The sequence below is a fragment of the Anabrus simplex genome, chromosome 6 (genome assembly GCF_040414725.1).
Source record: "Anabrus simplex isolate iqAnaSimp1 chromosome 6, ASM4041472v1, whole genome shotgun sequence".
Lineage (NCBI taxonomy): Eukaryota > Metazoa > Arthropoda > Insecta > Orthoptera > Tettigoniidae > Anabrus > Anabrus simplex.
This window is the reverse complement of record NC_090270.1, coordinates 149,866,951-150,011,129: the sequence shown is the minus strand read 5'-3', so window position 1 is coordinate 150,011,129 and position 144,179 is coordinate 149,866,951. Positions and strand designations below refer to the sequence as shown.

The 144,179-nt window shown below is 40.9% G+C and overlaps 2 protein-coding genes across 2 annotated transcripts; both read right to left on the bottom strand.

The window, feature by feature from the left end:
• Nucleotides 1–48,044: 48,044 nt before the first annotated feature.
• LOC136875592 (uncharacterized) lies at nucleotides 48,045–86,904 on the bottom strand. The gene is made up of 6 exons (XM_067149134.2): nucleotides 86,764–86,904; nucleotides 82,100–82,283; nucleotides 66,322–66,637; nucleotides 56,997–57,260; nucleotides 51,099–51,264; nucleotides 48,045–48,355 (listed from the first exon to the last, which is right to left on the bottom strand). Exons 2-5 carry the CDS (start codon nucleotides 82,274–82,276, stop codon nucleotides 51,107–51,109), a joined length of 915 nt encoding a protein of 304 aa, XP_067005235.2. The 5' UTR covers nucleotides 82,277–82,283; nucleotides 86,764–86,904; the 3' UTR covers nucleotides 48,045–48,355; nucleotides 51,099–51,106.
• A 13,200-nt stretch (nucleotides 86,905–100,104) lies between these two features.
• LOC136875590 (hemolymph lipopolysaccharide-binding protein) lies at nucleotides 100,105–142,828 on the bottom strand. Its single transcript, XM_067149133.2, has 5 exons — nucleotides 142,706–142,828; nucleotides 130,770–130,940; nucleotides 124,061–124,148; nucleotides 105,312–105,587; nucleotides 100,105–100,365 (listed from the first exon to the last, which is right to left on the bottom strand). Exons 2-5 carry the CDS (start codon nucleotides 130,932–130,934, stop codon nucleotides 100,211–100,213), a joined length of 684 nt encoding a protein of 227 aa, XP_067005234.2. The 5' UTR covers nucleotides 130,935–130,940; nucleotides 142,706–142,828; the 3' UTR covers nucleotides 100,105–100,210.
• Between the last annotated feature and the right edge of the window lie 1,351 nt (nucleotides 142,829–144,179).

The following is a 144,179-nucleotide window of genomic DNA, read 5'->3' as shown; positions in this document are numbered from 1 at the left end:
TAAATGCGTGTTGATGTGTTGGAGGATAGTGTTATCTGTGGTGTGTGAATTGCAGGGAGGTTGGGGACAGCACAAGCACTCAACCCTAGAGCCACTGGAATTAACCATTGAAAGTTAAAATCCCCGACCCGGCTAAGAATCGAACCCGAGACCCTCTGAACCTAAGGCCAGTACGCTGACCATTCAGCCAACGAGTCGGACTACTAAAGGATGAAACCAATATTATGAATGATAATTTTACAAGCGATGTAATGATGAGCTTTGACGAGATGAAAGTTAAATCTGATATATGTTACGATAGTGTCGAAGATGTATTTAGAGGGCCCTATGGAAATGTGCAGGTTATTATAATAAGAAGTCTAATTGGTAAATGGAAGCATCCTGTTTACTATCAGTTCGATCAGACCGTCACTACTGATTTATTTTATGAAACAGTAAAACTTGTTAAGGAAACGGGCTTTTGCCTAAGACTTTTGTGAGTGATATGAGTAGTTCCAAGAGAAAGTTAAGCCTCGACCTGAGAATAAGTCCAGAGAAGTCTTCCATAAAATATCCGTGTACTGATGATCGTGTAATATGGGCGTTTTGTGACGTTCCTCACATCCTTAAGTTAATAAGAAACCATCTGTTAGACCAAGGATACACGCTTTCATCTGGAAAAACTGTTACAAAAGACATCTGTGTAGACTTCGTACAGTAACAGAAAATTGAGGACTTAAAATTCAGTCACAAAATAGCCGAACAACATTTGCTAGCAACTGGTAGTGATCGACAAAACGTAAGAAATACTGCTGAACATTTCTCTGACACTGTGGCTAAGGTTATATCGTATATTTTTCTTGGGAATGAACTTGTAGTACAGTTTGTTGAAACTGCTAATGATGGATTTGCTGTTCTTTAAAACTGAATCCCTCATCATCCAACAAGCAAGTTCAAAAGTGCTTACGGAACAGGTTTAGAGGAACAGCATGCTATTGTGAATAAAACGTTCGACCTGTTTTTATCAGCAAGAGTTATTGGAAAGAATGGCTTACTACCGTTTCAAATATTTCGTATGGTTTCCAAGGATTACTTAGAAACCTAAAATCTGAAGGATATTAATATCTACTAGCATAGAAATGTAATCAAGATATTTTGGAATCATATTTTTGTATGATCAGGGGCTTAGGTCTGTTTTATGACCACCCCTATCACAGCATTTACCCGGACAATAAAGTCCCTATATCTGAGCAAAAGTGCATATACCATAATTAAAACTGGAAAATGCAAGAGGAAAGAGTGTAAAATATAAACTGTAGATGTCCTCAACCGAGTAGACTGTGCTGTTACTAATGACAACATAGTCAGCCGAAACTAAATTGGAAATGTGTGATTCAGAGTATGAAGACTTCAATTGTATAGTTGACTCATTAATATATCAGTTTAATTAACAACACAATATCGAATACTGCTTACATAATGAAAACAAGGACTTATTGAAAATATGGGCGGGATATATTGCATACCGAGTTAAGAAGAAAGGAATCACCAGTAGCTTAATCTACGGAGGAAAAACTGGAAAATGCGTTAGTATTAGGAACTCTAACTGGACATCAGCTTTGTCTAGAGGTGGCCTAATGAATCCGTCTCCCCAGTGGTTCGACACTGTTTGCAAACTAGAAAAATATTTTCAAAAGTTCCACGGAAATTGTCTGAGGAAGTGCCCAACAAGAGTGATGAAAGAAATGAGAGATATTATCAGACCTAAGCATAGTGAAGTCGATGAATTCGCTGTTATGCTGTTCTTTTACATCCCAGTAAGTCTATCGACATAAAACTAACGTATTTGAGTACCTTCAAATAACACCGGACTGAGCCAGGATCGAACCTGCCAAGTTGGGGTCAGAAGGCCAGCGCCTCAACCGTCTGAGCCATTCGGCCCGGCAAGTAATTTTTAATATTTCTTATGTCGTTCTGTTTTAAGCTCGGTTGGATTTTCTGCAGGAATTAACTGAAACGAAACAACAGCCTCGCATTTCAGAAGCGACAATCATTCCGAGACCTGGCGCTGACAACACAATCAGAGCACGCCCAGCAGGGGCTGCTTGCCCTCATTTTGAGAGTCATTTAAATTTCAATCTCACGAATAAAATCACAATTTTCTCGGAAATATGTTGGTATGATCTTTCTTATTTTACGTTTCACTTCAGTACATGGTAAGACCTACCTCCCTTATAATAATGTTCGAATAAACATTTTGGTTCATATTAGTGGTTATCTCAGTGAGTGGGCCCAATCGAGGATACGAAAAACACTCCCAAAACATCACAGATCTACCTCTGGCGGGAACCTAACCTTGCACACATCCAGGGTGAATTAGGGCTACTTAATTTGGCCTTCAGTGCATTCGACGACGTGCGTCATTGGAATATAGGAAAAACCGTGATTTGTCAGACCACATTACGTTCCGCCAGTCAGCCAGTGCCCACGTTTGATGATTTTTAGCAAATTGAAGACCCACAGCATTATGTGCCTGTATGAATCATGATGACCGACTCCAAATGTTCATTGCATGCAGTTCGCGTTGCAATTTCCTCTCGTTAACAGGCTGGGATGGACCTTCATTCACTGACTGCAGCAAGTTCTGTCCGACTTGGAAGCGATTTTGATTCACAAGCCGTGAAAAGCCTCTCCGATCCCTCTCAGTCAGGATTCTGACGACGTATATCGTTGCCACGTGTAGTATACCACTGCTTGTAGTCACATTGAACAGTCCACGGCGAAACACCAGCGAATCCAGCAACTTCACGTACAATATGGCCATGGCCACGGCCAAACATGATTGCCCACCCACTTCTTTTTTTGTTAGTTGCTTTACGTCGCATCGACACAGACAGGTCTTACGGCGACGATGGGACGGGAAAGGCCTAGGAGTGGGAAGGAAGCGGCCATGGCCTTAATTAAGGTACAGCCCCAGCATTTGCCTGGTGTGAAAAAGAGAAACCACAGAAAACCATCTTCAGGGCTGCCGACAGTGGGGTTCGAACCTACTATCTCCCGAATACTGGATACCTACCGCACTTAAGCGACCACAGCTATCGAGCTCGGTGATTGCCACTCTCTTACATACTTTCAACTACCCATGTTCAAATACACTGTCCACTTGAAATATCAATGTCTCACTGATCGCTAGTGCCTCATGCTTAACGATCCATTTGTGCATGCGCATTAGGGTGACTAATTTTTTCTCCGGTTAACTTAATACAAAATTGGTTTCCGTAAAGTTTTACTTTTATTTTATGTCAGGTAATAGATAGCATAGGTACATATACACTGAGTGGCCAAACGTCATGGGAAGACACTGAATGTCATGTTAATAACGAGTCGCTCCTCCGCGAACCCTGAGAACGGAAGCACTACTGCGAGGCGTCGACTCTACAGAATGTTGGAATTGTTCTGAAGGGATCTGGACCCACACAACTTTCACTGCTACCCACAGTTGGTCTTGTGTAATTGGTGTACGGTTCATGGAGTGTACACCAGACCACAATTCTCATAGGTCCCGGAGGACCAGTGAGGAGTTCTAGCCCATCGACCTCTTTCAGGCCTTGAGTGATATTTCTGAATTCATGATGTTAGTGAGTGATAGAATGGGTATAGGTAGTTTGTGGACTATTATGGGGGATCGAACTGGCCAGAATATGGCCTGCGCCCCTTGCGGAGCGAAGTTGGGGGGGGGGGCGTTGGTTCTCTGTTACCAGAGGCCAACGTGGGAGGGGGTGAAGTGATATCGGATGGAGGGTCACCCATCCATTGTGTGACCACGCCCGATGTTGCTTGGTCTTGGTTGTCCTGTTGTTAAATGTGCTCATAAGAAGTGAGGGAGGTGTGATAAGGGTGCCAAAGTAGGTGCTGGCGTTGCGAGGGGGGGGGGGTCTGGTGAGTGCTTAATGAGGAGTTAAATCGTCATGGTGCAGGGCGGGATTCGAACGGGGAGGGATTAGCTAATAATTAGCTGTCTGCTTGGTAGTGAAGGCGGGTTTAGGGTTAAAAGTAACTGGGTAAGGAGCAGATTTAACAGGGTGGAGTTATCGTAGCTTGGCATGGCAGTAAGCTGGGTAGTAGATGGTACTGGGTTCGAGGGGCAGGTTACTTGATGTTTAGGTAGAGGGGGAGGATTGATGTGGGTGTTCAGGTGTTGTGTCTGTAGTGTGTCCTTATTGCCTTCTTTAGAAAGGGGCAGCCAAGGGAAGGAGGCGGCGAGACTGCCTTCGCAGTTCGCGCACCTCGCCTGGTCCCTCCGTACCTTGCAGACAGTGTGGCGGTGGGGACCACCGCATCTATTGCGGCGGGTATCTTCTGGGCAAGAGGCCGCAGAATGGTTCAACTTGAGGCAGTTGTAGAACTGGGTTATGCGTGAGGGGGGAGGGGCGTGGGCGTATGGCTGTGTTGGAAGTGTTAGGTGTAAGTGTAGGCCTGGACTTGGGGGCACGTTTGTTACGCCTCCTCACGGTTTGGGTATGTTTGGATCGTTTGTCCTTGCCAGGTTGTGAGATTGAAGGGATCTCACTTCCGGGCTCGGGAGGTGGTAGGGAGTCGGTGAGTGGGGCTGGTGTGATGGTGGGTGATGTTGTCTGATGATCGGGTGGGAGTGAGATGTCAGATTGAGTGGGTCTGGAGATCGAGGGGGACGGAGACGGGAGAATAGAGTATGGCTCTGTTTCTGATTGTTGGGTGGGGAGCAGCATTGATAGCATCCCTTAAATGCTCGATTGGATTAAGATCGAGGGATCTGGAGGCCTAATCCATGGCCTTAACTTCACTGGAGTGCTCCTCCAATCATCTGCGTGCCACTAGAGAGCGGTGGCATGGCGCATTGTCCTGTTGAAACATGACATCACCATCAGGGTACTCTAGGGCTAGAATGAGAAGCAGATGGTCAGAAAGAATGTCCACATAACGTGCACCTGTCAGCGCTCCCTGTAGCCGAACAATGGAGGCTGATTGCGACCATGAGAACGCTACCTAGACCAGACATGAGTCACCTCCAGCCTAGACACAACCTTGTTGACACGCAGGATCCATAGCTTCGTGGGCAATACACTACACTCTCACGCGCCCATCAGCTCGATACAACTGTAACCGGGGTTCATCGGACCATACCACACGCCGCCACTTTTTCGTGGTCAGTTGCCAATGTTCGCGGGCCCATGTACGTCGTAGAGTTCTGTATCGAGATGTCAGCAAAGGGACACGAGTTGGTCGTCGGCTGGTGAAGCCTATGCGGTGCAGTTGCCAAGTCCTGGTAGACTCATAGTAGACCGTCGAATACTCAGTATTGGTCTGCGGAGGTAACGTGGTGACCGTTCGCTAAACATCTCCCGTGCGGCTGTTTATGCGGGTGGTATTATTCTCTTTGCGATATTGAAGATCGACCCTCGACACTGTTGACCTCGGAAACCCGAATTCGCGTGTAGTCTCCGCAATGTTATGATCCATGCGCAGTGCGCCGATGATCATCCCACGTTCAAAGTCGGTTAACTCGCGGCGTGTTGCCATATTCGCGACACTTGTGTCTGTGACAGATTGCTTAGCCATGCCTCAGGTAGGCGCAATGCTCAGGCGTCTTACACGGCACATTTTCAAATAGAACACCCCTTCCCGTGACTTTCGGCCACTCAGTGTATATAGATCACCCCAGTAAAAATGAATAAATAAAAATACGACATGAAATTGGTGTTATGAGATTTTACTAATACTGTGGGGATGGTTTTGACTCCATAATTCTTTAAATATTTGAGCTGCGGTTGCGGGCGAGCTGCCTGTCAAACCAGTCTCTGTTGAACAGTCCCAGTGCAACCTATGGCTCAGTTAGCCATAAATGATCTGCAATATTAAAGTCACATAATTTATAGCGTTAACGTTGAACGTAAAAGGCAAGTAAATACCGCTCTTGCGACACGAACGACCCTGCTTGACCGAAAATAGGTATTCAATCTAGGGCAGAGGTGCTCACAATCAAAGGTGCTGTTGTGACATTTACTTGCGCGAGACTTACCTGTATCCTTGAGAGGAAAATGCTGGAGGCCTTGGGAACATGTAACAAGTGGAGTGCAGGACGATGTTCCTGGAGACAACACTGTAGCCATATCGGGAACCAGCCAAACTGTTTGAAATGACTAGGAATATATTGGTACGTGAAAGAAGCAATCAACTGGAGAAGAGTAAACATGACGGTGTCGCTACGAGTGTGGCACTCACAATGCAAAGCGAGCCACAGGTCAGTGTTTCAGGTGTCCAGGTTTTTCCAAGACTAGTAACTACAGCTCTTTGTGTGACCACCGTTGTTTATTCATAGAATAGAATAGAATACTCCTTTCCCCTAGCTCCTGATCGCTTGGAACTGAGGAGAGAGTAATCATTTGTTGGAATTTATATGATGTTGATACATGCACACTTACATTTAAATGTATCTACTACTACCTTGAAAATTACAATTACACGTAACTACTATTTATACCCTATCTTCTAAATTGTAGTTCCTTAAATATATATATTTGTCCTAGACATTAACAACATGTATCTTACCCCCATTATTAATTATTGCAAGTATTTGTTTTGTTACGAGCCCGAACAGTTTTCTCCTTAGCTTACAATAGGCATTGTGAATTATCCGGATGACTACGGATGGATAATGATGATGTAGGGAGAGGGTGAAATTCGGTGTTTGCACATAGTCTACTCCTATCCAACAACACGAAGCTCAAGCCTTTACATACCCATCCGACGAACGAATCACCTTGAACAGCGTCAATTGCCTTTATTCATTATGAGTTCTCTGGAGAGGTTTGGAGTTAAATCCAGGCATTCGGCACGCATTTGAGCGATTGGTAAACCACCAAGCCTTGACGCCTGAACGATCATGGTCACTAGGCGAGTGTAATAATAATAATAATAATAATAATAATAATAATAATAATAATAATAATAATAATAATAATAATAATAATAATAATAATGTAATATGTTGACTGCGGAGTTTTGGGTATATATCTGTTAGTTTCTAATTGGAAAGTTTGTGGGTTTGAATCCCACTGTTGGAAGCCCTGAAGCTGGTTTTCCAAGATTTCTCATTTCCTCAGCTGATTGTAACTTAACTAAGGCCGCGGTCGCTACTTTCCCAGTCCTAGCACAATCCTATCCCATCGTCACCACGAGACCTGTCTGTGCGACGTAAAACTAATATCAAGCATAAAAATAATAATATTACCTCCCAGTCTTTTAGAACAGTAAGGCCAGTATTCGGGAGATAGTAGGTTCGAACCCCACTGTCGGCAGCCCGGAAAATAGTTTTCCGTGGTTTTCCATTTTCACACCAGGCAAATGCTGGGGCTGTACCTTAATTAATGCCACGGCCGCCTCCTGCCCACTCCTAGCCCTTTCCTGTCCCATCGTCGCCATTATACCTATCTGTGTCGGTGCGCCGTAAAGCAAGTAGCAAAAAAAAGAAAGAAAGAAAAGAACAGGAAGACAGCAATCTACGTTTTCAGAAATAGCCTCTTCATAGCCAATTCATCCCCGAAAAGTGTTGTCTTCATTGTACTTTCATACTGTCTCAAATGTAAAAATACGGTATGTCACGGATTATTCACAGCACAACAGGCGACGTATGGACACGCAAGAAAGATGAGAGAAGGCGAACGGGAAAAGAAAAGAAAAACAAAAAGGACTTCATGGCGACAGGAAAGAGGAGGGAGGGAGTCTCCAGGAAGACGAACGATGGTGATGTCAGCGGCTGGGAGTCAAGCATTTTTCTTTTCGCTTTGCAATCAATCAATCAGTCTATCTTCTCCACTTTTAATAAGAGCGCCCAGAGCTAACAATAGCCTGCCATAGAACTTCGGATAGCTTTAACGATTTTGATAAAATCATAGTAATTGGACACTAATGCGAAGATAGGTAGAAAAAAGTAAATGCACCCTTAATGATGTCCGCCGTCGTAGCGTAACGGTTAGTGTTATTAGGGGTCCCGGGTTCGATTCCCGGTACTGCCAGAAATTTAAGAATGGCAGGAAGGCTGGTGTGTGGTTGAAATGGTACGCGCAGCTCACCTCCATTGGGGGTGTCCCTGAAAAGAGCTGCACTACCTCGGAATGAGGACACGAGTTTACTTTTACTTTACCCTTAATGATCGGCAGTCTAGCTTCAGAGTTCCCAGTTGTATATTTAACCATACCAGACCTAGTTTTTGCATACAGTTGGGGAAATCGCTTTTCATGAAGTACGGCATTCTAAGTGCAAACAAACTCAGCTTTTACCTTAAATTAATTAATGTCATATGAGTCTGATCGATGTTTCCGTACGTCGAGATGCGCCCTATTTCTTTATCATTTATAGCAACGTGTTGTGTAAAATGGTTTGAACTATAATGTTGAATAACATACATATACACTAATATTATCAGAGAATATACAGTAGTTTGTGAGTTTGTTTCAATGTTGGGACAAACCATTCATCCCACATTTGTAATTCTTTCTCTATTAGAAATCTTCTATATTCAAGATTAGTACTGGCTTTATAATCATGATAACTTGTTAGGGAACTATAGTTTAAAAATTCAGAGTAAGTAGGAAAAAGTTTGCGTTAGGGACCCTTGAAAGTTGATACACTGCTGGAATTATACGTCGTATTGGAAGGGTGTGCCTAAAATTTAGTTTTCTACAAACAAGTTATATTTGGTTACAAGCCCAGTTTATTTTATTTAGCGACATGTGAAACTGTGGTAGCACCTGTCAAGCACCCGGAGTGAAAAGAGGAAGGGGTGCATGTTAGGAGCAGTAGGGTGACTTGGGTAAGAGTTTCGGTGGCAGTCCGTGCGTACAGTCGCACCGAATGTTAGTTATTATGGTTTTATTTCGTAATTTGGGACAGAAATATTTTTTGTATACTTTAAACCAGTGTTAATGTAATTTGTAATATACCAGAAGGTTGTACTTCAGACCAGACACAAGAATTTCATTAGCATTTTCATCCTAAGTTCTCTATTTTAGCTCTATCCGATAAAACACAATGTATTGAGTAAACTGTTAGTTTTAGAAACAGAAGGAGTATATACGCAGTATTTATAATTACATTTTAAATGCATAAGTATATTTTATTGCTATTGGTCTTACGCCACACCAACTCAGACAGGTTTTATGGTGACAATGGGGTAGGACAGGGCTAGAACCGATGTTGGCCTGAATTAAGGTACAGCTACAGAATTTTTCTGCTGTGAAAATGGGAAACTAAAGGAAAACTCGTCAGGTCTGTTGACAGTAGGTTCTGAACCCATTACCTTCCGTGATTAAAGCCACGCAAAATACTTTAAATTTTCTTTACAATTCTAACGATTTTCCAGAAGTTGTACTTTTACGTGCTCGAGGATAATTTCAAGCATGTGTCCCAGGTCGCTCAGCCGCGAAGGCGGAAAATTGTAGGTAATATATAGACCAATATTGTAAAAACTTCCATGATCTTCTGAAAATGAACTATACAACAAGCAATCTAATTTTAAACAATCGATAGCATTCGCTAAAATAATATTTCCTCAGTAGTATCCTTTGAGCAAGTGTTCAAGATAACACTTGTGCTTTTTTTGTACGGCAACTCAGCTTGCTTGGGTGCGTGCCCCAGTCTCTTTGGTAAACGTAGTTTGCTAGAACGCGCCACCAGAACACGTAGCCAGAACAGTCTCTTCGGTCTACATAGGTTGCAAGCACTCGCCGCTTGACATCTTTTACTTGCATCAATATGAACATAACTAACGAAATTCAAAGGAGAAAATTATATTGTTAGTGAAGTGAATAGATTGAAGAATGGGTCTATTCGCTTTAGATATACAAATCGTAAGTACAATGCATATGTTTACGTAAACAAATGTGTAAATGAAGTGTGAACAGTTACAAACTTAGTTGCGTAGAAATGGGTACTGATCAAGTGAAACTAGAAACTGTCCGAATAACAGTGAAACGTACAGCAGAAAACTACTTACATGTTAAACCGAACAAATTGATTTTAAAAACTATTGAAGAAAGTGAATTTTCAGGAGACATTGGGCGTGAAGATATTCAATTATTGAGAAAGTCTGTGTATGCCGTTCCAAGATATCAATTTCCTACCCTACCACGTGATACTGACGAGATCTTCAGTTCAACTATATACTGACCACAGTAATATATTATACAGAAGTGAGCAGTTTTGTTTTGTTAATGTTTGGAAAAGTAATAATTCTCTTCACATGCAAGGCAACTTTGTATTACTAACGTTGCCCTTGCTAATGATACGTTTCTCTATTCGCCTTCTTTCTTCACTCAGTTGAACACAATCCATATTTATACAAACTATTCCTATATTCCTGTAATGCATTAGCCTACTTCCGGAAATCGGAATCAACCCAGAGCTACCTCAATATGTAGTCCAGAATCAAGACTTCATGCATGATTTTAATAGGACTCTCACTTAATATTTAATGTTTGTACATGGGCTAATAACGTGCTGCATGTTCTGCTGCTAGAGTATCATTTCCGAATATTAAATGTTTATGCTGTGCTTTCCACGTAGCTTGAAATTGTTAGTGTCAAATTTAGCGCAATAGATTTCTCTTAAAGTTCTACTCATTGGCTGAATGGTCAGTGTTGAGGCCTTGGGTTCAGAGGGTCCCGGGTTCTATTCCCGGCCGGGCCGGAGATTTAAATCGCTTCTGATTAATTCTTCTGACCCGGGGACTGGGTGATTGTGTTTGTCACAACACTTTCCTCTTCATATTCAGACAAGATACTACACTACCAACCACCACAGAAACACGCAATCCATATAGATTTGGCGTCGGGTAGGGCATTCGTCCGTAAAACAGGGACAAACCCACATGTGCTACACAGTCCGCACCCGCGACACCACAGATGTAGGAAAAGCGGTAGAAGAAGAAGGTCTCTCTTAAAAGTGTAAAAAAGGACTTTGAGTCTTAACTTCACCGCTACAAATAAAGGCAAACATGATAATAATATAACAACAAAGATTGCGAGATTCGCAGTTTTTTTAAAATGATTCTACGGACTAGCATGTGTACCTTGTCAGGAAATTTACTTACAATTGTTAGGATCGTTTTCAGGTAAAATCCTGTTATCATATGTTTTCTTTTTCAAGTAGTTTAAAAATGTATTTATTCAAAATTAGTTTCAACAGACTGAAGAACCTAACATATATAAGTTAACTGAGCCGAAACAGAAAAAAGAGAGCCCCAAATATCACAAATTATTAGGAAGTATCAGAAGCATTTGCTGACATAATTTCAATCATTCCTACAACTTATACGACATTCGCAGATCATGTGTCATACACTTACGAGGATGAAGACTACATTCATTTGAATGAAGACTGCCTTTCATCCTCGTTTTTCGGCTTCTAAAGCTTCCCATGACCGGTGTATAATTCATGGTCCTGAATCATTTCATTCTTTTTACGATAGTCAGTTCTACCATGCCAACCCAAATATATATACAATGTGGTTGCTTAAAACCATTCCAAACACTGTCAGTTACAAAGTTAAATTCGATTAAGAGAGGCAGACAAAATATTTTAAGGAAAGAGATCACAGAAAATATTAACCTCGGCAATTCCCGTTGGCTGAAATATCAGAAAAGGAACTTTTTTGCTAGTGGCTTTATGTCGCACCGACACAGACGGATCTTATGGCGACGATGGGATAGGAAAGGGCTAGGAGTGGGAAGGGAGCGGTCGTGGCCTTAATTAAGCTGGTGTGAAAATGGGAAACCACGGAAAACCATCTTCAGGGATGCCGACAGTGAGATTCGAACCTATTATCTCCCGAATACTGGATAATGGCCGCACTTAAGCGACTACAACTATCGAGCTCGGTACTTTTGAAGTAATGATAGTGTTTATACCTCTTAACCGTAGGTCCTGGGTTCGATTTCTATCTTGTGAGTGGATTTTTAAATCCCAGAGCGAGGGCTCTAATTGTGTTCACTCACCCTCCTAGGACTAACTGAAGAGTTATTGATACGAAAGGCAGTAAATCCGAAAGAAACAATTCGAGACGAGAATCTCGTGAACATGCCAAAGTGACACTTCAGTTTAGCAGGCCATGTTGTATTATTGGATTTTACGTCCCACTAACTATTTTCGACGGTTTTCGGAGACGCCGAGGTGCTGGAATTTTCCCCCGCAGGAGTTCTTTTACGCGCCAGTAGAATCTACCGTCCCGTTGCTAATGTATTTGAATGAAACTGAGCCAGGATCTAACCTGCCAAGTTGGGGTCAGAAGGCTACCGCCTCAACCGTCTGAGCCACTCAGCCCGGCTGAGCCATCTGGCTGGGTAACGGTCGTTATGTTAAGCCAGTGTCTTTAATGAGCTCAAAGATCAACAACTTCCTCACTATAATTTGAACTCAGTATATTCAGGATTCAAACGCTGAATAGCCATATCAAAGAAATATAGTGCTTTGTAATAATAATTTTATTGTTTTTAAGTCTCACTAACAACTTTTGACGGTTTTCAGTGATGCCGATGTGCCGGAAGTTTGTTCCGTAAGAGTTTCTTTACGTGGCAATAAATCTACCAAGACGGGGATTACGTATTTGAACACCTTCAATTACCACCAGACTAAGCCAGGATCGAACCTGTTAAGTTGGGGTCAGTAGGCCAGCTGAGCCAATCAGCCCGCCTATACTGTCTTCCCCAAGCGATTTTAGTTACGAATTGGCTACACAATACGATCATGTAGCTGTCAACTTTTATTTGGGAGATACTTGTTTGGAATCCCCCATTCGGCTGCTTTGAAGACATTCCCCAAGCTTTCCAGTATTCGCACCAGGAAAATGCAATGCTGGTGTCTTAGTTAAGACCATAGCTACCACCTTTACTTACGGCTAACCGCGGAGTAAGAATACTATGTGAAGAGATAAGCATACAAGCAGATGTAGCTGGAAAGGTAATAAAATATTGGCTGAGGTTAATAAGGGGAAATAGGGGAGGGGGAAATATTGAATTTAGCATACCAACACCAGATGAAACACTTAACTGGTGACTACTGGTTAACGAAAGTTAAACGGATGATTGATAGAATAGGAATGGGAGAATATTGGGATAGAGAGATGTAGTAGAAAGACAAGAAGTGGTGCAAGAATGTAGAGTGAAATATATTAAGAAGCAAAATGATTATGGCAGAATGTAAGACTAAAAGGACGTTATTCGAATTCTGCGAAATTGCTCAAAAAATGTCAGTTAGGAAAGGCTTCCAAACAAAGAAGTAAGGGGTATTGTGTGGTGGCTAATGGGACTATATAAGGGTCAGAGGGAGAAACATGACGAGAACTGTTGTTTAATTTGTGGAGAAATAATGGAACAGGTGCAACTATTGAGAGTATATAGGGAGACGAAGGCAATTCAAGTAAAATACCTAGGAAGAGAATATAAAGAAAAACTAGAAAGAGAGAAAGAATTCTACATAATTGTTAAATTATTGAATAAGGAATGGATTGCACTGGGATGAACTGCAAAATTTTGTGTATTCTAAAAAATGTGGCAAAAGGAAATAAAAACAAACAAAACAACCATTAACTAAAATAAGGAAAGATAAGAGACATAATTACTTGTAGGTTTAAATATAACATGAAATGTGGAAATAGATAAATTGTACTGTAGTGTCGTTATACTTCCTTCTGAAGTTAACTATTAAATTGCATGCGGATTAAATGTTGTAATCGTGGGATAACTCTATAAAGACTGATGAGACAATTAAGCACTAATACAACTTAGGGTGGGTAGGATACATGTGTGTCTTAAACTATAAAACTCTGTTAACGTCTAGGACAAAATAAGTAATATTTAAAGGAAAACAAATTACAATGCTTAAGAAGAAAACACTTCAATTTGGAAATTAGATTGAAATATTTAACACATTTAATTCTAAATGTTTAATGTTGTGCTTTGCACGTATCAGATTTCGGATTAAAATAAATTATTACTCCCTCCCCAGTTTCATGTGCTCCGAAACTGGGGGAGGGGAGTATTCTATTCTATTCTCACCATCTTCCCTGTCCTAGCCCATTTTAATACGAGCATCTCCAAATAATTGAACGTGATCTGTGACATTTAACAGCTAATAATAATAATAATAATAATAATAATAATAATAATAAAATGAAATGAAATGGCGTATGGCTTTTAGTGCCGGGAGTGTCCGAGGACATGTTCGGCTCGCCAGGTGCAGGTCTTTCGATTTGACACTCGTAGGCGACCTGCGCGTCGTGATGAGGATGAAATGATGAAGACGACACATACACCCAGCCCCAGTGCCAGTGAAATTAACCAATGATGGTTAAAATTCCTGAACCTGCCGGGAATCGAACCCGAGACCCCTGTGACCAAAGCTCAGCACGCTAACCATTATCTATGGAGCCGGAAATAATAATAATAATAATAATAATAATAATAATAATAATAATAATAATAATAATAATAATAATAATAAATCTTAATCATTTAAAGAAACAAATGTGTTAATATGTTAACGATGCTGCCCTCGGCTTGTGTTGAATTCTAGCCCCACCATCGACACCACAGGGGATGATTTTTCGTGGTTTCCCATTTTCACACCAGACAAATGCCGAGTTTATACCTTCAGTAGGGAAAAGGACAGGTATCGGAGTGGCACAATCACCGGCTTTGCACGTAGGTGAACGTAGTTTTACTTCCCAGTCAATATAAATGAGAGTTTTGAAAAGAAAATTCTCGCCTCTGTGGTTCGGGTTCCACGTAAAACTGGAGGTGGTCTCGTGGCTTTAATGTAAAATTGCACTTACACGCTATCCTTGACACTCTCCTTTCCCAATGTAACATATCCTTCTTACTGGCTTAATTCGAAACTTACCTCGGAGTTCGGAAATTAGTGTAGATTAGCCCAGTTTTAAGGCCGGATGCCTTTCCTGACGTCAATAATATTCACTATTGCATGTCCCCGTGGTGGTTGGAAGTGCGGTGAATACCGTATAGATGAAGACTTGTGATTTAAGACGTATCTAGTATCTATCAAGAGAATTTAGACTAACAATACTCAGTTCAAATTCGCAACCCGGTCGGGAATCAAACCTGGTGCTCTCTAAAATGAAGGCCACTATGCAGACCATTCAGCTAAGGAACCAAGGAACTGGACCTCTCTCAACGTAAGGGAGAAACTTAAAACATTTGTACAATGTTAAACTAGCGGCATAAATGTTACAGTACTAGTATGTAATAATCTGTTGCAATAAAATGAAAAGTTCAGTTCTGCATGGATCGTTACACAATATGGAGAGGATTGTCTGAGTTCGTGAGATAACTCTTCGTTGGTGGGCAATGCTGTAGAATAGCCAAGTGCCATTCTGTAATCCTCTGCAGAAACCGGCGGCAAGGTGGTGCGGGAATGAACTCCGTTATAAGCCAATAACAGGTGAAAGTATGTCGCACTGTGTTGAGAGCCAGGCGATATGGCGCGATCAACCCGTTAAAAATGATATGATAGGATGCGTTCAGATAGAGGATGTCCGGTCACCGAATTCAATTGAAATTATCACCACTCGATCGGATATGCCATCCAATTATCGTCGGATTCGTGCACCACTGGATGCATCGTATGATAAACTTTTGATGCGTGAAGTGGAGACAAGCCAGTCACATTGTCGCTCATCGTTTAGCACACACGGGACAAAGCAATAAAATAAATACTTCATGACTTAAAGCCTGTTCTACAACACTCAATGTTCACATACTAATTTGTATCACGTAGAAAATGGAATTTTCGATTTAAAATGCAACAACAGTGTCGTCTGGTGATATTATTATTATTATTATTATTATTATTATTATTATTATTATTATTATTATTATTATAAGCTGCCTCTATGGATCCGTGGTAGAGTGTCGGCCTCCGAATCCCAAGATAGCGGGTTCAAACCCGGCAGAGGTAGTCGGATTTTTGAAGGGCGGAAAAAAGTCCATTCGACACTCCATGTCGTACGATGTCGGCATGTAAAAGATCTCTGGTGATACATTTGGTATTTACCCGACAAAATTAAATCTCAGCCATAGACGCCCAAGAGTGTTCCGCTTTATTCTGTCTGCCATCTAGCGGACCTAGAGTAAAACGGAATGTCGAAATTGACGAACAGACAGCCAGATGGCGTCAAATCGAAATGTCTGCACACGGTAGCTGAGGCCATACGATTATTATTATTATTATTATTATTATTATTATTATTATTATTATTATTATTATTATTATTATTATTATTATTATTATTATTATTATTATTATTTGCTAGTTGCTGGGACAGGAAAGGGCCAGGAGAGGGAAGGAAGCGGCCGTGGCCTTAGTTAAGGTACAGCTCCAGCATTCGCCTGGTGTGAAAATTGGAAACCACGGAAAACCATTTTCAGGGCTGCCGACAGTGGGGTTCGAACCTACTATCTCCCGAATACTGGATACTGGCCGCACTTAAGCGACTGCAACTATCGAGCTCGGTATTATTATTATTATTATTATTATTATTATTATTATTATTATTATTATTATTATTATTATTATTATTATTATTATTATTACAGCTAATGTTCTCCCTGACGTACTGCAGTTACGGAAACAAGTCTTCTCATTTCTCAGTGTCTCATTCACTTCGTCCCCAGAAATGAGTGACATTGTGTAATTTGAATACCGTAGTTCGACTGATGGTCATTTTTCCTGCAAGGTATTGCTATATTCTTCATCTAATTACGTATTATTCTGTAACATTAACCAGCGGTGAGCGTATTTACTAACCTCAAAGGCCTCGCTCGAACTGTATAACTCAGGGCCTCTCAGGGTGTATGCGCTTGGTGCATGCACTGTGCACGGTGCAAAAGACGACTTCCCTTAGTTGACCAGATTGCAGACCCCCCACTCCTCGATTTGGAGCAACAGCGCTTACTCTCTCTTTCCTCACGCCTGTCTCGCTCGCTCCCCCTGTCTCCCTCTACCAAACTTGCTCCGTAGCGCTCCAAACCCGAGCTGACTTGAGCCGAGTAGAGCCGAGCTTAGTCGAGCTTAGCTGAGTACCCTAGAGACGAAGCGTTGGTCCGAGCTGAACCGAGCGGGACCGATGCACAGTGCACGGAACTCTTGCGCCTCGATTTGCACGCGTGAGATTTTGGGCGTTTGAGAGGCCCTGGTATAACTGGTTGGCCAACTTCCTGCAGTTTGGATTTAGGTTTGTAAATGGAGTGTAGAAATTCAAAGTCTTTAAAAGGAAATAAAGTTTGAGTGATTAGTTGACAGCCCCGGAGGGCCGGGTTCAATTCTCAGCTCTGCCACGAAATTTGAAAAGTGGTACGAGGGCTGGAACGGGGTCCACTCAGCCTCGTCAAGTAAAATGAGTAGAGGTGTTTTGATTCCCTCCTTAGCCATCCTCAAAGTGGTTTTTCGTGGTTTCCTACTTCTCCTCCAGTCAAATGCCGGGGTGGTACTAAACTTAAGGCCACGGCCGCTTCCTTCCCCCTTCCTTGTCCATCCATTCTGATGCCCCCCTCCCCCTCTCGCAAGGCCCCTGCTCAGCATAGTAGGTGAGGCCGCCTGGGTGAGGTACTGGTCTTCCTCCACTGTTGTATCCCTCCGACAAAAAGAATCACGCTCCAGGACACTGCCCTTGAGGTGGTAGAGGTGGAGTCCCTCAGCTGAGTCCGACGGAAAAACCAACCTTAGAGGGCAAACTGATTAAGAAAGAAAGAAAGAAAATTTACAACATCAGTTTCATACATTTTCAGGGGTTTTCAAGTACAGATGTTAAGGTTTTCATTGCAGAGTATTTCATGTGAAACAAACTGTAACTTTTAAGTGTATACGCTTACCCGAGTACAATTATTTCAACATCAAAGTAATTAATACATTCCAATGGACGCTTAAAAATCACGAGAAATTAACAATTACGGTTTTAGTTCTTCAGTTCGACAGACCGGAGTTCAGTACTTCCTCAAATTTAAGGAACACTTTTCACTTTCCAGGTGACTTCTGATTGACTAATTCAGCTGTTTAAACGAGTATCAGAGGAACAGCTTTTTCTGCTTAAACCTGAAACAGATATAGATAAAAACGATCTAGTCATACTGTTGCTGTACACTCTACCCCAGGTAACCTGTGTCGTCACATACGTCACTAGCCACCTGCTGTGATATTCTTTCTGAAAGGGTATAAATTCTGACATGATGTATATCATGGCCTTTGATAAGTAATACCCATTGGGGTAAGCAACAATGGCAAAATTTATAACTAGCTGAATGTTAAGCTTATTAACTACTAGCATATGTACCCGATCTTCGCACGGGAATTGGTAATACATATATTTCACGATTCCTGCATGAATTTATGCGAAGTTGCAGCCCTGTATTCAAACGGTTAATACGGCATGCTAAACTGATATTCTTCTACAAACGCAGATCGATAGCTGCAGTCGCCTAAGTGCTGCCAGTATCCAGTATTCGGGAGATAGTGGGTTCGAACCCCACTGTCGGCAGCCCTGAAGATGGTTTTCCGTGGTTTCCCATTTTGACACGAGGCAAATGCTGGGGCTGTACTTTAATTAAGGCCACGGCCACTTCCTTCCCAGTCCTAGCCCGTTCCTGTCCCACCGTCGCCATAAGACGTATCTGAGTCGCTGTGACGTAAAGCAAACAGCAAAAAAAAAAAAAAAATCTTTTGCAAAAGCATGTGGCAGTAGTCTAACGTGGAGTGCGATAAAACTGAACAAAGTGAAGACGGAATGAGGATGATCACAGAGTTTATGGAATGGTACAGTTTCTCATTCTCCATACTTCTCGGTTACATATTGTTGTTCATCTGAATCCGGGAGTGGAACTGTAACTGAAGACTCATAAAACCAAACGTTGACGAAAATATCTGTTATTATCTGTTCTATCGAAAAGAGTAAAATGGCTCTTTACTTAAACCCTGTAACCTATCTTGAAATGACGTGACAGCAGGTAGAATTTCATAAACCCCCAGTTAGTTCAGGGATTTAAAAACAATAATGGCCATAAAACTACCCAAGGACAGGTGGATTCTAAATATGAAGTTTGATACAAATATATCCAGTAGTTTACAACTTATAAGAACTCAGACACAAACAAACAAACAAACAAACAAACAAACAAACAAACAAACAAACAAACAAACATACACCAAAGCCAAATTATATGGAGAAGGTCACTATTACACCTGAACGAAAATTTCGCCAAAATAATCAATGTGCAGACACACGATCGTTACGATTTTATTTATATAGATTGAATATGTGGTATAAAGGAATGAACTGAATATGACAATGTTCCATTCTCTATTCTCAGGAATCACCGAGCTCGATAGCTGCAGTCGCTTAAGTGCGGCCAGTATCCAGTATACGGGAGATAGTAGGTTCGAATCCCTACTGTCGGCAGCCCTGAAAATGGTTTTCCGTGGTTTCCCATTTTGAAACCAGGCAATACTGAGGCTGTACGTTAATTAAGGCCACGGCCGCTTCCTTCCCGCTCCTAGCCCTTCCCTGGCCTATCGTCGCTATAAGACCTATCTGTGTCTGTGCGACGTAAAGAAACTACCAATATATATATATTCTCAGGAATCAATGCATAATTTTAATAGTCTTAAATCGTAGAGGGGATAACGCAAGGTAGCCTACATTTAATACGTAATATTTGATTTTATGCACATCTTTATGACTCTGTTGCACGAATTATTAAATCCACGCCAAGTACCAGGAAATCCTGGGTGTTGCAAACGACAGATTCTATACAAAGCTACGGAAATGGGAGTAAATAAATAAATAAATAAATAAATAAATAAATAAATAAATAAATAAATAAATAAATAAATAGTCCAACTCTGTGGTATAGTGGTTAGTGTGATTAGCAGGCACCCCCGGCGGTCCGGATTCGATTCACGGCTCTGCCACGACATTTGAAAAGTCGTTCGAGGGCTGGAGCAGGTCAACTGGGTAGATAGGGGTTCGATTCTCACCTCAACCAACCACGAAGTAGTTTTCCGTGGTTTCCCACTTTTTCTCCAAGCAAATGCCGGGATGGTACCTAACTTAAGGCCACGGCCGCTTCCTTCCCTCTTCCTTGTCTATCCCTTCTGATCTTTTCATCCGCCCCCCGCACAAAGCCCCTGTTCAGTATGGCAGCTGAGGCCGCCTGGACGAGGTACTGGTCCTCCTCTCCAGTTGTATCCCTCCGACCCAAAGTCTCGCAGTCCAGCACGTTGCTCTTGAGGGGGTAGAGGCGGAATCCCTTGCTGAGTCCGAGGGAAGAACCAACCCTGGAGGGTAAACAGATTAAAAAAGAAAGAAAAATAAATAAATAAATAAATAAATAAATAAATAAATAAATAAATAAATAAATAATGTCACCATATGTACTCTACAAAGAATTTACGGCAAGGTAATTTACACTTACTACACAATGAAGACTTGTTAACACGTATCCTGAGCATGTTTCATAGCCTTGAATAAAATAACACCCCTTTATCGTCCAAATTTAGCCTTCATTTTTCATTCGACGAAATTAATATTTGTTCCGGATCATTGATTAAAATAGCAACGCATCGAACATATACTAACTACTACTTACTTTCGCGTTATAATTTGAGGGAAGAAATTAACCACGTTATGCTGACAGGCTGGATATCCTTGGTGTTGGTTAAGCTCTCGGATCTTGCATTGATGCTTATGGGGTCGAATACCGTAAACGTCGATTGCCATTTACAGTATTAAAATTCATTTAATTCATAAACTTTATTTATTCTTCTTCCTAGACTTTTTTAAAATGAGGACGGCACCAGATTTGATTTAGGCCCTGTTTTACAGTCGAATGCCCTTTCTGACACCACCCCTAACTGAAGGAATGTATTCATTATCTGTGTCTGTGTGGTGGATGATATGAGGAAGTGAACATTAAGACGAACACCCAGTTATCAAATCAAAAGAATTAACCATACGCGGACAAAATATGCGTCCTCAACGGGAATCGAACTTAAGGCTCTCTGGCCAAACGTGTATTAAATTCAGTATATCACATTAAGGAGCTCCATCATACGTTTGGCACACTCGCGTCTCTTCTTATGAGTTAAAGGGAAATGATCAAATTGTGTTGCACAGAATAATAACAAAACTGAGATTCGTTAACGTTATCGTTAAGTCCCTTGATGTTTACCTGTTTAAGACCTCACTTGACTGGGAGGTATGAGAGATTGAAGAAGATCCGGAAAGCTGATACCAGATTCCGCGACGCCCAAATAGAAGATCCTACACAACCTCTTCTAGGAAGTAATTACAAAGAGTTGCATGGTACCGACTCAACCGTGCATGACAGACCATGGGAGTTGTAATGCATCGCTCCGCAAGTGGCGCATACTCGATTCCCCAAAGTGTTAATTTTACAGCCCAACAGCAAATATTTACCCTCATCATCCAAGAATAAAGAATTTATGTTATTACTAGGAACAGGCACACATTATTCCTGATTAACCGTAAGCCATACCTGTTATCATTTCTAGATGAATTCAGTATTTCTTCTTTCTCTAGGCACAAAACAGAAAAAAATGCACAATTCAACGAAGTCTCAGCCGGCGCCGTGGTGTAGGGCCAGCGTGCCTGCTTCTCGCCCGGAGGCCCCGGGTTCGATTCCCAGCCAGGTCAGGGATTTTTCTCTCTACGTGAGGGCGGGTTCGAGGTCCACTCAGCCTACGTGATTATAATTGAGGAGCTATCTGACGGTGAGATAGCGGCCCCGGTCTCGAAAGCCCAGAATAACAACCGAGAGGATGAGTCGTGCTGACCACACGACCCCTCGTAATCTGCAGGCTTTCGGGCTGAGCAGCGGTCGTTGGGCAAGCCAAAGCCCTTTCAAGGGCGTTAAGTGCCGTGGTTTTTCTCTTCAATGAAGTCTCATTTATGGTTTTGAAACTATGGCTTCTGGTGGAATAATTGTTGCGATAAGTAATGACACTTTATGTCCCAGTAAGGAAAGAAACTGCGAACTATCATTCACTACATCATGCCTAATATGCCTCATTTTGGCACCGCCATAGATTTGTATGCCGCTTCCTGTAGCGACATGGCATTCGACAGTATTTGAAGATCATAATAAATAATGGTATTGACTTTACGTCCCACTAAATACTTTTACGAATTTCGGAGACGCCGAGGTGCTGCAATTTATTCTCCTTTGGGTGCCAGTAAATCTACCGACATGAGGCTGACGTATTTGAGCACCTTCAAATACCACCGGACTCAGCCAGGTTCGAATCTCCGAAGTTGAGGTCAGAAGGCCAGCGCCTCAACCGTCTGAGCCACTTGTCCCGGCTATTTATGGTCGAACTAGCCTCTAGGGTACTGTCATAACGGACATACAAGTGCATGAATGTGTCCAGCGTTCCTAAATGGAAAAGATAGATTACCCTAACTGTAAAAGATAGATTATTTATCCTATTTCAAATCTAGCATGAATTTCTAATGTGTAGTGTAGGCGAGAGGTGAACCGGCTACCTTCCAATCTAGTGTGTTGCTTTAATCACTAGACGAAGGCAGTCAATTAACATTCTAAATAACAGTTAATTTTAAATCAATGAAGAACTCATCGAAACAGAGTAGAATTTAAAAGGTGAGTAATAAAATTTGTAGTTATGAACTTGTCAAGACGGTTGAGGAATTTCCTGTACGGTAAACTCAGAAGTCTCTAATTAAAACTCGTACTATTTTGAGCAGAAAATAACGAATAGCTTAAAACGTTGCCTATTATATTTTTCGTACAAGGAAGAATTCCACTTGAATATCCAACAGGGATGCTCTGTTAATTGACTTGGAATCAGTGGTGCATGAATCGCTGTTTGTCATGTTCGATTTTAAAACGCGCTTTGCCCATGAATACAATTATGGCCAGGGGAAAGTCACTGGCTATATATCATACTTGTGCAGCTCTGCACTTAATTAAAGCAGGTCTTTCGGCAAACAGAACTCCGGTCGGCTTTGATTGACAACTACGAACTGTGTGCCAGTGGTGAATAACGAGTTCCAAGCTTCTATCTCGCTTTATCTCTCATAAACACATGCAGAGTTAGCCCTTTCTTTCCAATTTACTGATTGCTACCCACGTGGGGGCTAGAGGGTACGTATGTGTCCGCGATCGCCAGACACTTCGTCTACAGACAATTAGTCCATTTTCTGTTAGTTGTTCATTCGTCCATAACCTTCTTTGTCTACCCCTATAGTTTATTCACACATTTTACGTCCATTTTGAATACCTGAAAGCCTAATTTGTCCACTTTGTGTAGCCCGTCTGTAATTCCACATTAGATTTCATAATTTAATATTTTGAATACCGGTACCTGAAAGCCCAATTTGTTAAAGGGTTCAAACGGACTAGGTTACAAGTACATTTATGCATACTGTATTATAGATATGTATTATTTAAATAAATATTGTGAAATGTTTTGATGTCAAATTTATACAAGGTTTCAAATGAACGAGGCTACACTTATTTCAGAACGAGGTCGAGAATTCTTGGGAAAAGAACTGGATAATTCCTAATTTTTTACTAAGCTTTGTAGCTGAGGCTCATTGATACCTACATTGTTATTTTGACGGTATTCTTCGTATATAGCAACACATGCTTCGAATTTAATTACCCACCTAGATGTAAACTATAAGAACTGATGATGATGTTACTTTTATAATAAAATAATATAAACAAATGGACGGATTGGAATAGGAGAGAATGAGTAAATTTTGGAGTGGACGAAATAAGTGGACTTATTGTTAGATAACAGTAAAGAAGTGGATCTAACGTTCTGGAGGAACTTGCGTGGACAAAGTGTTACTGTAAGCGAATTTGAAATGGTCTAAAAGAAATGGACGTATTGTTGGTGAACGTACAAAAGTGGATGGAATGTCAAAGACGGAGAAAGAGGACGTAACATCCTGGAAGCGTGTCCACTTAGGGGTTGGAAGCATGTAACTAGCTGTTGTGCCTATCTGTGACTGGTTAAAATTTTTGTGCAGTCGCAATAGAAATGCCATCTAGTGAAAGTGAGTGGCAGTGGAAGAGAGAGAGCGAACACCACAGCTAACGACAACAATCAAACAGTGTAATGTTATTGGTTTGGTTGTGTGTGTGTGAATTCTATTATAAAGCTGAAAGTTTCTTCGGAATGCCACCAGGGCGCTAACCGCCAAGGATACTGGAGCTAGATAAGCGCTCGCGTATTAATGGAAGTACAAAATGAAAACACAACTTTCAGTGACAACTGTTTCCGATACGGTAATAGTGTTTTTTTTTTTTTTTTTTTTTTTTTTTTGCTAGTTGTTTTACGTCGCACCGACACAGATAGGTCTTACGGCGACGAGACGGTAATAGTAGTAATTGATAGAAGAAAATGGTAATAGTAGTAATTGATAGAAGAAAATCTTGTATATTACCAGAAGAAAGTGGTATTTAATTTATAATAACCTTAATCATACTTATTAGGTATACACATTAATTCAAAAATACTGTATCATTTTCAGTGTCAACAGTGTCAAATATGAGGACTACAATTCTAGCTTATACATTGCGAATGGTAGAAGAAAGAGCTAATAGTATGGAGGGTTTGTATTGCATTTCCCAGAACTCACAGAATTCCCCTTTAATGAGGCTGATTTGAAATCAAGTTTTAGGAATACTGCGTTATACCTAAAAGTGCCGTATCTTCCAAGCAAAATATCTCTTTCAAGTCACACGTTCTCACATTGTCCCTGTATTAGCTAGATGTCCAGTTCTACAGTGGCCGATCTGTGACAAATTCAGACAATAGTAACTTGCCAGTTTTATTGCTGAGACATATGTCAGTGAAACGTTAACTGGAAAGTTGGTTGCGTAAAAAACATTTCATACAGACCACATTGCAGGAAAACGCTCAAATTGCTAGAGAAATACAATTATATTCATTAAATAATAATAATAATAATAATAATAATAATAATAATAATAGACTAAGGAAAAATTCCGGAACGCCGTTCCATTCAGACAAAACCACTGTCCGGGAAGGTTTTTGTTTTTACAGGTGGCTTTACGTCACACAGACACACATAGGTCTTATGGCGACGATGGGATGGGAAATGAATATGAGTGGAAAAGAAACAGTTGGGACATTAATTAAGATACATAACCAGCATTTCCCTGGTGTGAAAATGGGAAACCATGGTAAATGATCTTGTGGGCTGCCGACATTGGGGCTCGAACCTCTAATCTCCCGAATATAAGCTGTGCACCTTTAATCGCATGGCCTACTCACTTGGTCAGAAACGTTTAGTGAAATCTAGAACTTTATGAATTTTAAAGCTAATTGCAGCTTATTCAGAAAATCAAAACCTTTCTAACATTAGAAAGCAAAGGTGTTGAAATATATCCTTGAAATAAGTTCTACTCTTTTTCTAAATACTTACTATAGATAATAAATGTGATTCATATTATTATTCACGCTTAAGGAATGTCGGCTAGACTGTTATAGTCTTGATACGTTAGGTGTTAACATTAAATTATTTTGGCAAATATCAGTTATAAACTACTGTACATTCTGAAACACACACTTTTGACAATGAACATCCATAGTTCCATTCATTCAGTTGAGAAAGTGAAAAGCTTTGCTTAGGGCAATTTTTAGCGAAGAAAACTCCTTTTGTAATCACAAAAGTGCACCCATTAGTTAAAAATGATAATACCTCACCAAGTATTACGCATTCAAGGAAATTCTTCGAATATTTAGCTCATGGCTTCTATGAACTATCCGGTACGTTATATCAAGAACTTCAATCAATCAACAACTGTCTATCCCGCCTGGTTCATCGTTTTCGTATTAGGCCTATCACTAATTTTATCACACCCACCAGGACTTGTTTGTATAAAAATTTATCAGAATAGCACACTACTACATCCTAATAGTACGTTTGACCACAGAGCGCACAATCAATAGGATGCAACTGCGGTATTCTAGTGAAAGTTTAGTTCACTACAGGCTACAGAATTTAAATTTTTATTTATATGCTAAATAATGAAAAATAAATAAAACATGTGCTCCAGATTTTCTATAGTTAAATTATTGAGCAGATGATGTATTTTTTGCCTTCGGTCGTGGTTGTACTAAGGAATGAGGAGCCGATGACCTAGATGTTAGGCCCCTTTAAACAACAAGCATCATCATCAGCATCATCATCATTATCATCATCTGTACTAAGGAATTTAGTAAATTTCATTAGATTATTTTTTGTGTCACGAGATATTAAGGCTATTATGTTGGTTTAAGGAATTCCAAGAATTTCAGTTCATCCAGTTAGTCAAATTTTAATTCAAGAACCCTATTTACTGAAGACGCTTCATAGAACAACAAATGTATATAGGATTTTTAAAATTAGAATTAGTTTTAGAATTTTTGTTATTGGCTGAAGTTTCAATCACCGACCTCTATTAACTGTTGATTGGCAATTGCATTTGTAAGTCAAAAATATTGTTCTCTAGCCTAAATTCCTTTTTTTTAAATGCTAGTACTGTAGGACTGAAGAACCTTCGAAATGACTACTTTTATAACATAGGTCTACACTTGGACTAGTGTACGTTTTGGAAGACCCTTTCAAATTTGAAGGTCTTTAACATCCTTAGTTCCTGATCACAATTCCAAACATCCATCACTTTCTATATACAAAAGCTCTGAGGCGTGACGAAATTATATTGACTGTGTTCTTGAATTCAGTTCTTTTTTCTCGTTTCGGAATAGGGAGTCTGATGACATCAGAATTTCAATTAGGCACTAACCATGGCAGTTGACGTGCCAAAATGGCAAATAAAAGGGGAAAAAACATAGCACACTTGTGGTAGCCTTAATCTATTTTTCGAACAAAATTATGGCTTTAATTGTTTCGAAGATGCTGTGCTTGGCACAAAGTCAACAGAGACCGACCAGCCAGTTTTTGCTACAACAGCCATCCGTATTCTGGGCGGAGCAGGGGGCCCCTTGTTGGAGCCAACTCTTCTGTTTCAATTCCAGCTAGAGACGACTTCTTCCTGGGAATAATGTATTCTGATTTTCTCGTAAAACAAAGTTAAATTTCTACAGTCCAACAGAAAATATGTCTTGGAGGAAGGAAATTCATTAACGCCACAGTGGTATGTATGTGTCCGAAATGCTTGGATGAACGTGAAAATAGATTCAGAAACAAAGTAGAAATTGAACACTAAAATATGGCATAAATGTCATTTTCACTCAAAGTTGTTCACTTTGTTTCAACGATTATTGGTGTGCGCAAGGGATGCCAATACCACTTTACTTCGTTTCTCTATATCGTACACTTTCCTTCAGATTTATCAGATTTAGCTACAACTGAAGATATGAACCTGTAGGCTATTTTACGAGTATAAAACAACCTTGATGGTGACGTGTAATAACCGTAATGTGTCATCTTCTTCCACCCTTTCTCCCGTTCTCTGGCAGGGTCGTGGGTGAGAACTGTGCCACACACACTCACACGCATGGATTTCGCTCTGTTTTACGATCGGATGCTCTTCCTGACATCAACACTATTTGGGGGAATGTATTCACTATTGTGTACTCTGTTGTTTGAAAGCTTTTTTGAGACAAGCACGAATGCTCAGTCCCCGAATCACAATAATTAACCGCACGCACTTAAAATGTCCGGCCGGTAATCAAATGCAGAACCTCTCAACCGAAGCCCACGACGCTGACAATTCAGCCAAATATAGGAATGTGTTGCATTTAAACGTTGGTATAAAACCTTCCACTTCATGTTACACTAACTGCCTACAGATTACAGATTTAGGTGACGTGCGGATTGTAGGCACGTAAAGGTGATGATAGCGATATTATTACCAGGCTGAGTTCACAATAGAGCACTGGCCTTCTGAGCTCAAGTTGGTGGGATTGACTCCTACACATTGTGGTGGTATTTGAAGAAGCCTGCGCCGTGACGGTTGATCACGGGACAAATTCCAGCATCTCGGCGTCTCCGGAAATCAGAAAATAATCTAAGGGATAAAAAACGTATATTATTATTATTATTATTATTATTACAGTATAATATGACGAGCTAAACTAAGGCACTACAATACAGTGATAAAAACGGAATGTCTGTATGTTAGTAAATGCCTCCAAATGACAGGAAAGGCGGGACTGAGAGAAGCTGAGAAATTAGAAAGAAGGATCCTTCGCAAAATAATGGGTCCAAAGATTGTGGATGGACAGTATAGGCTGCGAGGAAGGGAAGAACTTTCCCGAGACAATGAAAGGCTGAGTCCATGAGAAAAAGGAGACTTAAATTCTATGGTCATTTATTTAGAATGGATGAGAAGAGACCAACGAAAAGGATTTTCACAATACTAGAAAGCAGACCTAAAGTGTCGGACAAATGGTTCAGGGAGGTGAGAAAGGATCTCAAACAGGTGGGACTAAATTCAGAAGACATCTTAAACCGAACAAAGTTTAGGTCAGTGATCGACAGATTTCAGGGATTCCATGACGAACCAAAACTTAACCGTGGGTGGACGGAAGAAAGAAAGAAAGAAGACAGTCTCCCAGAGAAAGGATGCTAAAGTTCTGGGCTGTGAGGAAGGCTTCCAGAAACATGTAATTATTACCTAACGTGGTCTCTAATGGCCGTAAATGAATACGAGGTTTGTCCGGAAAATACGTATAAATCCGTCGGGGTGACGTATCACGTATCGTGGAGGCGCCGCCAGGTGGCACTGCTGTTGTCGCCAATCTTCTCAGCGCTCAGTTTGAGTCGGAGAGCTCTGCGTGTCAGTAGCAGTGTGCGGCTGCTTGTTGAAAGTTACCCGTTTTCACCTGCCGTCGGTATGGAGCTCTCTCTGATTGAGGAACAGCGCATCAACATCAAGTCTCAGAGCTCGTGTGGCCCGAGTTCGACCGGATTTGGCACAAGGGGGCAGGTGGATCCTTCATCACGACAATGCGCCCGCTCACACGTCGCTCGTTGTGCGTGAGTTTTTGGCCCGAAGCTCAATCACCGTGACAGACCACCCACCTTATTCACCCGATTTAGCCCCTTGTGACTTCTTCCTGTTCCCGAAATGCAAAATGGTGCTTCGGTGGCGGCACTTGGGTGATGTGGAAGCCATCAAGGGAGAAACGACACGGCAACTGAACAGCATCACAACTGAAGACTTTCAACAATGTTATCAACAGTGGAAACGGCGTTGGCAGAAGTGCATCTTGTCTCAGGGAGAGTACTTTGAAGGAGACCATATTGTAATATCTGAATAATTGTCAAATAAAGTTATTATTCAACTTTTATACGTATTTTCCGAACAAACCTCGTATATATACAGTATAATATGGTGATATTATTCGACGCTCCATTATTTCCTCTAGATTTCAGGAGACTCAAGGAATCGGATCTCTGTATCGCAGGATTTCCCTTAACGTGCACTTAAACACTGTTAAGCAGGGCCGAGTAGCTGGTCTACTGAGCTCAAATTGGTAGGTACAATTCAGTGGTATTTAGGAGTTCAAATACGTCAACCCGATGTCGCTAGATTTATGTGAAATACTTCCTAAAGCACAAAATAGCACTATCTCGGTGTCTCCGGGTAGTTAGTACGAACCTTGAGGCTTGAGAACTATTCGACTGCCCCGCATGCAGGAGGGTGTAATAGCTGAGTGACATTGCTTTTAACCAAGATGGCCGCAGTTCGAGTTTCATCCATTCGGATTTTCTGAATGAAAAGTCATAATTATCCTTGTTGTTCGTATTCCACGTATAGCTGGAGATGCTATGGCTAGGATCATATCAATAAATAAGTAGAAACTCCTGTGGGTGGGAGTGATAAAATGCATCCACAGTGTCCCCAGACTGTTGTAAGAGGCGACTGAAATAGGTCCCGTAGGTACTCTCACTTTTGGAACTTGGGTTGGCGTCCACGGGCCCTTAACTGAGTGTGGAATTGTTTCCACTTCCCACTCCTTTCTTCCATCTTTGTGCACCCTTCCTTGGTCAACGCCTTTTCTACTCCGACCGCGGCGGTATTAGATGTGTGAGACCTAGGGAGGCTTACATTTTCTGCCACCTTGGCGTTTCTTTATTTTGTCAATATGCCCGTTCCATTATTTCCTCTGATTATTGTTAAGAGAGGGTCGTTGCCCTGTTGTACTTAAACAGTGTCAACCACCATCACCACCAAATGTGGAAAACTACATGCTTTCTTGCTTGTACCGTTGGGAGTTCCTGGGCCAGGAGGACTACATGAGTTGTGTGTGTAATTTCGAGTAGAGTGGAAATTTATAATATTGGTCGAATGTATGCGGCATAGTTCCGTTGGAAAGGAGAAAGATCTGCTGCAAATATTTAGAGGAGTATCAGAGAAATGAACACGCCAACAGGCCAATACTATGTCATATAGTAGAATAATTATAATCTTTGGGTTACTCCGTTCAAAAGCATGCAGCAACTTCACTCGATTCGACCCATTATGATTAGTCTACTCCCTCTTCAGCGAAGTGTAATTGAGTAAGATTCAAACTGCTGTCTGCGCGTCTCTTGGAACTCACTCTAAAGGTTTGCTGTTATCATTTGCAAGTTTTCAGGTCACCAGTAATGGTACTTAAACCTGCAGTAAATTGAGGGAATATTAAACAGTTTACGACGTAATGTTGTGTTATCATTACTCTTCACGCTACACTAACAAATCACTGTATTGAAGGTTGAACTGTAGCGATGTATATCCTAAGTTAGATATAACGATGAAAGTAAACATCAGTTCATACCCTGGAAAAAAGACGGGCACAATTCGGTTCAGTGAGCAGCGCTCCAGGTAAAGGAGCAGAGTATGCGCTCTGATGGAAGATACACCCTAGCAGCTGCTTGAACAGCTCTCAGTTACAACTAGTGAAGGCGTACGTATCTATACAGATTTAAACTTTTGACAGTTTTGTTGTGCCTAATGTCTCATTTTATGCAGTGCAATAACTTATGGTGAAGGAACAAAATAAGTTACTTTGTATACAAACGCCTTGTACTAAGCAAATACGTATTAATCTGTATATTCGTTTCATTAGGTTATACGTAGGGTACAACATTAATTATTTTGTCGTGTCAGTACAAAATAATCTTTGGAACAGTGTAGGGCAACATAAAAGCTTGTTTAGGAATGCAACTTAAACCATGAACGACAAAGGAACTGTACTATTGTAATGCGTAAACGTAGCGTACTCAGCCAGGCACATTGCTGTGGCTTCGCTTGCACCTTGACGCCGCATATCGCCGTCTAGTCTTTACAGCACAATCCATTAGAAGTCAGTTGCTCTCGGCTCTTCCCGCGCTCATGTTGTTAGCTCATGGAGCGGGGCTTTGTCATTGCCGACCTGTGCCCTAGATCCTTAAAAGTTTGCACCATATTTTTTTTTTTTTTTTTTTTGCAAGTTGCTTTGCGTCGCACCGACACAGATAGGTCTTATGGCGACGATGGACTTGAAAGGGCTAGGAGTGGGAAGGAAGCGGTCGTGGACTTAATTAAGGTACAGCCCCAGAATTTACCTCGTTTAACAATGGGAAACCACGGGAAACCATCATCAGAGCTACCGACAGTGGGGTTCGAACCCATTATCTTCCAAAAGCAACAAACAGCTGCGCGCCCCTAACCGCACGGCCAACTCGCTCGGTGCACCATGAACGATAAAAATTCTAACAAGATCCCTACAAAAATCGAAGATTGTAAAATCTCTCCGAGGTGTCTAAGCTCAGGTAGGATCGGTTTACGAAACTGAGAATCAACAGCCAAACAGCATAGGTATGCAGACATAGCCATGTTTGCACCTAGTAAGAAACGTTTTGCAAATACATGGCCTATAGTATCCGTCAGATTAAATATTTACTTTAGGTCTATTTTTTCCCCTTTTCATCAAACCCGTAGAAAGTATCGGAGAAAAGTTTCAATATATATTAAGTAGGCAGGGAGTTGTATTGGACGTACAAGTCTAGGGGTAAAAATATATATGAACTAGCGAGGCATTTTCGGATTCCCTTTAAACTAAAAACATTATCTCAGAAAACACGACACCCAGAACATTTTTGAGATAAGAGGTGGTTGCTCAACAGAAGAAGCTCTTCTTAAATGAAATGATCCCGTTGGTTAAAAGTAGGGGAGGGGGCTACATCTAACCAGCATTTATTTGCATTAATTAGGTGTCATTGATATTCGTAACAATAAATATAATAATGAATTAAAATAAGCTAAATACATTGAAATCATGAGCCTAGGAAAAACACTTCAAAGTAAAATAAATCTACGGGAGAGAATAACGTATAAAGATTTAACTGAATGCATTTTGAATCTTACATTTGACAAAAAATCCTTAGACGTGGTTCATCTGCTCATTAATTATCATTGTATTAAATGGTCCATTCATAATAGTTATCGTACATCATTGTCCTTAAAGCTTATTGCAATTTGTACGCGTACGCATTCCGCTAGCTGACTTAATTATGAATTCACTGGCTCTAACTAAAGCTTTGCTACGTCCTTTAAAATACAATTTATAAGAGGTAGGAACTTACCACTTAACACTTAATAATAATAATAATAATAATAATAGTAACTTAATATAATCTAATGAACATGCGCTGCTCGAGCGATGAGGCTCAAGATTGCACCGAAGGATACGACGAGACCTGTCACACATATCTGGAGTGATGACAAGTAAATGTTAACGGAATGTTACTGGAATGAAATTTGTAGTTTTGCAATCATAATTTCGTGGGTGGTTCTGCTTGAACTCATTTGCATTGTTTTTACTCCCAAAGGTCACGTTAATGACAATGAAAGAATTCCTTCCTGAAAATTTGAGACCCATAGACACACGAAACGTGGGTTTAGCTACATAATTAAGGCGTTGTAGGTTTTTCAAGAGACGTTTGTGTCGCAGACCTTATCTTAATCGGCATTACGAGTACACGAATTACCAAGTTAATCTGGATGGAGCTTGCTTTCGGGAGATAGTGGGTTCGAACTCCACTGTCGGCAGCCACGAAGATGGTTTCCCGTGCTTTTCAATGCACACACTAGACAAATGCTGGGTCTGTACCTTAATTGAGGCCATGGTTGCTTCCTTCCCACTCCTAGCCATTTTCTATCCCATCGTCGTCATAAGGCCTGTCTGTGTTGGTGCGTCTTAAAGCAAATTGTAGGAACATTTTTAAAAAATGGATGAAATGTGTGGCTCCTGTTTTCGTTTTACTTATCATGATCATCTTCATGACGGCCTGTGATTTTATTGGACAAGATATTTCGTGTTCCCTTTTAATACAAAATAAAACAAACCAAACTTTGATTTTACGTTGGCGTTTGGCGTTTATCGCCCATCAATGGCTGTGTGGTATATTTCGAACAGACGAGAAGTCGAATTATGACCCGATATCGCTGTGCACTGCATTGTATGTCCTCATGAAGAGGTTAATTATATAGCTGCTCAGCAGTCCACTATTAGGTAACCTTCCTCTTTCACGTCGCGCTGTAACATAGAGCTAGTTACTGAATTCAATCAGGGTCAGATCGTTCGTAACTCAATGTAAAATATTCTCTGTCCCATTACTTTTACCAACCGTAAATTGCAAAACTCAATAATGTCATGAATGAACTATTCTCACGGTTTTAGGAGATGCCAAGGTGCAAAAATCTTCCCCTACAGGAGTCCTCTTTCGTACAGGTAAATCTACCGACCTGAGGCTAGCGTGTTTATCTTCAAATATACTCCCTGCCATGTAGGCGTATACACAAAGGGTACAGTCTTACTCTTTCTCCCCTATTAGTACTGAAGGTAGTTATTTTCTAACTGTTCGGTTCGATTCACTGTCGCTAACTATACTGTTTAGGGACCCTATTTGCCGATACGGTGCCTCACGGTTTGCAGACTGTCGGAAAAAAGTTATCCATACACCAAGAAATGGTTGTGCTAGTTTAACGAACGTTGGTGGGCGTGTTCATAAATCTGAAAGATGACTTCGATTCAATCTTGCAGGTTGGCACTTTGTAGTCAAGATTTTCTCTTGACTTGCGAGATTAAACGGTACCGCTACAGCTGAAAATAACTGCTGTTAAATTTGCGAGAATAAGTAAAGTGTATTTTCTTTCTCTTTAGGATTGTAAATCTGCTTGGGTAATACCAAGTAAGGAGAGCTGTGGCATGTTCGAATAGTGCATTTAAAAACGTAGTTGGTGTTAAATGAGGAGCGCAGATTTTTATTAATACGGTCTTATTTCATCCTTTCCGTATGTATAGAATCCAATCACGATGTAGAAGAAGCAAGAAAATTCTCCAAAAGGGAACGCAGTGTTACCTCCTCTATAAAGATCATTTCAGTTCCTTATCAACTTAACATAATCTAATCTAACCTTGTCTTGTCATGACTTTGGTACGGCTTGCAGACTTAGCCTTTGAGTATTCTTATTGATTTGTGGCTATGATATATGTGCATGTGTGCATTATTACAACGTGGTTTCACTTCAATCCGACAGGTAATAGTAAATTTGAAGAAGGAAGCTGAATTGCACTGTCGGAGAAAGTATCCAAACACCAAGAAGAGGTTGTGCTAGATTAACGAACGTTGGTAAGCGTGTTTATGCATCTGAAAGATTACGTAGATTCAGATTTCTCGCAATTCGCATTAGCGTGGCGCTAATAGCGGCCCCGTGACATTGCACGGAGTGACTGTGAGTGGGTAAAGAATGAATTTACTACGTCGAAGAGGCCAGTATCAACAGCTCACTGCGGTTGAACGGGACCGTATAATAGGGCTACTTAAAGGTGGATTTTCCTTCCGCGTTATTGGTGAACGACTTGGCAGGGATGTCTGCACTGTGCATGCGTGCTGATAGCAATGGTCACGAGAATGTACGTTCGCAAGAAGACCAGGCTCCGGACTTCTCCATGGCATCACCGAGAGGGAGGACCGCCGTATTCGGCGTATGGCTGTGGCGCAGCGGACTGCGTCAGCATCAGCAATTCGAGCTGCAGTTGGCACCACAGTGACGCAACGAACTGTTCGAAATTGGTAACTTGATGGACAGCTCCGAGCCAGACATCCTGCGGCGTGTAATCCACTTACCCCAAACCACCGCCGTCTGCGAATTCAATGGTGTCAAGCGAGAGCTCATTGGATTGTGGAGTGGAGGTCCGTTGTGTTTTCCGATGAAAACCGATTTTGCCTTGGTGCCAGTAATAGCCGTGTGTTGGTTAGGAGGCCCCACCTGTCTGCGGCGTTGACACACTAGACCTACACCGGGAATTCTGGTCTGGGGAGCAATTTCCTATGACAGTAGCAGCACTCTCGTGGTTATCTAACGCACCCTGACTGCAGATGTGTACGTCCGTCTGGTGATTCGACCTGTTATGCTGCCATTCCCAGGCTTGTTTTCCAACAGGATAATGCACACCCCCATACGGCTGTCGTAACCCAATGTGCTCTCCAGAGTGTCGACAAGTTTGCTTGGCCTGCTTGACGCCCCGATTTATCCCCAATCGAGTGCGTATAGGACACCATTGGACGTCAACTCCAGCGTCATCCACAACCGCCATTAACTGTCCCTGTATTGACCGACCAGGTGCAGCAGGCATGGAACTCCATTCCTCAAGCTGGCATCCGGCACCTGCACGACACAAGGTATACACAGTGATTACACCGGTTATTAATGGACCGGCATGGCACATTTGCGATGGCTTTTCTCGCGCGGATATTAGCCTGTATTCTTGTACATTTAATCAATTAAATATGTTACTTCGACAGATATATTGCTAAAATTTTCGTATTCTGCATTCCTCATTTCATGGTGTTTTGATATTTTTTTCCGCTAGTGTATTTACACCAGGCAAACCCAGAAGAATACGGTTATAGTAATGCGTATATAAAAATAAAGGCAGAAATATGTAACATTAAATTGAGTGAGGGTGAGAGAGAATGTTTATTTCATCAATTCCTCCCTTAGCTTGAAAAGCGGCTTAATTATGAGTATCTTGGTTTATCATTTACTTGGGTAAGGGAATCTCCATTATTGATACTTATATTGAGGTTAGTTTGTTGATGTAAATGACTCGTGATTTGAGTACGTAACTAGCCAAGTTGGCAGCAGTGATTAGCCATTACAAAAAGAAAATAGGACGGTGATATTTGCTTTTTAGCGTAGCGTACGTATTTTACTACCAGACCGACGAGGTTGCTGTTTGGGTTGCGCCTGAGCAGTTCCAAAGAATGATTGATAACGTTATCGTCCGGCTTCTTGGCTGACTGTTCAGAGTAGCGTCCTTCGTTTCACAGGGCCTCGGCTTCGATTCCGATCTTGGTTGTGGATTTTAATTTTCTCTAGTTAATTCCTCTAGCTCGGAGGCTGGGTCTTTGCGTTCATCTTATAACCCATCCTCCTTTACTTAAAACACATCAAAGTACAAACCATCACATAAACACACAGCACATAAGGCTGGCGTCAGGAAAGGCATCGGGGTGTAAAACAGGGCTAAATCTAAAACGAAGTGCCAGTGCCAGGTAACTGGAAAAAGACGATAATAATAATAATAATAATAATAATAATAATAATAATAATAATAATAAGAAGAAGAAGAAGAAGAAGAAGAAGAAGAAGAAGAAGAAGAAGAAAAACATCCATAAACATATTATATATTTAATGGTAGTAGTCATTCTGCCGTAAATAATATTTACATACATAAAAAATAGTAAATTTTGCTGTAGTTTTAAACCGAAAGGTGGTGTGTCGAAGTCGCCTATCGCAGAGAAAGTTATTATAGAGGCTGTCCACAGAATGGCAAAATGAATGACTCTGCACAGGAATATACCAGTGTCCTCGTACGTTCTAATAAAATAGGCTGTTATATTAACTGCATGCGTCTTTATATATTCATAATACACAATATGTTTGCTTCAGTTATAAACGATGCAGCAGTATTATATATTTTGTATTTTTTTTAACAATCTGTTTTACGTCGCATCGACATAGGCAGGTCTTATGACGACAATGGGATGGGAAAGTGCTAGGAGTGGGAAGGAAGCGTCCGTGGCCTTAATTAGTGTACAGCCCCCCGCCTCCCTCATTCGCCTGGTGTGAACATGGGATACCACGAGTAGCATTATAACCTTAATGTTTTGATATATCCATATCGCTCCAGGTCACAATGCCCAATACAAAATTTACAAAGCTCAATAATGACCACTACGAAAATGTCCAAAAAAGTGAATGTTCAATGCAAAATATCCACCAACAGAAAGTCCGCATATTTTAAATGTTTAAATAGAATTGTCCAATCATAAACAAATGTTCAAAATGTTTTTGTTTGGTTCTTATTGTTGAAGTCGCCACTATGGAACCACTAGTGAAATATCAAAAGTTGTATTGAATTATGGCTAGAGTAAGTATCAAAATATACAAAATTTATTTTGAAATGGATGGGTGATTGTACCATTATCAATGAAGGAGAAGAGACTCAATTACACTAGGATTACGGGATACTTACCTGAATTTAGTGCAGCGTACTAAGAAGTAACAAATGCAAGAAATACTTGCCCTGTTATTTGCTCCATTTGATCATGTAATAATGGTTTTGAAGATCTTCTGGATTTTACGCATTATATGCGACAAACATACGTCAGTGGACGACGTTAACAGAGACAACTGACAAAATGTATTCCACTAGTGCGTAATGCGTACGACTCTACATTATTTATTTATTTATTTATTTATTTATTTATTTATTTATTTATTTATTTATTTATTTATTTATTTATTTATTTATTTATTTATTTGTCTGCTTTCAAGTGGCGAAGTTAGGTCACCTGGCCCTCTATTGCACTTAACCATATGTGCAATGCATTTCTGCAGATGCACTATATTTATTTCAATTTAGCAGAGTTATGTTAACGCACGCGCTCTCACTCACATTTATAAAGGAATTTAAATAGTGTACTGCACATTCATCGATATCAAATAATATTTCTCAAACACACACACAAAATACTGTAAATGCACACATTACACAATTAACAACTAGGTCTACATGTACCAGAGAAACACTGTCTATCGCCATTCACTCACTCATTTGATAGTGCACAGGTCATTCGGGAGCTTTCAATGTAATCTCCGTAAGATCTCTTGAATTTAATTAATTACATGTACTTCATAGAAAAATAATGTTTTGGGCAGTTTCCATAGAAAATTTCAGAAGTACGAAAATTTGATATTGCTAATTCAAGTATGGCATGTTAAGATACCATGGGAAGAAAAATTGTATTACTAAACAACTAAGGGCTGAAGAAATTGTCCATCAGTACAGTAACAACAAACAGCGGAATTTAGTGAAACAATACCACCATCTTACCATCTGAAGTGAAACGCCAATCTGAATCTTCAGGAGGAGGATGAATAAAATTAAAAGTTCAATACGTGCATTACAAGCATGTATGTTGGAAATTTTACATTTTGGGAAATTTTTAAAACTGGGCATCATTTTCATACCGGAGTTGATTGTTCTTAACTGTAAAAAATGTAATACAGAACATCGTTATAGCCTGCACTATTTTGTATTTTGGACATTTAATAAAATATAAAATTTTTGTGAAAACATTGATTTGGACCATGTAATAATTCATATACATGTCGTTTTTATAAAGTTGTGTGTTACCGGTGCTGCTTTAGGTTGTCGAAAGGTAAACACTAAGGACTTAGTCGGTAGACCGACAGAAATGTGAATGTATCTCAGTATGTTCAAGATCTCATGGGTAAACCATGTCACCTACGAGGAAGTACATTGTGTCGAGCCGGAAAATCATGTGAAGTTTTAACCCTCATGAAACGGAGGAAAGTACCTTATACGGTCACATCTTCTGAAATTACAAATATAGCGTGATCCAACTAATCACAGAAGACAAGATACAAGGGAAAGAAAGACGCTGGTGGAGAGGATTACTCTGGACGCCAAAATTCCGACAGTGGTTCGATATCCATGATATGGCAACTCGAAACAGGAAAAATTACTCACGGGTGGTTGCACAACTTCTGTGAGGATACGGCCCCATAAGGACAGATCCATTGCCGTCTTCATAACAGGCCGAATGCAGCAACACTGTAGATGAGCGGCTGCGGCGGTCGGAGTGAATGAACAACCTGCCGCCTTTACCCAAACATGACAACAAAATACATTTGTATTACGAGTCTTCCCTGGTAGAAGGAACAGCCACGAAACGATAAAATAGACTGTGGTCTTAATAAATTGATATTTGTAAAGTATTTAAGAGAATATATGTTTCATAACCACATACATTACGGCTTTCTCATGCCGTAAACAATAACACTAATGTAACGATATACAAATGATACCACATTTATGTAAGCCTAAATGTCCTCTTCCTACACACGTCTCTATCAGAAACTGTACTATTTCTGTTTTTTGAATGAATATTCGGCAAATTATTACAACATCTGCTTGCCATACTTCGTACTATGCTCATATGACTGCTATCGATAGATACAGAAGGATACTCTTATGTAAGCAAACATTGTCTGAAAAACCTAAAGTTCATCTGAAATTAAAATGTGCGTAATAGAAATTATCTGCATGCCTATACCTCAAAAACCATAGGGTACTGTGGTTTCTCCCCTATTCAAAATGTTGCAATATTCACTTGTATTTTCAACCTCTCCGCTAATAAGTGAAACACGATAGGCGTAACTTAACGTCGACGGTGTCTTGTGTGCTGCATACTTACAAACTTGCAAAAACTTTGGTTCATTCAAGGGGAACAAAAGAGTCTAATTTTTTACGATGATGACTTGTTATATTTTATTTAACTACATACTTACAGAAACCCTCGTTCACTTAAAATATCACTCTGTAAGAAGATACTAGTCAAAATTCTTATGAAGTTACCTGTCTATGTACGCAAGAACTTCCCTTCCGATGTGTTTCGCTACTGCCAATACCGTACTTGATACGTTGTCTACATCCACATTTAGAAATAGGAAACATTAATGTTACTGACACAATATTTATATTTATGTTAATATGAGAAGTGCTCTACTTCTCCTCGTTAATACAATATTTTTAACCTATATTTCCTGTTAGTGTATCTCTGATTCACTAAAATATATCATTTAAACGTAGCAGTTTGAAGGCACTGTCCAGCATTTTCTTGGAATGCCATTAAACCATTTTTGTCTCATCGCAGAATCGTTTAGAAAGCTGAACACTGTTTTACAGCCATCTGTTTCTCTTGACTTACAGTTACTCTTACAACCTGGTAAAAACACTTTCCAGGCATACACATATCCACAAATTTGTATAATTGCTGTCACTAGAACACACAGGAATAGATATTTCGTGAAGTCTGTACTGAATATAAGTAACGATTTTCACAATGAGTGATGTGACATTAGACTCAATAGAGCCAAAAACCAAGAAACTCTTTTACAAGAATCCTTCAATAAATAAGCAGATACTATAAGTTAACCATATTAACACAAATTTAATAACGAAATCATTTGTGGTATTAAACCACATTTAATAATGGGATAATGGCCTTAGCTGATATTAACGCAAAAATGTGATGCATCAAGTACGGATACTTAAATTGCAATGCAGATAATTATGTTAATATCCTGATATCGATGTGCATATCAAATACAGAATCAAGTATCACTGCAGTTAAAATGTAAGTATCACTTAAATAACTTTAATGCAGTGCAGAGATTAACACAACTTCTCCGTAAAGAACGAATTCCACAGTCTATACTCCGCACCCAGCGCGCTGTTGCCACATATCCTACACTCCGGCGTGTATAAAGAATCCGTAGTGGTCATTGCCGAAGATCAGCTTTTGCTGGTGATAAGTGGCTCCAGTGTGTGTGAAATGGGGGAGAATTTTGGCCTCGAGTAGCTTTTTTTTAAAAAAATGGTATTTGTTAGGGGCGTCGACCCATGTGGATATTTTCCCCCTGCCTCGAGTAGCTACTTGGAACTGTTCAACCAGGTAGTTGCGAAGTTATTACGTTTCCCATCCATTCAACACACTGTTTTCCACAGAACATTTTACTCGTTAAATATCACTTGCACCTCATAAAACAACTACAAGGGAATCAGCTTCACATTTCATACAGGCTAGAGGCACTGTGTTTCGGTTCAGGAATTACAGAGCACTCAAAGCGGAAGACCATCTCTTGTGTTTTCCACTGACGCATCCCATTTGCAACAATTGTATATCAGTTGGCCTATTCTTTAATATATAAGAACTCTTAGATGACTGCATGCTGCGTAGAATTAGAGTCCACAACCTAGAGCAGAAGAGGGAAACGATCATCAACTCTGCTCCACAGTTCACAGTCAGTCTCTGTAACGTATCTCAGTAAATGAAGAACAAATTTTTGGTCCCACACAACTCAGATCATGATCTTCTGACTAAGAACTGCACTGCATGCAGACAAGCCTGGACTTAAAAACGACATTTTTATGCCCGTGAAAGTCAGTTTCTTAGACGTGGTTGTGAACCACCACAGTTATCCTCATAAGGAGGGGTGTGGTCTGTAACCGGTCCTAAAACTAATTTTAACATCCGCGATTAAACCTATGACTCCAGGGACAGCAGGTTTCTACTCTGACTTTGAAACAGGCGAAAATATGCAACGGAATATTTCAGATATACTGTATTTTAAAATTTCTTCGGTGTTTTTAATATTTTGACTAACGAATATTTTAAATGTAGCCAAATCTAAGCAGTTTTTAGCACTATCCAATTTGTACATCACTTTCTTCGCGTACGTGATAACATTTCATGGAGTAATTATATGTTATTTTTATTTCACATCTGAATTTAACATCGTTTTTATAACGTTTCATGGAGTAATTAAATATTCCATTTCACACTGAAATTTATCATCACTCACATGTAATAACGTTTCATTGAATAATTACTACATAGTAACATCCGATTTTACCATCACTCTTGTACAGTAAAATTTCACGCAGTAATTATGTATTACTTCATTTCACACCCGATTTTGACATGATTCGTATGTGATAAAATTTCACTCAGTTATTATATGTTATATCCTTTAATGGCAGAAACTGAAATCATTCGCATGTGGAATAATTGATATATGTATAAAATAACAGCCCATCCGATATCATTGTTAGATAACATTTCACGGAGTAATTTTATTTAAACCCCAAATTTAGTATCATTCGTGTATGATAATATTTCATGGGACAATTAGATTTTGTTTCGTTTAGCTCCTAAATTTGGCATCACTCGTACGTGATAATGATTAATGGAGTAATTATAGCTCTTGAATCCGACCTCTCTCTCTCTAACTTTCTGTGATACTTCCTACTTCTACCTGGAGTCAACGTAACCAATAAAGTGTGTAGTTTCAGTTGAAATTTTCATATTGTTGATGGGGATGGGATTAGGTAATTCCTTTTGTAGTTCAATGATTATGTTTCAGGAGTTGTTATATGTGTTCACTACTCAAATTGTCCGGATCTATGGCTAAATGGTCAGCGTGCTGGCCTTTGCTCCAGAGGGTCCCGGGTTCAGTTCCCGGCAGGGTCGGGGATTTTAACCTCCATAGGTAAATTCCAATGGCCCGGGGGTTGGGTGTTTGTGCTGTCCCCAACATCCCTGTAACTCACACACCACGCACAACACTCTTCCACGTCAATTATCATGCAGTTACCTACACATGTCAGATGCCGCCCACACTCGTCGGAGGGTGTGCCTTACAAGGGCTGCACCCGGCTAGAAACAGCCACATGAAATTATTTTATTACCCCAATTAGATACAACTTGTAGGCTATATGTTAATGTTTCATGGAATAATTTATTATGTTGTTTTATGTAACACCCGAACTATGAATCTTTCGTGTACAGTAATTTTTCGTGGAGCAATTAGAATCTCTTTCAACTCGCGAATTTAGCATCACTCGCATAGAGTAATTAAGTATATTTTACTTTAACACCTGAATTTAGTATCGCAGGTATGTAATTATGTTTCATGGAATTGGTATATTTTATTTCATTTAACGCTAAACTTAGGAAACTCGTATTTGTTAATGTTTCTTGGAGTAGGCTAATTAGATATTATTCCATTTAACACTAAAATTTGGCTTGTGAAATGTATCTAACGGAATAACGCGCTGTTGCATTTAACAGAAGGATTTGCTATCAGTTCTTTAATGGAAACTTTGCCTGTTATGTTTTCCTTTGATAACATATTCCCGTGCATGAGCTTCTGAATTTCTACTTGTTCACTGTGACGAATAATTAATTTCTTCTTTGCTTTCAGGTAAGCGTTTTCTCCCCAGCTGCTTACACTTCGATGATATCAGGAGGAGGACGTATCTGATACGTAAGTCAATTAGTATGCTAATGAGCCATATCTCTCAGGGGAGTTGGTTGAATACAGTGTAACGTCCTGTATATAAGTAATGCCTTCTATTTATTAGACTGTCTCATTGACATATTCCCCACACGGCAGCCATAGAATTCCACCTTATTACAGTACATGATGCACGAGGAAACAAAAGTTTTGGATGCGAATAATACTATTCATAGTATTTTTCTTGCGAACAAGGGAGTAACGCCATGGACTTTGTATAAAAGTAAATAATAATACAATATGTTATAATATAATAAATCATGCATTTACCTTTCGCTGCTGAAAAAAGCTGACAGATCTAGAATCCGAACTGCCTCTATCGTTGTGCCCTACTTCTTAGTCCTATAATGAGTCGACGTAATTGAGGCAGTTTCTCCGGTAGTGAAGTAAACAAGATGGCAAGACACCCTACAAATGGATCTTTGTTATTTCTTTCCTATTTCCTGGCATATCAGCGGGATCGTCGCTATTAGAGCTCATAGCACGTCAGTAATGCAGCCCCAACACCAAATCAAGCATGGCAGGAAGATGATCAACCAGTGTAATCTAGTTATGTATCTAAAGACGTTGTGATCTGAGTTCCTGCACACAGGTGTCGTATTATTGGAGAAACAACCAGGAGACAGAACATCAGAAACCGGTTCAACGAAGAGGTTCATCGAGGAGTCATGTCATGACCTCTTCTCTTCCGAAATGAATAGCTTAAGTTTGGTTTATCGTCAAAAGAACATACTCAGACTACTATTGAAACTATGATCATTAGGGTAACAGCTGCCAGTGCGAAGTCCGTACTAAAAATGATTAATTTAGGAGTTGAATAAATTTACACAATGACGGGGAATTTCAGCGTTAGATATGGAATTTTTCACTTGTTACTACATACCAAGGTATTACAAAATGCACCGGTTATACAATATACTGGAAAGATCAAGAATGCATGCCCGAACGGAAGCTCGTTGTCCTATTAATACACTAGTGTCCAAAAGTTAAGCATAAGTTACGAGTAAGCAGGGCAACAGGAAACAGACCGCAAATCGCACGACATATGCACCTACCAACCTTACGTGTTCGTTGTGTACGGGAAAGGAGTGCTCCCTGCTTTGACTAGCGGCGAAACCGCAAGGTAAACACAGCCAGTGCCTGCGCCCCATATTCCCTCAGTCGTGTTTGCCCTGTTATAGTGTGCGGAGTGTAGCCACAACGACGCCATTTGGTCTCCGTTTTGCAGGATAGAATACTCGGTCGCCTGGAAGCAGGCCAGACACAGACCGAAGTCGCCGTACCCTTGAATGTGCCCCAAAGTGTCATTTCCAGGCTTTGGAGGCGATTGATTTCGAGACACAAGAGATGTTAGTCGTAGGCCAGTACCAGGTCGACCAAGGGTAACCACCCCACAGCAGGACCGATATCTGGCCTTAACCGCTCGACAGAATCGGAGTGCATCTGCCAGACAATTGTCGGCGGAGCTTGCAGCCGACTCAGGGGTTGCCGTTTCCCGGCAAAGTATGTACCGGAGGCTCAGAACAGCAGGTCTGTTTGCCCGACGTCCAGCGGTGTGCGTCCCGCTCACTCCAGCACAGAGACGGGACCGTTTACTGTGGAGCCGTCAACATCGAAACTGGTTCATGAATGAATGAAGGAATGTACTCTTTATAGCTGAATCCCGCTTCAGTTTGCAGAACGATTCCCGTCGCACATTAATCTGGAGAGAACCGGGTAGTCGATACAACCACAGGAACATCGTGGAACGGGACCAGTATGGTGGTGGTGGCGTCATGGTGTTGGGCGGCATCGTGTTGAATAGCCTTACGGACCTGCATATCTTCATGGGTGGTCCGAGGAACACTGTTAATGCTCTGAGATACATGGATGAGGTACAGAGACCACATTTTCGACTTTTCAGAGGTGTGGTTGGTACAGACTTCCTCTTAATGGACGATAATGCCCGACCGCACCGCACCGCACTGCTCTGGTGGATGAATTTCTGGCTGGGGAAGACATTCGTCGCATGGACTGGGCAGCGAGATCTGCGGATGTGAATCCTATAGAGCATGCCTGGGATGCATTGGGGAGGCGAATTGCATCCCGTCAGCCTCCACCAAGGACCCTCCAAAAGCTTCGCATTGCCCTTTCGGAAGAATGGGATCGACTGCCACAAGAGCTCTTGGACCATCTGCTAGAGCGCATGCTACGTTGCTGCGAAGCGTGTGTGGCCGTTAGGGGTAACCATACACCTTATTAACAGCATATTTTATTTTGTTAGACATTGCCAAGTTTTGTTAGTTGTTCAAAAGTGTACCTTAGCTATCAGAACCTTTCTGACACTGCTTTTTTGGACAAGTTGCGTGACATATGGTGTGTGAGTCAGCTTCCGTTTGTTCAGCAATCTGTCTGACATTCCTATCAGGCGGTATGGCATCGTTTAGTGATTATGCTTAACTTTAGGACACTAGTGTACATTTGATATAGGCTTACTTGTTATGCAAGAACTATGGCTATGACTTTCAACACTTGTTCGTAGCAGAGGTAAAGTATTTGGATGTCCTTTGAGGGGCGGACAATCTAAGGTGAAATGGTACGAGGATAAGTGAACTCTCAGCAGGGGTTACGGTATAGTGATCGGCTTAGTATGGATGGAAGATAGCCCACTGAGCTGTCACGTCCATCATAGGCTTCAGCACCACTCGCTTAGGATAAGCCATACAGCTCAATTTCACAACGAAAATGTTCTCTACCAGTCATTCAACTCTCTTCAATTCCCCTCCTGTAATATTTACTGTAGTGTTACGATGTGGATTTCGATACCTTTTTGTTGGTATTTCTAATTCTCTGTACCATGTATAACTTATTACATCTGTTTCCTTCGAATGAGACGAATATTAAAAAGGAGGACGTGAACAAATTGATTATATTCTTAAAAAAATTACCCTCAACATTTTTGAGCCAGTCACTGATGATAAAAGTAGGGAATAGAGAGGTGTAATCGTTCGAGGTATACATATACAACCTGTATAAAAAGTCTACCTTTGAGGTTGTTATGAAAATATTGACATTAAAATGAGCAAGCCGTATGATTCATACAGAAATTAACCAATGGCCTGCGGCAACATTTAATGGTTGAATAATTCGCAAGTATAGAAGAAAAATTCATATAAAATCATAGGTTCAAAAATTCGTAATTTCAGAGCTATGGGACTTGGAACTTCTTGTAATGGTGCACTATGATGTTTACCGTCTTCTAAATATTCAAAACACGCTCCCTTTGCTGTACTTCACGCCTCTGTACGCCATCTCATTTCATTACGAAAACGCTCAAAATGTCTGTCATCGAGCGAGTTACCTCCACGTTTCGGGCCGTGTAGATATTGTCTAGCATTCGGGAGATAGTGGGTTTGAAACCCAATATCGGCTGCCTTGAAGAACATTTTCCGTTTCTCCTTTACAGTTCTTCTTCTCCAAAGAACCTGGCTGAGCTGATGCGACATCAGACCACATGCTAAACAGAATACGCGTTTTGTACTGTACGTAGCATATAGTGAGTGTTGCGCATTTAAAATGCAACAATTGATCATTGTAGGTTACAATAATAGAACATTTCATAATTCAGAATTTACGATTTTCTTAGACGCATGTTTAGGTGTGAAATTTAACCGTGCAGGTTTGGCGTGTTTTCCTTACATCCGCGTATCTTTTAATACCAAGTTGGCTAGTATTCGACCAGTCGGAAGACCCAAAGCTCGGTGAACGGAGTATATCGGAAACCTTGTAGTAATAAATAATCGTGCTGAAAGATTGGCTGAGAACAAACGACAGAGCACAGAGTAAGCAATGTGCGGTGTTGTGGACCTGATAGCTGGAAGTACGAAGTAATAGAGGAGAACTTGCATGATCCGTAGACTACTAGAGAAATGTACTGTATACGTTTCGGATCTTGTAGGCCTATATTTGACGTGAACACATTCGCCTCACGTTTTACATGACTTTAATTGAATATAATTGTTCCCAAAACCATAATACGTGACTTTTTCAATTGATTTTTCCGTGTCATGTAAAGTTTCATACGCCAACATGAATTTCATAGTGAGTATTGGATTTTTCGGTCTTAATATCAAGTCTACTTTTGATAGGGAGTTTGGATTCACTAAACTACACAAACTATTAAACTATGGATCTCTATGGAAGTGGATAACATCAGGCTACGTTTTTAATGGAAGTACCTGCGGAATATACAGATCACAGCAAGGCTAATAACGGTCAATGCACGATACTAAAATTCAGCGGAACATAAAAGGAATTGGCTCTTAATGCATCAAGTGATTGGGCAATCCAAATGGATTGGCAGCTTCAATGTTAATATCAAGGATTCGAGGATGTTAGTAGAATATGTTCGATCCATTAGATATGGACGTACAGTATTAATGAAATAAATGGATACTGGGGTCCAACCACCTTGCTAGGTATTTATAGTAAATGTAATTTTATAACAGTTAATCTAATAAATTAATTGAATAGACATAATGAAGGCGAACAAAAATATATTTCAAAGTATACCTTATTGTATGTACAAATGTACTGTATAACATGGAGAGATGGAAGGATATATGGTGCAATTTACAAATATGTTATTACCTCTTGTTTAATTTACACTAATGGAGTAACAGAAAGTTTCCTTTGGGAATAAAACCATGCTTATATCTCTTGAAAATAACAGAAGAGTAGTATCGTGAACCAGATTTACATGAGTAGTGTGTTTTGGAGTGAATATAAAATCACTCGTATACAAACAGAATTCTGGTCCATAAAATTCTGCAATGCTGTATAAAAATACCCTGAAACAAAGAAAAATATAAAATTATGTAGTTCATGTAAGGAGTTTTGTATAATTGGTGGGATACGATAGGGCTGTTAATCTCACTCGAACAATGGTTGTCACAAAGCAAATATAAACTTATCACCAATGAGTGTGTGTGTTTCGATGAAAGGCACGGGAATAGATGCGTTGTTTACAACCATAGGTTGATGATGATGATGATGATGATGTTTGTTGTTTAAAGGGGCCTAACATCGAGGTGGTAGTGATTTTTGTTTTAAGAGGAAGTGCAACCACGTAATCATCCTCTCTAAAGAAAACAAAGGAAAAGATGAAAATATAAAATGGTACTATTTATTCGAGGGTGGAATAAAAAAGTATTTTATTAAGCTGAAATGGACAAAACACATCAAAAGGGTACGGAAGTTCCCTGAGTAATGGATCACTTTAAATTTATATGCCCCTGATTAATTCACACATAAAGAAATTGATGAGATCAGCTATGCTCTTGTCATCGGCTGATGTGAGTGCAAGATTTTTCTGGTGGGCGAAGTCCCGTTTTAGGCCAGAGATATCAACGCCCTCTGTGAAGATGTGGGCCACGTTGAATTCGGCACAATAAGAACACACTGAGGGGGGGGGGAGGGGGTTGTCCCTCGTTAGGAGGTAAGAGTGCGTAAATCTTCCAGCGGCCTCTTTCCGTGAAGACCATAAAGAGGATCTCCCACGCGGCAGTTGTCGTCTTAATTGCTCCCAATTTGCTGGGAGGATAGCTAGCCACTCCGATTCCCACGACGCCATGATGGTTCTAAGTAGCTGAGAATATGAGACCAAGGAAAACCGTAGGAACTATGAAAGTAGAGCTGGTGGGTACTCGACTCCGATCTCGGGTGACCTAAGTGCAAAGTATGATGACTCGGGTTTTCGGTAGGACTTGTAGGATGGAAACAAGGAAAGCATCCGGTCTTAAAAATTTTGATGGTGCCGAAAATGAACCTGACTGCTCCAGAAGTCCCACATATCCGCCAACGTAGGAAGGTGACAAGTTATTAAAGAAAACAAGACCTTTTAATATTTCGACCCGGAACATACACGACGTTCAAATTCACTTTAATCGTGTTTTACAGGATTAAAATCTGAGATAGTCACGCCCATTTTCAGGACTTCACTGTTGACAAAACCATATCCACATATCTCTTGCACTATGATTGGACGCGATGTCTACTGATAAAAAAAATAGTCAACAGCAAATTGGGATTCTAATTTAGACAGCACGAAACTGGTTAGTAACTTGATCTCGAAGATTTCTGTGTTTAGTTTCCCGCAGAATATTGTGATTTTGATTCTGATCGTGGACCGCAGAAACCAGAATAAGCCAAATGTCAGCAGGATTATCAAATATCCAGATATGAAGGGAGCTGTGAGCATGCAACTGGGAAGCACTGATATGATGCAGCTGACCAAAATTTGGCGTGACAATTCCCTGCCACAAAATGCAATCAATCAATCAATCAATCAATCAATCAATCAATCAATCAATCAATCAATCAATCAATCAATCAATCAATCAATCAATCAATCAATCAATCAATCAATCAATCAATCAATCAATCAATCAACGATCTGCATTTAGGGCTTATTCTTCTACTTATGTCATTCAACGCCAACCCACCACTGACAGCTCGAAACATACCATATAGTCGAGCATCTCGTCTCCTTACTCCCAAGTCTTCCCAGCCCGAAATTTGCAACATTTTCTTAACACGACCCCTTTGTAGGAAATCACCAATAACATACCGTGCTGCTTTCCTTTGAATTGTTCCAGTTTTCGTATCACGTAGTCCCGATTGTTTAAGTCTCCCTGCAGTCTGCCCCACCCTACAACTAATTTACTACTCTATATAGTATAAAATCATCCACAAATATCCTCATCTGTTATTCCAGAACTTAACTAGTATTATTTATATACAGTATTTAAGAAAACATCAAGTTCGAATACTGCCCTTCGGTACCCAACTTCCCCTTAATCATTACAAGATCAGACAACGCTTCATTTAGGTTCTAGTTTCTAGAAATATAGCCACCCATTCAGCCAGTCTTTTGTCTAGTCGAACAGCTCTCATTTCCCGAATAATACTGCATCAGCGTCAGCGCCACCTTGCCAGGTCTGTACACCCCAAAATCATCAAGTTGCCTATTGTCTTTAGAGATGAGTCTTACACCTAAAATTTCATGTTCCTCATCCTTAACTATTTCGTAGCTTACAAATTATTCTTTCACCAGTATAAATACTCCCACTTCTATCGTTCCTAACCAGTCTCTACGATAAATACTACATTTCCATGAGAAAATTTCCCTATCCAGAATACCACTTTCCAGCCGTTATTCAATTCCTATTACAATATCTGTTAAATATATATATATATATATATATATATATATATATATATATATATATATATATATATCAAATGAATTATATTCCTTTCTTTACAATACTGCCACAGTTTAACAATTTTATGTCATCATTACTTGACGTCATGCTTCCTATACTGTCATCACCGCACCCTGGTCCACCCCCTTTTCCCGCATGTACCTCCCTGTAACTGTTCCAAACAAACCTCCTAACTTACATGTGCCATTGCCTAAAATGTGAGATACTCAAGAGATGTCGGCTTTGTCGGTGGAAGTAAAGAAACTAGATTTCTGAGAATAAGGGTGATGTGAGAATTGAGAGCAATGTAGCGTAAAACATACTGTACCTTAATGTTTAGTTGTGCTCACAAAAATATGGCAGTTCAGTATCGCAGGGTACATCATTGAAGAATCCTCTGCGGTTCATGCTGACACAGTTTTCTCCGAAGTGATGTGAATTATCTGGCTGACCGAAATTCCATTTCACGTATCCTGTTTTATCCAGCGGTTCTCCTGCAAATAAAATAACCACAATGTGCTTCAATCAAGTACATTATTATGAATAAATCCATCGAAGTTGGTGAGATATTCTCCCTCAGCTATCAAATAACTATTATGAGCGTGAGGAATTACCTCGTTTTGTTCCTTATTAGATGTCTCTCAAAACAATAGATGTACATATTACCTACAGCTTTACGTTTTTGTGGCTGTTAATTCATAATCCAATTATATGCGTGTGTTTTACTCTATTTGATATGAGCAGGAGGTTTTGATTCTTTCTCATTTATTATTCATTATTATTATTTTCTATAAAGGCCACAACATTATACTATTAAATTACACTGTATGTCTTACCACAGAAGAGGCTATGATAAGGAATCATTGCCCAGTTTCGCCACAATTTACCGTCTTAAGAATGGAAAAGGGAGAAAAGCCCGAAGATACTAACCCCCTCAATCAAGTACATTATGTCTGCAAGCGTGTAATCATCCCCAGAGCATGGAAAATTTCGACTATGAAAGTAATGTTCAAAGCGAAAGGTGACCAATCAGATCCAAACTCCTACAGAGAGATAGCTTTAGAAAAGAACATGTTGAAGGTTTTGGCAAACGAAGAGTATTAGAGAAGCTGTTGACCATGAACTCCCATATGAAAAGTTTGAATCCCGTAAAGTTCGGAGTACCCTCCACGCCATTAACAACCTGATCAATGACATTGACGAAACCTTACGACATCTAACATACGAATTTCATATAACAATCGTGATTATGAAAAAGCCTTTGACACGTTAAGCAGGCCATTAATAACTGCGAAACTGGACACCATAATGGGTGAAGACAGCAAACTCACAAAACTGATTAGCAACATTCTGATGACTAACTACCTGCAAATTGATGACCGTGTTACAACTCGAATCTCCAAGTTGATCCATTCAGCCCTCTATCTTTAACATAGCGACATACGACGTGGTAATGGCAACTAATCTTGGAAAAGTATATGTTAAAATATACTTGTACTCAGATGATATGGTCATCGGTTCGAGTTCTCTACCTGAATTTCAAAAACTCATTGACAATCTAGGCAGATGGCCACAGGATAACAAGATGAAAATCAACGTTGAGATAACTGTAAAAATGACGTTTCGTTAAGGCGGCAGAAAAGCAGCTAGTGACAAGATTTACCTAAGATCAACTCCCCTCAAGTCACTCAATTATTAACGAGGGTGTGGTCGTGCGGTTAGAGGCGCGCGGCTGTTATCTTGCATCCGGGAGAGAGTGGGTTCGAATCCCACTGTCGGCAGCCCTGAAGATGCTTTTCCGTGGTTTCCCATTTTCACATCAGGCAAATGCTGGAGCTGTACCTTAATTAATGCCACGGCCGCTTCCTTCCAACACCTAGACATTTCCTATCCATCGTCGCCATAAGACCTATCTGTGTCGGTGCGACGTAAAGCCACTAGCAAAATAGAAAGTAAATACATTCACATGTCTAGGTCTGACATTACAAACAACAAATAGAGTCTCGAGAAACGGGGGCAACCAGAGCCATGTACGATATTAAAACAATCACGAAGCTTTCAGTGGGAACCGCTATGAGATTATTTGACTCGAATATAGTTCCCATCACCACACAGGGGCTTTAAATCAACTGAGAGAAACTGACTAAGGTGGACTTGAGGACTCTTGAAGTTGCGTTTTCTGATAGCTACCCTGGGGATATCGAAATTCGCAAAATTTCGACTGGCATATGAACTTGCCAAGGAGACCTTCTTCATCGAGGACCTTCGGATGAAGAGAGAGTTACCATTCACAGATACCTGGGAGAAACTCATGCAGGACAGAGTGAAGAAAAGAGCCGAAATCTGGATCGACTTTCATACAACTTTCAACACTAAGCAAGACCTGCGACACTTTGTTAACTTGATGGTGGTACGTGGTTACCACCATAAGCTGTGTAATACCGAGTACTTCGATGACCCAGACGACACCTGCGTTTGTAAATTATGCGGTGTACAATGCAGCCGATTGTCGAGCCTCCGCGGCTCAGGCGGCAGCGCACCGGCATCTCACCGCTGGATACCGTGGTTCATATCCCGGTCACTCCATGTGAGATTTGTGCTGCACAAAGCGGAGGCGGGACAGGTTTTTCTCCGGGTATTCAGGTTTTCCCTATCATCTTTCATTCCAGCAACACTCTCCGCTATAATTTCATTTTATCTGTCAGTCATTAATCATTGCCCCAGAGGAGTGCGACAGGCCTCGACAGCCGGCACAATTCATATCATCGCCGCAAGTTGGGGGCTTCATTCATCCCATCCCTGACCCGGTCGTTGAATGGAAAGCAGGCTGTAGGCTTTCACTATTTACAGTGTAGCCGATACCACGTACTCACTTGGTCTTCTATTGTGTTTTTTATAAAAGTGAGTGATGTCAGTAATTCCAGTTTGTTCTCAACTCTATGCACAATTTGTGCACTGTATCTTCAAATAAAAAATATTATTATTAATAATATTATTATTATTATTATTATTAAAATCAAACAGTTGTATCAAAACACAACTGTTTAGTTCAAAACCACCGGGCGAGTTGGCCGTGCGCGTAGAGGCGTGCGGCTGTGAGCTTGCATCCGGGAGATAGTAGGTTCGAATCCCACTATCGGCAGCCCTGAAAATGGTTTTCCGTGGTTTCCTATTTTCACGCCAGGCAAATGCTGGGGCTGTACCTTAATTAAGGCTACGGCCGCTTCCTTCCAACTCCTAGGCCTTTCCTATCCCATCGTCGCCATCAGACCTATCTGTGTCGGTGCGACGTAAAGCCCCTAGCAAAGAAAAAAAAAGTTCAAAACCGGTTTTAGGACGTTAAGGTTCATCATCAGTGATGAAATCTTATTTAAAACATATTAATACACATAGGTGGGTCGTCAAATTAAAATGGAGTCCAGATGAATTCAACTGTAAAAATAAAGAAGAAGAAAGGAATGAAAGAGTGTAAAACTAAACGCTAAGCCTTTAACTGTTTTTGAAGTTGTTGGGAATGTACTGAACAGACGTTGAGCTTCGATCGCTGAGTGTGCTGTAGTGGCACGAGACAATGCGTCATCTCAACGTTGTAAACAGTATGTTGTTTCATTTAAAATATTGCCATAAATAATTTTGCGGTTATTTAACTCTACACCGTAATTACATTTAAAAATTAATTTCATGTCTTTCTTCATGTCTTGAAAATTATGGTAATTTTTAAAAACATTATCAGCGAAAGCTGATTATCTCTTTTATTTTGTTGCCTTAAAATATTCTTAATATTGCTGTGTTTGTGTCCCTCCAGTCCTTCATATGTACATCATTTTACAGGCATACAAGTGAGCCTATGCACCCCCGAATTGTTATATAAACATTTTTTGTTGATAGTATTTTAATAGTAGATTTGTTCTGATATGTTGTTTTTGTTCTGAAACTGTTTCTTACTTAATTGCTTTTGAAAATTTAAAAATTTTACTTCCCAAATATGTAAATGTTTCATATCTTTTACATTCTACGTTTTTCTTGTTTTTATATATTGTACTTTACTTCCTTTTCTTTTCTTACGTATAATTCTGCCCAATCATTTTTGGGCTGTAACCATTCTCTTGTACAATTTTTTTTATGATTTTGATTTCTTTCAATTTATTTTCTTTACTCATGGAGATTCGTAGCAGTCTATTAAAGTAGCTGTTATATGCTGCTTGTTTGTGTTCCTGGGTGATTATAATTTTTGTTAATGGTAGTAACAGATTGTGTAGGTTTTCTGAAAATCTTAAAATCTAGACCTTTTTTGTGTAGTTGTCGTTTGTCTTGGGGATCATTATAGCTAAGTGGAAGAGTCATTTATTTTCTCTCAGGCGGACGAAGTTGAAATGCCTGATAATGCATGTGGGAAGTATGAAATGAGAATTTCTTGCTGCTTAAAGGGCCCTAACATCTATGCCATCGGCCCAAAATGAGAATTTAAGTCGCTGCTTTTCAGATTCCTCGCTCGCTATGATCGTGATATCAATAGCCGCGTAAAACTACAAGCTTGTGGCTTGGTTAGTTTCTTCATTTTTATTTTATTTGAATTTTACAGTAATAATGTAAGCAACATATCACAGACTGTACTCGCGAATATCGCGCAATGGCACTGTAATATTGTTATGGAATTATTGTGGAAGAAGTGTATTATCGGACATGGTACTGTAATATCGGATATGTAATTTATAGGTTGGTCGTGAGTACACTGAATGGCGAAATTATACCGTGTAACAATATGCTGGCAGGTGCCGTCGTAATGATTTAAAAACTGAATTTGGAAATGCTCTGGATGGAAGTAAGGATGATGCCTAATTGAATCAGGAACCTGGTAGCCAATTTGCAGCTAGCGCAAGCAATCCATAGGAGAGCATTTCAGAATTTGATGCCAGTGAAAATGAGTAGGTGAATCTCAGTTTAGTCAGTGTCCAGCAAGCAGTTTCTGGTACATGAAGAAGTAAAGAAATTAGTGTGTTGCGTATTATAATTTTTCTCTTCTTGTGCACTATGTAGTAGACAATTTGGCGTGTTTTCCCTTGCCCACGAGAACAACTTTTCATTTCACTTTACTTTACCAAATGGACTGTTGATACCGTGATCACAGTTACAGGATTTCCAATTTTATGTGTAATCTGCGCCACTTAGATGTGGCATTTCACTTTTAAAATCCCACATGTACTGACCCGGAATCGAACGGCATTCGTAATCAGTTCCAGTACCTTCACAGCACCTTAATTGATCTCACGAGGTTGAGTAAAGCCCGTTCCAGCCCTCAGTCCAGAATTAAAATCCCTGAACTGGCCAAGAATCGAACATGGGGCCTTCGGATAAGAAGCAAGCACCCTACCCGTACACTGCGGCGCTGGCAGTCTAAAAATCTAGCCCGAAGAGAAATAAGAAGAGGGGCGACACTTCGACGAATGAAAATATCAACAAAAGTGAAATTTGAAAATGCAAGACTACGCCCAAGCCTAATACTGTCAGGGTAGAAAGAAAAATGGAGTTTTTTTTTTTGCTATTGGCTTTACGTCGCCCCGACACAGATATGTCTTATGGCGACGATGATGGGGCAGGAACGGGCTAGGAGTGGAAAGGAAGCGGCCGTGGCCTTAATTAAGGTACAGCCCCAGCATTTGCCTGGTGTGAAAATGGGAAACCACGGAAAACCATCTTTAGGGCTGCCGACAGTGGGATTCGAACCTACTATCTCCCGAATACTGGATACTGGCCGCACTTAAGCGACTGCAGCTATCGAGCTCGGTAAAATGGAGTTAACCAATGGAAGTTAGACAGGAAAGAAGTCTGACAAATGAAAGCAATTCAAAGGCAATCTCGTAGCTTTGTGTGACAGCTGATATTTTGGTCGTTTAACGTGAGATACGAAACAGAGGGACGTGATTTTTTTCAAATACCACACGTGCCTTGGCAGGGCTTCGCCTAAATGAGACGTCTGCGATCATTCCTCCACACAGGTAAAGACATATTCAGCTAGGGACTCCGTGGTTATCATATCACGCATCGCTTGGGAAGTTAGATTTTTTTAATTTACTTCTTGCAACAGGTTGGGGGAGGTGTATTGCTGTGGTTATATGAACCTACTAACCAGGGTAGACTACATGATACATGTAAAGACGGATATTGTGATAGAACCTATGTACTGCGTCTTACAGACAAAATAAATAAAGAAATACGATCAACTTACCAAATATTGTCTCAAACTGTCCTTCCATGTAGTTATCGTGAACACCAACGTAGCTGTAAGAATTGAAGTGTGTTGGTAGAATACGCGGACATCTAGCGTGGATTAGCAGTAAGGCATCCGCTTCTTCTTCAGAGTTGATGATCACAAGATGAGCTCCTTCCTTCTCACAGATCTGACGAGCTTCCTCCCATTTCCGTGGCTTTGTGTGGAATCTGTAGTATCCAACACCCAGGATTTCGTGGTACTTGGGGTGTATCTGACCATCTGTGGAATGCAGTCATATATTAAAGGTCTATATACATATCGCCGTGACGTGTCAATTGATTTTCAGTGGCATTCATGGCGTCTCAGAGACCCACCTGTCAGTATTGTTTCACTGGTTGCAAATCAGTGATTTTCGATGAGGCATTCATGGACATGGAATTGGTAGTGATTGCTATACTGTAATTCTGAATGAAGAGTAACAGCATCAGGTATGACAATAATAATACGTCCTCAGCAACCAATAGCAGGCATTAAAAACTGACCCAGTTTAGGTTGCCTGTACGTCAGGGGAAGAAACGGGAAGTGGGTACATGATAGGGAGAAAGAGAAATTCTTTCGTTCCGCTGTGCAAGCTATAAAAGGAACGTGTGTGAGGAAAATACTGTTGACTTGCAATTTCTAGACTCTCGTAAAGGGACTGAGAAGATGAGGGCATTGTTTCTAAGCTTGAAGCAACAAGAAATATGCAAGCAAAATGATGAACGAAAAATACTAGTGTGGATAGTGAACCAATGGAACAGTGAAGGTAATTTGAATGAATTTTTATGTGCAGTAAAGAACGATGTTTAAAGTGAAAGTTATGGTATGATGTAATTAACTAAACGCATAGGTGGGCTGGAATGTAAACAGAGAATTGGCCAGCATAAGTAGGTTAGTAGTTGTTTGGCATTCAACGAATTACAATATTTTGATAACGTCAGCGTGGAGTGGTAAGTTGCTACCAGACACGCTGACGGGGTGAGATGAAAGTGTAGAAGTAGGCGTACACATGGTTGCAGAATATTTCCTTCCCGACTATTCTTGTCTTTGTTAATCACCGCATCCAGCGGTTATCGCTCCTGGTGAGAGCAATTATTCCTACTACAGTAGAGTCTCACTCAACCGACCTTCGCTTATCCGACACTCTGTGTTATCCGACACTGGTAGGCTTAATTTGAACTTTAGGTGGATGCAATTCTGGGACACGGGGTGTGGAGGGTGCGACTGTGGGACAAGCACTGGCAGTCATGCGGTAGGATTGTTCAATGTAGTATTGGTTGGATGCGGATGTTATAGTTTTCAAATCCTCTGTGAGTATGGCGAGTAAACGTAACAGAGTGATTGTTTCTGTGGAAGACAAGTAGAGTGGGTTTAAGAGACTGGACAAAGGGGAAGCTCTCCAAAAAATGGCTTCAGATTATGGTGTTGGACGTGTTACAGTGGGAGACTGGAAATATACGAGGGAATAAATTGAAAAGTGGTGCTCTACCAGAGCAACAAATGATGCCCTGAAAATTAGAAAAAAACAATGAAAAATGTGAGTACGAAAAAGTAAGTGAAGCACTATTTCTTTGATTCACTAAAAACCAGGAAAAGGGCTTGTCAATATCTGGCCACATTTTGCAAGAAATGGCGGTGTATATCCAGGAGTTTAATAAAGGGACCCTAATTTTACTGCCAGTGCTGGGTGGCTTGATCGGTGGAAAAAGCGGTACGGCATTGGGCAGCTTAATATCTGTGGAGAAAAACTGTCAGGTAAATCCGATGAGGTTGTGAAATTTAAAAGACAATTTCAAGAAATAATTCTTGCTGAAGGATTATCCGGTGATCAGATTTTTAAGTGTGATGAGACTGGGCCAAATTTCACGATGCTGACATCAAAACTCTTGCAGCCCAAGCCAAGACGTCTGCACCTGGCTACAGGCGTAGTAAGAAAAGAGTACTGCATCTACTGTACAATTGAATTAATAAGTCAATAAATAGAATCCCATAAAACATAGTACGTAATACAGTATAGCCTTCCTGTTTGTTTTAGTTAATTTTCAAAGTTATTCTGTATTATCCGACATTTTCGGTGATCCGACGTACTCCAGGTCCCGTTTAAGTCGGATAATCGAGACTCTACTGTATTTCAAAATCCTTTCAGCATCGTGAGTTGCCTCGCGATTCCTCATAATTATTACCGTGAATTTCCTCGTGCCAGCGGTTATCAGTACTGGTGGGAACTACGGCAACCGCCGTTTATCTGATAACCTCCAGACTCCAAAACGCAGTGGTCACTGCGTGGAGGGCCCAATACTCCGGGCCCCACCGGGCAGTGGTCGCTGAGTGGAGGGTCTACTTTACCTATTACAGCATGTTTGTTTATTATAACCGTATATTTGTTTCGTTCAATGCTAACAACACAGGGTATAAGTTAGAGGTGACCTCTGTATAGACCCTTTGGAAATAAATAAATAAATAAATAAATAAATAAATAAATAAATAAGAGGAACGAACTGGTTACGAGACGAAATGTCTGAATATTGCTTTAAACATTTTTCCCAGTTTAGCTGCGTCGGATAACTCATTGATAAAATGAAAATGAAAACAAGTGTTTTTGAACAGCTCTTCTACCTTCATTTCATTTCAAATTGCAAATTTCATGCTATAAATCATAACGAACTTGAAAATAATGAACTAATTCAATAAGTTCTTCGTCATTCACTTTTATTCACTAACGCAGACAAACTCCACACCACAATATATCCGTGAAAAGTCAAAGTTGTCGTTGGTGACGGTATACAATGTTTCGGAGCGTATACATCACTTATATCGACACCAAAATTTTGGCACTGTGCCGGAAAAGTGTGGAGTGTGTCGGTCGCATTCAGAGAAGTTGTGTATATTTTCATATACACGGATGAGATGTCATGGAACTGACCGGATTCTGTACTGGCAGGGATGTACTGTATGTAAATAACCGAGTAAGTGGCTGTGCGTTTTGGGTCACATACATATCAGCTTGCATTCTGGAGATAGTGGGTTCGAACCCCAATGCATGCAGCCCTGAAGATGGTTTTCCGTGGATTCCCATTTTCCCACCAGGCAAATTCTGGGGCTGTATCTTAATTAAGGCCACCGCCGCTTACTTGTCCCATCGTCGCCGTAAGACCTATCTGTCTCGGTGCGACGTAAAGTAGAATGAAGAAAGAAGTGATAGCGAAAAGAAATTCCCTGGGACAATGTGTGCCCCATATTTCCATTCCAGAGTTAAAACATATATTACAATAATACATCGAAACATGTGGCTACTTCACATTATAAACAGCAACATTCAAGTTCGTACTCACACACTAGGGAGCAGCGACAGTGCTATCCCAACCTTTGACTAGATAAACTCACTGTCATAAGTCCACAGACCTAAATTCAAATTCAGAATTTAAAACAAAAGTAACTAGCTGCAACTCTGCGCGCTCTGTCACCATAACGTCTGAAGGAATGCCAACTCTACCACATTAAATTTCTGAATCTCAGAACACGTCTAACGAATCTTAATTATCTGAGGTGAAGGTTGTAATAAAGCCGGCCTCAGAATGTTTAATAACTACCGGTACCATAGTCGTAAGGGGAGCGTTTAGACGCAATGGGTACGACTAAGGCTCTGTAAGATGGGTATATTTAGCCGCCATTTTGGTTCATTCATGCACAATGGGCCATGTGATGAAACTCTAGTTTCTCCTACGAACGCTCGCTTCGTCACGTTGAACGTATTGCTTTAATCACCGCGTGCAGGGACAGAATAGTGCTATATTTGTGTGGATATTTTCTACAAAATGGTGGCTTGTTTTGCACCTAATTGTAGTATGGCAATGTCTCTACTGTGGGATACATGTTGTTTAGATTCCCTCCTGGTTCATTATGCCTCCACTGCCTCTGCTACACCTACTTCAACTGCTGACTTAAACCTGTATCCAGCTCCCACCGACATTACTACACCCCTTAATTCAGTCACATTGATCATTCAATATTCAGTTCTGCCCCCAAAGTCCGGCAACAGGAGTTCAACATCCAAACACCACAATTGCAATCTTTGTCAAAACTAACGTCATATGACAGAAATAATTTGTTTAACGTTTTCGGTACCGGTAGTACAACGAATGCATTATTGAAAACCAAGATCTGTGGTAGGCCTATATGCAGACAGGTTTTAAACTATGAGCTTTCTGACTCAAACTCTGAAACATTCGTATTTTTTTTAAAAAATGGGTTGTCTAAAAAAAAAAAACAAATTGTGAAGTTATGAAATTAATTTGTAAACTGTGAGGTCTTCTATAGGGGCTCTAATCATTATACTGTATAATGCAAAATAGTAGAAAACTAGTAACGGAGAAAATGTTGAATTATAAATGTACCAGTACATGATCTCCAACGTGCTGTAATTTAAAAGAAAAAAATATTAGACACTTCTTAAAAATTCCATTCTATGCTGCTGTGGACTTAAGAAGAATGTACGGAAACGAGGTAAAAGCATGGTACTGCATCGGAAAAGAAGAGAAAATGTAAACAAGGAATGGAATGTTATTGTTTTGTAAATACTATAATAAAAGGAGACGGTAAATTCGTAAAATATTACTTAAATACCCCTTTTTTAATGTGCTGCCTGAGCAAGTTAACCAACGTTGCAACCCTTTGAGTCGTGTTGAGAAATCATACCACTTCTTCTCAAACCAGAGGAATCCCTGTAAAAAAAGTACTGTTAACTTTGCCAAAGTCAAAAATGTTCATTATTATTATTATCCACAGCTCGTGGGTCACTCCCCGTACAAGTTACGGGTAACTGATTATCAGTGCAATACTTCAGGTTGGGAGAGATGATTCAGCTATAAAAGTAGTTACTCTCTTCCTATTTTCTTCCCGAATGTAACTTACAGGCCTAATACCATAACATTTGTTTCCTGAAAGTTCGGTTGAATAAAATAAAATCCTCTGTTCATTACAACTGCATAACCTGATGAGATTCCATAACACTCACCAAAAATATTTTACACATAGAATATTTTATTTTAAATACTAGTAAATAAGGAAAGGGACTACATTTTATAAGAAAGAAATTAACTTAAAGAATCCCAGTTACATGGGTGTGTTCGTCTTCGTATATCACACTTCAGCGTTATTTCTGTTCGAAGAATATTTTTCTTATTATTTCGACAACATTGAAAATAGCACTGAATCAATTTCACGGGGAGTATGAAATACCGACTGAGATCATATGGTATCAAAATCTTCTATCACAATTTATATATCTTCGACACTGACCGATTGCCTCGTCAAATTCAATGATTTAAGAATGACAGTAGCCTATATCAAAACCGCGGTGTCCCTCATTTCATTTGACGGTACCGCGGCACATAGCTTACGAACAACCTATTCTACTTATCGATAACATAATAATAAAAAACCGATTTATTAGTAAGCTGTTTTTTTCTAATATTTCTCCAGTGAGAGTACATGCCTAATTTGTTTGTTTATTAAAAGGAAAATTATCAATGACTTTGCTTTCACAATCACAGTCTCGAGTACAAATTACACAATAATGTACGAAATATACTAATATTTATATTGAGTAACCGTTTGAATAATACTGAGAATGAGTATTTTTAAGTACCTGTATGTTAGTTTAGTATTATTTTCTAGCGTGGAGAACAGTAAAAAGAAACGGATATACAAGGCTTGGGCGGTCAACTGCCTTACCAAAGTAGTGAAGGAATGAACCATAATGGCGGGCGAGCATACCTGGTCTTTAGAGAGCCCTACGTACGACACTACACCTTGCTGTGTGCCTTCGCCCCCCACCTTGGGGAAGGGGCACAGTAGGGGAAACACAGACCGATGGAGTAGCTGCCACGTCAGGAGGGAATCTGTTCCAGTAAGCTACTAAAGAAGGAAGATCCGTAACATCTATAGTAAAGAATGTAAACAAATGCGCCTTGGTCTATGAGACCCAGCGCGAACTCTGCAGAGTTCAGGAGGCAGATATCGCCGGGTCCCACAGAAGTTAGCATTACGTGGCCTGCCAATATTCGCATTCCCGGGATAGCAGTCATCACTTTGCACCCGCCCGTAACTCCTAAAACGAGGAGCGTACATATAATGTTGTCAGCGACGAACAGTACATGTCGCTACATTCTCAAACTTGGGTCCTGATTGTTTGTCATTAATGACGTTATGGTACACTTAACACCTGCTTTTTCCTTGCCCATTTCATGTTCAAATTCCCAACACATAAAATGATAGATTACAAAGACATCCGAACTGAGGATTAATATTTACATAGGCAACTTTGGACTAGTTACTAAGCGGAAGTTTTTCAAAGTATTGCCACTAAAATGGCGCACTTGTGCTTTTAGAACACGTTTAGAAGATAACATTCGCTCTCTAGTCATCAGCTGTGAGGCTGGTTGACAGCAGCTCTCCATCTTCACGTTTGTCTGCTTTCCTTTTCATTTCGTAGTAGGAATCACAGTCTAATAAACACAGTCGCGAAGCTCGGCTCATTTTTCCATCCATGCGACTGCAGCGCTTCACGTCGCCAGCAAGCTACCGGTCTTCTGGGATGTGTAAGTTGTATACGTTTTGCGACGTAAGCGTGAGGTAATTACATTATAGATGATCGGTTTTCTATTAAATAGACATGGTGTTTACGAAAGGAGGTGTGTGTGGCGCAATAAATTGCTCAATTACAAGATGACACCAGGGCTCTCATTCTTTAGGTTTTCTAAAGATCCTGTAGAGTAAAGCCTGAATTACTATTTACATTTTCGGATAATAGGACAATATTGTGAAGATTCAGAAATGTAACTTCAGATAAGTAGGCATTTCGTTCATCAGTGATTCAGGAATGTAACTCATAGTGAAATCCATCCAGTTATAATTATATTAACTTAAATAACGTTTTAACGCAACCGTAACCTCTAACATGTAGCGGTGTTTTAATTTCCAATGTGTATAAAACTGCTTGTCGCCTCTGTGTAGTGATTAGTTCGATTCGCTGCCACCCCCCTCTCCCCCGCGGAGGCCCGGGTTTGATTCCCGGCTCTGCCACGAAATTTGAAAAAGTGGTACGAGGGCTGGAACGGGGTCGACTTAGACTCGGGAGGCTAAGTGAGTAGAAGGGAGTTCGATTCCCACCTCAGCCATCTTCGAAGTAGTTTTCCGTGGTTTCCCACTTCTCCAGGCAAATGCCGGGATGGTACCTAACCTAAAGCCACGGTCGCTTCCTTCCCTCTCCCTTATCTATCCCTTCCAAACTTTCCATCCCCCACAAGGCCCCTCTTCAGCATAGCAGTTGAGGCCGCCTGGGCGACCTACTGGCCCTACTCCCCAGTTGTATCCCCAGCCCAAAGTGTCAAGCTCCACGACACTGCCCTTGAGGAGGTAGAGGTGGAATCTCTCACTCAGTCCGAAGGAAGAACCAACCCTGGGGGGTAAACGGATTAAGAAAGGAAGACAAGAAAATTGCTTGTAAATAGTAGGAGGGCTGATTTATTGGAGAAATATGTGAACTGTTTGTACAATAACATAACGTTATGTTCGAATAATTTTGGAACAGCCAGTTCATGTCAGCAGAGAAGAAGAAATTAGTATGGAATCTCCGCAGATTTCTTCGAACCGAAAGTTATTGAGCACAACACACAGTCAAACGTTGCACCGACATAGATAGGTCTTTTGGCAACGGTGGAATAGGAAAGGGCTTGGAGCGAGAAGGAAGCGACCATGGCCTTAATTAAGGTACAGGCTGTTTTGACAATGGGAAACCACGAAAAACCATCTTCAGGGCTGGCGACAGTGGAGTTCGAACCCTTTCCTCCGAAATGTAAGCTGATAGCTACGTGACCTAAAACGCGCGGCCACTTGCTCGGTTGTCAGAGGAGCAGAAAGAAAATGGGCTGTTTTTAGGAATTTCCTGTATGCTCACTAACTTGGATGTAGTATACTATTAATTCCCTAATGTAAATACCTGATTTTCCACATTAATGGTGTGAATATACTCAGTCATTGGTGTTGAAATTATTTGTGAAACTTTAGATTACGTTGTGATATTTTGCAATGAAAGTTTTCAGTGTCATAAAACAAAAAAGCTCAAATTTCAGCCATTCAGACTCTTGAGATCTTTGAATATTATTTGAATTGTTTTGTAGTTCATTACTATTTTTGTGATTTATGTGAAATGACCAAATTCAGTTCAAGAATAGGATTTCGAAAATGACTAAGACCTTAACTGCAGTGGTTTGATCAGTTGTTCCTTCGCAAATAAACTATTGTTGTTTTCCTTCGGTATTATTACCACGCTGTAGCAATAAGTAGTCTACTGTATCAGCGTATTTTATTAAAATGTACGATTAATATAGTTGTCGAGGTGTTTACAGTTTATAATTTACGTGGGAAAGTGCAATCAGCTGTTGGGTAGAGAATTGTTCCGGACAGTTAGAGCTTGCTGGCCGCTACGAGCGCTGGTGTCGTTCCGCCGGGCGAGTTGGCCATGCGGTTAGGAGTACGCAACTGTCAGCTTGTATCCGGGAGATAGTGGGTTCAAGCCCCACTGTCGGTAGCCCTGAAGATGGTTTTCCGTGGTTTCCCATTTTCACACGAGGCAAATAATGGGGCTGTACCTTAATTAAGGCCACGGCCGCTTCCTTTCCACTCCTAGGCCCTTCCTATCCCATCGTCGCCATGAGACCTATCTGTGTCGGTGCGACGTAAAACAAAAAAATACTATATAATGTCGTTTTAGATTGGATATCAGCAATCGGTTCAAGGTTTTTTTTGAAAAATTAAACATTTTGCCAACCCTTGAACGTACATAAAAAAAGTACAGTACTTCCCGTTCATGTCGAAACAACAATGAACCTTCTTCAGTAACCTCCATTATGTTAACTGAGGTTGGTTACCAATGCAACATACAGTGCATGAAAGCAAAACAGACTATGACGTCACGCCACTGTACTAATGCAATGTGCCTGCTGCCCGTGTAGCAGCTCGCTGCCAGTTTCCCAGCATCTACACGTCACTGGTTTCTAAGCATGTTTAGGTGAATATTTTAACTCCCTCACTCTGTATATTGACAGTTTGGCTACCGGAAAGGGGAATACGTTACACGTTGAGGGACTCCCCCCTGACGGAAGATGATATACGCTATCAGCAGGGGATGGAGACAGTCTTTGTTGAACAATGCTTCTATACATCGATAGCAAAGTTTTCGAGTTTGAAGTATGTTTCCGTTCTGAAAACAAAATTAACTCCTGGCTGGTTTTTAACTGACCTGGCAAGTTGAGGGGACCATCATCCTCATCCTCAGCGGCTAAACAGAATTGACTCCAATCCTGCGGTGCCCATTCTTCACTTTCTGGTAAGGAATCACTTACTGATGCAGCTTCGGTCACGGCTTTGGGTGGTAAAGGAATAGTAAGATGATCGTGGATTTCAATTTCTTCTAAGTATTCGTAGCTATCAGATGAGTCGTCATAATGCTGAAGTATAATAGATTTGAAGAAATCCTCTGTTGTTACCGGGAATTCTTCAACTGGAGGTGGAGCAAACTGACTTATATTTACAACATAATCATCCGTGATTTTAACCTGAAAAACGATAACATTTCACATTTACAAACTAATACTTATTGGTATAAATTTTGTGATATAATTGATTATTGGTTTTACATATTTAAAATATATAATGAGACTTGAGATTAAATCGCGGAATATGTAGAAAGAAATGAAACTATCTAAAAATAAGTAAAACAGGGTAACAGCGTGCCGGCTGATTTTCTCAGGTGGTAGACCGCTAGCCTTCTGAGCCCAACTTGGCGAGTTCAATCCTCTCTCTGTCCAGTTGTATTTGACGGTGGTTAAATACGTCAGCCCTGTTTCCATAGATTTACTTGCACATAAAAGAACTCCCGATAGACAAAACTCCGGCAACTCGGCGTCTCATAAAACCGTAAAAATGAAGTTAGACATTATTATTATATCCCAAACCAGTTTATACGCAGTATATTTCGGTAAATTCATACTTAATTTCCTAGTGAATACAATGTTTGGAAAGGATTGGTAGAAATACGTGGATATTTATATGGTCAGTGTATCAGGTAAGATGTTCAGAGATATTTAAACCAGATGCAGTCAATGATGGATATTAAGTTGAATGAAATTCAGTGTAGTTTCAGATAACAGAGACGGAATCAGAGCCAAATTTTTAGTAAGATTGAATTAGTTGAAAAATTATACAAGAGGGATAGACAGTAAATACCTATGTTTCGTAAATCTAGATAATACATATCACAGTGTACAAATGAAAAATGTGAATCATTTGGAAATATAATGGGTTCAGGGAATCAAAGGGCCTTGTGTTGAAATTTCGATCTCAGAACTGATAGTACTGGAGAAAGAGTTTTTGATTCGAAGTACTGTTGTTACCTTTCGCATTGCTTGTTCAGTTTACTATAGTTTAATGTTTTTGTGTATATGAAAGAAATTACAGAATACAGAAATTTGTAATCAGCAGTATATAAAGATATAAGGATATTTCCCAGCCAGAGAGGGTGACTAATACCAGCGAAGTACTGACATTTACCTCATGGTGATTAAGATGTCTTGTAAAGAAGGAAGTCATTCTCTTTCTGTGTCGACTTATTCAAAGTAACTTAAGGGCACCTGATAGAGTTGGAAATATAACTAGGCAAAACAATACATGTTCTTATGACGCCACCTTATTCCCATCTTATTACACATAGAACACTCAACGTTTACACATGCATTATACAGTTCTTCTTTAACCTAAAAAATATATGGCATGATTTATGCATTCATTACCACACAAAAAATTCTAAATTTTATGTGTAAAGTATTCTTTTGCAATTAATTTTCTCTAAACGTGCACTTTTCGCAGAATGTGACCCAGGGAGAGCAACTATACTTCATACGTACGATTTATAGACATAGATTTACATATTAGATGATTTATTAAGTTACCGAACAACGTGGTGAAAATTATTAAGCATGAACTACCATATTTTAATATTTTTACAGCATTGATTTTTTTTTTTTGCGATCCCCATTTGACTTATTTTCTAGATATCTTTCACCTATTATATAGCTACTGTCCCTATGGAAACCGTCAACAAATATTACTTCAAATGATGATGATGATGATGCTTGTTGTTTTAAGGGGCCTAACATCTAGGTCATCGGGCCCTGATGGTACGAAATGCAATGAAAAAATAAAATCCAAAATCCTCCACTGACCAGAATTCAAAGCGTGAGGACGAAAAATGAACGAATGGATATGAATTTAAAACAATCAGTGGAGCCGACACAAAAGGCCTCAGTCTCAGAAACTGACGGAAAACAATAGTAATACTGACCAAAGGACTGCTTCTATAGCTCAATACTGAATCGGTGATGCTTACAAGCTAAAGGGGTCCAAAATATAGGTTATCGGCCTCTCAAAATGGTACTTATCGCTTGGAAAGTAGAACCATGGTATTTGACATGGTGCGGTACTAATCAAAAGTATCGTAGACTCGCGGTATTCCACACATTATGGTACTACTGACAGGTTATGAAATTAGCACATGTAATACGGACCTATGGTGTTTCGCACATAGCGGCGCCATTGACAGGGAACGCAAACCTATGGTTTTCATCACCTAAGTGTACTAACCACAGGGACTCGTACTATCCCGTGGTGTTTCTTATATAGTGGGTACTAATCATAGGCAAGCCCGAACCCTGGTGTCGCTCATAAAGTGCTACTAATTACAGGTACCGTAAAAGTCTGACCGCGCGGTGCTCCTGCGTGCTACCAATCACAAACCTATTTGGTACCTAACATAGTGGTACTACGCGCAAGTAATAGCAACCCATTGAGTTCTCCGCGTGGTGGTACTAATCACAAGTAGTTTCATGGTTCTAATCCAATCATCCATTGGTCTCTCCTTTTAGTCGCCTCGTACGACAAGCAGGGGATACCGTGGGTGAATTCTTCGTCTGCGTCCCCCACCCACAGGGGGTTTACTTCAAATGGTTCAACGGTTCCAGAGCAAAGTATACCTTTAGAGAAAAATGCATTTAAAATATGATTTTACACATATGATTTAAAGCATGTTGGAAATGAATGCATAAATCATGTCTTATTTCATTTTTTGGGTTACAGAAGTACTATATAAAGCATAAATAAAATTTAAGTGTTCTGTGTGTAATAGGATAGGAAAAAGGTAGCATAATAAACACATGTTTTGTTGTGCTTAGTTCTATTCGCAATTCTACCATGTGTCGTAAGTTTTCGCTCCGTCAACGTACGAAATACGATACTGTATAATGGTATGTTATAGCGTATTATGTGTTAAATATCATGCTTCAATGGAAGGAATGTTTAAAATTTGTAATACAAATATGTCCATCAAGATACAAAAGAAGACAGTAGGACTTAGTTGGAATATATAAGATTTCTAACGATACACTCAAGGAATTGGGTTGGGATATAGCATCATACCTGATTACTTTACCTGATTACCTGATTACCTTATTACTGATTGCATGAAGGAGCTATACCAGATGAATGGCGACCTGCTATAGTGGCCACAGCGTATAAGGGAATAATAACAGCCCAATTAGCTTGACATATGTTGCATGTAAGCTCTGGGAAAGCATTCTTTCTTATTATATAAGACACGTTAGCGAAATTGCTAACTGGTCTGATAGAAGGCATTTCGTGTTTCAGAAAGGACATTCCAGTGTGGCTTAACTTGTAAGATTCCAGAAGATATACCAGATATTTGAAATCCAGAAAGTGAAATGGAATGTGTCGTTATTGACCTATCCAAGGATTTTGATAGGCTAGATCGCGAAACACTACTGACGAAAATGAGGACTATTAGACTAGACTAGAGGTGCTCAGCTGGGTGCCCGTTGAAGCTAGACCAGTACGGCTAGGAAGCGAGAGAGCGAACACACTTGGCAGGGAAGTGAAGCAATGTGAAGCTCTTATCCACTACTCAGCGAATTGTTGAATCGGGTACAGTATTAAAAGTAAATCGCAAAGAAAATCAACGTTTTCAATATATTCCTGTTATTCATTCAGCAAAACGTAATATATTTACATAAACCAGCAAGTCTAATGCTTGATTTTGTACATTGTTGCAATGTTATGTGGCTTTCCCTGTTCACTGAATTTCTGAAAATAGTATTTAAAACTTATCAGGCGTCCGATGTTAATAGTTAGTCTCTAAATGGCAAGGGAGTTTCATCACCAGCGAGGGCATTGATATTTAATTTATCCAAGATTGAAGTACAACAACAACAACAACAACAACAACAACAACAACAACAACAACAACAACAACAACAACAACAACAATAATGTAAAGGCATTTACCACATAGATATCCACTATGCCTTCAAATACATAACCAAACTGATGGTATTCCCGATAAGCATGATTGCATTGTTGGTGAGTTTAATAGTCAATTTTATTATATTTATACATTCAAATAAAACGGATGATACGTTATAACTTTTGTGTTTCAATTAACAGAGATACAGGGTTTAAGCGTACAAGGTACGACTTACAATTTCTTGGATGGGAATGACAGAAAAAAAGTAAAAAAAAAATCCCTGTTATTTATTCAGCAAAACGTTATATATTTACATAAATCAGTAAGTCTAATGCTTGATTTTGCACAGTGTTGTAGCGTTATGTGACTCTCCCTGTTCACTGAATTTCTGAAAATAGTATTTAAAACTTATCAGGCTGCCGATGATAATAGTTAGCATCAAAATGGCGAGGGAGTTCCATCACGAGTGAGGACAAAAGTATATATTAACCAAGATTAAAGTACAACAACAACAACAACAACAACAACAATTTAGATGAATTTACCAAATAGATAAACACTATGCCTTCACCGAGCTCGATAGCTGCAGTCGCTTAAGTGTGGCCAGTATCCAGTATTCGGGAGATAGTGGGTTCGAATTCCACAAACGGCAGCCCTGAAGATTGTTTTCCGTTGTTTCCGATATTCACGCCAGGCAAATGCTGGGGCTGTACCTTAAATAGGGCCACGGACGCTTCCTTCCCACTCCTAGCACTTTCCTGTCCATCGTCATCGTAAGACTTATCTGTGTCGGTGCGACGTAAAGCAACTTGCAAAAAAAAAAAAAAAAAAAAATTACACTATGCCTTCGAGTAAATAACCAAACTGATGTTATTCCCGGTAAGCGTGATTGCATTGTTGATGAGTTTATCAGATAATTTAAACCTAAGCAACCACAAGCCATGGCTTGTCCACCTTAACTCCGCATTATACTATAGATCATTCCATGTTAAGAAAACAGTATTGCTCTTACGGACCTACAATGAGTGAACATACCCCCTCTCAGGCACGCATAATTCCTCATGATTAAGGAATATTATAATGTAATTTATATTGTATTATGAAAGAAAGAAAAATGATGAGGCATTTTTGTGCCCGTGGGTTGTTAAAGTAACTACTAAACTTTCTCAGTTTCGTAAATGCATTCGCAGGGAGGAAGCACAATGGCGGGAAGAGCCATCGCTTTGTTGCCCTCCTTCTGAGTTGCTTTGGTACATGAAACGCATTATCCGTTACGCTGTGAATCGTCAGCAGCTTGTCACTGTTGAAAAGAAGTCATTTCTCTCTCTCTCTCTCTCTCTCTCTCTCTCTCTCTCTCTCTCTCTGTGTGTGTGTGTTTGTGTGTGTATTTTTATTATATTCTCGTAGACATTACTGAAGATTTTGATGCTGTGGTGTGCAGCGATATATCACGCCATGACCTATACTGATACAGAAATTAGCTGTCATTTTCACCTTTGTCTGGTTTTGTCATTTAGCTGTAGTTTATTAAGCGCATTTTATTTTCACTTTTACCACTTTTTTCTCAGCTAATTTCATTTTTACCATTCCATTCGTGTGAATATACGACGGCGCAGTAGTGCCCGGTGTTGCCTGGGCAAATATGTTAGATCCAATAAATTGCAGCACCCTCCCACCCCCCCACTCCCACCCCCCACCACCCCGTCTATAGAAATCATCTGTTGTCTATCTCTGTATCCTACATTTCAAAAAGTAATTTGTAGCTTAGTTTCTTCTCCCTTTTATCTTGAAATTAAAAGATTTCACAAATGTATGCAGCGCTATTTTTCCATTATACGCTGGAAACCAAAATGAGCTCCCTCTAAATCATCTGACCTCTTGAATTCATAAAAATAATTTGCAGCTTAGTTTCTTCCTCCTTTCAATTTGAACTTACTTATTGAGCGTCGCAAATAGGTATACCTGCCGCCTTTTTCCTATGATGCTGTTGAGCAGAGCCGTTCTATATGGCAACCTTGCTGTCATAAGGGCGACACTGTTTTCTTAACATGGAATGAACTATAGAAATATTTCTAAAGCACCTCCTAAAATATAATATTGAATATAATAATCCACTACGTACAGTACAAAAATATTTCAGGTACTTGACCTAACTCTTCATTACATCCTGTCAAAATACATAAACTGCTATGAATATAAATAACATGTCTTACAACGTAAATGCCGGGCTGAGTGGCTCAGACGGTTGAGGCGCTGGCCTTCTGATCCCCACTTGACAGGTTCGATCCTGGCTCAGTCGGGTGGTATTTGGAGGTGCTCAAATACGTCAGCCTCGTGTCGGTAGGTTTACTGGCACGTAAAAGAAATACCGCGGGACTAAATTCCGGCACCTCGGCGTCTCCGAAAACCGTAAAAGAGCAGTTAGTGGGACGTAAAGCAAATAACATTATTATTACAACGAAAATTGAATATAACGTGCATTTCTGCCCTCTTTCTTCCATTAATTTTCTACCTCCATTTCAAACTCCGGTATCGCCGCAGTGATGGTTGAACTTCGCTGAACCTTCACGGCCTGTGACGTAACCACGACACTGTGTCTGAATTGTATACGCTCATCGCCTGCTGTGCTTCGACCGTGCTACGGCGGTGTCGCCTACTCTGTCTTTTCACATGTAGGACTGTGCTGCGATTGTGCTGTGGTCGTGTGGTCCTTGTTCATTGCATCTGTGCTCACAGGTTGGAGACATGGATCCGAACGAAGAAGACGTAGTTATTGCCTGCGCAGCGTACATTGTTTTACAACAAAAGAAGAAGAGAAATAAGAATTATAAAGGCATTCATGTTGTTGAACTAAAATTATCACTTGTTCGTCTATTTTTAAGGAAGACAACTGCGTCACCCTACTACTGCAGACTATCACACAATGTATCTCAACCAACGAGCACAGTACTCAGACAGTGCATTGCGCACTCTATGTTATTCTGTGCTCGTTGGTCACTGGATCACGTACGACCGAGTGCTTCCGATTACCACCGAAATAAGACGGAAGTCCGGCTTGGCGACACTAGGGCGACCGTTTCTAATTTTCACATGTGGTACTGTGCTGAGACCAGGCGACGACTGTGTGGGCCGTAATCGCTCTGCTTGGCGATCCATGACAGCACGGTACCAACACGGTAGGGACACAGTCCTACATGTGAAAATACTCAACTGCTGTTCAATGTAAATGGAATGGTTTATACTGTTTGGCGATTGCGGACGACACTGCACGGTCGAAGCACAGTCGCAGCACAGTCCTACATGTGAAAACAGGCCTTATACAGTGCTGTGTGCCCGCGGGACGAAATGCCCAGCGTGAGCACCTCTGGACTGAACAGAGGAGTGACTGAAAGGGCGGCTACATTTCTAGAAACTAGAACTCAGAGAATTAAAGTAGGTGAAGCGTTATCTGATCCTGTAATGTTTAAGAGGGAAGGGGGTTCCGCAGGACGTTATTATTGGACCTTTATATTTTCTCATAAATATAACTGATATAAGTGAACTGCTCCTATAGAACTGCTCCTCGGGATGACCAGGACCAGCAACGGAGTTGTAGTTCTTTAAGTCCCAACCGACCAATGAGACGCTTGAATGCAATATGAGCGGGGCATCATGGAACTGAAATGAAATGACGTATAGCTTCTAGTGCCGAGAGTGTCCGAGGACAAGTTCGGCTCGCCAGCTGCAGGTCTTTTGATTTGACACCCGTAGGCGACCTGCGCGTCGTGACGAGGACGAAATCGTGATGAAGACGACACATACACCCAGCCCCCGTGCCGGCGAAATTAACCAATAATGGTTAAAATTCCCGACCCTGCCGGGAATCGAACCTGGCACCGCTGTGACCAAAGGCCAGCACGCTAACCATTTAGCAATGAAGATCGTGGAATTAAGAGTAGGAGTAAGACTAATCAGAAGAGAAGGTTGGCCAGAGATTAGTGAAATATAAATTTGTAGATTTGTGTAGATTGATTGAATTATGTGATACCAGTTGCGAAACCATAAAACTTAGCGTATATTTATGTAAGTGCCTACATAATCTTTAAATTTTCGTGCCGAGAGACTAGCTGCGGAGCTGCAGTTCTTTTAGTCCCAACCGACCGATGAGACGCTTGCATGCGATTTGAGCGGGTCGTGATGGGGCTAGGAGTAGGAGTACGAGTAAGATTAAGCAGAGGATTGGCCCGGGACTCTTCTACAGGAATGCGTGGAAAGAACTTTCTAGTGAAATGTAATTTTACTTGTGCAGATTGATAGCAATACGAAACACCAGTAGGGAAAGCATAAAGCTTGACCTAACCGGGCGAGTTGGCCGTGCGGTTAGGAGCGCGCAGCTGTGAGGTCGCATCCGGGAGATAGTGGGTTCGAACCCCACTGTCGGCAGCCCTGAAGATGGTTTCCCATGGTTTTCCACTTTCACACCAGGCAAATGCTGGGGGTGTACCTTAATTAAGGCCACGGCCTCTTCCTTCCCATTCCTAGACCGTCCCTGTCCCATTGTCGCCATAAGACTTATCTGTGTCGGTGCCACGTAAAGCAAATAGCTAAAAATAAGCCACCTTGACCTAAATTTATGTAAGTATCGACACAGTTTTTTACATTTTCGTGTTCGTGATGTAAAGTACTCTAAGCTAAAATACGCCTAATTCAACCGCACGTTATGTGACATTTAGAGGGTTTGAAATCATAGCACAAATGTCATAATCAAAATATTAATAATGTGGAATCACCGAACTTCATTGCTATGCCCTTTAAAACAATCATGATCTTTAATTTTTAAAGGTGCATAGGAGTGCTGTGGTGTGAAGCGCGAGCAGGTACACTGACTGACAGAGCAAATGCAACACCAAGAAGGAGTGGTTCGAAAGGGATGAAAGTTGGGGAAAAAACAGAGACGGCACGGACGAATAATTGATGTTTACTTCAAACCGATATGCAGGTTACACAATGCGCACGGCATCGACTCAGTAGGATGTAGGGCCACCGCGAGTGGCGATGCACGCAGAAACACGTCGAGGTACAGAGTCAATAAGAGTGCGGATGGTGTCCTGAGGGATGGTTCTCCATTCTCTGTCAACCATTTGCCACAGTTGGTCGTCCGTACGAGGCTGGGGCAGAGTTTGCAAACGGCGTCCAATGAGATCCCACACGTGTTCGATTGGTGAGAGATCCGGAGAGTACGCTGGCCACGGAAGCATCTGTATACCTCGTAGAGCCTGTTGGGAGATGAGAGCAGTGTGTGGGCGGGCATTATCCTGCTGAAACAGAGCATTGGCAGCCCCTGAAGGTACGGGAGTGCCACCGGCCGCAGCACATGCTGCACGTAGCGGTGGGCATTTAACGTGCCTTGAATACGCACTAGAGGTGACGTGGAATCATACGCAATAGCGCCCCAAACCATGATGCCGCGTTGTCTAGCGGTAGGGCGCTCCACAGTTACTGCCGGATTTGACCTTTCTCCACGCCGACGCCACACTCGTCTGCGGTGACTATCACGGACAGAACAGAAGCGTGACTCATCGGAGAACACGACGTTCCGCCATTCCCTCATCCAAGTCGCTCTAGCCCGGCACCATGCCAGGCGTGCACGTCTATGCTGTGGAGTCAATGGTAGTCTTCTGAGCGGACGCCGGGAGTGCAGGCCTCCTTCAACCAATCGACAGGAAATTGTTCTGGTCGATATTGGAACAGCCAGGGTGTCTTGCACATGCTGAAGAATGGCGGTTGACGTGGCGTGCGGGGCTGCCACCGCTTGGCGGCGGATGCGCCGATCCTCGCGTGCTGACGTCACTCGGGCTGCGCCTGGACCCCTCGTACGTGCCACATGTCCCTGCGCCAACCATCTTCGCCACAGGCGCTGCACCGTGGACACATGCCTATGGGTATCGGCTGCGATTTGACGAAGCGACCAACCTGCCCTTCTCAGCCCGATCACCATACCCCTCGTAAAGTCGTCTGTCTGCTGGAAATGCCTCCGTTGACGGCGGCCCGGCATTCTTAGCTATACACGTGTCCTGTGGCACACGACAACACGTTCTACAATGACTGTCGGCTGAGAAATCACGGTACGAAGTGGGCCATTCGCCAACGCCGTGTCCCATTTATCGTTCGCTACGTGCGCAGCACAGCGGCGCATTTCACATCATGAGCATACCTCAGTGACGTCAGTCTACCCTGCAATTGGCATAAAGTTCTGACAACTCCTTCTTGGTGTTGCATTTGCTCTGTCAGTCAGTGTATAACATAAGCACGTACTGGTCAAGGGGCCATTGTCGGCAGCCCAGCCGCCTGGGACTCTTTCGAATGTTACAGAGAGAGAAGAATAGGAATTAAAGAACTGATCCCAAAGAACAAATCATTTCCGGGACTGAGCAGTTCTGATACCAGACCTTCCGGTGAACTATTCTTACCCATCTCTAGTAAAAATCTGGGATCACAGGTACGGATATTTTCAGACGATGTTATACTGTGTAGAGTAGTAAATGAGTTATAGGTTAATGAGGGACAGCAGGAGGACTTAGGTAAAACAATGTAGTGAGATGTAAATGGGATGAAAAGTCAAGTTGTGCGTTTCACCAAAAGGAAACGTCCTAACAATTTTAATTATTGTGTTGATGGCGTGATAGTATCTCATGGGGAACAATGTAAGTACCCAGGTGTTAATATAAGGAATGATCGTTATTGGGGTATTCGAATTAACGAGGGAGTTACGAAAGGTTATAGATCTCTTCACATGGTTGTGAGAGTATTTAGGGGTTGTAATAAGAATGTAAAGGAGAGGGACTGTATGTCTCTGGTAAGACCGCAGTTAGAGAATGTCTCCAATGTATGGGAACCTCACCAGGACTACTTCATACGAGAAGTGGAGAAAATTCAAGGAAAGCAGCACGATTTTTTCTGGGTGATTTCCGAAAAAAGAGTAGTTTTACTATCTGGTATGTTATGAGCTGTCAGGGGTGAGTTGACGTGGAATGACATAAGTAGAAGAATAAGCTTGACTAGAGCTTTTAAAAGTAAGAAAGATCGTAATATGAAGAGAAAGTTGTAATTCAAGAGGACAGATTGGGGCAAATATTCGCTTATAGGACGAGAAGTAAGGGATTAGAATAAATTATTAAGGGAAATGCTCGATAAAATTCCAAGTTCGTTGAAAATATTTAAGAAAAAGCTAGGTAAGCAATTAGAAGTAAATGTGAATATGAGATAAAGAATTATTAGGGAATCTGCCACCTGGGCGACCACACTAAATGCAGATCATTGAATGATTGATTGATTGATTGATTGATTTATTTATTTATTGATTGATTGATTGATTGATTGATTGATTGATTGATTGATTGATTGATTGATTGATTGATTGATTGATTGATTGATTGATTGATTGATTGATTGATTGATTTATTGATTGATTGACAGGATTTGGAAGGTAACGGTCTCGGCCTTAAGTAAGGTACAGCTCCACCATTTGCCTTGTGCGAAAAGTTGAAACTAGGGAAGACCGTCTTCAGGGTTACCGATGGCGGGATTCGAATCCACGATCTCCCGAATGCAAGCTCACAATTGCGCGACCCTAACCACAAGGCCAACTCGCTCGGTGGTTGTAAGTTTACTAAGGTGAAAAATTCTCTCAGTTTTAATTACTGTGTTGGAGTGAATGTACCTCACGGGGACCGCTAGATGTTAATCTCAGTCAGAGCATGCGAAGACTGCTACAGTAAATAACTTCCTGGCGCGTTTAGGCCATCTTTTCGGATGAGGAGGAGCTGTCTCGAATGACGCCTTACAGTACTTCTAATACCCGTTCTGATCTTGCTTAGAGAAGCATCCGAATTATTTCAACCAAAATTATCAAATTATCACATGCAGGGTGTGCGGGAAGAAGTAAACGAAGCTAAAAGAGCATGCAGGTTCTGTAGAAAGGAAGCGTAACGCAATTTTATTCAGGCCAATGCTGAGGCAGTGCATTAACTAAGGCCGAGGCCACTTCCTCCCTAGCATTTTGCTATGCTATCGGCTCCAGAAATCTACTCAAATTAGCGCGACATTAATACACCATAAAAATGTGTGTAATGTAATTGATCAGGAAGGTGAATATTATTGCATTTTTTCAACACGAACAGTTTTAATGTAGACTTCCGTTCCTCGATAATGGGTACTTGGAAAAAACAAGTTAAGACGCTTCTAATGTTTGGGAAGAACGTGTATAACGCCGAGACTATTTAACTTACGATTATATGTAATGTTTCAATAGGCAGGCGAAAGAGGAAGCTACCTGTTGCAAATAATAATAATAATAATAATAATAATAATAATAATAATAATAATAATAAGAAGAAGAAGAAGAAGAAGAAGAAGAAGAAGAATCTCAAACGTAGTTTTTATGAAATAGCGCTTCAAAGTTAGGCAAAATTTGTACTAAATGTGAAGTCACACGCACACGCTGTTATAAGATGGCGCTGTGTTCACTCGTGCGCTCAGTTTCTTCCTAGTACACACTCGTACATTGCTTTGAATCAAGTCTGGTGACAGACGACGAGTTTTATATGGATGTTAATGAGCCAATCATCACGATGGTCTTTTAATATCGATATCCAAGGAAATGAAAAGGCATTTGATTTTCTCAAACATCACTTTAATTTGAATGTTGTGCCGAGCAACTATCCCAGAACATTGGGCAATTCATTTAGTGATCTTACTTGTAATATTACTCCCGACTCTTAAATTATTTCTCGTGTGACAGACGCATACTACACAGAGTTATTAAGCACATTTAAAGTGTCCCACGTTCTACTGAATACGATTTATTATCCACATAATATTTATCTTATAGACATAATATAGACTTTTGGGCTTATGCCGTATCGAGAAAATAAGGAGAACTTTGCTCTGCGTCATCAGAAGAAAATCTCGACTGTCCACGAGAAAGGCTTCTAAAACAATGAGGTTTGAATTTAGACGTTACTCAATAGAAGTGGAAATGGTACGTTCATTTGTCACCAGATGGCTCCCCAGACGTGGTACAGCGCTAGCGTTCGAGCGGAAGCTGACGGAACCATCAGAATCAGACTGAGAGAGTTACATAACAGTCATGCGCCCATGCGAAGGTATGACATTGACACAAGCCTGGAATGAAACATCTGGCGATGAGGAACGTAAGAATTTGAAAAACACCGAAACGAAATAACAATACCGAAGGGACAGGGAAGGGAACTACCTACGTAAATCCTTAATGGCTGGTAACCAGGTATTAATAAATGGCAACAATGGCAATATTTATCATGTTTTTTCACAAAGAGTGAGTTTATGAGACCCTCAAATCCCCGCGGCTGTTAAAATAGTGACAGCCTACCGCCATCTTTTTTATTTTCCTCCTCTCCCTTTTCCTATTTTTGGCTAGTTGCTTTATGTCGCACCGACACAGATAGGTCTTATGGCGACGATGGGACAGGAAAGGTCTAGGAGTGGGATGGAAGCGGCCGTGGCCTTAATTAAGGTGTGAAAATGGGAAACCACGGTAAACCATCTTCAGGGCTGCCGACAGTGGGGTTCGAACCCACTACCTCCCGAATACTGAATACTGGCCGCACTTAAGCGACTGCAGCTATCGAGCTCGGTTCTGCTATTTTTAATACCGTGTCATGCTTCAGGGCTGCGTGAAAATAGGATGGGTGAAGAATGGCAAACTTGGCTGAACAGGTACTTGTTATATACGGTGATGGACGACTAAGTTGCTATACCTGTTATGAGCTCTCTGTTTGTAAATAATCTTAGCCACGTGGAGTACCATTGATGAAAATTAAAAGACTATCAAGAAGCCACAGAAACGTCATTAAAATACGATATGCAGTAAAAAGCGAGGACGTGATTCGGGAGATGATAAGGATATGTAACACAGCCAGGATTCACTACTGTTGTTGTAAAGCTGTACATTGTACATCCAGGTTTGCATCTGATGGCGCTAGAGCTATAGTCAATCCATAGTAGCGCTCATAACATAAGCAATTTAAGCATAATTGTGAAAATAGTGTGTGTATTTTGGTTTTAACAGATAAAATATGTGCATGATCAACATACATGAACATATAAATAGTCGCCTTCATAAATCGGGCCAAGATACTGAAGAAAGGTAAGCATATATTATGTCAACCAAACGTACTGGCTATAACCTTTCAGAATTTGAGCTTGATTGGTCAGGTAATTGTGTTAAAAAAATATACCGACAAACAAATATTCAGATGTGTATATTAGTAAGAGTTGTCATCCACGCGTGGTAATTCAGACTATCAAAGCAACTTCCTTACATTAACTACATAATAATAATAATAATAATAATAATAATAATAATAATAATAATAATAATAATAAAGTTAATTGCTTTACGTCCCACTAACTACTTTTACGGTCTTCGGAGACGCCGAGGTGGGAATTTAGTCCCGCAGGAGTTCTTTTACGTGCCTGAAAATCTACCGACACGAGACTGTCGTATTTGAGCACCTTCAAATACCACCGGACTAAGCCAGAGTCGAACCTGCTAAGTTTGGGTTAGAAGGCCAGAAGGCCTTAACCGCCTGAGCCACTCAGCCCCGCAACTACGTTATATGCACGGTCGTGTCCTTGGCTGAATGATCGGCGTACTGGCCTTTGGTTCACAGGGTGTAGGGTTAGATTCCTTACTGGGTCGGAGATTTTAACTGCGTCAATACCTAGGGCTTGGGGACTCGATTTTTGTATTCGTCATAACAACATTTAACACACCACCAACCACCAGAAAAACAGGCAGTCCCTCCATATAGGTTTAGCGTCAGGAAGGACATCTTGCCATATAACTGTGCTACATCCATGTAAAATTCCAATCCCAAAAATTAATTTGGAAAAGTCCAGGTAGAAGAAGATGAAACGGAAGAGGCATGTGTACAGAGCACAACTCCGGTTCCTCGGTTGTGAGGCCAGCGTTGGCTCAAAAGGTCCCGTATTCGATTCGTGATTAGGCTAGGAAATTTGGCCGCGTATAGCTAATTCATCTTGCTACATAATACACATATCTTCTTATACAAACAACTCATCATACGACCTGTCACCACATAGACACACAATAGTGAATACTCCCTCCTCATAGAGTTTTGGCTTCAGAAAGGGTTTCCAAATGTAAAACTGGGCCAAATCTACGAGCAGTGCCGACCCCAAAAACAATTTGGAAATGGATAATTACATAGAATAAAAGAAGAAGAAGAAGAAGAACTCAGTGCACAGGAAAACATCAACATTCGCCAGGTATGATCTTATTGGACAGCCGCGTGTTGAATCAAGACGATCAGTTTTTAATTCCATCTATTATCTTGATCCTTGTATCACATCACGATCGTGAACAGTAATATTGCCGGTACAGAAGAAAGGGCCAAAAAGTTTCGTAAGAAATCTCACTGCTTAGTAACGGGTTCTTCAAATATTGTGTTCACATGCCTAGAATTTAAATTATCTATGCATTATTTTCTTTGTGAAATAGAAGCCAGATTCCCTCTTAAAGAGATCACAAATCTTAGTTTAATCGAATTCCACGAAATAAATGTGTATTTCTGTGTTTTGGTGCGGTTTTCCCGGCACACTAACACACAAAATTTATAAACATTAAAGGTAGAAATGAAACAGAAAATAGAGAACAGGATCTTACCTTCAGGATGAGTTTGTTCGTCTTGTTACACTTCTCAACACTGTACTCGATATTCGAAGAATTACTCGTGCACTCCCACTCATTGCTTCCTCCAGAAAGTGGCTGTGGTGCAGAGGCCATGGTTGACAATAACACCCCCAGGAGAAACAGCACAACTAACTGCCTGTCTAAGATCATCGCTGTTCTAAGAAATAAGAGAACAATATAATTGTTAATAATATTTTTTCTTGTATTAAAATAGGCTACCAGGTACTTGCTTCCTTTTGTTATCGTAAAAATTCTTCTTTCACAATTTTTGTTTCGATGTAATTTCCTTATAATTTTTAAAATAATCGTTTCTCGTATTTTTGTTATGTAATCTAAATTTCGTTGTTTACGGTATTTCCCAAATACAATGTATTTAATAATAATCAAGATCACAGCGTCATCATAATCATCATCATCATCATCATCATCACAGAAAGTCGATCACCGTACAGAGCACGCAGTCCTTGGAGAAGTGTAAGGTAATCACTTCCACCCTCTGTCAACTCGTCACTAAGTGAGGTAGTGGTTAGCTGTATGCCGAGCCACCTTTGCTCCCAGGAATTAACCTGATACTCAGTTTACGTGTAGATCGAGTGAATGTCATGGCCATGTGCATATCTATTAGTGGAAATCACGTTTCCAAATTTGTCGACTTCCTGAAGGGCGTTTAAACAACGAATTTCTAGGAGAAGCGAGCACGCCTTGTTTAAGCAGCACCACGACCACCACTACCATCATCGTCGTCATTAGCAGCAGCTGCAGCATTGTCATCTCAGTCACCATAATAAGGCTACAGTTACCGTATGCCGGAATTTTAAACTGACGCCATTTAGTGTGCTTGCATGTCAGTTTTAACATTCTTTCTTTTATTAATGTTTACTACATGACAGGTTAACCCAAACTTCCCCTAAGCGACGTATTGCTGAGATTTTAATTAAGATTTGTTGAATAAACTATGAATAAGTCACAATATGCGGACATCATACGATGTGGAGTTCCGAATAGACCTTCTTCCTTCTACTGTAACATTAGGAAATCCGACTACTACTGCTGAGTTTCTAGCATCTTATCAAGCTTCAATAAACACTGATCTCCATTTAGGGCTCTCGCTCAGGTGACAGATTCCCTGTTTACCTAGCTTCTCCTTAATTTATTTTACCGAGCGAGTGGTTGCGTAATTTGGATCACGTCGCTGTCGGTTTGCATTCGGAAAATAGTGGGTCGAACCCCACTGTCGACAGCCCTAAAGATTGTTTTCCATGGTTTTACATTCCAACACCAGGCAAATACTGCGGTTGTACCTTAGTTAAAGCCACGGCCGCTTCCTTCCCACTGAGCCCGATAGCTGCAGTCGCTTAAGTGCGGCCAGTATCCAGTATTCGGGAGATAGTAGGTTCGAACCCCACTGTCGGCAGCCCAGAAAATGGTTTTCCGTGGTTTCCCATTTTCACACCAGGCAAATGCTGGGGCTGTACCTTAATTAAGGCCACGGCCGCTTCCTTACAACTCCTAGCCATTCCCTGTCCCATCGTCGCCGAAAGACGTATCTGTGTCGGTGCGACGTAAAGCAACTAGAAAAAAAAAAGCTTCCTTCCCAGTCTTTACCATTTCCTATCCAATCGTGCAACGTTAAACAAGTAGTAAAGAAATTCAAAGAATTTGGAAATTTATCGAACATCTCTCCCCGATTTGTCCTCTTGTATCCCCACTTTATCTTCATGTTACGACTTTTCTTAGTTTGAGAATTCCTTTCAAGATTATTTGTCTGCTAATATCAATCCACACCATCTCTCTGCTGACACCCGTTAGTCGAGCAGCACTTCTCCTTACTCCCTAATCATCCCAGCTCGAGGTTTGGAACATTTTTCTAACACTACTTCTTTGTTGAAAATCAATCAGAAAAATATATCGTGCTGTTTTCCTTTGGATATGTTCCAGTTATCGAATCAAGAAATCCTGATGAAGGTCCCAAGCACTGGAACCATGCTCTAATTAGGGTCTTACCAATAAATTCAACGCCCTTTCTTTTGCATCCTTACTGCAGTCTCTAAATACCTATTAATGTGATATGTTATTGCCCCACAGGTACTTACAGTGATCTCTATGAGGTACTTCCACTCCATCAACACTGTAATAAAATCACTTACACGATGTTTTACGCCAGTCCTACACAGATAGGTCTTATGGCGAAGACGAGATAGGAAAGGGCTAGGAGTTGGAAGGAAGCGGACATGGCCTTAAATAAAGTACAGCCCCAGCATTTGCCTGGTGTAACAGTGGGGAAACCATGGAAAACCATCTTAATGGCTGTCGAGAGTGGGGTTCGAGCCCACTATCTCCCGGATGACGTCAATATTTTCAGCGCCCTAAGAGCATTTAAATATATTATACTTGCTCATCAATACACAGCCGGTCATTTGAAGTGACAGACACCAGATTATGGAATTCTGTACCTATGAGTATTGGAAATTATACTTCAACAACCTCGCTTAAGGAGTCGTGTCGAATTTTTCTCTTAAACACATGAGTAACTTATGTAATTGTAAGACAGTTTGAGGGATTAAAATTTGGAATTTTCCTTCGTACGTTAAACCGTTTCGGAGGAAGAAATGAAAATATTTTTTTCTGATCTTAACCCTCCTTTAACTCTCTGAGGGGTCACATTTGTTTTAAACCTTCTGTTATTTAACACTTTGGATATAATTTGAAATTTTAACTTCGTAATTAAACGGTGTCATATAAATGCATATTTTTGTCATCATTCCTCACCCTCCCCGTCAAAACCCCTTAGGGGTGTAGAGTTTTAAGCCCAATTATTATTTGTATCCTCATAAAAGGAATTCAGCTCCTTTAAAACTCCCTTAAATTGATTCTCCCCACTACAAAATGCGTGTTTCTTTACTTTTAAAGTTATTCCAAATACCAATTTTCACGTCCATGAGATCCTTAGTTTTTGGGATATAAGTATCATCATACAAAGAATTCAGCACTTTTTTCAATTCATTTACCCCCACCCGACTCCCCACTTAATTGGATTTCCAAAAAGAAAAGAATACGAGTTTCTTTATTTTCATAGGAGATTCCAAATACAAAATTTAATGTCTGAAGTATTTGATATATAAGTATCCTCATAAAAATAATTCAATACTTTCTTCACTTCTTTCCACCTACCCCACCACTTAAGTTGATTTTTCGAAAACGAAACGTACATGTTCCTTTATTTTTAAAGAAGATTCCAAATACACACTTTCATGTCTGTAAACGCCTCAGCTTTTGAGAAATAAGTACGACTATCTTTATAAAAATAATTCAACCCGATTTTTAGTCCTTTTTACAACCCCTTTAATTGAATTATCCGCAAACAAAAAATATGTATTTCTTTATCTTTTGTAGGAGATCCCAAATAGGTACCAATTTTCGCATATGTAACTTCTTCGGTTTTGGAGATACCAGTATCCTAATAAAAATAATTCAACCTCCTTTATCAGTCAGTTTACCCCCCACCACCACCACCACCACCACCACCACCACTGTAAATGTTTTTTCGAAAACAAAAACGGTGTTACTTTATTTTTAAAAGAGATTTAAAAGTACTAATTTTTGTATCTGTAATATGTTAAGTTTTGAGATATACTGTAGATATGCTCATTTTAAAAATTCACCCCCTTGGTCACTCCTGTTCACGCCCCCTTTAGTAGATGTTCCAAAAACAAGAAATACGTGTTTCTTTAATTTAAAGGAGTTTCCAAAGTCAATTTCATGATTGTAACATCTTCAGTTTTTGAGATATAGGTACCCTCATAAAAGGTAATCAATCCCTTGCTCATCTTTTTCAGCCCCCTTAAGAGGATTTTCCGAAAACAAAATATATGTTTTCCTTATTTTTAAAGGAGAATCCAAATGCCAATTTTCACTTCTTTAAACAGTTAAGTTTTTGAGACATAAATACACTCATTGTAAAAAAACACCCCCATTTTCACCTCCTTAGCAATGAAATATCCAAAAATCCTCCCTTAATGAGCACCTACATTGTAATATAAATGTATCCCCAAAAATTAATTTCTCTATATCCAGTAGTTTTGGCTCAGCGATGATGAATCCGTCAGTCAGTCAGTCAGTCAGTCAGTCAGTCAGTCAGTCAGGACATATTATTATATAGATGTAGAATTTTGATTTTATGGTATCCCTAGTAGTGCCACAAAGGACCTGGAGCTCTTACTCACCACTAACAGAGGCATAAAATAAATAAATTGTTACTAATCATTGGAAGTCAATGTATAGTGATGCATACTGGAAGCATTAAACGTTATACTAGAGAACTTCATACCTCCAAGGAAAGTCTACAATTCTCGAAATGCCAAAGGGGCCAAGTTGGGGTCGGGGTTCGAAATTGAGCTTTGAAATCAAAACAGCCAAAGTACGCTTGCGTACGTATTATTTCATCCAGCGGGAAGTTTTCTCTAAAGACGCATGGTACATATTCTACAGAAGAAAACACTTATTTAGCACTTGAATAAATCAAATATGAAATAAATCCCATTGTGAGTTGTACATGCAGCGAAGCGGAGTATTAGTGGTGCTAAATAAACAAATACATTCTTGTTATTTACAACCTTTCATTGTGGAGAAATACGTACCTTTGACCACTTCTGTGTAAGGACTTCCTTCTTCAATAAATCACCACAGACTGTAACACATGCATAAGCGACGCATGTCTGGATTATGTAAATAACTCAGGTGTCTTCTTTACAACCCTCTTTATAATGAAATAATCCAAAGCATCTACAGCTGTTGGATTAATTCTAAGAATTTACATTAGTTAACCTAAAACTCGTCTTTGAGGACTACAAAAAATTTAAAATATTATTTCTGTACAGAAGTAGGTAAAGTCTTGAATTATTAAAGTACTTTCACGGTTTTCAGAGACGCTGAGGTGCCGGAATATTGCCTCGCAGGAGATACTTAATGTGCCGGTGAATCTACTGACACGAGACTGCTGTATTTCAGTATCTTCAAATACGAATGTGATTAGCTTTTTTTTGTTTTTTTTTTTTGCTAGGGGCTTTACGTCGCACCGACACAGATAGGTCTTATGGCGACGATGGGATAGGAAAGGCTTAGGAGTTGGAAGGAAGCGGCCGTGGCCTTAATTAAGGTACAGCCCCAGTATTTGCCTGGTGTGAAAATGGGAAACCACGGAAAACCATTTTCAGGGCTGCCGATAATGGGATTCGAACCTACTATCTCCCGGATGCAAGCTCACAGCCGCGCGCCTCTACGCGCACGGCCAACTCGCCCGGTAATGTGATTAGCTAAGATCAAACCTATCATTCCACTTCACTACTACTTTAGTGTTGGAACTGTATTCGTCTCAGTGGGAAAATAGCCTGCTCGCTTTTGGTCCAAGGGATCCCGGGTTCGATTCCCAGCCGCTATCGGGGATTTTAACCTTCAATGATAAATGCCCATGGCATGGGTGTGTGTGCCATCTTAATCATTAGAATGCATACAATGTAATACGTAGGGCCCCTTCCTCACAGGAGCGCAGGTCGGCTACATGGCATCAACTCGAAAGATCTGCCCTAGGCCTCTCCGAATAATAATAATAATAATAATAATAATAATAATAATAATAATAATAATAATAATAATAATAATAACAAGTGGCATTACGTCTCACTAAATACTTTTCAGTTTTCGGAGACGCCGAGGTGCAGAAATTATGTCTCGCAGGAGTTCTTCCACTTGCCAGTAAATCTATCGACACGAGGCTGACATATTTGGGCACCTTAAAATACCAACCAACTCAGCCGGGATTGAGCCTGTCAACTTGGGGTCAGAAGGCTAGCGCGTCAACTGTCTGAGCCACTCATCCCGTATCACGCCATTATTATTATTATTATTATTATTATTATTATAATATTGCAACTGCATGTTACTAAGACAGGAATTGTGCACTCAATTCTGCATCTGGTGACCCTAGAGGGCAACTGTTTCACAAGTCAGAAATTACGCGATTACCCGTAAGCACCGAAGTCTTCATGTGTGACATAATCACGAGGTCCGGTCAGTTGAGACCGTCGTAAGTATTTTACATTGTAATAAGTATGAATGCTAGCATTGCCTAGGCACATGTACCGTACTCAGTAATAACCAAGCTTCGGATAATTATATGCATTTGTATATGGCCTATGCAGTTGCATATTTGGAGCAGTTTTATCTTAACAGTGTATATTTTGGGATTTTCCTCCTATTAGGGCATATTTCAAAAGTATTGTTAGTCTTGAGTGTAGACATCAGCTTTTGTATGACACTATTGGAAAATATGGCATGTATTTGAGATAGCTGAAGTGTTAAGCATTGCTGGTTATTCTCAAGTAGGCTGTTTGACAGGTCGGCAATGTGTTTAAATTTAACAACACCAGCTCTACATCCGGCCATGACTTTGTCTACCCCAACGCCGTCTGACGGCGGTGGTCTACCCGCAACGAGAATAGGTGGGTACTGATTCTCAGAATGTCCGTTAGGGTACGTTTATGATGCAGCTTCGCTGCTGGCATATCGCCAAGCCTCGCTGCTCGACGTTAGGCGATGATGAAACAAACTATTGGATCACAGTCGGTGCTTTTACCTTGCAGTCCGGCTCATAGCTGCGCTGCTGGCTGCTATCCTTGACACATCCAAGGTCTCAAACACGTTTGATTTTCAAGCCTGGCACATCGTTGGCTATCCTGTAACTTGGACTGTGATTGGTTCTTTCATGGTCACCCGCTCTCCCAATCTTCCCCTCTTCGCACTCTATGCAAATGTGCAGCGATCACTTGCTCACTTGCTATCTGAATCTGTCTTCGAACGCAACGCCATTTGGAACCAGCGGCACGCGCATGATCATAAGAGGTTCATATGGCATAAAAGAAGTGACGAGATGACGAGCGGCCAGTAGATCTTGTTCTCCGTTTTATGAGGAAGAGTGGCCGTTTTATCGTGTTTAAAAGTGAAGATTTAATTTGTAATTCTTTGTATTGTTAACTACTATTTTATTCTACCGGACGAGTTGGCCGTGCGGTTAGGGGCGCGCAGCTGTGAGCTTGCATCCGGGAGACAGCAACCCCACTGTCTGCGACCCTGAAGATGGTTTTCCGTAGTTTCCCATTTTTTTTGCTATTTTGCTTAAAGTCGCACCGACACAGGTATGTATTATGGCGATGATGGGATAGGAAAGGTCTAGGAAATGGAAGGAAGTGGATGTTTCCTTAATTAAGGTACAGCCCCGGAATTTGCCTTGTGTGAAAATGGAAAACCACGGAAAACCATCTTCAGGGCTGGCGACAGTGGGGCTCGAACCCACTATCTCCCGATTACTGGATACTGGCCGCACTTAAGCGACTGCACCTATCGAGCTCGGTCCCATTTTTACACCAGGCAAATGCTGGGGCTGTACCTTAATTAAGGCCACGGCCGATTCCTTTCTATTCCTAGTCCTTTCCTCTCCCATCGTCGCCATAAAATGCATCTGTGTTTTGCGACGTAAAACAAATAGCAGAAAACTATTTTATTCTATTGACTTTGTGTTTATCTATTTACTTATATATCAATGCCTTGTTCAATTTTATTACGTTTTATTCTTTTTAATTTAAGCGGAAAATAAGGCATTGCGAATTAGATCCACTACTTATTTTAAATTCATAGTAATTTTCCTCGTCATTATCATTTTTCAAATGCTAGTCAGTGGGTTAATTATAACTTTTAATCCATTTCGTCTCATTTCGTACCATCAAGGGCCGATGACCTAGATGTTAGCCCACTTTAAACTACAAGCATCATCATCATCATCATCATCATCAAACTATGGAATGAAGTGGCAAAAGAATGAGGAACGATTAGGTCAACTTTGTTCTTTTATTCTTGCTATTTAGGGGACCTCTATCATTGCAAGCAGGTGATTTATATGAAGTACCTCGTTTTTCATGGAAAGTTCGACAGTTATTTTTTCAAACTGTAAATATATTTTGTTTAGGAGACCTAACTAAAATCTAAACGAGATACTCCATAACGCCTTATTTTAAATTATTCAAAGGTACACTATTAATTACGAAATTGAACATTTGTAGTTTCATTCTTCAATCAACTCCCGCAGTAGAAATGCACTGAAAAATCCAGGCGACTAATTTTACACTTTTTATTTCACATTCAGTACATCAAATTACTGTAAGATGCACTCGCCAACAGAACTGCAACTCACTCGCTAAAAAGAATCTCTGAATTTATTCCGCACTTCAAAAGCTTCAGCTGGAGCTGCGTTGTATCTCCTCGACGGGGTAGCTCTTGGAAGTATGTCTTTGTAGTCTAAGTGTTCATCCCCTCTATAGCTATAATCAAATTTTGCAAAACACAAACAGCCTTAACTATCAGTTCAGCTGTTTTGAATTTTTGACTACAGCTGAGAACTGCCAGCAGCGTGCGTGCGGGACTGCTACAGGGTAAAAGCTCCATGGCGAGCAGCCTGTCTCTAGTCAGCAGCGAGGTGCTAGGGCGAGCATCCATGTGCCAGCAGCGAAGCTGCAGCATAAACGTACCCTTACAGCAGGGCTATCACTTCCACACTTCGTAAATGCAGGCAGTTTCTCTCATCGGTTGGCTGGTAGGCGAGCGCAGCTTATCTGCCTTCCGTTGACTCATCACTCCCCGCTCCGCGACATAACAACAAGGACAACACCTCGCTTACTTTATCCGTGCATAATATGAGTTAACAATTAAAATTAAGAAGAAAAGAATTAAGAAAATTAGCATTTAAGAATAAAGAAAATAATATCGTACCTTATGAAAGTAGATGTTGGTTGTATGGCTGTATAGTATCAATTTTATCATTTTCGTTGCCCGGCGTGCTGAGCTCTTTGAAATCCTGGCTTATTGTCCAAATCGTCTTAGTATTTTATAGGCTTATGTTCTAATCTTTCTGCAATTTCATTTACCTTTTCCCCGTAAAGTACGCGTTTCTTAACACTTCGCTACTTATAGAGTAGAGAACGAGTTCGTCTCAATTTGTTTATGAGTTTCCGCATGGTCCCTCTATGTGGAGGGCGTACACATGTAAATTTGGTAACAAACACCTAAGGACTTTCCTACAAGACTCTGTTTTCATATAATTATTGTACATATATACCTTTTTCTCTACCGTGTACACATGTGGAGGCATTATGAGAATTAAACCTCGAAGAAACACTTCACAACTCGACAACAGCCGGAGCGACAGATCAACACTTAATACACGTTCTAAGCACGGACCTGAACTGCAAAGTGCGGGCATTCCTGTGCTGTCGCTGCGCTGTGTAGAGTCAACGGAAGGCAGATAAGCTGGGCGCGCCTGTCGGCCAACCGATCAGAGAAACTCACTGTAGTTACTTTTCATACACATTTAGTTCTTATCAGTCTCACTTTGGTTGAGCTGAAAGAGGATGTAGTTCCTAGTCACTTACGTTAAAGAACAGCTGTTAGTGAATTTAGTGTACGCGAGTTTCAAGGCTTTTCAAGTGGCGGAGGTATGTTTTGCAAATACTGTAGCGCAGTCGTAAACACAGCTAAAAAGTATCAAATCCAACATAATCTTCAAACAACGAAACACAACAGATTTAAAGAGGTAAACTTGAAACGAAAACACCAGCCTCTTATACCAACCACATTAGTTAAACCTGGACCAACATGAAGTAAATTCAATGAAGACCTGTGTAAAGAATTTGTCTCGGCAAACATCCCACTGGCTAAGTTAAACAATAAGAACTTGGCTCAGTTTCTGCAGGAGTATAAGAAACAACCAGTCCCAGATGAATCAACAATTAGAAAGAATTATATTCCTGAGCTTTAAAAAGCAACAAGCTGATGAACCCGTACTTCTCTACGGGATTTTCAGAAAGACAGACTTTCTGGTTTTCCTAACTGAAGTCAGCATAAGTCATTACAAAAACGTCAGTAGGAAAATAGTGATTAAAAGCAATGTTATCGTATAAAATACTCGATCAAATGAAAAACCGCACATTTTCTCACTTTTAACGAACAGTACTGCGGTGTCGATCTAACAGCCCGAAGTTCCAAAGCTGGAATGACCAGGCCGCAGAGAGCCGTGAACACTCTTCTGCAATTATTCCGTTAAAATAATATGCACACTGATCATTCCAATCAGTGCCTCAGAATAGGGATTGCATAGCTCGAATGCTATGATGAACCAGTGTGTTACGTACCAGTAGTATCAGAAAATTTACAAACCAGAGGAATGGCATGCTGAAGAAGAAAGTTATCTAACTCCCCAGCTAATATTCAGACAGGGTGTTGCACTTGGTACGACCGGGCGAGTTGTCCGTGTGGTTAAGGGCGCGCAGTTGTGAGCTTGCATCCGGGAGACTGTGGATTCGAACCTCACTGTCGGCAACACTGAATATGGTATTCAGTGGTTTGCCATTTTCACACCACGCAAATGCTGGGGCTGTACCTTAATTAATGTCAAAGCCACTTCCCTCACACTCCTAGCTCTTTCCTATACCATCATCGCTATTAGACCTATCTGTATCGGTGCGACGTAAGGCAAATTAAAAAAGTACTCGGTACGCAGCAGTAATCCTATCTATCGGAGATGAGTGGCAGCAGAAGACACAAAGCACATCACAACAATGATCAATGTAATGTTATTGTTGATCTATTGTATGAGCTTTCTGTATTGTAGGCCTTCACATTTAGTTTTCTTTCTACTTTGTGATATTAGGGCGTCTTATAAAATTATTCATAGCGTAGACTGTAGTTCCTTATTTTCCAACTTTACACACCGATTTTCATTTAATTATGTTTACCCATTTTCTCCTGATTCGGCGCTGATATGGACTTAGTAACGAAAATTCAAATTCATGAATCTGTGATCATAACTGTTACGGTAAAAATGTATAAGACATAAATGATAGAAAATTTAATACTATATAACTTTAGTTATGTGGTATTTATCGATATGGCCACTAATAACATGAATATTTGAGAATTCAATTTTATGTCTTTCTCAAAACTACTGTATCACTCAGCGTGAATGAAATTATGTACGACCTAGATTATAACGACTTATTCCCGACTTTACATACCGATTTTCATTGAGACAGCACCGATAATAACATAAATATTTGAGAATGAAATTTTAGGCCTTCCCCTAAACTACCATTTATCTGAGCGGGAATACCATTATTTATGTCCTAGATTATAGAAACTTATTCTCCGACTTCGCTTATTATCAATTTTCGTTATGATAGACTACTAATAACAAATATTTGACAATTAAATTTTAGTCCTTACCCTAAACTACCATTTCACTCAGAGTGAATACAATTATTTTTCACCTAGATTATAGCGACTTATTCCCCGATACTGCATACTGATTTTCATTAAGATACGACCACTAATACCATAAATATTTAAGAATTACATTTCAGGCCTTCCCCTAAACTACCATATCGCTCAGCGTGAATAAAATTATTTATAGCCTAGATTATAGCGACTTATTTCCGGACTTTGCATACCGATTTTCATTAAATTCTCTTCATTCGTTTTCTCGTGATGCGTGTACATACATACATACATACATACATACATACATACATACATACATACATACATACATACATACATACATAGATGCATACATACATGAATACATACATATAGACAGACATACGGATAGACAGATAGACATTACAGAAAATTGAAAAGTGCATTTCCTTGTTACTGTTGATACGGCTGATACAGAAATACCATCCTTTTTAAATTCTGAGCAATGCACAGACAAAACTCTTATTTTACACTGACTGACAGAGCAAATGCAACACCAAGAAGGAGTGGTCAGAACTTTATGCCAATTGCAGGGTAGACTGACGTCACTGAGGTATACTCATGATGTGAAATGCGCCGCTGTGCTGCGCACGTAGCGAACGATAAATGGGACACGGCGTTGGCGAATGGCCCACTTCGTACCGTGATTTCTCAGCCGACAGTCATTGTAGAACGTGTTGTCGTGTGCCACAGGACACGTGTATAGCTAAGAATGCCAGGCCGCCGTCAACGGAGGCATTTCCAGCAGACAGACGACTTTACGAGGGGTATGGTGATCGGGCTGAGAAGGGCAGGTTGGTCGCTTCGTCAAATCGCAGCCGATACCCATAGGCATGTGTCCACGGTGCAGCGCCTGTGGCGAAGATGGTTGGCGCAGGGACATGTGGCACGTGCGAGAGGTCCAGGCGCAGCCCGAGTGACGTCAGCACGCGAGGATCGGCGCATCCGCCGCCAAGCGGTGGCAGCCCCGCACGCCACGTCAACTGCCATTCTTCAGCATGTGCAAGACACCCTGGCTGTTCCAATATCGACCAGAACAATTTCCCGTCGATTGGTTGAAGGAGGCCTGCACTGCCGGCGTCCGTTCAGAAGATTACCATTGACTCCACAGCATAGACGTGCACGCCTGGCATGGTGCCGGGCTAGAGCGACTTGGATGAGGGAATGGCGGAACGTCGTGTTCTCCGATGAGTCACGCTTCTGTTCTGTCAGTGATAGTCACAGCAGACGAGTGTGGCGTCGGCGCGGAGAAAGGTCAAATCCGGCAGTAACTGTGGAGCGCCCTACCGCTAGACAACGCGGCATCATGGTTTGGGGCGCTATTGCGTATGATTCCACGTCACCTCTAGTGCGTATTCAAGGCACGTTAAATGCCCACCGCTACGTGCAGCATGTGCTGCGGCCGGTGGCACTCCCGTACCTTCAGGGGCTGCCCAATGCTCTGTTTCAGCAGGATAATGCCCGCCACACACTGCTCACATCTCCCAACAGGCTCTACGAGGTGTACAGATGCTTCCGTGGCCAGCGTACTCTCCGGATCTCTCACCAATCGAACACGTGTGGGATCTCACTGGACGCCGTTTGCAAACTCTGCCCCAGCCTCGTACGGACGACCAACTGTGGCAAATGGTTGACAGAGAATGGAGAACCATCCCTCAGGACACCATCCGCACTCTTATTGACTCTGTACCTCGACGTGTTTCTGCGTGCATCGCCGCTCGCGGTGGTCCTACATCCTACTGAGTCGATACCGTGCGCATTGTGTAACCTGCATATCGCTTGAAATAAACATCAATTATTCGTCCGTGCCGTCTCTGTTTTTTCCCCAACTTTCATCCCTTTCGAACCACTCCTTCTTGGTGTTGCATTTGCTCTGTCAGTCAGTGTATATATATAGACGGTCAACTTAACTAAAGGAAAAGGCTGGTGGAAAATATATTTTGGTCTCACTAGACGAAACAACGGACGTGGATCAAAGAATTGTAGCTAACTTCATGTTTGGAATAAAAGGAGAGGAAGAAGAGACAAATCATATCTACTAAATATGGCTGTATTACCTAAGGCGCGTCACTCAACAGTAGCTGCATTTTTTAATGATGCACGTTCTTGTTTGTGGCCATCAGGCATTCTTTACCATCATGTTCTCGTGGCCGGCACTGATGTTGCACCGTACATGTGTAAAGCCATGGGAAGTCTTGGGATATTATATTCCGAGATGGTAAAAATCACTTGTGTAGCACATGGACTTCATCGAGTCGCTGAAGGAGTCCGGGCTTTTTTCCTGAAGTAAACGCGTTGATCTCTACAGTGAAAGGTATGTTCCTGAAGACCCCAATTTACGAGAAATTATTTTCGAATGCAGCTGATGATGTGCCGCTACCGCCTTCACCAGTTTATACAAGATGGGGAACGTGACCCGTATCTGCTGTTTATTATGCCGACTACGGCATTTTGAGGCAGTAACAAAGGTAGTTGAGCACCTCGATTCTGAAGAAGCTGCTTGTATTAAAGGAGCTCAAAAAGTCTCGAACAAATATGGTGTTCGTGAGCAACTTATATTAATTCGTTCCAAATTGCATTACATACCTTTAGCCATCAAGGAATTGCAAGGAAAGGGACTGCCTCTTCACATTGGTATTGGCATTGTTGAAGACGTCGAACGATCTCTAATGAACCTAATTAATCAAGTTTTCTCGTAAACATTGCAGAGCGTAGTGCTAAAAAACTCCGGTCTCCTCAAACTTTAAAGCATTTCTGGTGTTATCCAAGGCAAAAGGCAAATTTGACAGTGCCGATATTAGAAGTCTCAAATTGGAGAGTGCTCCAATTGTGGCATGTTATACGAAGATAGTGTTTTTTAAGTCATTTTAAGCGAAAATAGGCGCATTTTCGTGTTTCAAAACCTATCACATCATGCATTGATTAAGTGTAATCAAGACGTTTACATTTTATTGACAAATTGGAGCATTTTACTATGGTACGATACGTAATTCGTCTTTATTTTCGCGAAGTGTAACATTCATTTCTTATAATATAAACCGCTAATTGATATCAGATATATTGGTGTTTTTAATGCATATTTCAAATTTTTAGTGCATATTTTGACACTTGCAGTGCATATTTGCGTGCATATTTTGACATTTTAATTGCAGTATTATCCTCCGAAGGCTGGTACTAGCATTTTGTAATGGGGAAGTACTAGTATGACCGGGCGAGTTGGTGTGAGTCGCGTAGCTGTGAGCTTGCAGTCGGGAGACAGTGGGCTCGAATCCCACCTGCAACAGATCTGAAGGTGCTTTTCCGCCAATTTTAGCTCCAGGCAAATGCTGGGACTGTACCTGAATTAAAACCACGTCCGCTTCTTTCCCAATCCTAGCCCTTCCCCATCCTTGCGACTCCGGAAACCTTCAATTGTTAATACGACGTTAAACCACTAGCAAAAAAAGAAGATTTCGTTATGCGAAAATTCCATACAGATACTGGATGAGCTTCGTTACGAATTTGAGTTGCACTTCATAAAGATGGAACACTGAAAATGTTGTGTTCTAGTGACCGAGACATCATGGCGGCGCAGGGTTTTGGTGACTACTTATATCGATTTTTCCCGTAGTAATAACAACGTGTTAGAACTACCTCATCATCATGGGCTGCCAGGCCCGGGGGCAAGGTGGGGACGCCCCCCTCCACCTAGCTTTCAGGGAAAGGAAAAAATCTAATACAGTCAGGTGATTTTCTTTTAAGAAAATCGGTATTACGTAGAAGTGGTAGGGAATACAGTGTGTGGTATTCTACCATAGAGTACAAGTCGCCATTGATCTTCCAAAATATTAAAAACACTACATACCCCCAGGTCTAGCTCCCCCACCCCCCTACAAACTATCCTAAGGGCGCCCTTGCTCACCATTACTTTCGCGGAATATTCACTCCTAATGTGTGCTTCTATATCATCACATACTGCACCATCACTTTCTCATTGTTTCACTAATTTTGGAGTCCAAACTACGATCACTATGAAGAAAGATATTGTTTTCACTGCTGTCTCCATCGCGACAGCCCTCATCAAGCCACTCATGCGCGACTTGAGTAAAAATTTCACTTGAAACACGTTCCTGCACGACTGTTCTTATAACACGCCTTCCTGACGGCAGAGTTATCGCTGAGACTGTTCACTTCACACACAGTGATAACGTAAAAACCGAAATGTGGTCAACAGCCAGCTTCCAGGAAATGAATCACGACTGATCATTGGTCTGTTCGCTTCACACCCACTGATAACGTGAACACTGAGGTCCTCTTCCAGGTCATCAATCACGACTGCGCGTAACCTTGAACTGTTAACAGCCATGCTACAGGGAGGAATTTATTATTTGAAATCAACAATGAGGAAGCCAGTGACACACGTTTCTGCAACAGGGGAGTTTCATGATATTTAAAATCAATAATGGAGTAACGGAGAGCCTCCGTGGCTCAGGCGGCAGTGCACCGACCTCTCACCGCCGGGGTCCGTGGTTCAAATCCCGGTCACTCCATGTGAGATTTGTGCTGGACAAAGCGGAGGCGGGACAGGTTTTTCTCAGGCCACTCCGGTTTTCCCTGTCATATTTCATTCCAGCAACACTTTCCAGTATCTTTTCTTTTCATCTGGCAGTCATTAATCAATGCCCCCGAGGAGTGCGACAGGCTTCGGCAGCCGGCACACTTCCTATCCTCGCCGCTAGATGGGGGCTTCATTCATTCCATTCCTGACCCGGTCGAATGACTGGAAACAGGCTGTGGATTTTCATTTCAGAGCAGTAGCGGTTTCGGTGGTCGGACTTCAATACTTCAGGGTTAAACATGAGTGTTAATAGCGGGTTTGTAGGAGACCTTTCCGTACTGCAATCTTCGGGCAGGCTCGGCCGTACGAGAATCAACTGGCGGTACATGCGCGCTCCGATGAACAAACGTCAAGCACTATGGTGGTAGCTTTCACAGTAGTCAATGTTCAAGTATAGACGTGTTTTGCTTCAACACGATGCGCTTTGTCCTTCAGCTTAGGCCCTTTCGTCCACCGGTGCAACGCAACTGCGATCCGATTTTTAAAAAGTCAAATGACCGTCGAACGGGAGTCGTTTCACATTCGGACCCCTGTTAACTGCGTAGTTCTCGTCCACCCACGGGACTGTAATGCACTCGTCGATCAAATAACAAACGACTGGCTTGCCAGTTGCGTGGCCCGACTTGAGTCAGACGCTCCTGCTATTTTTTAATAATTCGCCACTCGTATAATTCAAGCGTATTACGTCAGGATTTGTGTATACAACTTGCAGAAGCCGTGGAAAAGCACCCTTGTTCATTTCTCTTTTTTGGCTAGTTGCTTGACGACGCACCGACACAGATAGGTCTTATGGCGACGATGGGACAGGAAAGGGTTAGGACTGGGAAAGAAGCGGCCGTGGCCTTAATTAAGGTACAGCCCCAGCATTTGCCTGGTGTGAAAATGGGAAACCACGGAAAACCATTTTCAGGGCTGCCGACAGTGGGGTTCGAACCTATCTTCCGAATATAGATACGGGCCGCACTTAAGCGACTGCAGCTATCGAGCTCGGTGGGAAGGAAGTGGCGGTGGCCTTAATTTGCCTGATGTGAAAATGGGAAACCACGGAAAACCATCTTCAGAGCTGCCGACAGTGGAGTTCGAACCCACTATCTCCCGGATGCAAGCTCACAGCTGCGCGCTCCTAACCGCACGGCCAACTCGCCCGGTCCCTTCTTTATTCAACTATAGCGTATCAGAATACTGCTTCTATTCGAATATTTCTAGTGAAGAATATCCTTGTTTTATGATTAGTAATAGGCATTTAAATGGCAAATTTGGGTCTTTTCATATTTCATGGTTTCTTTTCACCTGTTTTCAACAAGTTCGAGCATAGCCTATTTAATAGTAGTTTTTCTATATGTCGAACTTTTGATTCTTTGAAACTTTGTGCTAAAGTGATTGTGTAGAATATAATAATCGCAAATACAACTTAATTCAAAGTAATCGGTAGTCCTTCTTCCACTGAGATACATCTCCTCCTGTTTGAGTCCTTCTTTCTGATTACGATGCCAAGTTTTCCAATCAGCTGCTTGAACTTTTCCCTGGACATCCTGTAAGATCCTTTGAACTTTTCTTCGTCTTCAAGTTCTCGGACTAACGCGATTGAACGTGATTGATTTTCACGAATGAAAGGATGAACCCAAAATTCCCGCCTTCTTTGAAGCCTTCTCAGGTACCAGTACGCAAACGACAACATTCCGATTACGCACCGCACGGCTTGCCACTCTGGAGCAGACGAACAAATTTCGATTTGACCGTCACAGAAGTGTTGCGTCAGTGGACGAAGAACATGCAACGCAACTCTCATACAACTGTCCTAAACAAGTTGGGTTTAAGTTGGGTTGCGTTGCGTTGCACCGGTGGACGAAGGGCGTTAGATAAACAGTAACCTTATTAACAAACAGTAGTAGTATACTGGACCATACTCTCCATTTCATCCCTCAAGTCAGCTCCCTGCGTTTTGCCATAGAAGAGAAACTCGCCCCGTGTGATGTAATATGACTGCTATTGAATCTGGGACTAACTGAATAATAATCAAGAATGGAAAGGAACGATGTGTCAAATATTTTATATTAAATAATATTAAATTATGGTAGAACATTGATTTTGATCATCCATAGTAACGCTACAGTCATAATTCTTGGAAGTCATATTTTCTGTTCACAGAAGAAAGGCAGTGGTAGCTCACAGTGTACATCATTCATTTTTCCATTTCTCACCATCGTGACACAGTTTTCTTCCTCTTTCCCGCCACCATTATTAGGTTCACCATTCTCCCAATTCTGATAAGTGAGCGAGTTACCTGTAAAAGCAAATGTTACAATATTAATATTAAAGTATAAATCTGATAAATGGTACATAGCGAAATATATTTCTTATGTATCATCTTCATTCACCATAAAGATATATTTTGGTGAATACAGGGTGTCCCAGGAGGAATGGTCAATATTCAGGGATATGAAAGGAATGATCATTTGAAGCAAAAAAATCATATGGACATGTACCCTATTCCAAATGGTTTCCATGATAGAAAATTTAATGTACATCTTTTCTGGGCTAGTGGCGAGCATGTATGAGTTTTACCCAGCCAATATCTTTGACGTTTCGAAATGGGTACAAGTTTTATGCATGTAATGTTCACCATGCACATGTTCGTGGGACATTGAGACGTGCAGAAAGTTGCCGTGTGCTGGTAGTAGCTCTACGCTGCACCATTTCAACAATGTGTTGCTGTTCCTGCACTGGTTGTTGAACTACAGGTTCAGAAGGAAAATGGGAACTTGAAGAATACCTGTTTCACGCAATATGCTGAAGACTCTGGTAAAAACTCTACGATGAGGAATTCGACGTGTCGGAAAGCATCGCCGGTATTCCTCAATAGCAGCAGGAGCACTACAATTGCAGAAGCCGTAAGCGTACAGCATATCTGCATACAATATCTTATAGGTGAAGCTTCCACGGTGTGTAGAATTATTTAGTTTATTTTCCGGGTTGAACAGTGTTTTTGTTTTCTGTACATTACGTACAGCTTGTCGACGTTTCGAATACATTGCAGTATTCTTCGTCAAGCCGACTGAAATACCCCTACTCGATCCGAGGTAATCAGTCTCCCAGTCAGCAATCACACTACAAGGGTGGTTCCTGACCTTGGTCTTTTATATCCTAGCCTTTCTGGCTGGCGTAAGCCCCCTGGCTATCTCGTGAGAATTCTGGAAGGTATGTGTCACAGCCAGGTAGTGGGGCTTGCCCAAGCTGTTATGTAATTGGAGGTTCGGCCTGCGTGTGGATATAAAAGACAAAGGTCAGGAACCACCCTTGTATTGTTGGGAGATCAGAAGAATGCACATGCTCGGTGAGGCAGGGGGTGAAGGGATTTTCACCAGCACAGCCAGTGACGCAATGGTTACCGTAGCAACTCCGCTACTATCCAGGCGACTTCATATTGTCTTCTACTGGCAGCTCTTCGCTCTTGTCAGTTGTAATCCAGCAAACTGCAAGGTGTGAGTCAATGTTTTCGTGTAGCAGTTAAGAGCAGATAAGAGCCGATCTGTCTGGGCAAAACAGGAAGTTCGTGCTTGCAGGCCAAATTCCTCATACTTGCATTCTTCTCATCTCTACACAGTAGTGTGATTGCTGCCTGCGAGACTGATTACCTCGGATCGACTAGGCGTATTGGGTACTTCAGTCGTCTTGAAAAAGAATACTGCAATGTATTCGAAACGTAGGCAAACTATACGTAATGTACAGATAACAACAACACGGTTCAACCCGGAAAATAAACTAAATAATGCATACAATATTCTTCATTGGTGTACTGTAGATGTGTAGCATTTTAGCCAGCGCGTGTACAAATACAATTAAGCGATGCTTCTCTCTGATACACTCTCAGAACCTCGCACTACTCCACTCACAACACACCATGGGCAACTACGCGTTCAACGGGCTAGTTTAATGGCGGAAAGACATCCAGAGCAAAGAGATGGAAAGCAACGAGGTAGGTTGGGCTAGAATAAAACATCACTAGGCCACTAGGCCAAAAACAAACGTAAATTAAATGATTGTGTTCTATCTCGGAAATCATTCGGAATAGCGCATAAGTTCATATGAACGTTTTGCTTCAAATGATCGTGACTCTCATATCTCTGAATATTGATCATTTTAAGGTTTAAGGTTTCAAACTATGAACTATCCGGGAGATGTAATACAAGATTTTTATGAGTGTAGCGATGAACTGTATAATTTGGTCACAAATGATAGTTACGTCTTTCTTCGATATATACTAGGCATAAAGCATTACAATGGATAGTGAAAGGAAAGTCTCATATCAGATGCATATTCAGCCTACAGCTCTGGCACATTACAATACTTACGCCCGTCTGTGGATAGTAAAGTGGTGAAGTGTAAGTTTTCAGATTTTTGAAAGGTGAAAAATTAAATCATTCGACACTCTATATCGTGCGATGTTGGCTTGTGATGCTTTCAGCATTTACCCGACAACATTAATTAAACCTCAGCAAATTCGCGAACAACAGAGATTAATTTATCTACCATCTAGTAGAGTAATTATCAGCATCGACATTGACACAAAGAGACTTGACTGGCATGAAGTCAGAATACCTGCACACGGTAGCTAAGGCCATTATTTTAAAATAGCATCATATTTCTCGGTCGTTACTCAATAGATAAGTGATAATATTCTAGACATTGTGCATGTTGCACCATCATCCTGAGGACTGATTCGATACTAAAAGTTCCTCAAACTGCTGTCACCGAAGTGACGTACCAAGGTACTAAGGCGCGAGACAAGTTTCCATTGCTCTCTTGACGTAGCCACAAGGTGCTATTACATATGTCTGCCAGTCCAGCAAACTCTGTGTACACCGGCTGGCATTAGAAACCATTATACATGGCGTGACTACCGAGTGACGTCATTTTTGTGATTTTCTCAAGAGGAGACCACAGTTCAAATCCTGGACATTGTGTATGGGATTTATGAGATTAAATTTCAGGTTCTGTGGTTCGGATTCTACGTAAACCTGGAACCCTTTCGGCTATGACAATGATAATAAAAGCCACGTACATCTATTGGCTAGCTAGAACAGTCTTATAATCATTGAAATTGATGGTGTCCTAGCAGTTTTGAAGTCAGCATAAACAGTCATACCTCTTGTTTGTTTTCCTTGTTACCCGCTTCAAACACATGGGAAAGAAATTAGATAAAATTTCTTTGAAGATGTAACTCAGTATCATCTGCCATATCTTAACACATTTCTGTGCTCACAATTGAGCAGTTCACGAGAAAACGTTTCGCTTATACAATGTCCCATAAATTCTACATAAATTACGGTATCAGTTGTTTACGTAATCGCATTGGGGAGCGTGAAGAGAAAAATGTAAGAAACGTCTAGTAACATATAAACCAAACCAAACCCCATTGCGCAAGAGCCGCGAAGTGCCATGGCCTACCAAGCCCGAAGGCCTGCAGATTACGAGGTGTCATGCAGTCGGCACGACGAATACTCTCTGCCGTTTTCTCGTCTTTCTAGACCTGGGCCGCCATCTCACCGTCAGATGACTCCTCAATCAGTAGTGGCGATTGGGAATTGAAAGTGTGCGGGGAGGAGGAGGACGGGAGCAAAACAATTTACAGGCAAGATAAAGTACCCGGGTTTGTAATAATTAAAAAGTAAAGGAACGAATTAGCTGATAAGACAACAGGGCTTGTACAGATGGCTTTTTTCTAACAATTCCAATAATTACGAGTTTCAGGCGCCTAAAATGGAATAATAAAGTTTTATCACCCCTAGTCACCTCCACTGTCCCCAATTGTAATCATGTAGGCTGAGTGGACCTCAAAGCAGCCCTCAGATCCAGGAAAAATTCCCTGGCCTGGCCGGGAATTTAAGCCGTGGCCTCCGGGTAAGGGGCACGTACGCTACCCCCCATACCGTGGTGTCGGGTAATAACATACACACGCATAGGAGATTTCCTTGCTTTACCGTAGAATCATATTAACCACCAAACTTGTATGGTATGATACATTTTTGTGTTTTAATTCCTACTATGAGTGGGGAAAATAGTTTTGTTTTAATTATTAAACACCGGATATATAACATAGTTAGTTTGGCTAACAATGTGAATCCAAGAGGTGCATTTTTTAAATCATTTAGAAAAAATAGAACATGGGGTTAAAATTTTAATAATGCTCATTGTACTAATTTTAGTCGCCCGAAAGGTTACTTATATTTATATCTATTTAAGAGCGTAGATAGATACTGATATCGGAATGAATACTAGAGGAATCTCAGCTAAAAACAATGATGTTTCTACTAATTTTAGCTCTCCTTACATGTACTTAAACATGTTTATCGGTCTTGATGTTGAAATCTGTTAAGTAGAACTGCAAACGTCATAAAGCTCGTTGTGAAGATGAAGCTATTTTTTTTCCCTAGTTGCTTTACGTCGCACCGACACAGATGGGTCTTATGGAGACGATGGGACAGGAAGGGGCTAGGAGTGGGAAGGATGCGGCCGTAGCCTTAATTAAGGTACAGCCCCAGCATTTGCTTGGTGTGAAAATTGGAAACCACGGAAAACCATCTTCAGGGCTGCCGACAGTGGGATTCGAACCTACTATCTCCCGAATACTGGATAGTGGTCGCATTTAAGCGACTGCAGCTATCGATCACTGTGTGAATTAAGCATTTATGCAGTTGGGAGTGGAGCAACTCGAATCTTCAGTGTCCCAGACAGAATTTCAGGAGCATCAAAGGCATCACATTAAACTGGAAATGCATATTTCATCCAGGCATGCTTAATCCTGTTATTGTTATTGTTCAACTGATCATGGAATCGTGTGACGTTAATATCAATGTTGTCGAGTAAGACTCTATCGTAAAAAGGTTTGGTAAAAAAAAAGAAAAAGAAAGCGCACATCAAAAAGTTGGATAAGGGAAGTTGCAACAGGTGGAATGGTTGTTACTTGTATGGGTTTATTCGGAGTTACGAACAGAAGAATATGAAAGTTCGAAGGGACACAGAGAGCTAGGAAACCAGTTCGCCACAAGCCACTGACGGTTAGAGGCATGCCCGCACATGCACATCCTAAGTGATTGACCTGTCACTGACGGGTACTACAGCTAGTGCTTAAATAAATGTTTTACTACATTCAACATGTTTCAAAATTTGCAATATATCACATAGCTCTTTCCTCGACGATGTTTCAGATCGCTAGAATGACTTGCTTACCGAACACTGTGACGAAATTTCCTTCATCAGCTTGGTCGTGCACGCCGATATAAGCTTGATTGTTCAACCAGTCGACGTCTGCTATTTTAGGATGCTCTGCAAACATTTTCTTGAGTTCTTCAGCTTCTTTTGGAGTGTCGATGATTGCAAGATGAGCCCCCTCTTGGGCACATCTCCTGCGAGCTCGTTCCCATGAAATGCCTTCCGTGTGGAACTTATAGTATGATCCTAACTCTAAATTTCGTATATAGTTTGGCCTGGGTGCACGGAAAGGCTCTGAAACAAATAATAATAATAATAATAATAATAATAATAATAATAATAATAACAATAATAATAATAATAATAATAATAATAATAATAATAATAATAATCTCAAAATAGAGAGAGCTTACAGACTAACTAAAAACCACTTCTACAAGAAAAGCATCTCATGGTATGCGAAAAAAGGCACTAAAACACTGTAGTAAAATCAGAATGCCTGCATGCCAGCGAATGCCTCTCGATGAATTACAAGTTGGAGAAGGTGGAGATCCTAGAAAGAAGACAGGACAAATTTGGGCAAATATTCTTTTATAGGAAGAGGAGTTAGGGATTGGAATATTTTACCAAGGGAGATGTTCAATAAATTTCCAATTCCTTTGCAGTCATTTAAGAAAAGGCTAGGAAAACAAGTGAAAGGGAATCTGACGTGGATACGGGCAAACAGAAGGCTTGCTGTGCGATGTTGCTGCGTTAAACGAGGCACTAGAAGAGGACATCTGGGTCACAAGGACACTTCTTTAACCTGTTCCTTATTGTCTGGTCAGACACCGTAACTCCAGTGACCCTCCTGAGGTCTTGTTGCAGTTCTCTGGCAGTTGCTAAACGACGCCGTAACGCACAGATGGTCATATATCGGTCATCCTGTGGTGTTGTCATACGTCCAAGACCTTGTCCAACCCTCATTGTGAACTGGCCTGTCTCACTGTAGTGATTCCACAAGTGATGAATAAATGACGGAGAGACAGTGAGATCCACAGCAACACGGCGAAAAGTCCATCCTTCCTGGATCACAGTGACGGCCCTTGCGAATTGAACCTCGTTAATATGTCTCATGGGATGTGCTGGTTTACGTACACCGTGCTCAAATGACCGCAGTAGTCTGTGTACCTCACAACGATACACGGACGCACCGCTATTCACTTTGTTTTGAGGGGCACTTGACAGTTTAATGCATGCCTACGCCTACAGATGGGGTATAACTTCGATTTGACATACCCTTAGTAGCTAAGGTCTCAAGGTCAGTGGCGAAGCGTGAATTAAGTAACGGGGTAGACAGAGATTTTTTTATATAAACTATTTTAATCATATTATGTATGGAATTTTGTTTTCGACGCATACAGATCTACATTCAATATTATATTAATGCATGAAACTAAGACAAATCCTATAACAACCTATAACCCTACATGCACTCGTTTTATTTATAAATATAGACTAAGTAGACAGCGAGAGTTGTCAGATAACAACATACTTTTAGAAAAAAAAAATAGCAATATATTTCATTGCTGTGTAGGTTTAATAAGAGAAATATGAAATAAACGGATTTTGGTACAAGTCACCTTAAACAATATTCTTGTAAATGAGTTCAATCCGCCTGTCCTTCATTTGAGCAAATATATCTGTTACACTCGTCTTGAAGTCAGGCGAATTACTAAGATACCACAGCAGTTCCTTCTCTATGCATAGCTAGAGTTTACAAGTTGGACAGACCCAGGTTGTTCATTGAATTCCTTAAATAGGTTTTAATTCGTTTCAAGGCCCTCATAGCGCGTTCACTAGAAACTGACGTTAACGGAATATACGGCATGTAGTAAGCAATTTTGTTGTTTCCGTATGCACACTCTGGAGGAATGTAAGCCAATAGTTATTGTGGTCATAATACCTTAACTAATATTGGCGAGCAAGAAAATGCGTGTTCTTGAATGGTTTTTATGCTGTCAGTCATTTATTAGGTGTAAGTTTGCTATATTTCGTATTTGAATATTATTATTTTATTTTTAGACGTATTTTTATGATAAAACAAATTCAAAATAATTACATCAAAAGCATGTCTGAGATGGTAGCCAATTCACTTTCTCACACAGCCGCCATTCACACACATCATTCGATGCTTATGCTCCGAGCAGTCAAGACCTCGTGAGAACCCTCCACCGAGCTTGCTTCCTGATTACCGCCAGCTCACCGGCAGTTCCCGTCACTGTTCTCGCCTGCGGTACTTGTCAGTACCGCACCCAGCCGCCAGGAGCGCTTCGCCGAGTGTCCAGCCTGAGCGAGCCCCGGCTCGCCCCCAGCCACCGACCGCCAGCAGCAGCAAGAGTCCCCGGCAACGGCCGCCATCTTGCTTTTCCCAGCCGTTCTCAGCGCGGTCCGACTTTTCAGATATAGTCGTGGGCCCACCTTTCTGCGGTCTCACATATTCGCCCCGGCTGCTCAACGGTCCACCAGTCCAGCCCAGCCGACTCACCGCTAGCCCGTAGGGCTGACTACTACAAAGGAGCAATTTGTCAAGGAAAAAGAGCTATTTGTCTCGCACTCGGTGTGTGCTTGCTCGCGACTTGTCCCGGCGCGACCCGGTTACCAACTACACCTGGCGCGACTGGTACCCCCCGAGTGCACCCAGCCCTGGTCCTCTTAGGAGTTTGACCACTAGTGCTAGCTCCCGTCTCCTCCTCTCCTTCCCAGCCCTTCCACCTCATCTTTTATTACTTCTCTCTCTTTTTCTTTCACTCTTCTTTTATTCAATATGGACAACCCCGGTGGACCGAGTAGCTGGGGCCCATATGTGAACTTCAACCACCTGATGAAAATTGAATTTATAGATTCCGACCCCAAACCCATGGATAATTATCTGGTCATTTCCCCCCCTTCAGAACCCACCCCAACCAATATGAAACTGCTCAGGCAACGCATAGCCGCTGCTCTCCGCTCTTCTACCAACCTAATTCATTGGATAGATGAAAATGCTGACTCCCATGTAATCTTCGTCCTCCCTCGAACCCAGGACTCTCTACCTGTCCTCTCCAACCGCCTTGCCGGTAAAGGTATCCCTTTCTCTCCCGCTGACCAACTTCCGGGATGGCAAGAAATGATGGAGTCACTCCTGGATTCGGAAGACGACGACGAAGAAGAAGAAGACATCGCAATGGAAGAACCACCTCCGTATCAGCATCCATTTCATTACACCAGGAAAAACACCTCCTCCCCCATCAATCCTAACAATAGCCTTCTCATTATTCCACTTTCAAACCCCGGACCCATACCTGCCATTAGAAAAACCGTTATTGAAGCCATAGAGCCGATCCTGAGCAGTCACATCGCAGTCATCGAAGAAACCCATAATAACCATCTCCTTATCACTCCACTCAGCAACAAACTTATTCCGGCCATTCTTCAGAAACTCAAAATTCCTGATTTACCATCTCCTATTCTTATTAATCCAGTCATCATGTCTGCACAGCCAATACCTTCCAACAATAGCCCTCAGACTCCTAACACCCAGGACACTGAAACCCAAACTGACCCCATCTCTGTTACAGAAATTCAATCAGACCCTTTCACTTCTACTGACCCTGTCACCCTGGCTCTCCCCACCCCTCCCCCATCGCCAAGAGAAGACTCTGACCAAGTCCCAGAGCAACCCCTGCCAATCTTCACCAGCAGTGCCACCCAGACACGCCGGAGAAGAAGAAGAAGAAGACGACGAACGCCAGTTCTGAAGACTTCCACTTCGAACCCAGAACCAGTCACCCCCCAGCCCCCCCCTCCACCCCCCGCCCTTCCCTCGTCGTGCAGTGTTACAACTGCCTCCAGCTGCACCATACAGCTGGTACCTGCACCAACTCCACCAGGTGCAATCGGTGCGGCGGCCCCCACCGTCACACCGACTGTCAGGTACCTCGCTTGCAGCCGAGGTGCGCAAATTGCGACGGCAAACATGCGGCGTCGTTCCCCGGGTGCCCATACATCAAGAGTGCTATCAAGAAGCACTATAAGGACTCCAGGCACCTGCAAGGACCAAGATCTCCACCACCACTTCTCAACCACTCTTTTCCCCCGCCGCGTCATCCACCTGCTATCCCAGCCAACCAGGACACCTCCCACTTAACCCAGCTTCTTCTTACTCTTCTTTCCTCTCATCTGTCACCTCATCTTCCCCTCCAAGTCCCCGTTATGCCCTCCCGACAGCTCTTAATCCCGTAAGCCAGCTCACCCTGTTCATCGCCTTGCTACCTTCAACTTGCCTTCTCGTTAATCATATATACAACATCTCTCCAACCCTGCCAACTAGCACTAGTATATATTTGAATACTAATAGCTCAGCGAAGGGAGGTTTCAGCCCTGACATGGCGGACTTGCTCCGTCATCGACAGATTGTTTTTCCTCCATTAGTGTACGTCGTGCTGGTGCTGATGTGAATTATTCACAACGTCGCAGAAACAGACGAGTAGAGTGGCCTAGTGTTCGCCACGGGACTCTCGTGTACTTGACCACAACAAAAAAAAAAAAAAAAAATGGTAGCCAATAAGGGCACCTTTATACCTGAGATCCGGGTACTAGCCAATGAGAGCAAGAAGAGACGCTGGCAATTCTTTCTACTGGGCGGAGAAATCTCGCTATAGGAAAGTCATAGTTTCACAGTTAGCACGTACAGATAGCGTTAGCGCTGCTCTATCTGAAAGCTTTGAAAATCAAAGGGATCATAGATCATACACAGAATGGACAGCGTCTACTTTCGCCAACGTGCTTCGTGTAACTGACACGAGCCCTAACATTGCCGAAGTGAGACGAAAGTAATTAAAGCGAGGAATGCGATAATGTCATGAATGTGGACATAATTAATGTTCCAAAATTAACTGAATTAACTAGACAGTATTTCGTTCACAAAGTGTTAAGGGTACACGCTGTCTACCCTGTCTCCCCTGACGCTTCGCCCCTGCTCAAGGTATGCTGCACGATCATTGGAACCTCACCTACCAAATTAACATTCACATACCAGACGTTAAAAAACATTTTCCCTTAATTTTGTTGAACTGTGTATTTTAATATTGTTGTTATCATCGTCAAAAATGTAAAAATTCAAGAACCTTATGGTCATTAACGTTTTTTGAAAATAAGGCGCGCACTCTATTCGCAGGTTGTAGTGGTTACTGGTTGACATTTAGAACAATTGTATACTACGTGTTCGATATGGTACTGGTGGTGTTATTATTGTTTTCAGAGGAAGTACAACTGGGTAATCACCCTCCGATTAACATGAACCAGAAGGTGGGAAAGTGAAGGTAACGGCAAAAGAAAGAGAAGTACCACGAACATGAAAGATTCCCCAGACCTCGAAAATCTAATACCGTTGAGGTCGGGAAAGAATAATGGTTGACTAACGTTCTTCACCTAAGCACTGCAGGTGCACGCATAAGTGAACACATTCTTCCACATGGGGTTAGAATATATGTCGAAAGATTTAGTAATATGTTGGTAATAATTATCTATGTATTACAAAATGTTTGCATTAAACAGTGTGTCCGGCCGTTATACTGAACCGGAATTCGCTCCCGAATTTCCTACCGGTCAGGCATTGATAGGTTTCTAATTTCACTGAACTTCGAGCAATCATAAAATGAAATCCCTAAATGACCACCCCAATAATAGCTTGCGAAATATTGTCTAGCCCTTAATACATTCTGTACTTAGCGTGTTTCACAGACGTAAGGAGTAACATATTTACATTAGGATATCGGTGAAGCTAAGTGATTAAAATTGCAAACCTGCAATTTCAATCAAACTTGGTACACATATGACTTAGAAAAATACTATGTGAGTAAGACTATGCTTGTGGGCTGGGAAGGAGTGACATTAAAAAATCAATCGAAAATCGCCAATATTATGCCGAATCCATACTTTTCGGGATAGCTGAGATAAACCGTGACATTCAGATGCCGTTCAAGTCTCTATCGCTATTGGGGGTGAAAAGGGCTGAAGAACAAAATCTCATAAATGATCGAGATTGTGTGTCTGGTTTTTTAGCATAGCTTTCTACAAAAACAACCAAACCACATATGACTGTATATCTGGAGAAACATACTGTGGGGGTAAGACCCCTAGCACCCAAAATCGAATACTAGTGTCGAATTCAAATTTTATGCGCTCACTGTAACTTTTAACTAAACACACAACAATAACTGTACGACGACGAAATAGTTCGTATAAAATTAATCAACGTCAGAAGAAAGAAATCTATAAAATTTCACTTGACACAAAATTAACGTATATATTAATATTAATACTGCCGGGCTGTGTGGTTCAGACGGTTAAGGCGCTGCTGACCTTCTGACCCTAACTTGACGGGTTCAATCCTGGCTCAGTCCGATGGTATTTGAATGTGATCAAATACGTCAGCCTCGTGTATGTAGATTTGCTGGCAGGTGAAATAAATCCTGCAGGACTAAATTCCGGCACCTCGGCGTCTCCGAAAACCGAAAAATGTACTTAGTGGCATAAAGCCAATAAAATTATAATGTTAACATATATGCATCCAAAAATAAACATTCAAGAAAGTACGCGAGCAATTCATATCAAGACACGTTATTTCACCTGCCCATAACGAATATTGCTGAGCAGCGCGGGTCTTCTTGTTAAAATAAAATGTATAACATGGCATAATAAAAGACGAGTTAATAAAATCTGCAAATGGGGTGACATGGCGGGATTCCAGCTCGATGGCTAAGTGGTCAGCATATCGGCCTTCTGTACATTGGTCTCCGGATGTTGTGTTTAGTGTGTGTGTGTGTGTATTTGGTGTGCGTGTTTCTGGAAGTTTGGCTACAGTGTAAACATCCAGTCCCCGAACCGAACTGTTTAACGTTCAGTTTCTCATCGACCGCAGATGACTCCTCCTAAGGGCTATACTACGCTAGCAGAAACAACACGAAAATAATATTATTATTATTATTATTAGGGGCCGATGACTTCTAATGTTAGGCCCCTTTAAACAACAAACATTTTCTTCCAAACTCTATGTCTTTGACTAGTGTCTTTTTCCAAACACATTCAGTAAGTAATCAGGCATTATTGACACATCCCAATCGTCTTGGTAGCGGGTTTCAGTTACTCTAATGTCCGACTCGTTGGCTAAATGGTCAGCGTACTGGCCTTGGGTTCAGAGTTTCCCGGGTTCGATTCCCGGCCGGGTCGGGGATTTTAACCTTAATTGGTTAATTCCAAAGGCTCGGGGGCTGGGTTTGTGGCGTATTCAACATTAGAAGTCACCGTAGGTAGGGCCCTCATCTTCACAGACATGCAGGTCACCCAATAGGCCGTCTACTAGAGAAAGACCTGCACCAGGCCTCTCCGGAGGCCATACGCCATTATCATTATTTACTGTAATATCTTTAGGAAACCGCTCACTTCGTTCTTCACTCACTGCACCAAGATTCGCAGGGAAGTAATCAATATGACTGTGAAGAAAATGCACCTTAACAACATTCTACATCCAAGATTTGTAAAGTTTTGTAACATTTCCTCCACAATTTTCCTTATAGTTCTCAGACTGCTTGTTGCCAAGAAACTTTTGTCACTTTCTTGTATGCCAACCATGCTGACATCTCAAACTCGGACATCGACTAAGGGAAGGTCTCATCCTGCATTAGATCACGAATATAGGGTCCGTCGAAAGTGTCTGCTGCCATCTTGGTTTCTGTGAGAACTTTTGTAACAGTCACTGTCCTTATTCACAGCGGTAACGAATTGCTACATCAAGCCCAATTTTTACATGGAGTGGTGGAAGAGGGATATTAGAAGGAGGAACTAATGGCTCATACTTCACATGTTTGTTCTCCAGAACTAAATTGCTCCTTTGTGACCACATTTTCTGCTCCGATCTCGATTTCTGGCCTGGAAGAATAGAGAGCACTTTCATATCACCACAAACGCTCCATTTATGTTCATCATACTTCATCTTCAGTAGCAGAGCTTTCGAAGTACCACACGATTCTTTTAAATGGACTGAATGACGTACAGGAACGAAATGTGGTAAATTGCTATTGTTCAACAGAACCGTCCTTAAACTTCTCTTTGGACTATCAATAAAATGTTTCCACTCATTAGGTACATATGAGACATTCATACCATTGAAAACACCAGCTAGGTTGTTACAGAACTCTAGTTCGTCAGCGTGTGAGAAGAAGGGTAGATTGTAGGAAACAGAATTCGCTTTTGGGAAGGCACTGAGGAAAATGCTGGGAGCCATTTATTATTTTGTTTAAATCTCTCAGAAATGTTGACGTATTTTATGCATTTATTTTATATATCTGCTCAATGAAGTAAAAAACTGTTGTTTTCTAATAATGCTGATTTCTGAAAAACAAATCTAAGGTTGGTTTGAGAACTTTCGTGTGGTAGGAAATCAGAATATATGAAGAACTTCCATTCAGAAAAATGTAAACCATTATTTTTTATTATTATTGTACCGGGCGGTACACCTCCACACCGCTAATTTAAAATGTGCGCCTGTTGAAACTCCTCTGCTGGAGGAAGTCTGAACTTTATGGACAGTATTAATTTTCAAGTTTCTCAGAAGATGTCTCTACCTGGAAATTTTGGAGTTTTTGAACTGTGTCATTTTCGACGTATTTTGTTTTGCTTGTAGTAAGAAGTGTGAACTTTCTCTTCTAGAGGACACTACTGAAGATCAACAATAGTGCACCCTAGTGCGGAGTGAAAGAACTATTTTTTTTTAGAAGTTCTTATTTCAAAAGTTTGTTTCTTGTTAAATTTCTTTCTGTTATTGTTTAAGTTGGCTGTATACCCCTCTTTTTCCCCTTGTTTTAGATTTATCCAATCCCGAATTTCTTTTAGTAATTTCCGACCAATCCGATGTATCTTCCCCCAACTTGGATATGTTTCTGTACCCTAGCCAATAAAGTGATTGTGGGCGGGTGTTCTCTTCCCTAAAACGCCTAGAACCTTCCGCGAGAGTATTTAAACTGCTGATTTTTGGGTCTCCGGGCCACTTCTTTTCCATCTTTCAGTGTGTAAAGTACATAGCAGGGGGCGGGAAGCGCCTCTTTCTTCTCCAGCTGTTCAACACCAGGTAATGGCCTCTTAATAACTTATTTTCTTGCTAGGTTGGCAGTTTAACTCTCGGAGCGGGTTCGAAGCGTTTCCACCATGTAACCTTTTCCTAAAATGTAACCAATCTTTCATCTATTCTCTTTTAAAGCTGCATATTGGGATAGAGAGTGCTAACCCTCTCGAGCTCCCACTCACATTGTTTTGAGGTGAACTTATTTTCTCAACCTATTCTTCGTTAACGTAAAACAAATTGCTCTTTTCTAAAGTCACCTCTGTAGTATGGGATTAGCCCGTGCATTAGTGGCCTAGAGCCAGATTAGGTTTTAAAAACAAGTGTATTAGGAGTGCAGATCGCCTCCTCTCAAATTGTTATTTTGGAGGTCATGTAATCAACCTTCTTTTCATTTAATAGACCTCAGTAGGTTGGGTATTTTACCCCTGTGTCTATGTCCAGTGAGGACAACTCGAAGGTGGAGTTTGGTGTGGCCTTTGAGAGGCTTAAAGTTGAGAGCGTGTGGCTCTTTTGAAAATTGAGTGTTGTATGCCTCGTGGAGGCTTTTCAGTGTAATTTGGAGCAAGGACTCCTAGGCATGAATGGGGTTTTCTGCCCCTCTGTTGAAACTCGTGTTTGGGGTAAAACTGAGCTGATTGCCCAAGCATTGTGAAGTCAGGGCGCGAAGCCCAAATCCTGTAAATATTGTAACTACCCTTTGGACTTGCTACTTTGTACCTGCCATGCTTGTTATTTCTTTGTTTTTGAAAAGAAAATATAACCTTGTTAAATTTTACATTAACTTTGATTCCGTAGTTTGAGACCCGTTCACGCCCGCACCTTCTTTCACCTCTACCTACCACTAAAACACGGTAACAAGTGGTAGCAGAGCGTGGTTGAATGGGTCTCAATTTAGCCCTTTTTGACGGTTAAACATTGTTTTTTTCCGAACTCTAACAATTTTCTCAGTTGCTGGAATTTTTTTTGAGTTTTTCAAAATTGTTCTGTCATGATGCCCGGACCTCGCGATGTTCTCCATCTTAACTATTTGCGCAAAGAGGAGTTGATATATGAGTTAACTATTAGAAATGTGCAATCTGGAGGCACGGTTGCAGTAGACACAAACAAGCTTAGAGAGTCCCTTGAATTGCCTATTTCAATTCCCACCTTGGGAGAGAAAGAAGTTGACGACTCTCTTTCCACGATCGTCGAGAATATTACTGGGCTAGCATCTGTAGTTAGTTTTTTTGATGAAAATGATCCTTCTCCTAATCAAATTAAGCGTGTGCAAGCCAGGCTATATCACTTTTCAAATAGAGTTAATGATCTGTTGTCTCTGAAGTTGAATGACGTTCAGAGGAAGGAAGCTAGTACGCTGCTTGAAAACATTTCTGAATTATCTAGCAAGGTCACTCAATTGTTAACTGGGGAGGTTCCTCCCAAAACTGATCAACCCGTCACGGTGAATGTAGGTAGCGAGGAAGAGCCTCATAAGGGAGAAGTCAATAGGAAAACCATTGCTGCTCAAACAACCTCTGCCCCATTGGACGGGTCTGAACGCCGTAACTCATTAAATAATGTACGTTCTGAATTAACTTCCTTGCCATTGAAACCTTTACCTACTATGTCACCCGGGTTTAGTAGCTTACCTCATCCCTTGGCAATGTTGCTCAGAGGTATCTCTAAGTTTTCCGTTAATACCACCAGTGACGTAATTTCATTTTTAAGATTTCTAGTTGAATTTCAGTATCATGCCCTTGTTTTTTCTCTTTCTCCATGTCAAATTTTGCAAATTATCTATCCGTATGCTATTGGTATTCTCTCTGATAAAATCGTAAGAGCCATTGCCGAGCAATCATCTATTGAGGATTTCCATGCCCACTTGCTAGCTAACTTCATCCCTGCTAGGGCCAGGTCCTCCCTTATTCAGAAGTACTATTATCGGGTACAGCGCTTGGATGAAAACTTGGCAGACTTCATCCAAGATATTAAGTTTTATACTAGGGTGTTTGCTCTTCATTTCCCTGAGGATCAGATTGTACAAGCTATTGTGGAAGGGATTTCACCACCCTACAGGTCATATTTGTGTTTCGCGGCGTGCCCGCAAACTTTCTCGGAACTTGAAGCATTGGCCGTCTCAGCGGAAGGAGTTAGATACGCCGATTCTTTGCGTGTAGCGAAAGAACCCCCGCCTTCCTTTAGTAATACTCGGCCTCCACCTCGCCGATCAGTCACCCCTCGTAAATGTTATGCTTGTGGGTCGCCTGACCACCTGCGCAATAAGTGTCCACTGATCAAGTCGAGTGGGACAAGTAATGGGGCTGGTTCATCACAAGGCTGTTTTAAATGTGGGGCTTTCTCACATATCGCCAAGAATTGCCCAAATTCGAATAGTACCCCCTCCTGCTCAACTTCTGGTGCAAATTCCACCTATGCCAATAATAAAAAGTGACTAGTGGCTTCGGCTGAGTCGACTAATCCATCTTCCCGAGACTCAGCCCCTAGTAAACAGGTTGTAAATTCATGGAACGAGCAATTTTCAAATGCATCTTTTGAATGTCCCAAAGAGTGTCTTAGGATTGCGGCGGATTCCCCCGCACCTATTCCGTTTCTTAAGATTGAGTTAAACAATGAGCCTATAACCGCTTTATTAGATTCAGGCAGTGTCTGTTCGATTATTTCGGCTGAATGGTATTCTAAATTGAAATCTGTTTGTAAACTACCTGACTATGTCTCATCTCCTGTTCTATATGTTTCGGCTAATTCATCTCCATTAGAAATTCTAGGTTCCTTACTGGTCAAAATTCGTATTTTTAAATTTACATGGAAAACCAAACAGTTTGTGGCTAAGCACTTGTCTTGCCCCATCATATTGGGAGCGGACTTCATTTCTCACACTGGTCTTGTGCTCGATCTTCAGAGTAAGTCGTGCACATTCAAATTTGCGTCCAATTGTAACATTCCCTTGTTAAAGTGTAATTCTGTATCATGTTCATCTATTTCGCCTACCCAGGATGAGATGTTGTTAGACCTTAGACATCTACCTGAGGAGCAGGCTGATAGTATTCGCAAATTGTGTCAGTCCTTTCCGGAGGTGTTCTCTGATACTCTTGGTGTTACTGACCTTATTGAATACAAAATTGAGGTCACGGATTCGATTCCTGTCCGTTTTCCACCTTATAGGCTATCTCCACCTAAAATGAAGGCTCTGAAAGAAATTATCGATCAGATGTTGAAGGATGGTATTATTAGGCCCTCTAAGTCAGCGTGTTCTTCGCCTATTTTTCTAGTCCCGAAACCCCAAGGGGGCTTCAGGCCTGTCATTGATTACAGGGCTCTCAATCGGAAGGTGGTGTTACAATCTGTGCCCCTTCCCGACCTTCATTCTTGTTTTTCATGGTTTCGTAAGGCCAAGTTCTTTACTATCTTGGACTTGAATCAGGCCTATAATCAAATTCCCCTTGCCGAAGAGTCTAAACACCTTACAGCGTTTGCCACGGACTGGAATTTATATGAATACAACCGCGTGCCTTTCGGGCTCCCCACGGGAGCAGCTGTACTCACTAGGCTGCTAGATAGGGTCTTCTCCGACATCAAATTTGAGTACTTGTATCACTACTTGGATGATGTCGTCGTATTTTCGGAAACCTTCGAAGAACATCTAGATCATCTGCGAGAAGTTCTCAATCGCCTTCGTAAGGCTGGGTTAACTGTCAAGTTGTCCAAGGTTGCCTTTGCTAAGCCCTCTATGTCATTCCTAGGGCATATTGTGTCACCTGATGGTGTTGCAGTCGATCATTCGAGAACACAGGCCATCCGTGATTTTAAACCTCCCAAGGACATTAAAGGCATCGCCAGGTTTATTGGTATGGTGAATTTCTTCAGAAAGTTCATTCCTAACTTTGCTAATAGAGCGGCGCCCTTAAACCTTCTTCGTAGGAAAGGCATCAAATTCGAGTGGGGACCTTCTCAACAAGCCGCTTTTGAAGATCTTAAATTGGCTCTCTGTAATGCCCCTGTACTTGCTATGCCTGATTTCTCGAAGAAATTCATCGTCCAAACTGACGCGTCGTCGTCAGCAGTAGCTGCAGTCCTTCTTCAAGAGACTGAACTAGGGAGGCGACCCATCGCCTATGCATCTAGGACCTTGTCGGCTCAAGAAGCCAAGTATTCCATCGATGAGCTCGAAGGTTTGGCAGTCTAATTCGCCTTAGAAAAGTTCCGTCTCTATCTGGAACATGTCAAATTCGACCTGGAGACAGATAATCAAGCCTTAAGCTGGGTCTTAGGTAGGCCGCGTCGTACTGGTCGTATAGCCCGTTGGGCCATCCGTATTTCTGCCATCCAATTCGATGTCAGGCATATCAGAGGTACCGAAAATGTTGTTGCTGATGGACTCAGTCGTATGTTTTCTAACGACGTCGAGACCCATGAACCGGTCGACAGTTCATCACCTCCCGAGTCCATACTATCTGGTGTTAATGCCATCTTAACAGATGCTCCCATGCTTTTTAGGGATATTGAGAAATACCAACGTGAAGATCCGACGCTGGCTCCGATAATGGAAACCCTTTCTTCTGGGGAACATGTTGTCCCTAATGTTCTGAGGAATGGTGTTCTATGTTGCCAATCGAGGCATGATAAGATGATGAAAGTTGTCGTTCCAGCTGTTCTTGTACCTATGATCTTCAAGTATTATCATGAGACCCCATTAGGAGGGCATCTGGGTATCTTTAAAACTCGTGAAAAGATTCGTGAAATGTTCATCTGGAAAGGTATGGACGGTGAAATCCGTGAACTTGTAAAAGCTTGTAAATCTTGTTTGCTCAGTAAACCCACCATGTCCACCAAGGTAGGCCTTTTGTCTTCGCATCAAGCGTCGCGCCCCATGGAACGCCTGTATATTGATTATGTAGGACCCTTCCCCCAGTCAAAGGGAAATGCTAACAAGTTCATCTTTGTATGCGTAGATGGCTTTACTAGATTTTCCTGGTTATTTCCGACTAAGCTGGCTACCGCTCAGTCTACCATTACTTGCTTAAATTCTATTTTTGCTTCTTTTGGTCCGTGCCAATATATTGTATCTGATAATGCTAAGGCTTTTACATCTAATTTATTTCGTAAATTCTGTTTTGACTTGTCCATCTCTCATGTAACTACTTCTGCTTATTACCCTCAACCATCTCTGGCTGAACGGGTTAACCGTAATCTCAGGTCCGCACTTATTGCCTATCATCATGAAGATCATTCCAGGTGAGACACGTCCCTGCATTGGTTAGCTTTTGCTTTGAATTCGGCGGTTCATGAATCACATAAATTTACTCCAGCCTCGTTGATGTTCAAGTTTGTTCCCAACACGCCGCTCTCTAACCTCTGGTCTCTGAGTGACATTCTACCCGAGACAATAGATCCGGACAACATTAAAGATCTTTGGAAGAAGGCTAAAGCCAATCTTAAAGTGTCTCATGAAAAGGTTAGGGAAAGGTATGATCGTGAACGGAGACTCACCCCTTTGAAGGTAGGTGACCAAGTTATGGTCAAGAACTTTGTTCCCGCGGGCAAGCTTGCCCCCAGATTTCATGGGCCTTGTATCATTCTCGATTTTCTTACGCCGGTTACATTGTTAGTAAGCAATCCAGCCACCGAGAGGATATTTAGGGTTCACCTGTCCCAGGTGAAACCGGTGTAAATTTTGTGTCAACTTGCTTCATATAATTTGATAGGAATATCAAGGTTATATTTTTTTTTGAGTTTCCACTCTTAAGGCATTCTGCTCCTTCTATTTTGTTTTATATGTAAGCATTTTTTGTAAAACCTTCCCCGATCCGTTAAACTGCCATTTTGTCCTTACCATGGCCATTACCACGCTCCCGTCTCCTGCTATACACACTGTGGCTTGATTATATTAAATACCATATTAAATGCCATGGATATCTGCACGCCGCTGGCCCCTCAACCTCTCCACAAAGCCTGTGCCCTCAAAAATGATGATGGTCCAACAAATTCTGCCGCCTAGTTTTAATGTTTCAGCGCCCCCGCAGCCGCGCGGCGCCGTGCCGCGACTGGGTTTGAGGAAGGGCCTCCTCGGCCCCAGCGAGGACGACATGTGCACGGCGAGCCGGAGCTCTCCTCCCGGCCTAGGCTGATGTGCGGCGCACGACCTGCTACTTGCCCGCAGCCTGTATATGTTCACCGCGGGCGCGGCGTGTTTCAACACCTCTGCTCCCCTCATAGTGCGGGCGAGCGGTATCTCAGGGTACTTGAGGGGTCCGAGCGGCCTCCTTTGGACGCAAGCTGCAACGGCCGGTCTGGCCATCCAACTTCATCAACATCAACTACATGAACAGTTACTATAAGCAATGACTACACTTGGGAATTCAACAGCAATATTTGGTGGACATTGTAAAATTTTTCATCACTTTTAAGTATTAAAAGTTTATCTTCAGAATTCAACTTCTACAAACCTAAAGACTGTACTTCACCTGCAACAACAAAATTTTGAAACTGAATCAAACCAAATTAAGAAAATATTATAAATTTTTTTGGCAATTAATCTCCATATCTACATCAAAACTTGGACCTTGTTTTCAAACAATTTCATGTGTCACCCCTGGAGGAACTTTTGGGGGGGGAGGTCTGTACCGGGCGGTACACGTCCACACCGCTAATTTAAAATTTGCGCCTGTTGAAACTCCTCTGCTGGAGGAAGTCTGAACTTTATGGACAGTATTAATTTTCAAGTTTCTCAGAAGATGTCTCTACCTGGAAATTTTGGAGTTTTTGAACTGTGTCATTTTCGACGTATTTTGTTTTGCTTGTAGTAAGAAGTGTGAACTTTCTCTTCTAGAGGACACTACTGAAGATCAACAATAGTGCACCCTAGTGCGGAGTGAAAGAACTATTTTTTTTTAGAAGTTCTTATTTCAAAAGTTTGTTTCTTGTTAAATTTCTTTCTGTTATTGTTTAAGTTGGCTGTATACCCCTCTTTTTCCCCTTGTTTTAGATTTATCCAATCCCGAATTTCTTTTAGTAATTTCCGACCAATCCGATGTATCTTCCCCCAACTTGGATATGTTTCTGTACCCTAGCCAATAAAGTGATTGTGGGCGGGTGTTCTCTTCCCTAAAACGCCTAGAACCTTCCGCGAGAGTATTTAAACTGCTGATTTTTGGGTCTCCGGGCCACTTCTTTTCCATCTTTCAGTGTGTAAAGTACATAGCAGGGGGCGGGAAGCGCCTCTTTCTTCTCCAGCTGTTCAACACCAGGTAATGGCCTCTTAATAACTTATTTTCTTGCTAGGTTGGCAGTTTAACTCTCGGAGCGGGTTCGAAGCGTTTCCACCATGTAACCTTTTCCTAAAATGTAACCAATCTTTCATCTATTCTCTTTTAAAGCTGCATATTGGGATAGAGAGTGCTAACCCTCTCGAGCTCCCACTCACATTGTTTTGAGGTGAACTTATTTTCTCAACCTATTCTTCGTTAACGTAAAACAAATTGCTCTTTTCTAAAGTCACCTCTGTAGTATGGGATTAGCCCGTGCATTAGTGGCCTAGAGCCAGATTAGGTTTTAAAAACAAGTGTATTAGGAGTGCAGATCGCCTCCTCTCAAATTGTTATTTTGGAGGTCATGTAATCAACCTTCTTTTCATTTAATAGACCTCAGTAGGTTGGGTATTTTACCCCTGTGTCTATGTCCAGTGAGGACAACTCGAAGGTGGAGTTTGGTGTGGCCTTTGAGAGGCTTAAAGTTGAGAGCGTGTGGCTCTTTTGAAAATTGAGTGTTGTATGCCTCGTGGAGGCTTTTCAGTGTAATTTGGAGCAAGGACTCCTTGGCATGAATGGGGTTTTCTGCCCCTCTGTTGAAACTTGTGTTTGGGGTAAAACTGAGCTGATTGCCCAAGCATTGTGAAGTCAGGGCGCGAAGCCCAAATCCTGTAAATATTGTAACTACCCTTTGGACTTGCTACTTTGTACCTGCCATGCTTGTTATTTCTTTGTTTTTGAAAAGAAAATATAACCTTGTTAAATTTTACATTAACTTTGATTCCGTAGTTTGAGACCCGTTCACGCCCGCACCTTCTTTCACCTCTACCTACCACTAAAACACGGTAACAATTATTATTATTATTATTATTATTATTATTATTATTATTATTATTATTATTATTATTATTATTATTATTATTATATGTACAGTAGAATATATTTACAATATGCTTCTTAAAATAGTGAAAACAATGTGTAGTGGGAACATAAATAATTTTGAATTACTAAATGTGTAGCCGATACCAAATTTATGTATGAAACAAAACATTAAATGTATCACAATTTCGATATGTCTTGTGGAAATATAAAAAAATCTTCACAGTACTGCAGACATTTTTGTTGTCATTGAAACAACCATAGCTCATACTGCATTTTGAACAGACGCTGAAAGTCGCATCCATGTGTTTTCACGTGATTTTTAACTGCATATTTTGCTCAAGGATTCACCTGAGTTCAAACCTCTGCAATTTTGGTAGCAATACATTAGTTAATACGCGGTTATAATCATATTCCTCTTCGGCATGTTTTCTAAATATTTGAAATATCGTATTACTATATTTCTCAAATGCTTGCTGCTTAGCAATTAGCAAGTTGAACATCTCGAAAACCCGCCTCCCAAGCTCATCCGAAAAGGATTCCGTGATGATTCCGTTAGAAGTTGGTGTTCGTTATCATCCTAGGGTAAGGGATTAATATTATTTTCCCATTCCACTCGAAACTTAACGCTTAATTTTACTCCTCCCATCCAAAAGTATTCGATTTGATAGAGATTTTTGAAGAGGTACAGAATGAATCCAATATAAAGTGTCAAAGTATCGAGATAAAAGTAACAAAAAATTTGCACGATAAAGAGAACTTCATCAAACAAGAAATTTCACTATTACACGAAATGAGTTTTGAACAAAAGAATTCTACAAGTTTCTGCCATTTGAAAAGTGGAATATCTCTGCATTTTATCCGATAGTTGTAAGTTTGCATTGGAATTTAACCACAGCTAAAACGAGCAGAAAATATAGACTCCGCAGCTTGGACGTACCTTCCTTAAAACCGAAGAATCGATCCGAAGAAACACTTCGGTAGAAGTCAGGAATCAAGTCGGAATTTAGAGAATCAATCGAATACAGCAAATTATTATACATTTACTTCAGTGTCAACCACGACATTGATGTAAACAGTAATTCAACACTCAGTGAGTTTTCTCTTCCCCAACTGCTCAGGAAAAATTATTGCAATCTTCGATGCACTGTGACATGTGTTCTGAAATATTCCGGAATTTACTATTACCAACATGTTAACTTCAGAACATGAACAATGGATGGTAGATGCTGTGCTGATCTGACCGTTCGATAGAGGATAATTTCCTCCTCTGAGCTTCATAGAAACTGTAAGCTCTAAGAACTTGGGAGTTCCTGGATACGCACTATCCTACCCGATTCTTTATGTCTGTAAGAGATGATAGCTCTGATTTAAACATAATTATCAAGCAGTGTGTTATTCTTCCTGATTACATTATTCTATCAGTTATATAATTGTACTCTTATGATCGTTGAATACATACCTGTAAATCGGTGAACTATGCAAAGTGCTTTTGTACATACCTTGTTCACAAGTTACGGTACTCTGCTCCACAAACAGTCGAAATGGAGTAGCACTTCCTGGGGCTGCCGTAGTGGCCTGTTGGTTTACCTACAAATCAAACAATAGTTCATTGTGTGTGATCTGGCAGTGACATCACAATGAGTGGTCGCTAGCTGACGGGGATTAATCCTTCAACTATTATGTCATGTACACTAATCTGCAATCTAAGATTAGGTATTCCTAACAGCTCCATTCAGGGAAACATAAGTGTTGTGCAAATGAAACTGAGAATTAAGTACGAGCTTCGTTATTCGAAGAAAGAGAACACTGCGAATTCGTCGGCGGATGTCTACGCATGTCAGTAAGAAATCTGGAATCGTCACAAAAGTGTTAGTATGCTGTTTGTCCGTAGAAGCAAAGTGTCAAAGTACGATTTTGCCATGAAATCGTCCAGAATTGCCGAACGTACCTAAGTTATTCTATTTATGATGTCAGATGGAGTTAGGGAAGCCGACATTTACCGTCGTATGAAGGATGTGCGCGTGGGTATTAGTATGTATCACGCTGTGTAGTGTTCAGATAGAGTTGGGAATTTCATCATGGACGAGTAAGGACGTGGCAAAACCAGACCTGGCACAATGGACAGCCTAGTGAGAAAAGGAAAACAACTACAATCATGGGATGCCGGTTAGAAAGCAACAGTGAATCCGAGACTTCGATGGGGAATGGTTTCGCCACCAACCACGGACGTTGTTCACTCATATCAGGGGTATTAGATACAGTGTGGATCGCTGCGACACTTGATTCAACCAAGAAGTGAGTATAGTTAGGCAGATATTTCAATCAAACATCACTATTTTTTACTGTATGCTCGTGTATTACATATGACATACCAAAGAAAATGTCATTTTCATTTGGGCAGCTCTCATAATTACATTGAATGTTTCATTTGTGATACAATCCTCTTAATAAAGAGAGGAAAGTAGGCTATTGTGCAATGGTGATTAACACGCGGTACATCAGTACTGTGCAATATCAGATTAGAAGTGAACAATAACGAAACACGAACAGGAGATTTTGTAAAGTATCTGTTGTATGTCCGGCGCTTCCTTCTCGCTCCGTCAGCCAGCTGCACGCGCGCCTGTGTATCATTCTGCTAGCTTCGACGCGCAGCCCTCAGTGCGCGTGCCTGACCATCGAGTGTACTATAAATAGGAGCTCCCGGCCTGCTCACTTGCCCACTTGCCCCGGTGTCCAGCTCCAGAATACACCCTACGTCGAGCACGGAGGCTACTCCTCTTGAAAATGTGCTTCGACCAGGTGGACTGAATTTCTGGCAGTACGAGGTTTCACCTCTGGTCACCGCTCCCTTACCTGTTTCCGCTGCCTATGTTCCGTAATTCTTTTACAAGCCATTTTCATTCCCTAAGTTATGCAAGCTCCCTTAGTTTCGCTAGGTGGAATTTCTTCAATCAATTGAACTTGCTTTTTAGGAATTCAGGCACTTCAACAAATAAGGACTCTCAAAGACATTTATGTTAGTGTGCCAGATAGTTCTCGACTATCAACGTGTCCATTCACAAAGACTATCTTTTCAAGATAGAAGTGTATATAAAGACTGTAAACCTGTACATATTGTATAAAGACAGACTTTTCTCAAGATTCAATATTCCTTTTTGCTTCAAAATAAATTTCAGTTATTTGTGTAAATATCCTAAAGTGAAGCAATAAAAGTTGTGTTTGTAAACTTCAACCTTGGTTACAACAGTATCCAACGTATCAGTACTGAAATTCATATTGTTCTAGAGAAACTGCAAAATCCAAAGGCGGTAAAATAGTGCGACTTACTGTCCCAGGGAAGATGAAGGGTGAGATAGTTTTCCATAACTGCCGTCACTGAGCCGGAGAGTGTGGCATGACTGGGCTGTGAGTAACACCTTTTACAGATTTAGATATGATAGTCGTACTCGGAATCCTATTACTGCCGGGCTGAATGGCTCAGACGGTTGAAGTGCTGGCCTTCTGAACCCAACTTGGCAGGTTCGATCCTGATTCAGTCCGGTGGTATTTGAAGGTGCTCAGATACGTCAGCCTCGTGTCGGTAGATTTACTGGCACTTAAGATAACTTCTGCGGGATTAAATTCCTGCACCTCGACGACTTCGATAACCGTAAAAGTAGTTAGTGGGACGTACAGCCAATAACAGTATTAATATTTAATCTTATTACTTAGTATCACTCGCACATCAGCAACTTCCTTACTCTCACAGCGATAAATGAGACAAATTTCATCGGAAGCTACATTTTGCTATGGTCTGTGATACGAGATCGATGCAAAAATACTACATGGAGCAGGAGATAGGAACAGTCATACATTCTAGTAATATAATCATTGCTACGTAAAATCTATTCACTGCAAACTTTCGGAATATTCAACATAATGAATTTTCAATCATTGTGTGATATAGCAGATAGTTTAGAGTAGAGTACCACATAGTGGGAAGGTTGAATAGATATGAAAAGTGGCCTGTGTGATTTACTTACGAATCTGTTTATCTTTTATGGAGATACCCCTAATTCCATTGCTGTAATAATAATACCGGTAATAATAATAATAATAATAATAATAATAATAATAATAATAATAATAATAATAATAATAATAACGTTAGCTACAGTAGTCATTCCTTTTGACCTGGCGTCATTTTGACAGCTTTAAAATTTTCCTCACATTCGGTGTTCCATTCTTCCGTACCAGATGGTAAGGGAACATCTCACCATGGATCTGGTCCATGCTCACATAGCACGACAGGAGTAGATACTTTTCACGGGTTCGGCGGCCACCACCACCACCACACGCCCCTGGTAGAGGCCTCCTCCACACGGAGTGCTGACTAATCGTGCATGCTTAACCTCACATGATCTCATTTGGCGGGCGGTTTGAAAAGTGGGGCGGTTCGCTAAGAGTGCACCCTTAACCTCAAATGGCGTTACGCCAGCTACATGTGCAGGCCGAACCACACATATCCTGGGTTCGACCCTAGGCCTAAGGGATGTAACCTTACAGACCCAAGTTCGATGCCCAAGAGTGCAAGCTTAACCTAACAGTCAACGTGAACATGGGTAAGAGTGCAAGCTTAACCTAACAGGCATAACGTGTTCAGGCTTAACCTCACAGACTCCTGGTTCGAACCTAGGATTAAGGGCGTTAACATTATAGACCCAAGTATGATGTCAAACGTGCAAGCTGAACCTAACAGCCAACGTGATTATGGATTCGACTCCACGCTTAAACTCACAGGCCCTGGATTCGATCCTAAGCTTAACCTTACAAGGGTGTTACCTTTATAGAACCAAATTAGATGCCAAAGTGCTCTAACTTAACAGGCACGGATTTGACGCCAGACTTAACCTTACAAAGAGGTTACAGATTCAAGTTTCAGATTCGATTCTAGGCTTAACCTAACTGGACAAGATGAGACATGGTCCAGGGTAACTTGATGGAAGCTGAACTTGGAGCAAGATGGCGGCTACACGTTGTACTGATAGGACTAGGGAGATAGCCTCTCCCTAGGGCGTGTGGTGTCGGTAACCGCCGAATCAGTAAAAAGTATCCACTGACAGGGAGTGTCAATTAGACTGTCGTCCATCCCAAATAAATTCTGCATTTAACAATGGGTGCAATTCTCCGACAGTCACTGATGTATCGACAGTTTAGAAACATGACTTGGCACCACGATAAGCACAAATCTGCTTTTCATCTAGTGTTCATTCTCTGCCTCATGGTAAAGCCAAGTGCCATTGTAGTTGCAAAATTGGGAACATGCATTCGCATGGTCGAACTTGGATAACAAAGAATGTTTTCTTATAAGATGAGGTATAAAATAATGGGGACGTGATACCGAGTGACAGCCACTGGGTTCTGACCAAGGCTGCTGTACTTCGAGTATTGGTCACCAACTGGAACGTACAGTGTGGATTTCACGGAAAACTGGAGGTCCCATAGTTATATTTACGATATCAACAGTCGAACAATTCTCCAAGCTTGTTTGTATACTGAATTTGTCCTTTTGTGAAATCAGAAGCTATCTCTCTGCAGTGTCAACTCAGTTAATTTATAACTGTTAGTTTCTTCAGTATGCGGAAACTGATTTGAACGATGTTATTCATCAACCGGCTAAGTGACAATTAAATAAACGGAATACTGGTACCATTTATCCCCTAAAGTGTCGATCTAACTGCTCGAATACTCACTGAAGTCTCTTTCTAATTTAAACAGCTGCAGCAGAGAATTAGGTAAGTGGTACTATCATAATGTGGGGTTGCAAGTTATGAATCAGTCGTCTATCCGCCTTATTCAAAGAATTGATTCCCTAAGTGGTATTTGGCGTTCTGTAACATTCTCCCATATAGCACAGGTATGTAGTACGAGTTATTGCTACAGGACCTACAGTGCATTATCATTAGTGCTTGCGCGCTTTTTACTGTATCACACTCTAAAAATTAACAAGTTGGCTGTTTGGATTTAAGAAACTTATTTTCATCAAGCAGTTAAGAAATACATACAGCAAGGTCATAAGCTTTCATTAGGTTAATAATAAATTTTATAAGGCCTTGAAGTAGGTGTGCTAGCACAGGTGCTAAAAGGTGTACCTGGAAGGATGTCGATTCCATTCCTCGTCAACTAGTCAGATAGGAATGATACCTTTTCCTCCTTTTTCTGCTATTTGTTATACGTGTTCGACACTTATTTGTCTGTATGTTTCTGTGAAATTCTTATGTAATAAAATAGTAAGAGAAGGTAACAACAATATTTCACATAATGGCACTTAACTTGTTGTGGCATAACTACATTTTCCGTAGCCCTGAGCATAAACAAGTTAACCGCCCCAGTTTAGTGCTTAGACGCTTGATGCATATCTCTGGTCCGGAAACTGCAAATACGACTAAGTTAAATTTGAGGAAAAGAAGAAAATATCGCACTGAATTAGTTTTCTTCTGAATAATAGCTTTACGCGCACCATATTACGAAACTGTGCCAAATATTTATTTATTTTGACTAAAATATATTTTTAAGACGATTTTAAATATGAAAAATGTGAAAGCGTTTTGCCCAAAATTAAGATTTGACACTAGGCTGAGTGTCGCAGACGGTTGAGACGCTGGCTTTCTGACCCCAACTTGGCAGGTTCGATCCTGGCTTAGTCCGGTGGTATTTGAAAGTGCTCAAAAACGTCAGCCTTGTGTCGGTAGATTTACTGGCACGTAAAAGATCTCCTGAGGGACTAAATTCTGGCACCACGGCGTCTCCGAAAACCTTTGAAAATGTAATCAGTGCGACGTAAAGCCAATAACATAATTATTTAAGATTTGACACATAGCCGCTTGATTCATAACACCGTCCATACATACATACAATGCATACAACTTGATTATAGACTGTTACGCCTTTCAGCGTTCAGTCTGAAAGCCTCTGTGAATTTACTAAACGCCACCACAATCCTCTATTTATAACTAGTTATGTGGCCTCGTATGGTTCTATACCTCTTATCTTTAAATCGTTAGAAACTGAGTCTAAACATCGCCGTCTTGGACTCCCTCTACTCCTCCTACCTTCCATAACAGAGACCATTATTCTCCTGGGTAAATCCTCCTCCATTCGCCTCACAGGATCCAACCACCGAAGCCGCTTTATGCCTACAGCTTCATCCATCGACTTCATTACTAACTTAGCCTTTATAACCTCATTTCGACTATCCCCCTGCCATTGTTCCCATCTACTTGCACTAGCAATCATTCTCACTATCTTCATGACTGATACTTTTAACTTATGAGTGATATATCCTGAGTCCACCCAGCTTTCACTCCCGTACAGCAATGTTGGTCTGAAAACACACATTTAAAGATAGTGTCGTCCGGGAGCTGACTTCCTGCTTACAGAATACTGTCCATCGCAACTGCGACCTAACTGCATTAGCTTTACTGCACCGTAATTGAATCTCACTTACTGTACTAGCTTAAAATCGTGGGAGAGCAAACATCTAAATTACTTGAAATTATATGTATTCCAGCTTTGTATTCCCAATCTGACATTCGGTTCTTTTGGATTTCTTACCTACTGACATCAGTTTAGTCTTGGAAAGGCTAATTTTCATACCATACTCATTGCAGCTATTTTCATGCAGGCTTTTGGCATAATCTGCCATTAAAACGAAGTCAGACTGCTTACTACATTTCCACCTAACTCAATCCTTCCCTGCGACTGTATACCTTTCAGCAGATGGTCCATGTAAACTACGAACAACATAGTAAGTAAATACATTTATACCTGAAAAAGAAAACATATGGTAACAGAATTATATTGTTTCTTTTCCAGGTATAATTCTGTGCTTTTTATTCAGGTAGTTTATTTATTCAAAATTAGTTTCGTTAGACTGGAGAACCGAACAGTTATAAATGTATCCTCAATGCTGTTTATACGGTTATAGCAAAAGTAGGAACTGAGTGTTATAGTATTAGGATATGTTTCTCGAATCCGTTAAGATAACCGTGTTAATATGTTCGTTAGTTATTGTGAATTTCATTAGTGTTAACAGCCAATTTTTAAAATTTTATAAAGTATTGTTAAATTCCTTTTCATGAACTTCTTAATGTGATTATATTATTTAATGTATCAAATAGAGGTTTTCAAACATTCAAAGCCTCACATTCCAAACATCATAGTACTTACGTTAACATTCCATTGGCCACTTGAATTCCTTTGACACTTCACAGAGAATCGAGTATCTTCAAAATGAGTCGAGGTGCAGGTACATTCTAAAGTTGGGTTCTTCGTTACACTGGCTAAGTGAAGACCTGTCGGTGCAGTTAAGAATATTATAACTGCGGTGAGCATGCTGGCCTTTTGGAAAGAAAGAAAGGAAGATGTACTATCTTTACACACACACACACAAAAAAAACGATATGAATATTGTACCAAAGAAGACCATATGATAGTGAGGATGAAAGTTATATAATTATTTGCACATAAGTTTGTATTGTTGTATTTGGGTGAGACAGAAAAGAACACACACTTCATACATGCGCAATGGGTCAATGGGTGTGACAGTCAAGGTATGTCTTAACTGGGTTTTCACCAAATCAGGTTGGTATGAAACCTGGTCAATACATGTTGGATTTTTGAAATGATGCATTTCCTTGCTTTGGTTTGGATTCTACGTAAAACTGGTTGCCTTATGGTTATGATCACCGTATAAACATTTACGTAAAACTATTTGTTTTTTTTTCCATTTTTTGTTTGTGAGATAAATTTATTTTCATTATGGCTGGCTACACCGCATCGGCGTTATTAACTGACTTGATACATTTTTTCGATGTCAATCGGAAAACCAAGGTTCTCTGCATGTGACGCTGTACCTGTATGTTACGTCAGTGTAAACATTTTCAGACTTCACCAGCGCGAAGGAAATGTATGTTATTTGTAACCACATCAAACATAATAAACCTATCATTTTAATGAGAAGATAAAAATCATATATTATTTTCAATTATTAGAATTAAGTTAGTATGCGAGTAATAAATTGCATACAATTGAACGCTGTTTTAAGCTACAGTAAATGTGAATTTCTATTTCAAAGAGCCGTATCTACAAATTTTAAATTCAAATTGACTTACCTCTTTGCCACATGTCGCATAAAATGTCACTTCTCCGTCCATACTTACGAAATTCTTTGATCCACTTTTTAAGCTTTGCCTTTAATTCGTCCTTCCCTAGTGTTACACTTCCTTGTATATTAATCATAGAGCGTCACTCAACAGAAAGATTTAATATCGCCATTCCGCGCGATCCTCATTACCAGTAGTGACGGTGTGATCAGATATAATGCCAGCAATGATACAATGCTCAAGTGACAGTAGCAGCAGTGCGAAGTTCTTGTACTTCGGCATGGATGTGATTCATGCCTATACGAACTGAATCGTCGACTGATTACACGGAATATGGACCTGCTGGAAGAATGTTCATACGATGGGGTGATGCTGCAAGACATGGTGATTTTCACGTGGGCTGAGACGCAGTCAATTGATTTCCAACAATAGTTACCTGAACAACGCAGGGAATATACTTTGGCATGGTTATGATCACTCCGACTCGTTGGCTGAATGGTCAGTGTACTGGCCTTCGGTTCAGAGGGTCCAGGGTCCGATTCCAGCCAGGTCGGGGATTTTAACCTTCATTGGTTAATCCAATGATTGTGCTGTTACCAACATCCCTGCAACTCACACACCACACACAACACTATCCTCCACCATAATAACACGCAGTTACTTATACATGGCTGATGCCACCCACGCTCATCGGAGGGTCTGCCTTACAAGGGCTGCACCCGGAGAGAAATAGCCACACGAAATTATATGAAAACGTAACGATCTTTAAAACCTTTGCTGTCCGTTGTTCCAGTGAACAGGCATATTCATATTTCCGATGTTCCAGGTACTAAAGAAGTGCTGTCAGCCGTCCAAAAGCTTTCTTTTAAGCCTTTTTTTAAGTTACGAGTGAGTCTATGCAGTGCACTTTGCACCAATTATTTTTACGTGGAAGTAAGCATTTGTGTGTTCTTTCAGGTAAAATAATTAATAAATATTTAAAGAAACATATTTTTATGCCCAGAATATCTCAAATATATAAAATGTAGCGTACATGATATGCTTTACATTCCCTAGCCCAGATGTTTGTTGTTGTTGTAATGAAACATATACATATGAATTTTCATGCTGATATGATCACTGACAAAAATCATTTAATTGTATAAACTACTCCAGCTTATGTCTCCTTCGGATTATTATTATTATTATTATTATTATTATTATTATTATTATTATTATTATTATACCTGGATGTACACCTCAACCCTGCACATTTAAAAGAAGCGCCTTAAAGAACTCTATCTCTCGAATAAAACGTGAAACTACTAATACATAAAAGTTCGGACATTAATCAGAAGATGTCACTACTGAATAACTGAGAAGTTTGTTACTTTTAAAGTTTCCTAAACTGACGGGAGTTCTTTTTCTTTGTTCTGGTGTACATCAATAAGGTTGAACCTTTTCCCATAGATGTCTGTACAAAAACTGAGGTCATGCACTCTGGTGCAAGATGGAAGAATGAGTGATTTAAATTTGTTTTTATATGTTTTCTCAACTAAATTAACTTTCATTTATTTTAATATTTCAAGGTTTGCAACACTTCCTTCTCATCCCGCCAGCTTTTGAGTCTGGCCAATCACAAATTTTCTGTATTTATTTTTCAACCAATAATAGGCTTCGTGTAACTTTTTATTCTCCCAGTAAAACTGAGAGAGTGTGTCCGAATTTAGTCCAGAGCCTTCTCGAACCCTTCCCTCGGGTATATAAGCGGCTTTTTCAAGCCACTTTGTCTTATTGATCGTCGAAGTTCTGCGTGTGTGTGTTAAGACAGGAGGCCAGGAGGCGGGGTGCCTCATTCTTCGGCAGGCAGAACATCAGCCCAGGTAAGGGCCACCAGTTTTCTATCTCTCTAGCTATCTCTGCAAACTTGCCCGAGGCGAAGGTTTTAATCTTCAACTATGTAACTATCTGTTTTCTAAAATGTAAACTTTCTTCCTGCTAATATTAAATTTCATAAAGATTTAAACTGTGAATCAGGGATAGAGAGTGCGTTACCCTCTCGAGTCCACTTTCAATTTATCTTGAGGTGACTAAGATTTTATAACCGTTTCTCTTCCTGTAAAACATTAATTAACATTCCTTCTAGTCACCTCAGTTGCTTGGGATTAGCCTCTGCATTACCGGGCCGCGAGCCCAAGTAGGGTTTTCTTGGAGAGCAAGTGTACGCCTCCATACACTTTGAGATTGGGCCAGTAATTTAACCTGTTCGTCTTTTCCGCGAAGGCCCAGTAGTTTGGGTAATAGATACCCCTGTGTACAAAAATTGTAAATTGTAGGTTGGGCCTGGAGAGGCCAGAAGTGTAAGGTTTTTGTGTAATGTTGCCTGGAGTAGGCTGTAAGAAACTGGGAGCATAGGCTCCTAGGTTGAAGTTGGAGAGCATGTAAGCTCTTTTCTGATGTTGCTGTAACATTGAGGGGTGCCTCTGGAAGGCTGTAAATTGTAACGGTTGGAGCAAAGTGCTCTGTCTTGGGATTTTCTCTCCTTGTCTATCTAAACGCTATATTTACGACATTGTAAACTTGTAATTTTGAGCTTGAAGCTCAGAAATTGTAAATTTCATGTATCAACCTTGTTATTTCACAAAGTGAAAACTTTTGTTAAGTTTGAGATTTGAAAAGAAATATAACCTTTATTTTAATATTTTTAATTACATTTTTTTATATCGTAGATAGACCCATTCAAGCCCACACCTTCTTTCACCTCTCTCTGTTCCACGGAAACTCCGTAACAATTATTATTGTTATTATTATCATTTACATAATTATAAGTGTATTTGTGATTATGAATTAGGTTGGTACTGAAAAAGTGTAAAATAGGGCGGAGGGTAAATTCGTAGCTCTACGAGAATTAAAAAAAATATCTTAATTTAATAATTTAGAACGCAAACGGTGAGAATTTTAAAACACAATTCTTCCTGATCCCTATTAGAGCTGTATTTAGATACGAGCACTTGCTTTATTTAGAACTTCACTATATTCCAATTTTTCAGGCAATTGCCTTGATTTCTTGCATTACTCTTGATCCTGTCATTTCCTGTTGTGGCAATCGTCTTTCCCCTTCGCTCTTTATCATATGACTTACTTGTTTTCACAGAATATACCAATCAGTACTGTACATTTCTTTAGTTTCTTGGTACATAACGAAAAATGGTGGGGTTTTGACACCTCCAAGTGATTGATAAATTCGACGATAAAACAACTTCATAGTATGGAAAAGCACTTGGATAAACAAAATAAGAATGTATACCTACGCAGGTGAAGATTGCACTGATTTCAACTTGTAACAATCGTATATCTTTGAAACAGGAGTGAAAATATCCGTCTTAATCCTACTAAAATATTTATACTATATTCTGTGGTTCCAGGCAGAAACAATAAGCTGACAGCGATGAATTAGTTCAGTTCAATATATTAAAGCACAAGCCATACTCTCAGATTCTGCGAATATTTATGCCACCGTTAGTCACTCTCAAAGAAATTCCTTGTTCATTCACAATCAAAAGATAAGTCAAATACTGAAATAAAACCTTACCCAGGGCAAGCATCCTCACACGTTTATCAAAGTTATCTGTATTTAAAGAGCAATGCCTATATAGTAGCATATATCAGACCATTTTCACGACTACCGCTGCTAATATATTTTTTTACAATTGTCTTTACGTCGCACCGACACAGATAGGTCTAATGGCGACGATGGGATAGGAAAGGCTTAGGAGTGGGAAGGACGCGTCCGTGGCCTTAATTAAGGAACAGCCCCAGCATTTCTCTGGTGTGAAAAAAGGAAACCACGGAAAACCATCTTCAGGGCTGCCGACTATTCGGTTCGAACCCACTATCTCTCACGTGCAAGTTCACAGCTACGCACCCCTAACCGCACGGTCAACTCGCCCAGTACTACTAGTATTAATACTACTGAAAGTTTTTAATTCTGAAGGATGTATTTGAAACTCATTGAATTTAAGTATTCAATTTATCGAGCTCATCGGTAAAACAGCACATTCTGTAAATTTAGACGGATTACGAACAAATCGATTTCTGCGTTTATTGGAGGTATTCTTTGAAATCGGATAGGCCATTCGAATGTTCAGTTCGGTGGAATTAAAATTATCACGCGCCTAAAAGTATAATTTCGTAAATATCTACGTTTTAACATAATTGTGCTTAGATTTACATTGAATATGTCTCGTGATATGTGTTTTGTAATATTAACGAACTGTTAGATTACCAAGGGAGTAGTTCATCATGGAAGGAGGGCTACTTAGGAAAGTATCAAGGAATCAGTGACGAGTGTGTTCAATATAGACTCTTGTTCCTTTAGCGCACAATTCGGATGTCTTCGTGAATGAAATTAACAGCTTTCGTAATCCTGTACTTGTAAGCCAACAATATGGCAATTACTTTTCTACGAAACTTACCTTGAAGTCCAATTATCGTCCTTTACATCTTCATCTACTCGCCTTACGGCTGAGTCTGTTAGTCTCTTAATCTAAGGAATCTTCTGTATTTGCCTCGCAGGACCCTAAACCGGCCCCATTAATAACCATAGCTTTAATCGAACTGCTTCCTTCTACCAGTCTTTCTCTCTCTCTTTCTCTCTCTCTTTCTCTCTCTCTTCTTGATGAATACCCTCCGGCCATTGTATTCACGTGCTTCTTCAAACAATCATTATCGCTATTTTAAAATGTGTTACGTTCAGCGTATTCATTACCTAAGCTGAGATCTTCCACTTTTCGCATCCGTACGTCCCGAAAGTACAGCAATGCAAGGTTGACCTGGTCTATACGTTAGCTTCCTGATATCACGAACTAGTTTCTCTCAACATGCTCGAAAAGGTTCAGCTGCTTCAGTTTCGAATTTCCTACATTCCACTCAGCCCTCTCAGGTTTCTTCACAGTTAGTCTCCTTGTCATTAGAAATTAAAAATACACTGTTAAATGCTTCATTCCTTCATTCATTTCTCCGGCTACTTCAAAATAAGCCTATAATAACTTCGGTTTTGGAAATATTAAATGCAAGTCGTGCTTCTTCTGTTTTCTTATAAATTTATAGTTATTAGAAAAAGTGAAAGAGTGCAGATGTTTCTAATTGTTGCCGTGAAATAGACTAATACGAAAATACTGTGTGCATGATGAATATTTCCTCGCTTTCACCGTTACCGGAAGTCAGCTATCTATACGTTCGACTCCTCGGCTGAATGATCAGCTTTGAAGCCTTTGGTTGAGTGGTCGGGCATTATCGTCCATTAAGAGGAAGTCTGGACGAACCGCACCTCTGAAGAGTCAAACATGTAGTCTAAGTACCTCATCCCAGTATCTCCTCGGCTGAATGATCAGCATTGAAGCCTTTGGTTGAGAGGTCACGGATTCGATTTCCGACTTTGTATCCCATCTGGTTAACTCCTCTGATACGATGACTGGGTTTTAGTGTTTGTCCTAGAATACTCTCCTTCTATTCGTAAAATAAATACTCCACATCACCAAGCACCTCAGAAACACGCAACAGAAAATACATGTATATCCTTCCACATAGGGTTGGTGTCAGGGAGGGCATTCGGCACTAACACAGGGCCAAATACATATGTGCGACACAGTTTGCACCTGCTCATCAAGGTGAGGAAAATAAATTATAGATATAAGAATTCAGGTATCTTGACCACAGAAAGTCTTTGGGACAAATGTGGAACGGAGCTTTTCCTAAGACCGATGGTGTACGGGTGGATTTATATCCGTTTAACCACTGCGGTCATTCACCCACTTTTATGAAACGCATTGTGTAGATAGACATTAACCCACAACCGAATAATTTCCCGCCGCAGTTTTAAAACCCCAGCGCAGCGATGGCTGTGCTGTGACATGAAACACATGATGGAACTCGCGACCGCGCGCACGAGCTGCAAGTTCAGAAGCGTTTGAATATCTACCCTAGTGTCCAAAAGTTAAGCATAATCACTAAACGAGTCCATACCGCTTGTTAGGAATGAAGACAGGAAATTCTGTGCCATTCGGGTTCATTTTTATTTGTAAATATATAAATTCCTTTGTAGTGATAACAAGATAGTCCTTGCGTTATTTATGTTCCCCTTTTTGGAATATCCTTGTAAAATTCCATAATCTCGCATTACCCGTACACTATCTGGTGATTGTAGTGTTTCGTAACTCACTAATGACGAAGTTCATACTGAAAATAAAAATCCTCAGCCTGTTTCCAGTCATTTGACCAGATCAGGAATGGAATTAATGGAGCCCCCATCCAGCAGCGAGAATGGGAATTGTGCCGGCTGCCGAAGCCTGTCGCACTCCTCTGGGGCAATGATTAATGACTGACAGATGAAATGATGTTCTAGAGTGTTGCTGGAAACGAAAAAGACAGGGAAAACCGGAGAACCCGAAGAAAAACCTGTCCCACTTTCGCTTTGTCCAGGACGAATCTCACATGAAGTGACCGGGATTTGAACTATGGAACCCAGCGGACGAAGTTCATACTACCACCAGTAATTTTGATAACTCGTTTGAAAATGCGTCTGGACGATCATATCTCAATGTAAATGAGCAAGAACAACATACGGATTTTCCTAGAGATTTGTGCATTCTTCAGACCGATATTACTTGAAGTAGATTTGACGAACCAGCGTCAAAGTAAAGAGAAGCTTGTGGTATTACGTAATTGTTGCTATCGTGAATATAAGCGCGGGACCTCTAGTTTTAAGTGGAATCTCAACCACAGGAAGGCGACTTCTCATTTCAAAATACCGGTATTCATTTTCCAGGATTCAAACCAGGCTAACGCTGTGAAGAACTACAGAGAAACTAGTGACTTTACCACTCCGTTGGCATGCACCCGTCTGCATAGAGTTTATTATATTATTATACATATTCATTATATAATATTATGCGAACTTACTAAATGTTGCCACAATCCTCTATTTGTAATTACCTCTGCGGTCTCGTTGGGTTCTATATCTCTTTTCTTTAAATAATCAGAAACGGAGTTCAACCATCGTCGCCTTGGTCTCCCTCTACTTCTCTTACCATCTATTGCCAAGTCCATTATTCTCCTCGGTAATCCATACTCCACTATTCACCTCACATGACCCCACCACCGAAACCGGTTCATGCGTACAGATTCATCAATCGAGTTAATTACTAACTTAGCCTTCATCTCCTCATTCCGAGTACCCTCTTGCCATTGTTCCAACTGTTTGTGCCAGCGATCATTTCGCTCCATTCATGTGTAAGTAGGGTAGCATCCTGCTTCACATAATTTACCGGGATCAGAACATTTTAAGCAAGCCTCGGACTTATTATTATTATTATTATTATTATTATTATTATTATTATTATTATTATTATTATTATTATAGTTCAACGTGTGGATTACTGTAGTCACGTCCTAGTTCGTGAACCATGGGCAACGGCTGAGTGACCTAGTAAGTGGTCCTGAGTGTCGGGAATGGGAATGTTCATCTCGGACATGTTCTGAGTCATGGCCTTCCTTGTGCCCAGGCGGCTAGGACTAAATAATCCACCGGTGATCCCTAACCCGTTAGAGGAGAGATCCTCAATTGGACTATGTTAAGTAGCGCTCCGAACATTTCAAGCAAGCTTCGGACCTGTGGGAGTAAAGGAGTCCCACTCCCATTTGACAGGAAAGGGACTCCTTGGAAACAACTTAGGGAACGAAATGCAATTCGATGGGGAGCTATCCGTATTAATGGGGCTTATGGAAGAAAGAAAGTAGAATGGGCTGAGTCAGCAAAGAGGATGCATCTGGATGTGCTAGAAGTAAACGATATTCTTGTAAGGGGAGATAACGAGGAAGATTTAGGAGAATATAAAGTGTACTTGACGGGTGTTAAAAAGGGAAGGGCAGAGCGTGGGGTAGGGCTGTTCATCAGGAATACTATTGTACGAAAGATTGTTTGTGTTAGGCATGTAAATGAGCGAATGATGTGGGTAGATTTGGCATTTGGAGGAATTAGGACGAGAACTGTCTCGGTGTATTTACCATGCGAGGGTGCAGATAAGGATGAAGTTGACAAGTTTTTGAAGCATTGAGTGCATCACACTCATGGTCAACAGCAAGGATAGGATAGTGCTAATGGCCGATTTCAGTGCAAAAGTTGGAAATAGAACTGACGGATACGAAAGGGTGATTGGTAAATGTGGAGAAGGTATGGAAGTTAATAGGAATGGGACTTCTGTGCTAGTATGGGTTTATCAGTTACAAATACATTCTTCAAGCATAAGGCTATTCATAAGGCTGGGAGGGTAGGGGTACCAGATCCATAATATAGTACAATAGCAAACAATCGAAAATGAGTGGGTTGTTCTTCCAAACAGAACTCCTTTTCATCTGTGAGTCCGTTGGTGACTGGACAGCCCAATGTGGAAGAGACAGAATTTTCCGCAGACATGGCAGATAGTCCCAAGTGGAGCAGCCATTGTTCTCCTATTTCGTTCTTTTCCTTCCTTCGTTACCTCTTATTGTTCGCTATTCGCCTATGGATTTCCTCAAAAAGATCCGTAATAGACTATATCTAAACCGACTTCGAATTCAGGAAATCGTTTAGAGATGTGTGGGTTTTTCGGTGATTTTTCGATGATATAGACCACTATCTGTTCTGTAGTGAACTATGTATCTCTAGGTCTAAGATAGAGAAAGAGAAATCTGTCTGGAAACGAAGGTAGGAAATCTCCAGGACGGGAAAATTAGGCAGTAGTACATGTATATGATTAGTGAGAAGTTCCGAACAGTGGATAGTAAGCAGGTTCAGGATATAGAAAGGTAATGGTTGGCACACAGAGATGCTGTAGTAGAAACAGCAAGGGCATTCCTAGGAACAACTGTGCGTAAGGATGGGAAAAAGCGAACATCTTGGTGGAATGATGAAGTGAGAGCAGCTCGTAAACGTAAAATAGAAGGCTTATCAGAAATGGTTTCAAACAAGGGCTGATGCAGACAGGGAATTTTACGCAGATGAAAGAAACAAAGCGGAACAAATAGTTATTGAATCCAAAAAGAAGTCGTAGGAAGATTTTGGTAATAACCTGGAAAGGCTAGGTCAAGCATCAGGGAAACCTTTCTGGACAGTAATAAAGAAAGGAAGGGAAAGGAAATTAACAGTGTTGTGGGTAATTCAGATCCCAGGGAATTGCTGGACAAGTGGAGGGAATATTTTGAAAAATCTTCTCAACGTGAAAGGAATTCTTCCTGGTGGTGTCACGAACAACCGAGCTCATGGGGAGGAGAAAAATCATGTTGGTGAAATTGCTTGAGGAAATGATAAAAGGTGGTAAATAAACTCCATTGTCATAAAGCAGCATGAATAGACTAAATTAGACCTTAAATGGTGAAGTATAGTGGGAGGGCAGGGATGCTATTTACTTTACGTCGCACCGACACAGATAGGTCTTATGGCGACGATAGAATAGGGAAGGCCTAGGAGTGGGAAGGAAGCGGCCGTGGCCATAATGTATAGCCCCAGCATTTGCCTGGTGTGAAAATGGGAAACCATGGAGAACCGTCTTCCGAGCTGCCGACAGTGGGATTCGAACCCACTATCTCCCGGTTTCAAGCTCGCAGCTGCGCGATTCTAACCGCACGGCCAACTCGCCCGATAATAGGCGGCGATTGTTTGTCTCAGTTTCCAACGGTTTAACGATAAGAGGTAAAGAACTAAATGAGGCCACAGCACTAGTTGCAAATGAAGGATTGTGGCGACGTTTAGTAAAATCACAGAGGCTTTCAGACTGAAGGCTGAAAGGCATACCGATCTATAACAGGGATGGTGAACCTATGCCACACATGTCTCTCTAGAAGCCGGAGAGCTTAATACTTGAACAGTGCACCAGCCTGCCAAAATGTTTTCGGCCGTGAAGAAACTTGCTAAAGCGCTACTTACTCTGTTTGGGTCGGCATACGCCTGCGAGCAGCTGTTTTCTAAAATGAACCTTGCGAAGTCAACAGCTGGTTATCGTGTGTTACTGAAGGCAACAAGTTATGAACTGAACATAAATGACATGGCTACTAAGTATTCTTGCGGTATTGGCAAAATGCGACCACGGAACGTGCAATCAAATGTATTAATTTACAATATATATGTACAAGTAATAACATATTATGAAACATAATTTTGAATTAGGGATGAAAGTCAGTGGTGGTGCTGTTGGTGGTGAAAGCGAGGTTGGAGCCATTAAAATACGAAAATAACAAGTGGCGCAGTAGACAGTTGAGAATAATAAACCACACTTAGTGGCACACTAGTTGGTAAATGTTCGCCATCCTTACTCTATAATGATGATGCATGTATATTATTAATTTAATGTATCGATGACACAAACAAGTTTGCGGTAACTATGGAATGGTTTAAGTTAATTCAGGCCTTTATTAAGGTACAGAAACTCTATTCATCCAATGTGAAAATGAAGAATACCAAAAACAAAAGAATCCTTTAGGTCCACCGAAAGTGGGGTTTGAAACCATAATCTCTGGAATTCATTTTCAGCTACATGATCTTTACAAGTACCCAGTTCACTCAGTTATTATTATTATTATTATTATTATTATTATTATTATTAATTGTTTTTTCCGGTTTCCCATTTTCACACCAGGCAAATGCTGGGGCTGTACCTATCAATGACACGGCCATTACCGAAAACCTTCGAAGTTTAGTGCGATTTTAAACCACCAGAAAATTATTATTATTATTATTATTGACCCGATTTTATGGCCTAAATACAGGTAGGGTCACTAGCTAATTAATTCACTGCTGCTACTAGGCCTACACATGTTTTAAATTATTAATCCACCCTTCTTATCCATTGATAGCTGTGATCTAAATATGGTTCTATTATTCAACATTATAAAACATTATAGAACATTAATGAAAATCGAGATCGATTTTCTTACCCTCAGTTTTGTCCAAATTCCGACTCAAACCGGGGATATTGTATGAATATTTACCTGTGTTATTTGAAGTTAATCCCTCACGTTATATGTTGTCTCTACTGCAGTACACACAGAACACAGGAGTGGATAAGCTGCGGTTAAAGAAACATCCTGTTTCCCCCTTCCCGTCCTCTTCTTGCCTCAGGACACAATCATAACCTTGGCAAGTAACTGCTTCGGCTGCTGACAAGACAGACACGTCTCCGTGACTGAATGCAAGTCTTGGCTCCATACAGTGCCTTAACCTTTATGTTTTACATTGGTGACGTTGAAGGCTCATGATCGTTTGATTGATTTACAAGCGAAAGAAAATCGTCGCAAAGATGGTTACATGACACAATTACAACTTACAACCGTATCCGGAATCAATCAATCAATCTATCTATCTATCTATCTATCTATCTATCTATCTATCTATCTATCTATCTATCTATCTATCTATCTCACTCACTCACTCACTCACTCACTCACTCACTCACTCACTCACTCACTTACTTCTCCATTTAGGGCTGTCTCCCAGGTGGCAGATTTCCTATTAATTGCTTAACTAGCTTTTTCTTACATTTTCAAAGAACTTACCGAATATTTACCTTGGTCGTTTATAACAATCTCATACTCCTCGTTCTATAAATGAATATTTGTCCCAATTTGTCCTCTTGAATTCCAACTTTATGTTCATGCTTTTAGAAGCTCCACTTAAGCTTATTCTTCTACTTATGCTGTTACAAGCCAACTCTCCACTGACATCGTGGAACGTACCAAATTGTCCAGCATCTCCTCTCCTTACTCCCAAGTCTTCCTAACTCAGAGTTTTCAACATTCTCATAACACTACTCCTTTGCCGCAAGACACCCAGAATACACCGAGCTGTTTTCCTATGAATTTTTTCCAGTTCCCGTATCAAGTAGTCCTGGTGAGGTTCCCATCCACTGGAGCCATACTTTAACTGCGGTCTTACCGTCTTACCTTAAGTTGAATTGTGTGCAGGATAAGTCAAAGGATTGCTACGGGCTCCGAGTCAATAATTTCCTCTTAGTGAGTTTTCATGGTGCAATAAAGTTACATAAGAAAGGGGACAACGTATACAATGTTTGGCGATGATTATTCAGTATAAGAGTACGAGCATGTACTGTATAATGAATTTTACATGTCTTTCTCTCTCCCTCTTTCTTCTCTTTTCCTTCCTTCTTTCTTTCTTTCTTTCTTTCTTTCTTTTAATCTTCTTTTATTTTTTCTCTCCACTCCTCTCCCATACTTTGTTGAGGTCACTGGTACGATCAACGTCACCGTGAACATGACTCAGTTTCACGGCGAATGCTCAGATGATACGGAGATAAATGATCTACTTTTACTTATGTGTGTAGTGCTCATCAGTGTGGTGTATTAATGAGAAGTTTTATAATAATATAAGCACGACATGCGAGGTAGAGTATTAAACCATACATGGCAAAAATTTCCAGCGGGGCTAGTTGTTGAAACCTAGACTCTT

Bases quoted from the DNA above. Each gene is read 5' to 3' on its own strand.
- LOC136875592 (XM_067149134.2), bottom strand. From the start codon at position 82,276: ATGATCTTAGACAGGCAGTTAGTTGTGCTGTTTCTCCTGGGGGTGTTA. The intron at 66,638-82,099 runs GTAAGATCCTGT...ATCGTTTTTCAG, and splicing joins CGAACAAACTCATCCTGAAG to GTTAAAATCACGGATGATTA. The intron at 57,261-66,321 runs GTCAGTTAAAAA...TGCATTCCACAG, and splicing joins TGGTCCCCTCAACTTGCCAG to ATGGTCAGATACACCCCAAG.
- LOC136875590 (XM_067149133.2), bottom strand. From the start codon at position 130,934: ATGCTCACCGCAGTTATAATATTCTTAACTGCACCGACAGGTCTTCAC. The intron at 124,149-130,769 runs GTAAGTACTATG...TTTGATTTGTAG, and splicing joins GTGGCCAATGGAATGTTAAC to GTAAACCAACAGGCCACTAC. The intron at 105,588-124,060 runs GTATGTACAAAA...TATTTGTTTCAG, and splicing joins TACCGTAACTTGTGAACAAG to AGCCTTTCCGTGCACCCAGG.